This window comes from Callorhinchus milii, unplaced genomic scaffold (assembly GCF_018977255.1).
Source record: "Callorhinchus milii isolate IMCB2004 unplaced genomic scaffold, IMCB_Cmil_1.0 Scaffold1, whole genome shotgun sequence".
Taxonomy (NCBI): domain Eukaryota; kingdom Metazoa; phylum Chordata; class Chondrichthyes; order Chimaeriformes; family Callorhinchidae; genus Callorhinchus; species Callorhinchus milii.
In genome coordinates this window covers 10,184,812-10,328,990 of record NW_024704742.1, presented here as the reverse complement: position 1 = coordinate 10,328,990, position 144,179 = coordinate 10,184,812, and the positions used below count along the sequence as shown (strand labels likewise).

General features: G+C 43.6%; 2 protein-coding genes across 2 annotated transcripts; one reads left to right on the top strand and one right to left on the bottom strand.

Annotated features, from left to right (window-relative positions):
- Positions 1–25,549: 25,549 nt before the first annotated feature.
- LOC103186731 (chondroitin sulfate N-acetylgalactosaminyltransferase 1) lies at positions 25,550–72,632 on the top strand. The gene is made up of 7 exons (XM_007905937.2): positions 25,550–26,298; positions 49,785–50,001; positions 61,458–61,559; positions 64,360–64,538; positions 69,357–69,451; positions 70,645–70,726; positions 71,893–72,632. The coding sequence occupies exons 1-7, from the start codon at positions 25,656–25,658 to the stop codon at positions 72,180–72,182; spliced, it is 1,608 nt and encodes a 535-aa protein (XP_007904128.1). The 5' UTR covers positions 25,550–25,655; the 3' UTR covers positions 72,183–72,632.
- Positions 72,633–80,086: 7,454 nt separating this feature from the next.
- On the bottom strand, positions 80,087–119,181 carry sh2d4a (SH2 domain containing 4A). The gene is made up of 8 exons (XM_007905938.2): positions 118,887–119,181; positions 107,103–107,262; positions 105,955–106,123; positions 98,946–99,093; positions 89,577–89,769; positions 85,305–85,423; positions 82,839–83,059; positions 80,087–81,282 (listed from the first exon to the last, which is right to left on the bottom strand). Exons 1-8 carry the CDS (start codon positions 119,065–119,067, stop codon positions 81,190–81,192), a joined length of 1,284 nt encoding a protein of 427 aa, XP_007904129.1. The 5' UTR covers positions 119,068–119,181; the 3' UTR covers positions 80,087–81,189.
- Positions 119,182–144,179: the final 24,998 nt, after the last annotated feature.

Genomic DNA, 144,179 nt, shown 5'->3' with positions numbered 1-144,179 from the left:
ACAGAGATAAGAGTCAAGGCACCGCTCAGAAAAATATAAACTGGTTTGTTTTAAAACATGCTGCAATTCAGGATCAACAGTTCTCGTTTCCAATTTGTTAAACAGGACAGCCATGTTGGAATGCACCCTGGGTGATCATGGGCTCACATGGAGCATGGGTTACTGTGAACCAACAGGGAGGGAGAGGGATTACCAGAGGAGGTTTACCTGGCTTCTGCCACTGACTTAAATAGTAATGATGATAGTAATAATAATAATAAACCTTGCATTTGATATAGCACCTTATCACGTCTTGGAGACGTCTCAAACTGCTTCACGGAATATACTGTAAAGTGAATTGACTGTATGTTTTGTGAGCGAATCGCAGCAGCCAATTACGCAGCAGCGATGTCCCACAAACAGCCGTGGATTGAAGTGACCAATTCATTATTAAATTATTTACCCCTGGAAAAGTAATCTGCCAATTGACAAACAACCGTATTCCTACTCACTGCTAGGTAAACAGAGGCATGTGAAGTAACAAAACTTGCCCAATGTTTTGCCCTGACAGGAGTCAAATCCAGGTCTATAACGATTGAGCTACAGGACTTATGGGCTTCCTGCACTAATAATGGGGGACTTCCAAGTCGCCGGGTTATCGCTGATGTCATTTCTTATGTGTTGCGTATTATGTGCGTGAAGCACATGTTGTTGATGTTTCCTGCGTGCTGCATGGAACTTCCCTGTGTCCAGGTTGGAATGCTTATTCTCACTGGAGGGATTCATCTTGCTCACCTTATCCTGCAAAGTATTAGGCACACGTGGCAAGAAACAAGGCTTAGGGACGCCATTGCATGCATTGGGGTACAGCTGGAGTTTAACCAGCTAAATCCACTCAGCCTGTCATTGTGGACATTTACTGGCAAGCTTCCTGCTGCTTGTCCAGCGATAAAAGGCGCTTTGGTTTCCAGGATTGACAGAAACTGAGTTGGAAGAATCCCAGGCCCCAGTGATTGAATGAACACAAATGTGAAGGGGAAGAATGGGAACAGGGAACATGGGTCAGGTGGCATGTTCCCATGTTTTGTGCGCTTTGGCGAATGTGTCAATTCTGACCTCTGTGTAAAGCACAACATGGCAAAGTCTCAAACAATGCGAATGTACAGGGTACTTTACAAGAGAAACTTGTGTATTCTGTCAGAGAAACATGAATGAGTGGGACCCACAAGCATTAACCCACAAGCCTGTGCTTGAAACATGTTACTGCAAGACTAATGAGTTTAACTTATTGATGTGTAGACTGTGAGATTGCTGCTACACAGGGCACCTCTCAAACTCATTTAAGAGCTGAAGATCACAGGTTCGATCCAAGGTCTGAGCTGAGTTGGCTGATAAACAAGAACCCACAAGGAGCACAGGACGTACATTGATAATACTTGTCTATTGTAACCTCCATAATAATAATAATAATCCTTGCATTTGATATAGCGCCTTATCAAGTCTTCGAGATGTCTCAAAGCCCTTCGTGAAATATACTGTAAAGTGAATAGACCGTATATTTGTTTGTGGGCAAACCCGGCAGCCAATTGCACACAGCAGAGTCCCACAGTCAGTTGTGCACTGAGTGACCAATTTATTATTATTATTTTTCAAGGAATTATAACCCCCAGAAAAGCGATCCGTCAATCGACTATCAACCAGGTTCCTACTTACTGCTAGGTAAACAAGGGTATGTGGATTAAGGAAACTTGCCCAACATTTTTCCCTGCTGGGAATTGAACCCGGGTGTCTCACTTGTGAGGTGTGTGCTCTGACTGTCAACTGTCTTTTCTTCCCCACACCCAAGCCATGACCCGCTCTGCCTTCCCTCACCTCCGTAACATCGCCCGACTCCGCCACTACCTCACCCCTCAGGCCGCTGAAACTCTTGTTCATGCCTTCATCACCTCCAGGCTCAACTATGCAAACGCCCCGCTTGTCGGCCTTCCCAACTCCAGTTCAAGATCCTGGTCCTCACCTACAAAGCCCTCCATGCCCTCGCCCCATCCTACCTCTGCGACCTCCTAACTCCCTACCAACCCGCCCACTCCCTCCGCTCAGCCGACTCCGGCTGCTCCACGTCCCTCGACCCTCCCGCCCCACCATTGTCGGGAGAGCCTTCAGCCACTCTGCCCCCAACCTCTGGAATTCCATCCCCCAGTCATTCCGCCTCGCCCCCTCCTTAGCCTCCTTCAAGTCCCACCCTCCTCTTTGACCATGCCATCGGCCACCCCCCTTCCCCTCCCCTCCCTTCTACCCCCCCCCTGACCCCAGTTCGGGTTTGAAATGATGTATTTCAGCGTCTTGGGACGTCCCCCCGATGTGAAAGGCGCTATACAAATATAATCTTGTTGTTACCACTGAGCTACAGGACTCCATGCTCAGTAACTTTGCACCCCACACCACGACAATGCCCCACGCAACTTCATTCACACAATGTACACTGGCCTCCTTCATGCCCACCTCCCTATGGCTTTAAACCATTCTACCCCAACTTTCTGGAATTCCATCCCAGATTCCCTCTGATTCACTTACCAGTTCAACACAGAGCATCAAAAGGTACCTCTTCGACAGCACTTTTGGCCATCTAGCTTTGTCATCTCTTTATCTGTTTTTAAATCACACCCAAAGACTTTCCGCTTTTACTATGCCTAAGGTCACTTCCCCTTATTCTCCAGCTCAGCATCAAACTCTGCTATTGTTCAGCACACTGAAACATGACCCCACATGAAATGCTCGATATAAATGCAAATTGTCATCGCTGTTGTCAAGTGCTTTGCGACTTCCTCCTGAAGTGAAAGGACCTATATAAATGTAAATTGTATTGTACTGAATTCCTTGAAAGGCAACTGGATAACCTCTACTGCTATTCAAATAGCCACAAATAAAGTGGAAGTGTGGTACCGTTTAACTCATTATCTGTCCCCTTCCTTTCACCATCCAGCTTTTCATGTTAGTTCTGCATTTCCTCTGGACAGAGAGGACATGTAATATTCATACCAGTTGGACTTTTAGTAGATACTAGTTTAATAAACAATGAGGTGTAAATTGTGGATTTCTTAATTAGATTCCTTAATAAGGAATCCGCTTTAAATTCCATTCAACTCATGGGAATTTTACTCTGGTAATGGATGGCATTGTGACGTATTTCCCATTAGCAGAAGAAGTCCTCATTTGTACAACTTGGATTAATTTATAAGGAATTTATTTAGGAATTGCTGCATGTGAGACCCCAGTGAGCAGGTTGCAGATTGGCTCAGGTAGAAAATGTAAACCAAGCCGTGTGTCTCATGTCTCAAAGCAATATTTTGTGGGTGAAATGCAGCAGTCAATTGCGCACAGCAATGTCCCAACAAACAGTCGTGGATTGAGGGACTCAATTTTTTAAAAAGGGACTCTTAACCCTGGAAAACAATCCGTCAATCAACTAACAATGGGGTGCCTATTTACTGCTAGGTAAACAGAGGCGTGTAGAGTAAGGAAACTCGTCTAAGGTTTTTGTCTTACCCAGGAATCAAACCCGGGTCCTCTCGCTTGTGAGGCGAGCGTGCTAACCAATACATTACAGGACTCCAGGTAGCAAATGGAGCACTGTTGTTATGATAATAATCTTTGCATTTGATAGTCATCATGTCCAAACAGCTAAAAGCCATTCACAGAATTTTCTGTAAAGTGTAGTGACTGTATGTTTGCTGATGAACAGAAACGGGGATCCTGGAGATATGAATGGGAGTGAGCGAGGATTTTAACTGATCACTCTACTGTTAAGTGCCGCAGATTGTTTGTGAAGTTGTGTATTATTTTTGCTCAGTAAAAGCTACATTCTCGTCACGCTAGCTTTTAGACTCCGCAAGAAGCTGCAGATTGAGAGTCCAATGTCACTTTCTGTCCGTGCACAATGGAAGCTGAAGTGCAGTATTTACATATAAATGTATCACTTCAAATTCACTGATTATACACATTGTGAGTCTCTGTTCTACTTAGGAGTCAATATTCAAATCAATGCTGGAAGGCATCATCCACAATCTGCAGCAATTTTACAGAGTATATGAATGGGGGAGTGAGTCCACTTATCAAACAAGAATTGAAATGTTGATGTGTGACCACCAATCTTAGTGCCACTGCATAACAGGCACATAGACATGTATTAGGTTGGCTCTAACTCTCCTTTCTTGGTAATGCTGATGTGTTTTTATAGCACGCTGTTCCCCTTTCATCCTGATAGGACCAGTTTAACAGTGGGGTTTGGCTGCCTGACCGAGGTATTTAATCACTGTGCTATGCTTTAGGCTGATACTTGGGAGGCTTAGGTTATATAGTAATAATAATCCTTGTATTTGATAAAGCACCTTATCAAATCTTCAAGAAGTTTCAAAGCGCTTCACAGAATTTTGTGGGAGAAACTCGGCAGACAATTGTGTACAGAGGTATCCAACAAACAGTCATAGATTGAGTAACCAATTTCTTTTTATTTTGGCTGTATAATTCCCCTGTAAAAATAATCAGCCAATTGACTAACAACTGGGTTCCTACGTACTGCTAGGTAAACAGAGGCGTGTGGAGTAAGGAGTTTGCCCTACGTTTCTCCCTGCTGGGAATCAAACCAGGTCCTCTCGCTTGCGAGGCGTGTGAACTAACCACTGAGCTACAGGACTCCGGGTATGTGATAATTGTTTGGTCAATCACTTCATAGCTGTTTGTGGAACATTGCTGTGAGCAAACTGGCCTACAAAATATATTTATAACACTTAATGGTGAATTCTGTGAAACATTTTGAGAGATCGTCATATGAAAGGTGCCAAATCAAATACTAGGATTGTTATTATTATCTAATTAGCTGTGGAAGCAATGGCTGACAAATTTCCATGTAATGAATATACCACTGTTTGTGATTATGTTTTTGTTATCTGAGATGTGCCCCACATCACTAAACCAAACCAAACTACTAAGAGTTCCATATACAATGCGTATGAAAATTTCACAGTGTGATTACAAGCAAATAGGTTCATGAAAATCATCTTCTCATGAAGATTCCCTTCTTATGAATGATCTAAATACAGTAATTCATGGAAGAGGGAGGGAAAATATCAATTTATAAATGTGAAAAAGAAAAATTCTGGTCAATGTTTTTTGGGCAACTTGAACCCATTCTCTTTCTGTCAAGGGATTTGGACCTGAGCAGGGGGATCGGATCAGGGTGGGGGGTGAAGAGTAGGGAGGGTGGAGGTAGAGGGGTGACTGAAGGCATGATTGAAGAGGAGGATCTTGAGATGGGCCATAAAGGAGGCAAGGGAGGGAGCAACACATATTTTAAATTGGTGCCCTTGGGTTTCCAACCCATCCGCCAGTGGAAATAGTTTGAGTGGGTAGTGTTTCTGCTCATTTGCTGTGTGGAGCCCAATTACTAGTACACGGGGAAGGTGGAGAAATACACAGATTGAGTCGCTGCTGACCAGGCTTCTGCTGATGGAGTTGAAGATTGGCAGACACCTGAGGGCCTGTGAGCAATCTGTGCTCTGGGCTGTGAATGGAGTCGGCTCTGGGAAACCCAATGAGGGGAGAAACAATCGTGATAGTGTTCAGTTTAAATAGTAGCACTGCAGAGAGTAACAGTTTGAGGTTGATGTTTGGAGGAAAAAAAAGTTGAAATCTGATTCATGTTGTGCCGGGAATATGTCTGAAGGGAATATGATTTTAACATTACTGTAGTGTCCTTGGCCAGAACCTGGTTTTCTGGGTACAGTATCTGACTTTTATTTTGATCAATATTAAATTAAGGAGTCGAAAAATCACAGGGGTTGTAAGTATTTTATAGCCATATATAAATATTCACTGGAAAGACCTTAGACTTGAAATGGTAACAACTTGAAGTTTTATTTTCTACAGGTTCTATTCCTTTGCTCGTACAAAGAGCACATGGGAGCAATTCTGCAGCACACCTAAAAATATGAAATTATTTATTGATGAAAATGCTGTTCTCCAATAGAATGATTAATTCTAACTTTGATAGCCATTAGAGCAGAGAGGTAAGATCATGAATATTTTAACTTCCCAGGAGCTGTTCTGAAAGAATATTTTCTGAGGAATGTCCCACTTTATGCAAAAGCATTATCATTACATTGTCTGGGGTATCAGGAGCCAGTGGATTGCTCTGAATTGGTAAGGGGAATAGATTCATGGGTGAAATAGCAGAAATATGGCAGTGGAAAGCTGTTGATGTATTTGAGGATGAGGATCTTAAAATTGATCAGCTATGAGATCTGGGTAAGAAGGGGGTGGAAAAAGGTGGATTAAGTCAACCCAGATGAAAGGCTTAATGTCAAGTTGAGGGTTCACCGAAATGCTGAGATTATGCATCGGGTCGGCACATTGAGTAACAGCTCAGTGAGTTGGGGGGAGCAAGTGGGGAGATTAATTCAGTGTCTGAGGTAAGGAAGTAGCGAGCATGACAGCCTTAGTGTTGTCCAAGGTGAATGGAGAAGGGTGAAATGGGGAATGGTGTCAAAATGCAGCAGAGAAATCGAAGAGGACAAGGAGGCTTGTGGAGCACTGGCAGGATACAGATGAAGTTGTATATGACTTTGGATCAGGGCTAGCTCAGTGCAGTGGATGGGGGTGCAGAGCCAGATTGGAGGGACTCATAGTGGCAACGGTGGAGAGAAAGAGGAGTGGGCAATGACAACTTGTTCTAATACTTTGGAGAGGAAGGACCGGTTGAAGATGTGTGACAGCTAAATTTGTCGAGCTACAAAAGGTTTAGGGCAAGGTTTTCGTGGCCTGGGGGGAGATCCTGATGGCGATTTTGAAATGGAGTGGTACCATGGAGAGGGAGAGGTTGATGACAGATGAATGGTTAGGAGCTGGGTGTGAATGGGATCAACAACAACAACAAAATTACATCTGTATAACGCTTTTCACATCGGGAGGATGTCCCAAGGCATGTCTCGATGTTTTGACCCGAGCTGGGGGGTTGGGATCGGGAAGGTGGAGAGCAGGTGGGGGGAATAAAGGTGACCGAAGACATGGAGACGGGTTTTGAAGGAGGCAAGGGCGAGGCGGAGGGACTGCAGGATGGAGTTGCAGAGGGTGGGGGCAGCGTGGCAGAAGGCCCGTCTGCCAACAGTGAGGTGAATGAGGTGGGGGCTGTGAAGCAGGCCGGAGCCCACTGAGTGGAGGGCACAGGTAGGTTGGATTCACAGGTAAAAGGCAGCATGGAGAGCTTTGAAGGTGAGGACCAGGATCTTGAACCATATCCTCTGTGTGATGGGAAGCTGTGGAGTCGGGCGAGGATGAGGGCGATAGGGTCACAGAATCTGGCATGGGAGAGGACACGGGCTGCAGAGCCCTGGATGATCTGCAGTTTATGGAGGGAGGAGTTGGGGAGGCCGACAAGCAGGGAGTTTGCATAGTCTGGATGTTATGAATGCGTGTATGAGGGTCTCGGCGGCCTGCGGTGTGAGACAGTGGCAGAGCCGGGCAATGTTGCGGAGGTGGGGGAAGGCAGAGCACGTCATGGCATGGATGTGGGGTAGAAAGGATAGTTAGGCAAGTGGTTGGTTTCATGGTGTGGGTGGGGAGGTGGAGATGGAGACATGTGAGAGTGGGGGTTGAGTGGTGGGGAGGTGGGTAGAGGAGGTAGTTGGGAGTAGGAAAGAGGAGCCTGGGGTTATCAATGCACTTCTGCCCAATCCTGGAGGAGAAGAAGGATTTGGCTAGTAAATTGATTGCTAATTTGATAATAAATTTGGGGTAAAGTCCACCTGGATCTGGCAGTGAACCACATCGATGTGAGCCCTGTCACACAGACTTGTAACGTTAATAATCAGACACAACTAATGTTCCAGGTTGACTTTGAAAGGCAAAGCATTTTGGGATGTGATTGTGATGAGGGTGTTGATTCTGGAAGAGAGAGAATTTTTGAGTAGCTTAAAAGATGTATTGATGTCGTGATGACCAGTGGGCAGGAGGGGAAAGAGTTTGGAAGATTCAAGAGCTTTTGCGAAGGAGTGAGGGGGTATTTTTCCCCCAAGGGCAGAAGGAAGGGAGATTTGATTGCAGGGAGAGGATACGGAAGGTGATGGGAGATGAAGAAGTGGTCCAAGAAAGTGCTCCGCCACTATCAAGCACTCTGGGATGCTAGCCTGCGTGACGAGTGCTATATACTGTTAATGCAAGTTGTTGTTGTTGATAGCTTTGTTGCAGATGAGGATCTTGAAAATAGGTAGAGATTGAGTGATTGTCTTCGGGTCAGTAGGTCATAGAGATTAGCATGATGGGAGGAAACAGCTCCTAAACAGGAAATCCACGGAATAGAAGAAATCATGAGTGTTTCCAGGCATTTGTTTGCAGTTTCTTTAAGGTGGTTCTAAGGAATGAAAGCTGCAGAAAATCCTGGCATGTGATGAATTTTCATTTCAAGCAAATGTTCGTGTTGGGTGAGAAAAGTGTGTTTCCTGCTCTCGGTGGTTTTACATTGACTGATATTACATCTGAGTCTTGTTTCAAAGTGGTATGTGGCAACATTTTGCTTCCTCCTACATTGCTTGTGTTTAGTCTCATTTAGAGGTCTGCTACATCCAACAGCTGGAACACAAGCCTAGCTGGCCTTCAATTGTTCTGCCATTTCCAGACTGATGCTGCAAATGGATTTATAATCTATTTCTCCCTCTCTCTCTGTAAATATCTGTCTTTATTTCACTCTGCCTGAGTTATATATTAGGTGCGTCATCTGGGTGCAAAATTGATTTTTTTTTGTCGTCTGTCTAATGATGGATTACCTTATAAATGATGTAAGTGAAATCCCATTGAACTTGAGTGGCTATTACTCAATGTGCTTAGCTGCCCAGTGACCAAGCCAATCCATGACAATCTTATCTTTTTGACACGAGGAATAGGAGTATTTGTAGCTTGTAGGAAAAGGAGTGGAGGACCGTAATTTAGTGGTTAGAGCACTCGCCTCACAAACAAGAGGACTGGATTTGATTCCTGGCAGGACGAAATGTTGGGCAATTTTCCTTACTCCACACCCCTCTGTTTACTTAGCAGTAAGTAGGAACCCTAATTTGGTTATTCAATCCACGTCTGTTTGTAGGACACTGCCTTGCGCAATTGGCTGCCGCGTTTCGCCCACAAATTACACTTTAGAGTGTATTCTGTGAATCGTTTTGAGATGTCCCGAAGACATGATAAAGTGCTATAACAAATGGAATATATTTCATTTATTTATGCTTTCCACCTTCAAAAACGTATTAGGGCAAAATTCAACAACCATTTGTGGAGAGGCACTCCACATTCGAGTTGTTACGATCTGGAATGCACAACTGCAAAGGGTGGTGGAAACAGATTCAATAATATCTTTCAAAAGGGAATTGGATATTTACCTGAAAAGAAAAAAGTTGCAAACATATAAGGTAAGAGCGGGGGAGTATGACTGGTTGCCTAATAGCTCTTTCAAACAGCCAGCACAAGCACGATGGGCCAAATGACCTCCTTTTATACTGTAGGATTCTATGATTCCAACATCACTTTGTGTAAAACTAATCTTCGTTTTTCTTCCAGAAAGAATCCACAATTTGTTTCTTGTTATTGACCTGCCCACCACTGGAAATAATGTTCCAGTTTGTGCTGATGTTGGTTTGGGTGGGCACATGGTAGGATGTTTCACTCTACTTCCTTTCTAGATTTCGACTGAAATATTTTATCTCAGGGTGTCAACAGTGAAGAAATGCCTGCTTCTCCCTGCTGGTGCCTCAGACATGATTTGGAAACAAATACTAGAATCTGAGCCTTGCCTATATCTTTTCTGACGACGTTAAGCTTATTCACTCCTTACCCACGTAGCAACAGTCACTACACTTCAAAGTAATTCCTCATGCAAAACGCTTTGAAGCAATTGACTAATAAGACTTCAAATCAATTACAAATATTTTCATTATCCGGTTTGCCTTTGATAGCTATAGCTAAGCTTCTCATAGGGCTAGGATGTTTTTGCATCAATAGTTTGTTACTCAGCCTTTCCTGTGGATGATTGGAACATCTGTTTTTTGCAGCCGTCTCCCCTGCTCGCATTAAGTGTGATCAGATGCAAAGAACTAGCGTGAGGCTTCCTGAACTCTGGCCTGGTTCGAGGTTTGCCTCTTGATTCTGAGATGTTGCATTGAGGCGCAACAGGTGGTGAGGCTGTGAACATGATGTTCGCACACTTTGTTCCGAGCAGTTTAAAGAAGCATTTAACCTTGGAGAAAAGAATGGGTGCAATTACAGAATGCCACATTTTGCTATGCAATATACCCATATTTCTAGGTTAGCATATTACTGCAGTTCCAATAAATTCTTATAAAAACAGTACTGTTCTTTTAAATTAAAACCTTGGTATTTGGTGACAGCACAGGCTGGCAAGGCCACTGCACAGACGTGTGTGTGTGATTCTGCTGTTATGTGTGGGATATGTTCCATTAAGTCTTTTGTTTGGGCCAATTGTGTTCAAATTCATGCAGGCTTTTCTACGCTTCATATAATATCAAAAGGGCATCAGTAACACGGTTCAGAGACGTGTGTGGCTGCTTCTCCTGCATAATCTGAGTATTTGATCTCCTCTGGCTCCTATCTAAAGTCAGATCACCTCTTCTGCAGTACGTTTCTGTGCATTGTTGGTGGGTCTGGGAGTCTTTATTAATAAGCTTTTAAATAGCTTAATCCATGACTGTTTTTGGGACACTGTTGTGCACGCACAATTGGCTGCTGCATTTCGCCCACAAAATATACAGTCAATTCACTTTACAGTATATTCTGTGAAGTGCTTTGAGACATCTCAAGTTTTAGTGAGTTACTCTTAATAGGGCCTGATGCTTCAGTTCAACTCCTCCGTTTACAACAACCACCACAACAAATTACATTTGTATCACGTCTTTCAGAGCAGGAGGATGTCCCAAGGTGCTGAACGGTCAGGAGTTCAGACCAGAGCTGGGGGTCAGGTTCTGGAGGGTGGAGGCCAGGGAAGATAAGGATAGGAGGGTGGTCGAAAGCGCAGTTGAAGGGGAGGGTCTTGAGATGTGCTTCAAAGTAGGCAACGGAGGGAGCGATGCAAAGAGACTGTGGGATGGAGTTCCAAATATTGGGGGCAGAGAGAGTGAAGCGCTCGACTGCCGAGCCTGCTGAGGGGAGGGAGCGGACAGATTGATATAACAACAACTTGCATTTGTATAGCATTCTTCATGCGGGGTAGTGTCCCGGAGCGCTTCGCAGTGGTCTGCCAATGAGCCAGGGGAGAGGGAGGGGGAGTTGACCATAAGCACGATTCAAAAATCAAAAATTATACACTATTAGATCACTGAGGTATGAAGGAGCAAGGCCTTGGAGAGCTTTGAAGGCGATTTACATTAGGCTGATGCTGTTTTTAATGGGGAATATGTGTAGCTCCATGTCCTGTGGAGATGCCATAAAGATCTACAGAATCCTCAATATCATTGGAATGTAAGTAGAGAGTATGAAATATTAAAGAGTTGTTACTGATGGACTTGAAAGGTAATGTTTTTCCAGTCAGGCGTGGAGCCCCTTTGGAATGGTGAATTCTTCAGTACCTCTGGCAGATTCTGCTTTTTTTATTGTTTACGTTAGTGCACATGAAAATACTATATATCACAGGACTAGCAAAAAAACTGTCAACTGTTGTAGTGTTTTTGAATCCGAGAAAGAGGGAGAACTATACATCATGATGTAGTATTCAAACGGAATTGTTAAATCTCGCTAATGAATCCAGGCTCTTGTGTGTTGCAGGCAATGCATCCTATTAATGTAAATGAGTGAGGTACAAGAAGGAAATAAGCACACATTTCATTGACCTGTCATGCCATGTTCTGGCAGCACATCTTTTAATGCTGCTCATCAGTTTTGTTAATAAATAATAAATAATTCTTTCAATATAAATACAAATAATTTGGGCCCTCATTCTGCGACTGTTTGTGGGCCACTGCTGTGAGCAATTGGCTGCTACGTTTCACCCACAAAATATACAATCAATTTACTTTACAGTATATTCTGTGAAGCACTTTGAGACATCTAGAAGATGTGATAAGACCCTATATCAAATACAAGGATTATTATTATTTTATTATAATGTATGTTGTAGCGCACTGTAAAGTTTTTAAAGTGGATCTCATAGATTAGTGATCTTGTGGCTGTGGAAGGCGCTCTATAAATGGAATCTTGTTGTTGTTGGAATAGTTTATCAATAGTCCCAGCACTCCTGGCCAGTTAGAAGTGTCATTATACAATGTCAGAGAGCTTTGTCATTGAGCCGAGAGATGTCTGAAACATGCAATTCCAAGATGGTAAAAATCTATTACTGTACACTTACTCTTTCCTCTTCTTCCCCACCCTCACCGCCAACCTCCTGATCAGTCAGCTTCTGATTAGCTAACTTTAATTTATTTTGCTTATCGGTCTCCCCAACTCCTCCCTCCATAGGCTGCAGATTATCCAGGACTCTGCACCAGGCTCCGTGATCCTATCACCCCCATCCTCGCCCAACTCTACAACTTCCCACCACACAGAGGATACAACTCTGCCCCCACCCTATGGAACTCTATCCCGCAGTCCCTCCGCCACGCTCCCTCACTTGTCTCCTTCAAGACCTATCTCAAGACCCTCCTCTTCGACCATGTTTTCAGTCTCCCTGCTTCCCCCCCTGCCCTCCACCTTCCTCGACCCCGAACCCCAGCTCAGGTCCGAAACTCTGTCTGTCCAGCGCCTTGGGACGTCCTCCCGACGTGAAAGGCACGATACAAATGTCATTTTATTGTTGTTGTTATTGTTTGTTGACTAAGGAACACCATATAATGATGTTTTCTGAACATACCATCTTTTGACTCCATCTAACATGTCCCTCAGGTGTTTTGGAGGAAAGTATGAGAAAATAATCTGCTATGTTTGAATAAAGGCCAGAGAGTAAAACTGGCAGCTGAGAGAAGATGGATTTTTGCATTTTGGCTCTTTCGGAGATCATAATTAATGGCCCTATTATGAATATTGTACATGAGACCCCATTTTATTGACATTGAAGGACAAATTATTATTATATAAACATAATCATTGCATTTCGTACAACACCTTTTACGTCAGGAGGACATCTCAAATGACTTCACAGAATTTACTGTGAAATGCAGTGACTGTGTTTTGCAGGGGAACAAATTTTACCATATTCACTTGGAGGAAAATTGATATGAAACAACAACCTAAGCAGAGACATCCCCCACCCCACAACTCTGTTACTGTGATTATATCACTTTTTGTCCCTTCTTTCGACTCCTCTTATGGACACTGTGTAAATGCAAAACATATTGAATATTGAGCCTTATTAAATGGGAATTGGATATCTGTTTGAAGAATAATGAGGTGAAATAACAAAGAATTGGGATTAAAGTACTGTTGAATCCACTGGTTGCATCAACACCAGATTAGGCACACAGACCAGATGGCCTTTTCTATGCCATCATTTCTATGATTTCCTCTTCAAAGTTATAATAATAATAATAACAATAATAATCCTTGCATTTGATATAGTGCTCTTAACGTCTTCTAGACATCTCAAAGCTCTTCACAGAATATGCTGTAAAGTGAATTGACTGTATATTTGTGGGCGAAACGTGGCAGCCAATTGCGCACATACGTGTCCCACAAACAGTCGTGGATTGAAAATGACCAATTTATTTTTGTTTTTGGAGGGATTATTATTCCCTCCAAATGTCCCTCTACAAATGTCATACAAGTTGAGCACTGGAGAGACAAGGAGTAATTCCAATCCACGATTGGTTGATCACAGAGGTGCTTGTTAGCAAACTAAATCTAAAATGCTAATAGACTGAGGGCCTCACATCTTCCTTCTAATGACAGGTTTTTCGACAATCAGCAGTTTCAGAAGATGACAAAATTTGGGTCAAGACTTGATCTCATGTGTAACGCAGATCTCAAGATAATTAAAGTACTTAGCCATCTCAACCCTCACTTCCCCTGCCCTGAACATAAACCCATTGTTTTCTAGCACCTCACCTTATATTCAATAATTCACTGACCTTTTCTTGATCATTATATTCCATTACTTTTTAAGACAGAATGAAGATGTCCTTAATTATTTTAATTAACCAATGAAAATAATTGCAATAGATTCTGTTATTATTTTATTGGTCAATTACATTATTACTGTGAACACGTGAGGATGGTTAGCCCATGGGATGTTAACCAACACTGCATTTTTGGATCTCATTGGCAGAAGCTGTTACTCTGAATGGGGTATCAGATTCTGTGTCAAGGCTTATCCCAAATCAGACAGGGAATTAGCTTCAATTAATACAATCTCTGGGGTCCTAGTTATTGTTCAACTCAAGGTTGTCCTGGAAGATAAAAAAAATGGTAGGAAATTATGTTTTAATTATCTTAAGTGCATGCTGTTCTTCAAATAATGATGTTTCTTAATAATAATAATAATCCTTGCTTTCATATGGCAACTTATCATCTCAAAGCGCTTCACAGAATATACTGTAAAGTGAATTGACTTTTTTTTCTGGGCGAAATGCAGCAGCCAATTGCGCATAACTGAGTCCCACATACAGTCGTGGATTGAGTGACCAATTTATTGTATTTTTTTTAAGGAATTATTACCCCCGGAAAAGCGATCTGTCAAACCACTAACAACCGGATTCCTACTTACTGCTAGATAAACAGAAGCCTGTGGAGTAAGGAAACCTGCCCAATGTTTCGCTTTGTCCAGGAATCGAACCCACGTCTATCGCTTGTGAGGCGAGTGCTCTAACCACTGAGCTACAGGACTTCACAATTAAGGAACAATGTTAATTAATGTGTGTCAGCTTGGCTCAGTGATCAGAAGTTGTGTCTTCGAGCCACACATTGGGACTTGGAAACACATAGTCCAAGCTGAGATTCCAATACAGAGCTGGGAGGATGTTAAACCAAGGTCCTATCTTTCTGTTCAGGTGGATGTTAAAGATTGCATGGTACTATTTGAAAAGAGATGGGAGTTTCTCTCTCCCGGTGTCCTGGCCAACAATCCCCCAAATAAAATTGGTCACTTACTCCAAGGCTGTTTGTGGGACATTACTCTGCACAACTGGCTGCCACTTTTCACCCACAAAATACACAGTCACTCCATTTTACAGTAAATCCTGTGAAATGCTTCTCAACATGAAAAGGCACTATATAATTATAACAATTTATCACTTACTTGAAAATTTAAGATCAAAATTTGTTTTCAATTAACATTGGGGAGAAATCATTCCCACCTTTCCCCACCACAACCACAACTTTGGCACAATGGTTTGTTGAATCTTTTCAAAATTGTTTGCCCACTATCTTGGATGGGTGGTCATGGGACCTGGATTTTTTTGTGTCCTTAATAGTGAAGTAAACAATACATCCTTTATTGACTCCGGAGGAGATACCTGAGAGCTGCTTCACAGAGTACTGGTAGAAGAAAGTCGGTATTTTAATTCGGAATTCAGAAAATTCTATTCTCCACAATCACAGAATATAATGTAAAGTGAATTGACTGTATATTTTGTGGGCGAAGCCTGGCAGCTAATTGTGCACAGCAGTGTCCCACAAACAGTCCTGGAATGAGATACCAATTTACTCTTATTTATTAAAAAAAAATTTGGAAAGGATTATTACCCCAGGAAAAGCAATCTGCTAATTGAATAACGAAGGGGTTCTTACTTACTGCTAGGTAAAGAGAGGCATTTGGAGTAAGGAAACTTGCCTTACGTTTCACCCTCAAGACTGAATTGGATAGATTTCTTATTGCAAAAGGGATTAAGGGATATGGGGATAAGGCAGGGTCAGGTTATTCGCTGGAGTTAGATTAGCCATGATTGAATAGCGGGACAGGCTCGAAGGGCTGAATGGCCTACTCCTGCTCCTACTTGTTATGTTATGTTACCCTGCCAGGAATCAAACTCATGTCCTCTTGCTTGTGAGGCGGGTGCTCTAACCACTGAGCTACAGGACTCAAATTTGTTTTGGCGCACTGCCTCTTGCCAAAATCAGTTCCATAGAAGCTGATCGGCCTTCAAGGTCAGATAGCTATACAACTCCAAGGTTGACCACCAGAATTCAAAGCTTTATTAACACTTGCCTTTGGGCTTCTCATATATCAGTTCAGCGAAATGCGCTCTTCCTACATTTGATAATATCAGACAGATATCTGCATGTTGCGTTTTTCTGCCCTTCTGAATTCTTAATGATGGTAAAGCTCCGGGATGCTACCCTGCATGCTATATAAATGCAAGTTGTTGTTGTTGATGGTAGGGGCTACAAGTGGGAGTTGGTGGGGGTGGGAATGCGGAGCAGAGGAATATTTGAGATCGATTATACAGGACCTTTGGCCGACTTTGGCAATATAATAGCGAAAGCAATGCAGGAAAAAGCATTTTGATTTTTTTTTAAAAATCAGGAACTCAAAACAAACTTGATCTCACTGCTTTTATTGTTAATATGTTTAGGTTGATGTTTAAATCTGGTTGTCTATTGACCCTTGATGAATGATTCAAGGCCAGTTCCCCAACTTGAAATTTGAGTGTAAAGTTCAGTAATATAGTACACCCTGCAGGAACATAAGCCTAGAAAAAAATCACAAAAATCACAATATTTACTCTAGCCTATTTGATCATGTGTGTGCCTTGGGATGTCCTCCCAACATGAAAGGTGCTATATAAATGTAATTTTGTTGTTGGTGTGTGGCTGGGAACATAATGAAGTTCGATTTGTTCCACGAGCAATGAGGCTGGAAATTCAGCTTGGAAAAGCCATTCTAATTCACTTGTCCTGGCATTGAAGTTGATTTCACTTCAATTCCTTAACAGACTTATGCCAATTTACGGTAGATCCTTTGAAACATGTTCCTTGTTGCCTTTCTTTCTTCCATTTTCTCCCCATCGTACATCTCTAAGCTCTTGCTGATAAAGGGAAATGGTGTTTGAGATAGCTCCTAGTCCACCTGAAGAATTGTGTGTGAGGAGCTCCATGTTTAGCAGGGAAGGCATTATGTATGAACATATGTGATTTGTTTGCCGAAGAACTAGACATTTTTTTCTGGCAGTCCACAAAGTTAAAGTTAACTTAAAGTTAAGTTTACTTTCAAATTCTTCATCATAGGGAAGGGACTTGTAACGTGATAATTAAGCCAATGTCACATTTAAGCAGCCCTGAAATGCTGAGCTGTAAGATTACTAAAGAGCTCTGTGATTACATAGAGCTGAGCTCTATAATGACCTCATCAACCTCTCCCTGTCCACGAGCACCATTCCCACCCCCTTAAAAACAGCCGTCATCCCTCCTATCCTCAAAAAACCTTCCCTGGACCCATCCCTGCTCTCCAATTACTGCCCCATCTCCAACCTCCCTTTCCTTTCCAAGGTCCTTGAATGAGTCATTGCTTCCCAGCTTCGCTCCTTCCTCTCCTGCACTCCCTCTACGAACCCCTCCAATCGAGTATCGGTGCTACGCACAACACAGAAACAGCCCTGGTCAAAGTAACAAATGACATTTTGTCCATCGGTGACCAAGGCTCCCTCTGCCTCTTCGTCCTGCTTGACCTCTCTGCTGCCTTTGATACTATTGACCACTGTATCCTCCTCCATTGCCTCTCCTCTCACCTCAACCTTTGTGGTCTGTCCTTGAGTGGTTCAGATCCTACCTCTCACACCATCTCCATTTTGTCTCCACAAACGCCTTCTCCAGCCCCCGCACCATCTCATGTGAGGGAAGTAGGTGCTGTGTCATCATCTCTTTACTGTTTTCAATCACCTTTTTTGTCCACGTGTCAATTATAACCTGTGATAATTGTCACATCAGAAGTTTTACAGAAATAGAGTGGTAAATAAATCGGTAAACATATACCTTACATTTGATATAGCACCTTATGTCATCGAACCATTTCAAAGCACTTCACAGGATTTTCTGTAATGCGTTATTTTCAGGTAAAAATGGGAGCCAGTTTGCACATCACAAATAGCTGTGAAGTGAGCCACCAAGATGCTGATCTAGCTGTTGTGTATTTGCAGCATTTTCTCATTTTCTTTAATAGAGCGAATGTTTGTCTTTCAATGAAAAGCATAAAACAAAAGTTCCCAATCTAATTTGGTGAATTCAAAAACAAATAGCAGAGGGGAAAAATCTGCTATGTGTGGAGTATTATTTAGCAAAAAAAATTGAACCCTTGAAGTAACGTAATGAAACACTTGAATCCAAACTAATCAATAAGACCCAGTTTCACAAAACTATTATTTCACGCTGTGGCTGCATGGTTTCATGAGCAGGTATAATCTATGGCTCAGAATGGGGTCATGTTGGAGGCTACAATTCACAACGTTTCTCTGGCACAAGTACAGTTAATTCTAGAATAAATTTTGTAAGAAATGTAGAGCTTCATTAAAGTCATGCTCCAGTTAACTGTAGGAATTTATGGTCATCGTTCCCCCCCCCACCCCCACCCACCTTCCACATTGCCTCTTTTGTGGAGTCCTGTAACTCAGTGGTTAGAGCACTCGACTCACAAGTGAGAGACCCAGGTTTGATTCCAGGGCAGGATGAAACTTTGGGCAAATTTCCTTACTCCACACTCCTGTTTACCAAGCAGTAAGTAGGAGCCCGGTTGTTAGTCCATTGACGGATCGCTTTTCCGGGGGTAATAATGAGACGTCTCGAAGATGTGATAAGGCGCTATATCAAATGCAAGGATTATTATTATTATTATAGTCTCTCAGTTCCACACACCATTCACAGCTAAGAGCACATAGGACTTAATCTCTATGACTGGCTGCTAGGAGGTGTATGATAGCAGTCTCGGGGGCTCTGATTTTCATTTCCTTTCTGTCAAAAACAACTCCTGGCTTCTGCCTGTAGCCCCAACCTACCACATGGGTGAGATTAAGAACATGCCTGCTGGGGTGTCTTGGGAATGACCCACTTTTTGCCTTTTTTTGGCACAGCAGGTCGGAGCTCAGCTGTTGGTCTCAGCAGACCAACACACACACACACTAATTTAAAATTTTACAATGTGCAATAACAATAGAAAAGCTCACAAACAGTACCAGAGAGAGTGATTGCAGTGCACACTGGAGCTTTACAATCTGGCGTTTGGCTTTTAAAAATCGTTAGCAAAAAGAAGCGAAGAATTTGCATTTTTGCAGCATAGATGATATGCCTGTCAAAGCACCTCACAATAATTACCAGCATGTGCGGTGACTGCCTTTTGTAAGAAAATAATAATAATAATAATCCTTGCATTTGTTATCACATCGTTGAGACGTCTCAAAGCGCTGTGCAGCATATTACTGCAAAATGGATTGACTGTGCATCCTGTGTACTCAGCAACCAATTGTGCACAGTTGTCACAGTGGGATTTGGAAATTGCAGATCAATTAGTGTTGAAAGGGAGGCCCCAGTGGGATCATTGCTGAGAGCTCCCAGCACAAATTGCTATGTGTTGGGCTCTGTTGTTTAACATTGATGGCTACAACTTCTTGCAGTATTGTCATAATGCTGTGTTTATTCATATTGACCTGTCCGCTCCCTCCTCTCAGCAGGCTCCAGCCTACTCCACGTCTCTTCCCACCACCACCACCATTTGCGGTCGGGCCTTCAGTTTCTCTGTCCCCCACCCTCTGGAACTCCATCCCACAGTTCCTTCACCTCGCTCCCTCCCTTGCCTCCTTCAAGACCCGTCTCAAGACCCTCCTCTTCAAACATTCCACCTCGGTCACCCTCCTACCCTCCCTGCCCTCCACCCCTCCTGATCCCTGACTGTCCAGCACCTTGAGACATCTTCCTGATGTGAAAGACGTGGTACAAATGTAATTTTTGTTGTTGTTTTCACCTGTGCTCTCAGAAGGCAGGGCACACACCTGAATATGCTAGACGTAGAAGAAGAAATCGCTTCCTTGTCTTAATCCATTATATCTGGGTTTAAATTAGCTTGCTGCACCCGCTCTAATTTTTGGCAACCTCATTTAAAATGAAGCAGAGTAGAGTGGGGAAACAATGTTGCAATGGAACCCTTACTTATTCTTCATCTCCTTTTCTCTTCAAAGAATCAAATTGTTTTAATAGGTTCGAAGTGCGTGTTATTTGCAGCCAATCATTGCAAATAAATGTGTGAAGAATCTGACGGTGTTCAGCAGTTTTTTTTGTAGCATTGGGATTACTGTTTAGAATTTATCCAGGTGGCCTTTAACCCTCTTTATTGTAATGCCCGTTTTGACTCGGTTGATTACTGAGTGAATTGGTGAAAGATTATTTTATATTCGTAACAGTTAGGGATTTGTGGACCCTATTTCCCATTACCTAGTTTTCAGAGGAGCCTTGTAGTTTTCTTTTTGAGTGGGATGAATGTGAGTTAGGAGAGAAGCAGTTTATAATATTAATAATTCTTGCATTTGATACAGCGCCTTATCACGAACTTGAGACGTCTCAAAGCATTACTGTAAAGTGAATTGACTGTAAACACGGCAGCCAATTGCACACGGTGGTGTCCCACAAACAGTCGTGGATTGAGTGACCAAATTTTTTTTTTTTGTTGTTGAAGAAATTACTACCACTGGAAAAGCAATCTACCAATCGACTAACAACCGGGTTCTTACCTACTGCTAGGTAAACAGAGCGTGTGCACTAAGGAAACTTGCCCAACGTTTTGCCCTTCCAGGAATCAAACCCAGGTCTCTTGCTTGTGAGGCGAACGCTCTAACCACTAAGCTACAGGACTCCACTTTCTTGCTCTAACTTGATGGTTTCATGGAGATTCCCCTTGGAAAATTGAAACAACTTTATGGAAGCAATACCAACTGAGAGATGGTGTAATTGAACAATCCAACCTGGTACAGTTCACACCTTACCTGGCTTAGAATGGGAGAAGAATTCAACGGTGGAATATGTAATATGTTTGCCAACTAGTGTGCAATGCGCTGACATATTTTGCCTACAAAATGCATAGTCACTATGCTTTACAGTATATTCTATGAAGCGCTTTGAGACACCTCAAAGACGTGATAAGGCGCTATAATAATAATAATCCTTGCATTTGATATAGCACTTTTCACGTCGGGAGGACGTCCCAAAGTGCTTCACAGAACACACTGTAAAGTGGATTGACTGTATATTTGTGGGCGAACGCGGCAGCCAATTGCGCACAGCAATGTCCCACAAACAATCATGGATTGAAAATGACCAATTTATTATTGTTTTTTTTGGAGGGATTATTATTAGGCTCTGTGTGGAGTAAGGAAACTTGCCCAGGTTTCGCCCTGCCTGGAATTGAACTCAGGTCTCTCACTTGCAAAGCGAGTGCTCTAACCACTGAGCTACAGGACTCCACAAATGCAAGGATTATTAAATATACGTATATTAAAGTACGTAAATATATCAAATGCAAGGTTTATTATTATAATGCAGGCACATGTAAGTACACAGTGTCATGACAAGGAGCTTATATTTTGGAGCTTGTTTGCAGGGAACAATAATGTTACAGCATGAATGAGATGTATTGTTGGGCGCAGTAGTGTACTAGCAAATCAATTATTGAGTGACATCCGGTCTAATAGCTTACTGCCACTGGAGGAAAAAGTGAACTGTTGGCCCGACTCAACAGGTGGTTCATTTCATTAAACCCACACATTTTGTCATATATTCTATTTCCTCTCCTGATGTACTCTATTGCTGTTTGGTTCCATAGGTACCAGACTGCTAATCAGTTCAATTAAGTGGCTACTCGTTGTGTCTGAGCCTAGCCAGTGATTATCATCAAGCAGTATGACGCCTGTTATTTACGTGCACACTATCATAGTGCAATACTGTTTAATACAATACATCCATTGATTCGCTTGGGCTCCTATATAGAAGTTTAATGCCACAAACATGAGGTATCAGCAAAACGAACCTGCTGTTTGCCTATGCAAAGCTGCCAGGTTTCTGAGCAAACCTGACCACAGATGTGTGTCCTGTAACCTTCCATCCCCAAACCAAAACTGCACACTAAAACTGGTCCAACATGGAGAGTTTGCAATCCAGGATTTTGTTTCATAATCACCGCACTTAGACAGGTGAAAAGATCAATAATCTCCACAAAATGGAGATTTTCCAATTGTAATAGTTTAATTACCATACGTAAAATACTCTCTCTCCCTTTCTATATGTATATATATATTCAGCACAGAATGTAAAGGACCAAGTAAAAGATACAATGGAGTCCTGTAGCTTATTGGTTGGAGCACTCACCTAGCAAGTGATGGGACGCGGCATCGATTCCCAGGGCAAGGCGTAACCTTAGGCAAGTTTCCTCACTCCACACACAAGTCTCTGTTTACCTAGCAGTAAGTAGGAACCCATTTGTTGCTGGCACTGGAGACAAAATCCTCAATGCTCAGGAAATGACATGCAATCATATACGCTATTGGTGGGTTGCTTTCTGGGAGTAATAATCCCTCCAACAAAATAAATTTGAAAAATTAATAATTTGGTCACTCAATTGCTAGTGGATTGGTGGATTGCTTTTCCGCGGGTAATAATTTCTTCAAAACCACTACTACTAATAATAAATTGGTCACTCAATCCATGACTGTTTGTGGGACACTGCTGCGCACAATTGGCTGCTGCGATTCACCCACAAAATATGTAGTCAATTCACTGTAGAGTATATCCTGTGAAGCGCTTTGAGACATCTCAACGATGTGATAAGCTGCTATATCAAATGTAAGGATTACTAGTATTATTAAAACAAAATAAATAAATGAAATATGAAATTACCAATAGTTTCAGATGTAGTTTCAGCATCTCAGTCTAAATTGAACATTGACGCAAGCTGCTTTGTCTTTGTTTCTCAAGGTTGCTCTGGCTTTCTCTGGCAATGCAATCATTTCAACAGCAAATACAATAACAAAAAGATTACATTTGTATAGCGCCTTTCACGTCGGGACAACGTCCCAAGGCGCTGGAGAGTGTGTACAGCATTTCAGACCCGAGCTGGGGTCGGGGGGGGAGAAGGGAGGGGAGGGGAAGGAGGGTGACCAATGGCATGGTCGAAGAGGAGGGTTTTGAGGCGGAACTTGAAGGAGGCTTAGGAGGGGGCGAGGCGGAGTGATTGGGGGATGGAGTTCCAGAGGTTGGGGGCAGAGTAGCCGAAGGCTCTCCCGTCAGTGGTGGGGCGGGTGGGTCGGGAGACGTGGAGCAGGCCAGAGCTGGCTGAGCCAAGGGAGCGGGCGGGTTGGTAGGGGGTTAGGAGGTCACAGAGATGGGGTGGGGTGAGACCATTGAGGGCTTTGTAGGTGAGGACCAGGATCTTGACCTGGATCCTCTGTAGGATAGGGAGCCAATGGAGTCGCGCGAGAGTGGGGGAGATGGGGTCATGGAGTTTGGTGCGGGAGAGGATACGGCTGCAGAGTTCTGGATTATCTGCAGCCTGTGGAGGGAGGAGTTGGGAAGGCCGATAAGCAGGAAGTTTGCATAGTCGAGCCTGGAGATGTCGAAGGCATGAACAAGAGTTTCAGCGGCCTGAGGGGTGAGGTAGTGGCGGAGTCGGGTGATGTTAAGGAGGTGAGGGAAGGCAGAGTGGGTCATGGTTTGGATGTGGGGAAGAAAAGATAGTTGAGGATTGAACAAGACACCTAGGTTCGTGACTGGTTTGGTGAGTTGAGGTGTGAAACCGTGGAGGTTGATGTTGCCAGAGCCTGAGGTGCTGAGGCGCTGGCGTGAGCCAATCAGGAGGGCCTCAATCTTGTTCACATTCAACTGCACAAAATTTACCCTCATCCAGGACTTGATGTCCGACAGACAGTCTGTCAGGACAGCAGTGGTCCTGGAGTTGAGGGTGGAGGCAGAAAGATAGAGTTGGGTGTCATCCGCATACATGTGGAAGTTGACCCCATGTCTGCGGATGATGTTCACCAAGGGGGAGCACGTAGATATTAAAGAGGAGAGGGCCAAGGACAAAGCCCATGAAGATTGAATAAAGCGGAGAGGTGGTGTATAAGGATGGAGTGGTGGACAGTGTCGAAGGCGGTAGAGAGGTCGAGGAGGACAAGGAGGCAGAGGGAGTCCTGATTATAGATGTTCAGAATGTCATTAGTGATTTTGACCAGGGCTGTTTCCATGCTGTGGGCAACGCGGAAGCCGGAATGGAGGGGTTTGAAGAAGGAATACAACAACAACTTGCATTTATACAGTGCCCCTCACCCAGGATAGTGTCCCGGAGCGCTTGACGCTGTCAGAAAACAATTACCGTCTCTGTGCCTTTTAAGGCTTCTTTTTAAATGGGAGGGCTTTTCTGTTTCAAATAAAATTATTAATGCTGCACATGTTCAAGGTGATGGGAGAACCTGTGTCCCTGAGCTCTGTGAGCTCACCCAGGCCATGGTCAATGTGAATCAAGTAGATCTGATAAATCTGATGCCTCTTCATTCACATTCACCATTTAATAATAATAATAATCCTTGCATCTGATATAGCGCCTTATCACTTCTTCGAGATGTCTCAAAGCGCTTCACAGAATATGCTGTAAAGTGAATTAACTATGTTTTGTTGGCGAAACGCGGCAGCCAATTATGCACAGCAGTGTCCCACAAACAGTCGTAGATTGAAGTGACCAATTTATTATTTTTCTTGTTTTTAAGGGATTATTTCCAGACAGTCGGTCACAAGACCAGCATGTGTAGTTACCTCCTTTCCTTCCCTCAAACATCCGTCCCTGGGGAGAACATGACTGAATTTCAATCAGATTGTTTCAGATTTCAGTTTAACCCTTGGAATACCACAGGACTATAGCACATTCTTGTATCTGTGGGCTGACTGGTTCAGTACAGTTTCAGCTAATGTATTCTGATGCTGAATAATACTGATATAACATTAAGATTAATAGATACTTAGACGTCAGGAATAGCTAGTGCTGGAATAAACTAAACTAGAATAACTGGACAATTTTATAATAAACATACATTCTAAAATATTACCTTTACTCAAAACTTCTTGTCACTTTTTACCTTCCCTTTTTCCCCCCTTTCTCTCTCTCTCTACTTCTCATTTCAACTTTACTGTAATTTCTCCTGGGTTAGTCCGGCTGAGACCACATTCTTGGCTGCTGGTAAACACTGCTGGTTAAGATTCATTTGATGAGATTATGAGGTTTCCAGATTTAGTGAAGAAATTGGTCCTTATCTCAACCACACTTTAACTGGTTCAAATCTGTGAATACCCTCAGCGTAACAACATGTTGACTGATGTCTGTCCTAAACTTGGAGTGAGGCAAGTGAGTGAGGCCCATAAAATACTTTACAGTGTAGCCTGTGAAGCGCTTTGAGACATCTCAATGATGTGCTAAGGCGCTATATCAAATGGAAGGATTATTGTTATTATTAAACTTGCCCCTACAGTCTTAATTTCCCTTCTGATGTAACCTATCTTCAGTTAGTGCTGATGATTCTGATTCTGTCGTTGTGTGTTTGCCCCTCCAGGTTCTGTTCCACTGCCAGTCCAAGGCTGCCCTAGTCTGAAATGAGAGGAATGACGAGGACTGAACCATTCGGTTCAGAGAGGATTGCTCTTGCTGTCAAGTCACTCTGGACTGACTAACTGGATACGACCCAATGTGGATGAGAATGATACGGAGAGGAATGCCTGCCTGGATTTGGCGGCTGGCGGTGATCCTGGTCCTCCTGTGCTGCACGGTGTCCTTGCTGTACATGTTGGCCTGCACTCCAAAGGCAGAAGATGGACAGCCTGTGTTGCCAAGGTCCAACAGTCCGACTGGGAAGGACAACATCCAGGTGCTGCTCGAGGAGCACGAGGAGCAACACCGCAATTACATCAACAGCTTGAAGAAGCAGATTGCACAGCTAAAGGAGGAGCTGCAGGAGAGAAGCGAGCAGCTCAAAGCCATGCAAGGTCGCTATGGAGATTCGCTTGGCGTTAACTTTGACCAGAGCAGTCGGGCGAAAACTCAAGGGGACCTGTTGGAGTTCCTGCACTCTCAGATAGACAAGGCAGAGGTCCATTCTGGTGTCAAGTTGCCCACGGAATATGCAGTGGTACCGTTTGAGAGCTTCACTCTGCAGAAGGTGTACCAGCTGGAGATGGGTTTGACGCGACATCCTGAAGAGAAACCAGTCAGGAAGGACAAGCGGGATGAGTTAGTGGAAGCTATTGAAGTGGCTCTTGAGGCTTTGAACACCCCTGAAGATGAAGGAGCAACAAATCAACGCATGCACGCCGCCGCTGACTTTGTTGAAGGTTGGTTTGTAATGTTTAATACACGATTAAAAACATTGACTTTCCCCTTGAAACTACAGTGTGAGGTAGGGTGTGGGAGATCTGTGAGTCACAGTGTATTTGCCTTTTACAACAGGGCCTAGATTAGCCCTAACATGTGAGAGTCCTATATAGAAATAATATTCCTTGCATTTAATATATTATCACGTCGTCAAGGTGTCTCAAAGCGCTTCACAGGATATACTGTAGAGTGAAATGACTATATTTTGTGGATGAAACAGAGCAGCTAATTGCACACAGCAGTGTCCCACAAACAGTCTTCAAAAGACAATTCCAAATTATTTATTCTATTTTAATTATCAGGGAGGATTTATTTTACTTATTTTAAATGTTAGGGAGCATTTACAGGGTATATTTTATTTTATGATATTTATTTTGGATGCGTCATAAGATGTGTTTTAGTGAGTCAGGACAACTTAGTTCTCAATGGTGTGGAGCCACAGCACAAACTTGCTGTGATTTGACATTACATAAGAACATAAGAAATAGGAGCAGAAGTAGGCCATTCGGCCCCTCGAGCCTGCCCCACCATTTAATAAGATCATGGCTGATCTTCTAACCTAATTCCATTTACCCGTCCTATCCCCATATCCCTTAATCCATTTAGTTTTTAAAAATCTATCGATCTCAGTCTTGAATATGTTCAATGACTGAGCATCCACAGCCTTCTGGGACAGAGAATTCTATAAATTCACTACCCTCTGAGTGAAGAAATGTTTTCTCAATTCAGTTCTAAAAGGCTGGCCTTTAATCCTGAGACTATGACCTCTAGTTTTAGATTCTCTAACCTGGGGAAACAGTCTCACACTATCTACCCTGTCAAGATCCTTAAGAATCCTATAGGTTTCTATAAGATCACCTCTAATTCTTCTATATTCTGGAGAATATAGGCCTAGTTTACTCAATCTCTCCTCATAGGTCAACCCCCTCATCCCAGGAACCAACCTAGTGAACCTACCCTGCACCCCCTCTAAGGTGAGTATATCCTTTCTTAGATAAGGAGACCAAAATGGCATACAATATTCTAGGTGCACTAAGGCCCGATACAATTGTAGCAAGACTTCCCTACTCTTGTACTTTAACCACTTTGCAATAAACGCTAACATGCTATTAGCCTTTCTAATTGCTTACTGTACCTGCATATTAACTTTCTGTAGTTGGTGTACAAGGACACCTAAATCCCCCCGAATACTAAGACTACCTAGTCTCTCCCCTTCTAGAAAATAATCTGCTTTTCTATTTTTTCTACCTAGGTGGAAACCTATTACATTTGGCAATCTCAGATAGGACACAATATTGGTAGACTGGAGTTGAGAGTTATTATTTATAATAATAATCCTTGCATTTGATATAGCGCCTTATCACATCTTCGAGACGTCTCAAAGCGCTTCATAGAAGATACTGTAAAATGACTTGACTGTATATTTTGTGGGTTAAATATGGCAGTCAATTACGCACAGCAGAGTCCCACAAACAGTCGTGGATTGAGTGATCAAATTATTAGTATTTTTTTGAGGGATTATTACTTCCTGGAAAAGCAATGACTCTGTTTACCTACTTTACTGCTAGGTAAGGAGAGTGCTCTAACCACTGAGCTACAGGACTCAAATTTGTTTTGATGCACTGACGCTTGCCGAGGTCAGTTCCACAAGTGCTGATCGGCCTTCAAGGTCAGATAGCTACACCACTCCAAGGTTGGACACCAGAATTCAAAGCTTTAACACTTGCTCTTGGGCTTCTCATATATCAGTTCAGGAACACCATCTACACCCTCTCATGCCTCGCCCATCCTCACTGCCAATAACAACTGCGAGACGATGCTGAACTTCCTTGAATCCAAAGTCAAGGAGATCCACTCAGCTGCCTCTGCCCTTCTGTCTACTACACCGTCCCCATCTCTACTTCCTTGCCACTTTACTTACAGACATGATAAACTTCTCCCTGTCCTCTGGTATTGTTCCCACCCCATTAAAAACGGCCGTCATCACTCCTATCCTGAAAAAACCCTCCTTGGACCCATCTCTACTCTCAAACTACTGCCCCATCTCCAACCTCCCTTTCCTCTCCAAGGAAATGAGTTATTGCTTCCTAGCTTCGCTCCTTCCTCTCCCGCCACAAATGCCTCCAATCAGGTTTCCATGCCGCCCACAGCACGGAAACAGCCCTGGTCAAAGTGAAGAATTTCATTCTGTCCATCTGCGACCAGGGCTCCCTCAGCTTCCTTGTCCTCCTTGACCTCTCTGCTGCCTTCAACACCGTTGACCACTCTATCCTCATCCACCGACTCTCCTCTCACCTCAACTTCCACGGCTCTGTCCTTGACTGGTTCAGATCATACCTCTCACACCGCCTCTACTTCATCTCCACAAACAGCTTCTCCTCCAGCCCCCGCACCGTATCGTGCGGTGTTCCTCAGGGTTCTGTCCTTGGTCCCCTCCTCTTCAATATCTATATGCTCCCTCTTGGTGACATCATCCACAGACATGGGGTCAAGTTCCACATGTATGTGAATGACACCCAACTGTACCTCTCTACCTCCACCCTTGACTCCAGGAACACTGCTGTCCTGACAGAATGTCTGTCAGACATCAAGTCCTGAATGAGAGTTAACTTTCTTCAGTTGAATGTCAACAAGACCGAGGCTCTCCTGATTGGCTCCCGTCAGCGCCTCCTCACCTCAGACGCTGACAGCATCACCATCCATGGATGCACACTCCACCTTACTAAGCCGGCCGGAACCTTGGGGACTTGTTTGATCCTCAACTATCCTTTCTAGTTCTGAAATGCTGTACACTGTCCAGCACCTTGGGACGTCCTCTTGACGTGAAAGGCGCTATACAAATGTAATCTTCTTGTTGTTGTTGTTCTACCCCACGTCTGCACCATGACCCGCTCTGCCTTGCCTCACCTCCGCAACATCGCCCAGCTCTGCCACTATCTCACACCACAGGCCGCCGAAACCCTCATATATACTTTCATTACATTGAGGCTTGTCTATGCAAACTCCTTACTTGTCGGCCTCTCCCACTCCTCCCGCCAAAGGCTGCAGATCATCCAGAACTCTACAGCCTGTGTCCTCTCTTGCACCAGGCTCTATGACGCTATCAACCCATCCTTGCCCAGCTCTACTGGCTTCCCATCACACAGAGGATACAGTACAAGATCGTGGTCCACACCTTCAAAACCTTCCATGGTCTTACTCCACCCTACCCCTGCGACCTCCTAACCCCCTTTCATCCTGATTGCTCCCTCCGCTCTGGGGACTCCTGCTTCACATCCCCTGCCCTGCTCGCCCCACTATTGGCGGGCAGGCCAACGGTCTTCCTCCCTGTCCCCACCCTCTGGAACTCCATCCCGCAGTCCCTCCACCTCGCCCCTCCCTCGCCTCCTTCAAGACCCATCTCAAGACGCTCCTTTTTGACTGTGCTTTTGTTGACCCTGCTGCCCCCACCAGAGGTGACTATTAGCAACATATTGGTTACAGCAATTCCATTTTCCGAGCAGCCTCTTTCTGTCTGTTCCAGGAACACTCCCCAGGGAGGCAATTATGTAATGCAGATTCATTCCTCCTTCCTGTGTTTAACAATTTAATTTATTTTTGCTGAATAAATTAAGATAAAATCTAAAACCAATTAGAACTGCTTCGAATAAAAGTCTACCCACCGAGAAATGTTCCATTAGAGCCATTTATTCAGAGATTACAGAACAATACAAAATTACTTTTGTCTAGCGCCTTTCACGTTGGAAGGACGTCCCTATGAGTGAGACAGTTAAGGATTTGGGTCCGAGCAGGGGTGAGATCAGGAGAGGCAGGGAGGTTAGAAGGTGCTTGACACCCTCGCCTGGCGCCACATCCCCCAAAGGATAGATAGTCTATACCAACCTGTCTACTCCCTCTGCTCAGCTCCACATTCCCCCGCCCAGCCCGTCCCACTATCGTAGGGTGGGCGTTCAGCTTTTCTGCCCCCACCCTTTGGAACTCCATCCCCCAGTCCCTTTATCTTGCTCCCTCCCTTGCTTCCTTCAAAGCACGTCTCAAGACCCTCCTCTTCGATCGCACCTTCAGCCACCCTCCTAATCCCACCCTCCACGTCCTCCACCTCTCCTGATCCCAACCCCCAGCTTGGGTCCAAATCCTTGATTGTTGAGCACCTTGTTATGTCCTCCTGATGTGAAAGGAACTATACATAAGTAATTTGTTCTTGTTGTAATGACAGTGAGGGAGATAATAATAATAATCTTTATATTTGATGGATAGATTGAATACTTTTATTTGAATAAGTCATTTTGCAGCCTGTCCAAAGAGCCTTAATTCATTTATTATCTCCATCTGACATTGATTCGTAAAAATTAAATCTGGGGAGAACTTGTACATGTCAGTGCTCCTTCAATAAAGCAGTCCGGAGGTGGTGAGACCTGCTATTCTACGTTGAGAAATAACCAGACACCTGTAAAATCTAATTGGAACTGTGTCATGAATAATTATTTCAGTATTAACTGTCGCAGTTCCCTGATATCATTATTTAAGGATGATCCTGCCACGTCTGATGTTTGACAAGCTGCATTTGCAATTATTTATTATACAAACCAAAGGCCCCTGTTCTGCACAGTAATCAGTTCTGGTATGTTTTCAATTGGGCTAACAGTGGCTGCAGTAGAAATAAAACTACAGATCATAATAATAACAATAATCCCTGCATTTGTTATAGCGCCTTATCATGTCTTTGAATCATGTGGGCACATTCACTTATTTATACATTCAGCTTTAGCCACCGCCACCTCCCTTTAAATCTGCATTGGGAATCGGTTTAATGAGAATGCTGCTTCTTGAGCAAAACATTCATTTATCCTATTTCTGCAGTTAAACAAATACTCTAGACGGTGGAGAATGAACAAGACACTGAACAAATATTCCCTTTCAGCTGCGGTTCCTTTGGCTGGAATATATTACAGAGGGATATGATTAAAGGGCATAATGTTTATCTTAGACTCTTATTGGAAGTGACGATAGATGATATCTTCATTGGACATTATTAATGATAGCACAGTGGTGTGTAATCAAACTCTCACAGGCATCTTCTGATGGTTCAAATAGACACAAAAACAGTCTGTCTAATGGTGATAGCCACATACGTATTAAACTATAGGAATAACAAAAAGATTTAAGGGTCCTTTGATAAATGAGTTTGGGCAATCTCAAGCCAGTTCCCAGCAGGTGTGGGCTCTTAGCACAAAACTGGACTTAATTTGATGATAAATTGGCAAACTGACTCTTAAAGGATGACTGGTCTGGGAAATGAAAAATGTCACATTGGTGCAGTGGAATGTAAGAAGTAAAAAAGTGCCCGATTTGTGCAGTTCTGGGGTTCAGATGCATTATTAGGATAGAGTAGTGGGAAATTTATATCTGACGTAAGGAGTCCTGCAGCTCAGTGGTTAGAGTGCTTGCCTCACGAGAGAGAGAGACCTGGGTTTGATTCCTGGGTAGGGCGAACCATTGGGTAAGTTTCCTTATGCCACACGCCTTTGTTCACCTAGCAGTAAGTAGGAACCAGTTGTTAGTCGATTGGTGGATCGTTTTTCTGGGGATAATAATCCCTCAAAAAATAATAATAATATTTTGTCACTCAATCCATGACTGTTTCTGCTGTGCGCAATTGGATGCCGTGTTTCACCCACAAAATATATTATTATTACAGTATATTCTGTGAAGCACTTTGAGTGGTCTTGAAGACATGATAAGGCGCGATGCCAAATGCAAGGATTATTATTAAGATTCCTTGATGCAAAAATGCTTAGTTTTTCAGTACAAACATTCCTCAATGTGTTAAGCATCAAATTCATGAGAGAAGTTTTTTTTTCCTGTCACTTGTTCTTAATGGGTTCTTCTGAAGAAATTTGTATAATAATAATAATCTTTGCATTTGGTATTTCGCCTTATCGGAAGGATGTCTCAAAGTGCTTCACAGGATTTACTGTGAAATGGAGTGACTGTATTTGTAGGCAACAGCGGCAGCATATTAGCACACAGCAATGTCCAACAAACAGCCTTGAAATGAACAGCCAATTTTATTATCACAGTGTGTCTGAGATACTTATATGATTCATAGGTTTTAAGAGTCACTGAATTTCAGAGGCACATTAGTTATGCTTAGGTTCTTCATTTGCTGTCTGGGTGTGCACCTCATGGGAAAGGACTATCTGTTTTTATAAACGAGAGATGCAAACCAATGGCTGGTCTCAAACAAAGTACTAAGGAGCGATATAAATGCAAGCTGTTGCTGTTGCTGTTGTTACTAGTAACTATGAAGAGACTATTCACTCCCTGAATAGTCATATTGTCTTCTTGACCTTTGCAAATGAGAACAAAATGTGATTTCCAAAGAGATTCAAAGTGATACCACTTCAAATCCTTTCTTCAGCATCCCATTTTTTACGCCGCATGACAAGTTTTGTTGTAATTATGTTAACGTTGACTAAAGCCCCACAGAAGTTAAGCAGAAACCAATAATATTAATCCTTGCATTTAATATAGCGCCTTATCACGTCTTTGAGACGTCTCAAAGCGCTTCACAGACTATACTGTAAAGTGAATTGTCTGTATATTTTGTGAGCGAAATGCGCAGCCAATTACTCACAGCAGTGTCCCACAAACAGTCGTGGATTGAGTGACCAATTTTTTTTTGAAGAAATTATTACCCTTGGAAAAGTGATCTGCCAATTAACTAACAACCAGGTTCCTACTTACTGTTGAGTAAACAGAGGCGTGTGGAATAAGGAAACTTGCCCAACATTTCTCTCTGCTGGGAATTGAACCCAGGTCTCTCGCTTGTGAGGTGAGTGCTCTAACCACTGAGATACAGGGATCCAATTGGTCTTTTCCACCAAAACTAGAGAGTTTTGTAATGTGCAGTCAATGGAGACATAAAGGTTACAGTGGGCTGGCTGAGAATCATTGAAACCTCTGATCAGATCACACTTTACCTGGGTGGTTCATGCTCCATATAGTCAGTAAGCTCTGCCTTCTCTTAACTGAGAATCTAAACTGTCGTCAATTAATTTTATTAACACTCCTAAGTAGTTCTCTCAACAAAGACTTTTAACAGAACTTCAACTTCAGAGATGACGTCATGCTTCTTCTGTCTATTTAATTACCAGGAGTGTTTTTTCCAGTTCTCTCTTGATTCTCTGATCAGAGCTGTTTGTATATACAGCACTTTTATTCTGAGCCTCCTTTTTAAGTTAATATTATTGTGAGACTTGCTTCAAGGATCACAAGTTTCAAATCTCAGGTTCTATTGAGATTTGAGCTGTGCTTAACTATCTGCGATCATTTTACTATTTCTCTTCTGAATTGCTTGCTAGGGCAATGTATCGAACTATAACAAATAAACAGAAACGTACAGTACAGAAGAAAGCCATTTGGACCATCGTGTCTATGTTGTCTCTTGGAAGTAGTAGTACATTCATTCCCAATTATCTGCCTTTTACTCTGAAGCTTATTCCTCTTCGGATATCTATCTACAACCACAATATGCACTCATATAGCACCCTTCACACGGGGCACTTAACAATGGCAGAGTTTGATGCAGAGCCGGGTCGTATGGAGAAGTGACCGTAGATACGGTCAAAGAGGAAGGTGCGAACCGAAAACGTGCAAGGAGGGAGCAAATGTAATTCCCTCTTGATACTTAATGTGGACACTGCCTCAAACACTCCACCTCAAAGAGCATTCCAGATCCTAACAACTCTCTGTAAAGAAAATTATTTTAATGTTCCCCTTTGCTTCCTTGCTAACCCCATCTTATATTGCTGCTCTCAAGTCAATGACACGCCGACCAGTAGAAATAGTTTCTCACAATCTAATTCCATGAAAACCCTTCACAAATTTAAAGACCTCTATCAGTTCTCCCCTCAACCCTCTCTGTTTCAGAATTCATTCTTTAGGTTGGGGGTACAATCTGGTTGATGCAATTGTTTCGACTCACCGACTTTAGAGTAGTTTTAGTCTGTCTGCTTCAGAGACGCACTTAAACCAGCATTTCGTAGAAGCACAGTATAAACTAAAGCACAGTCCAATAAATAATGAAGTTAGCAGTAATAGGAGACGTGCAGCATTTAAGAGGGGGAAGTGTGTCTGTTGGAGGGAGACCTTGTGATAAAATTAAATTTAACTTCTTATTTTAGTTGAAAAAAAATGAGTTGATCTTGTCATAAGGCCTTATTTTTTTCAGTGCTCTTGAGCTATGCAGACATGGCTGAAGCTGTCATGAAAATTGCATAACTTCCTGTCCCAACAAGTATCCCGCATAAAGTACCTTCTGTCTTACATTCCTCTCTGTATGAGACACTTTTTGTATTAAGTCCAAAGATAGCTTTCGAGAGAGAGAGAGAGAGGGTCCAGTGTAGTTGGGAACTGCTGTGCACCCTCCTTTCTGTTTGCATTGGCAGGGGCTTCCAGTTCTGAGCAGACCCATTAGCCCTACATAAGGTATGTAAAGAATGCAGGACTTTACCCAGCGAAACATTTTGGAACAAGTGAGAGATCAGAGCTATAAAGTCTGCCCATTTGTAGCATTGACGTTTACAATCTTCATTCAAAATGTGCTAATTAAGTTGTGAGCTTACATTAAACCCTACGTTACTCCAAGCCACCCAAAGAGAGCTGAAAATCCGACACTAAATAATTTTTCTTACATTATGTTCACAGGATTTTTTGCTGAAATGTAGTGACTGTGTATTTGTAGGCAAACACAGCAGCCATTATGCGCACAGGAATGTCCCCAAACACCCATGGAGTGAATGACCAAATTTATTTGAGAGAAACTCCCTTCTCTTTTTCAAATAGTGCAGTGGGTCTTTAATGTTCACCTGAATGGGCAGATGGGACCTTGGTTTCAACAACACCAACTTGCGCAATATAGCGCATTTCATATTGTCCCCAGAGTGTTTCAAATCTCACATCTCATCTCACCTCCAGCAATGCAGTGCGCCCCCAACATTGCATTGGAAGGTCAGCCTAAACTGTGAGTGCAAAGTCCAAACATGAGGCACTATAATGCTATAGTATACGTGGTAATTATTGACCATAACTAATTTGAAAATCCATTTTAAGGATAGGATAATAACAAACAATTATCCACCAACACCATTTTGTTTTTTTAAATGAATTATTATACAATGTGTTAGCACCTCTTTGTGTTTTATCACAGATAGATATAGAGAAAACAATCCCTGAAAAACAGCTTTAGGTAAGTCAAGGCAATGGAACAAGAGGCCAGGATTCAGGGTTGTGGAGGTCAATTTCCGTACAGGTGCCAGGGAAGGAAATTGATGGCTTGAGGCCCTGAGTTATGCAAAGTGGAATTGGCAAGGTTAGGAGACTTCTCAAGTCAAGTCAGTTTAGACCGAATGTTCTGGGATCAAATCCCAGTGGGTCCATTCAGCATTTAGGTGTTTCACCCTGTTTAGGTGGATAAAGTGAGGAATGGGGCATTCGTTCAATGGACTGGAAGGGAGATAAATTTAACAGTGATGATTCCACTTCTAGATCGGCATTTTTGTCCAAGGGGTTTTAGTCCCACAAGAATTGTATTAATCTTGATGGAAATCTGCCACAGATTTCGCAGGTGTTGTGTTCACAGATTAGATCGAAGCGATGATTGAGACCATCTTTAAGACTGATAATTCATCTTCCACTACTTAGCAATTTTGCAGAATAGTTTCTGCAGTTCTCTGAATATTCAGCTCAGTGCTTGTTTCTGTCACCATCTCTCGAATGAAAGCACAATTAAGTGCTCGGCTTCATTTTGCACAGAATAAATTGCTGTGTATAACTGTCTGTAAAAATCTAAAGGAATAATCTGTAGCAGTTGCAAAGTGGGCAAGGCCACTGTGGCCACTGCATTAATCGCAAGCTACTTCCTCAAGGGAGAATGAGGAGCTGAGTATGCTCCTCTTCATCATTTCATAGTTCCTACTTGATAAAAAAAACTTTGTATTTGGTATAGCACCATTCGTGTCAGATATAAATATATATATATATTGCCCACAAATTATACAGTCAAATGACTTTACAGTATATTCTGTGAATCACTTTGAGCTATCGTGAGACTTGATAAGGTGCTATATCAAATACTAGGATTATTATATATATTTCTATATATATATATAATGTTGGGAGGAAGTTTCAAAGCAGCAGGATATACTACAGAGCATAGTGCATATGTGTTTATTATTAATTATTAAGACCAATCCTGGTGCATTGTAGAACCTTTTAGTGTTATTGACAGAATTTATTTTTCAAGCACTCTATTAATGAGAGGAACAGAATTAAATTGTGTATACTCAGCAATTAGAATATTATTTATTTTAATTACCCCACTCCCCCCTTGTCAAAAGCAGTCTAAGGTTTTGTAATTTCGGGACACGGTCAAGGTTTTCCCTTTATGACTTGAAATGAACCACGAGCACAGTTGCCTATAAGGTTCAAAGCTCTCGATAAACATCGAGCTTCAAAAAATGGTATATTATCCCCTGGGGCTTTCTGTCCCCCACCCTCTGAAACTCCATCCCACAGTTTCTCCACCTTGCCTTTTCCCTTGCCTCCTTCAAAACCCGTCTTAAGACCCTCCTCTTCAACCATGCCATCAGTCACCCTCCTTCCTAGGGGAAGGCTAGCCTTCCCGCCCTCCATCCCTCCTGATCCCAACCACCAGCTCAGGTGCGGATCCCTGACTGTCCAGCCCCTTGGGACGTCCTCCTGACATGAAAGGCGCTATACAAATATAATTTGTTGTTGTTGTGCTATTATGTACAATAAAGAGCAACAGTTTAGATGGTTAGTGTTTGCCCTCCTCATTTCCCTGGATGATGACCCTGTGCTGTTGTGATTCCACATCTAGCACCAAAAAGCACAGTGCTGGATCATTCCCTACAGCTCGCTGGGCATTTGTAAAGGTTTCTTCTACGTGAGCTGTACAACAGAAAACTTTCATTCATGCCTTTGTCACTTGTTAGTTACGGGCATTACATAGAGTGCTATAGCACAGAAGTAGGCCATTTCGTTCAACTAGTTTATACCAGTGTTAATACTCCAAATGAGCCTCCCATTCCCCTCTCCTGTAGCCCTTTCTGCCCACAGATTTTCTGACATGTAATATAAGAAAGATATTGTACATCTTCTGTACAAATAATAACAACAAAATTACATTTGTATAGCGCCTTTCATATCAGAAGGACACCCCAAGCAGCTGAACAATCAGGGTTTTGGACCCGAGCTGGGGCTCAGGATCGGGGAGGGTGGGGGCAGGGGGGGAAGGTTGGTGATCGAAGGCACAGTCGAAGATGAGACGGATCTTGCAGGTGGCAAAGGATGGGGCGAGGCGGAGGCACTGCAGGATGGAGTTCCAGAGGGTGGGGACAGAGTGTCAGAAGGCCCTCCCGCCAATGGTGGGGCAGGTGAGGCGGAGGACGTGAAGCAGGCCAGAGCCCACTGAGCAGAGGGAGCAGGCAGGTGGTAGGGGGTTAGGTGGTCGCAGAGGTAGGGGGGAGCAAGGTCTCTTTATATGGGGTGAGGGACCAATGTGTTGTACTGTACCTACAATGTAAATGACTACCATGCAGTACAATGAAAGTTGTCCAACCTGACGTTCAGAGCTGGAGAGGTGTGGGTTTGGGTGGGAGGAATGAGTTCAAAGACAGCCGGGAGTGGATGGAGGTTGCAGACCCTCACCATATACTTATGAAAATAACTGTACCACTTGAAATGTTCAACTCCTCCCTTCTTCCCATCTTCCTGTCCAGTTGGGGAGACTGACATCCTGGGTTCCACGTTTCTCAGGAGATAGTGGCTAGATTAGAATGATGAGCAGCGGTGTGATGCTCTATAGGGAGATGTAAATCTATTTGCAAATTCCTTCACTCTCTGGAATCTCCCTACCCCTCCGACATCCTCAATTCCCCAATCCACTACTCGGCGCCTCTGCTCGACTGTGACCGGCCTCCTGCTCATCCCTCGCACCCTCGGCTCCACCATCAGGGTTTTGGACCCGAGCTGGGGCTCAGGATCGGGGAGGGTGGTGGCAGGGGGGGAAGGTGGGTGATTGAAGGCACAGTCGAAGATGAGACGGATCTTGAAGGTGGCAAAGGATGGGGCGAGGCGGAGGGACTGCAGGATGGAGTTCCGCTCCACCATCAGAGGTCATGCTTTCAGCCACTACGTCCTGAAACTCTGGAACACTCTCCCTCAATCCCTCCTCCTTGCCTAATCTCTCATCTTTTTCAAGTCCCACCTGAAAACCTTCTTCTTCGATGGTGCTTATGGCCACCTTCTCTCCCCCACCCACTCCCCCCCGACTCGGAATCAGGCTCCACCACTGTTAAACGCTCTGAGATGCTACCCTGAGTGCAAGGCACTATATAAGTGCAAGTTGTTGTTGTAACATTGGCAGCACGTAGCGTATTGGCTTTAGCAATCTGAGCACACACTGACCTCTGTGATTACTGCCATGTTCTTGGCGTACTCTGTACTGTTCAGAGCAAAAGGAGGCAGGTAAGTAATCCTGTCCCTGACAGTGTTGTCTATATCTCAAGAACGAGCTTAAAAAAAATTGAAAACTGAATTGCCTGCCAATGGCTGCTGATAAAGAGTTCTTGTTGTTTGAGTGTGAAACACAAACAAGAGTCTGTTTGCTCCAGTGACTGCTTCAGTTATGGGATAATTCGGGACCCTGGGCTGTTTGTCAAAATACACACGGTGATGAGAAGTGTGATAGCAGCAGCTCCCAGGCACTGTTTCGTTGTGCAATTTGGTCAGCCATATGTGGTGCATCATGGCTATCTCCAGCAGCTGAACACCAGATTTGAGACCAGAATGTCTGTGTTCAAGTTTTGATGAATCCGTTCACCCTTTAAGGTTGGGAAAAGGAGTAACAGAACAGGGCAGTCTTGGGTTCCTGCTTTCTGTCATTCCCTGTATAAATTCAAATGCCCAGCACAATAACAACACAACTTGCATTTATATAGCACCCTTCACGCAGGACAGCGTCTCAGAGCACTTAACAGTGGCCGAGCCAGAGGAAATGAGAGAGTAACCTACGGGAGCAGGTTTCCAGCACGGTAACTCAGAACTTTATTCATATCCTTCTCTCATCGGAACATAGGAATGTACAAGAATAAGCTATTGCATCCAACTGTCTCTGGCCCCAAAGTTATTTTTTAAAAAATCCTTCACTATTCTGGCTCCCATTCTCCTCAAATATTTTTTTACTGAATAGCTGCCCAAGTCCCTCATGAATTTGTTTGACACTGACTGACTTCACTGCCTACCTCCTGGATAGTTTATTGCACATAGATTGTACATGGGGCTTCTCCAGGTATACAATGGGGGAAGTGACGTGTAATTCTGTGATTTTATGTTGACAATAATGTTTCACACCCAAACATTTTAAAGACAAATTTAAAAACAAGAATAATAATCCTTGAATTTGATACAGTACCGTTCACATCAGGAGGACGTCTTAAAGAGCTTCACAATGTTTATGGTAATATCCAGTGCCTTGGGACGTGCTTTCCCAGTACTGCACTGTGTCAGTCTAGACTGTGAGTTTAAAATCCACAAGTGCGGCTTGAATCCAGAACAACAACTTGCATTTATATAGCGTCTTTCATGTAGGGCAGCGTCTCGGAGTGCTTAATAATGGTAGAGCCTGACACCGAGGCAGAGAGTGGGAGGAGGTGACTGTAAGTACGGTCAAAGGGGAAGGTCTTCAGTCGTGATCTAAAAGAGAGCAAAGAGGGGGCAAGGCGGAGGGATTGGGGGAGAGGGTTCCATAGCTTCGGGGCGCAGTGGCCATTAATGGTGGAACGGAGGGGATGAGGGACGAGCAAGAGGCCAGAACCAGTTGAGTGGAGGTAGCGGGTAGTGGGGAGAGAGCAGATCAGAAAGGTAGGGAGGTGCTAGGGCGTGTAGGGATTTGTGGACGTGTGTGAGGATCTTGAAATCAAATTCAGAACTTTCTGACTCAGAGACCAGAGTGCGACCAAGTCAACCAGGCTGACACAAGTTATGACCCAGATTGTGTCAACAAATACAAGAGGGAATTGGACATCTATTCAAAGCCGTTGAAAGTATTTTCAATCTTTTAAATCAACCTTTTGTTCAGGGGGGAAAAAAGAACGCTTTAGATGTGAACAAAAAGGAGCTGCTGTCTGTTATTTTGTGGTCAGTTTAAATAAGTTGGAGGGAGATCAGTCCTGTCTGATGAAATTTTCAGTGAAGGAAATGCCAGCGAAATGATGCTGGGTCTGCTAAATATTATTTGTTGTGTTTCCTTCCTGATTCACTGTGCATTGTAGCATCAGTCGTGGTCACTGCACATGCCTGTGTTTTGACAGACTTATTTGACTCCATAAGTGGCCTTTGCTGAAGCTGTTTTGGTATGGTTGCAGCTGCCTGTGTGAAACTTCCTGCCTCTGTGCAGATTTGTATCAAGGTCTTAGAATTTTCTAAACAGACCCATGGTTACTCTCCGACTGCTTGCGGAGTCAAATTTAAAACATTTTTTGATCTCATCACGCCAATATTCCTTGCTTTGTTTAGCTATTACAAAATTATTTCACTCCTTGAATGTCTGATAAACTTTGGCTCATTTGGTAGCACTTTCACATCTGTGTCAGCAAGTTGTGGACTCAAACCCCACACACAGTAGGACTTCAGCTCCTAGTCTAGGCTGGCACTTCAAATGCAGTGCTGAGTGGGGGTGGGGAGAAGTACAATACTGTCAGAGATGCTGCCTTTCCGATGATGTGAAATTGAGTTCCTGTCTACTTATCTCATAACTCTCTCTGAGAAGTGAAGGGAGTTTCTTCTCGTGTCCAAAGGTGAAAGCTGTAAGCTATCCAGTTTCTCTCTCGTCTTAAAGCTGATTGTTTCTCAGCTGCTAACCTAATCATTCTTCTGATGGCTTGAATTGTTGTGTTTATTAACCCTGCTATTACCCAGGTAGACAGCTGCAGACCTGATGCAGAGGGTAGAGTTAACCAGTTCAATTACTGTAAACCATTAGTAGGATTGTAAGATCAGAGGACCAATTAGGATTCCACCATCAATTCAATGAAGTTAGAGATTGAATTTGTGGTTTGGGGTAGATTATTTGGGGTATCTTGGATCCAAAGAGGAAATGTAAAGGTAATGGGGAAAAGGCAGGAGAAAGGGATAAAATTAATTTCTCTTTTACAGAACCAGCACAGGGTCGATGGGCTGTAAGGCTCCTTCTGCGCTGTGCATTTCTATGGTTCTATAGCTATAGATGGCAAGAACTGTTACCAGCTTACACACATTAACCCAGCTTGTTTGACCAGCAATCCCAATCACCCATAATTCTTAGTTCCTACATTACTAGATAAAAGATATCAGAGCTTTAAATGGTGCAGAAACATAGCAGTAGGTTCTATTCAGAATGCCATAAGTAAACCAGGTGTATTATGTGCCACGTGTACAGAGGGTATTATAGCTTTAATATATAATAACAATTCTTGCATTTGATATAGTGCCTTATCACATCTTCGAAACATCTCAAAGCGCTTCACAGAATATTCTGTAAAGTGAATTGACCGTATACTGTGTGGGTGAAACACGGCAGCCATTTGCGCACAGCAGTTTCCCACAAACAATCGTGGATTGAGTGGCCAAATTATTATTATTATCTTATTAAGGGATTTAACCCCGGAAAAGCGGTCCGCCAAACAACTGACAACCGGGTTCCTACTTACTGCTAGGTAAACAGAAGCGTGTGGAGTAAGGAAACTTGCCCAACATTTTGCCCTGTTCTACTGGGAATGTACCTTTCATTTATGGCCCAGCGCGTCAGCGTGAATTATAATTCCAAATGAAATGGTGGAAGGATTGCACAACTAAATTTAACTTTAGTGTTGACACAACAGAAACTTAAAGGGCCTTTTACCCAGTCATCAGACTATTGACTCTTGGTATTGTAAAACTAGTGGTCAGGCATCTGCTTCATTGATTTCTTTTAATTTAAAAAAAATTACAATTGTAATCATCTGCTTTTTGTCGCTGATGTAATGGTTTCAAGGATTGGCATTGTAGGCTGAAATACACAGATTTCCACACAGGGTAGTGAAAATCTGGTACTCTCTCCCCCAAAAGGCTGTGGATGCTGGATCCACTCACAATTTCAAGACGGAGGCAGATATATATTTGTTAGGTCAGGGGTATTATGCGATATGGAACAAGTGTGGGTAACTGAACTTGAGGTACAGATCAGCCATGATCTGATAGAATGGTGGAACATGCTTGAGGGGCTTAATTGCCCACTCCTGTTCCTATGTCCATTTTTTCCATTTTGGCAAAATTCTAACACACTATCAAACTCAAAGCCACATGCCTGTGTTCCAGGAGGCAGAATATGTCTGCAACTTCCAGCTGTAACCTTGATCATATCAGAAGCTAAAGCGCAATTTGAAGACAAAACAAACTGTCCCAAATAAAAAACACGCAAGATATATTTGACAAGTTTAAAATAATATACTTGTGAGAATAAATAGATTTTCTTATTGAATCATGCATAGAGATGTTTTGTTTATCAAGTAAAATACCCGCTCATTATAAAGTGCTACAATACTTGAGCTGTTACATTGATCGATTCATTCAGCGTATCTCTCTGCCTCTGTTCTTTAAGTTTAATGAATCCCCTTTGAATCAGATTTAAATTGGGATATAAAATTCGATTATATTCTGGGGTATTTCTCAGTTAATGTGGGGGGACGGGGTGGGGGGATGGACGGAGAGGAGGAGGTTTCCTGGAGCTTTATCTCAAACTTACACATAGTTAACTCGTTCAGAAGTCTCAATGTTTTTTGAAGAGCTTTTTTGGTAGTTAATTGTCATGGTCTATGGAGGGGAATGAGAACCTGATGAGATCAATGTATGTGTACCTAATCTCAGCTGTGTTGCCTTTACTCAATGACTGTCCCACAGGTGCCAGGACATTAGGTAGAGCAGGACTCCCCATATCTTTTATGGAAATTCAAATCTTTCTTTTTGTTTAAAAATTGTGCTGTGTGTAAATTAAAAAAAAAGTTCTGCAGCCAACGTGCTCTTTGTCAGACAACTTGATTTATCAAAAGATGTAATCATCGGAACAATACACACGTTTATGTGCTTCAGAAAGGATAATTTCGGGGCATGGCTACATTTGCGGTTGAATAACAACAAGATTACATTTGTATACCGCCTTTCACGTCGGGAGGATGTCCCAAAGCGCTGGACAGTGTACAGCATTTCAGACCCGAGTTGGGATCAGGGAGGGAGAGGGGAGGGGAAGGGGGGTGACTGATGGCATGGTCGAAGAGGAGGGTTTTGAGGTGGGACTTGAAGGAGGCTAAGGAGGGGGCGAGGCGGAGTGATGGGGGATGGAATTCCAGAGGTTGGGGGAAGAATGGCTGAAGGCTCTCCCGCCAATGGTGGGGCGGGTAGGTCGGGGGACGTGGAGCAGCCGGAGCCGGCTGAGCGGAGGGAGCAGGCGGATTGGTAGGGGGTTAGGCGGTTGTAGAGGTAGGATGGGGTGAGGCCATGGAGGGCTTTGTAGGTGAGGACCAGGATCTTGAACTGGATCCTCTGAAGGATAGGAAGCCAACGGAGTCGGTCGAGAGTGGGGAGATGGGGTCACGGAGTTTGGTGCGGGAGAGAATAGGCACTAATGCTACAGTATGACCATGTTTCATTGACACTTGTGGTCTGAAACTTAAAGCTGGTGAATAATTTGGGTGTCCAACTCTATTACTTCTTTCATCTCCCACTCTTCTTCCCTTATCTTTCCATTGAAGACAACAACTCCTGCTGAGATGTGGTTCTATGTGTTGCAGCATTAACCCTTGAGTGCCTCAACCAAATAGTAATTCTTCAACAACCACAACTTGCATTTATGTAGCGTTCCTCAAGCAGGGGAGTATCCCATAGCACTTGACAGTGGCAGAGCATGACGGCAAGCCGGGGAGAGGGGACCGTAGGCATGGTTGAATAGGAAGGTCTTCAGTTGCGACTTGAAGATGGGGAAGGAGGGGGCAAGGCGGAGGGATAGAGGAAGAGTTTTCCAGAGTTTTGAAGAGTATAGATGACTGTTTCAGCTGCGTCTGGCGTTAGGTACAGTCAGAGGCGGGCAATGTGGCAGAGGAGGAGGAAGGTGGTCTTAGTCAGGGATCAGACATGGGGAAGGAAGGACAGTCGGGGATTGAACCTGACGCCTAGGTTACGCACTGATTTGGTAAGTTAGGGATAGGCCAGGGAGGTTGAGGAGGTCAGAGCTGCAAGATAGAAGACTTGATGGGAGCCAATGAGTATGGCTTCCGTCTTGTCCACATTAAGTTGTCGGAAGTTTTCGCTCATCTAGGCCCTGATGTTCACCAAACAATCCGAGAGAACATCAGCGGACCTGAAGTCACAGCTGGAGGAGGAGAAGTAGATTTGTGTGACATCCCCATGTCTGTGCATGACATTGCCAAGAGGGAGCAGCAGCAACAACAACAACAAAATTACATTTATAGAATGCCTTTCACGTCGGGAGGACGTCCCAAGGATATAGAGCATATAGATGAGGAAGAGGAAGGGGCCAAAGATGGAGCCCTGGGGTCCACCACTGACCGGGCGGGGGTGGGAGGAGGAACTGTTTGAAGAGATGAAGTAAAGGCGGTTGGTTATGTAGGATTCGAACCAAGCTAGTGGGGTCCCATTGAGTTGGATGAGGAAGGAGAAGGAGATAAGGAAATGGTCTAAGGCCATGAGTGATAACGAGGTCGAGAGGTGGAGGGAGGAGATGTCAGGGATGAAAGAACCAGGAGGTTTGGAAGGACAATAGGTGAGGTCAAGGATGTGACGGTTTTATTTGAGAGGGAGTGGACATTTCAGAGGGAATTGCGAGTAAGCTTGGAAAGTGGCAGCAGATTCTTTGACCATGGGAAAGACATCAATTGTTAACATGACCCCTTTCTCACCAGTGGCCCCAAATCATTAAAGCCACAGCCTTAAGAATTGCCTCAAAATAATAATAATAATAATCCTTGCATTTGATATAGAGCCTTATCATGTCTTTGAGACGTCTCAAAGTGCTTCACAGAATATACTGTAAAGTGAATTGACTGTATATTTGGTGGGCAAAACGCAGCAGCCAATTGCGCACAGCAGTGTCCCACAAACAGTTGTACATTGAATAACCAATTTCTTAATATTTTTTTGAAGAAATTATTACCCCAGGAAAAGTGATCCACCAATCGACTAACAACCGGGTTGCTCCTTACTGCTAGATTATCCGAGGCGTGTGGAGTAAGGAAACTTGCCTAAGGTTTTACCCTGCCAGGGAATCGAACCCAGATCTTCTCGCTTGCGAAGTCAGTGCTCCAATCGATACGCTACAGGGCTCCAAGATTGTGCAGAATTTTGGAAAAGTCTAAAATTCAGTCTTCATGCAAAAGAGTTTTTTTCTGCATTTTTTAGGTGTTCACCCACGTGCGCTTACAGACAGCAGGGTTATTGGATACTCATCTATATCCCCCTCAGCATTAGCTAACTCAGCAAACCCTGCAAATCCATCATGTCTTAAAAGGTAAAATTGTTCAGGCTTATGGAAAATTCTTCAATTTCACTCTTACTGCAAGCTGTTTCTTTTTAAGAATCACAGAAAAAGTCTCAATACTTTATTCAATGGTCAAGAGGTAAAAGGTTTATGATCTCAACATTTTAAGATATAAATTAAACAGTCGATTTTAAAACACAGATAGAAATAGTTTGTAAATCAAACCAATGTGGTTTTAAATGTGAGTCGAGTTCAAAGTTTAAGCGGTTCCTGTGTAAGGTTGGCCAGCTGAATCCACATTCCTACAAAGATTGTACTCGACAAGAGAAATTGACAGGAGAAATAAAAGTTATTGTTTTTTAAATAACAACCCCCCTTGTTATGTAAGGCATTTGAAGCTAAAACAAAAACATGTCATATAACCTGATCTTTATGAGTCATGAGGAAAACTTGCAACCAAGAAGGAACATTTATATTTGATCAAAACTTTGAGCTTCTGGTTTTTGTTTTGCCAAAATGGTTCCTGTGTGTTCCTGTGCCATTTTAAATTTTTTTCCTGTGTATATTCCTCCCTGTCAGAAACTAATTGCGCTTAAAAATATGGAAGCAGGGTAACAAGGATGCTATTTGCTCAATAATAAATAGTGCCTGGTTTATAACTGCCTATTATTTACAGTTGAATTACGCAGAGGAAGACCAACTTTCTGGATCATGTGCAGCCATTTGTGCAGCCCACATATGTTGGAGTGATCTTATCTGCAGATGGAGTCCTGACCTACCCTGACCGGGTCTGTCTATAAGCAGAGTATTTTCTTTACCCAATGTTCTCACGGGGTTGCTTCTAAGTATAAGGCAGTTTCTCCATAATTTCAACATCTTCCTTGTTTGAGCAATTTCAACAGTTTTCTTGTTTTAAGTACTCCCAAGACACTGGCCCACATGCGGGACTTTATACAAATGCAAGTTGTTGTTGTTGTGGGGGTAATGGGGTGGACGATGGGTCTAAAATGTTATATTTGCAAACCAAGAGGGATGAAATTCTTGTTTGTGTTTTGGCAGTTGACATTGAGGATTTCAGCCTCCCATGTAATTTTTCCCCATTATAATGGCACATCATCAAGTCATCATTATCAGAGTCACCCCTCAAACTGCTGACACTGATCAGTTGTCACTTTTATTAATTGCAGCCTACATTTGTGCTTCATAAATTAAAATTTGATTCTAAATTAAAATCAAGTGAACCTTCAAATCCCCAAAGTCCTCCTTTTTTGCTCCAGAGCCTTTTCTCAACCAGACAGCAGAGAAAAAACAAAGCTGGCCTTTTTCTCAGCCTTGGCTGACTTTCAGAATTTGAAAGCCGATGATTATTGTTTTTCTTCGCATCTCAAACTGCAAGGCACAAATTCAAAGATATCAGTTTTGCAATTATTACATTTTGGACCCTAATGTGATGTCGAAATGTGATCGGTTCAGGACAGTTACTATGGCTTATTTTGGGCTGAGGTCAATTCTAGTAGAGTCCTCTAGCTCAGAGGTTAGAGCACTCGCCTCGCAATCGAAAGACTGGGTAAAACATTGGACAAGTTTCCTTACTCTAAAGGTTTTTATTTATTTAACAGTAAGTAGGAACCCGGCTGTTAGTCGATTGCTTTTCCGGGGGTAATAATTCCTTAAAAAAAATTGGTCACTCAATCCACAACTGTTTGTGGGACACTGCTGTGTACAATTAGCTGCCGTGTTTTGCCCACAAAACATACAGTCAATCCATTTTGCAGTATATTTTGTGAAGATGTCTCGAAGATGTAATAAGGCACTGTATCAAATGCAAGGATTATTATTATTACTACAGTTCCTCAAGACCTTAGATAATGAAATTAAATAGCAATCAGTGGCACTGTCCACCAATATCTACCAATACCGAAATTGACAGAATGATTCACAAAAACAACTTAATTCTGAATCACAAGTCTAGGATTAGTTGGTATTGTGTTCTAGTGCAGTAGAAATAAGTAATACACTAGTTCTGGTTTCAAGGGTTAATTATTTGTGTTAGGGTAAGGGCAGGCTGGTTTATTAGAAATAGATGCTTCAAAGACCCAGTCATGATCAGCTGTGAACAGGGGTTAAATTATAATAATAATAATAATTCTGTACTGATTTGAAGGTACCTTATCTTCTGGTGTGGTCTTGCTCTTCATGTCTTTGCCTGGATTATACTTTTCCCGCACAAGTCTATGTTTGGAAGCAATCATCCAATTTGTTCTTTAACATCTGGGAACAGGGAAAGGAACAGTGGCAGATTCCCTCCTGACCCTAATTCAAAGTGTAGTTAAGTGTAGTTTGAAGCACTTTGAGAAATCTCGAAGATGTGTGTTAAAGCGCTATATCAAATACAAGGATTATTATTATGCTGCATGCTGGAAACTAGAAAGTTTATGGCCCATTTCTACAATACTATCATTTCTGATTTGCGGTGCAGCAGGATTAAGTTGATTTTAAAACCTCTAATTTCAGTGTTGGTGCATATTAAAAATACCATCTCACCACTTGATCACTGATTGACTTAATTTCCTTCAGACTTCAGCAGCCGTAGTGTGAGAACATATTGGCAAGCTATTTAAACACACTGGCGTGATAGCTGATTTAATCCAATGTCTCACAGGGACACTTCTCTTTAGATGGTGGCTGGAAGAAGGATCTCTGATTGCTGCCCTAAAGAACCTAACCCATGAGTCCAATTGTATTGCTTCATTAAGAAAGTCTTGTTGTGAATAATAATAATAATCCTTGCATTTGATATAGCGTCTTTTCACATCTTCTAGACATCTCAAAGCACTTCGCAGAATATACTGTAAAGTGAATTGACTGTATGTTTTGTGGGCAAAATGCGGCAGCCAATTGCACACAGCAGTGTCCCATAAACAGTCGTGGATTGAAATGACCTGTGTGTGACTTAGACACACACACACACACACATCCTTTTTGTTAGTACATGAGTTCCTTTGTTGTTAACATCAGTTTCACAATGTGCATGTGCAAGCTCACTCAGCACTCTTAAGGTCATGGCCGTTTGCATATTCTTGGATATCCTGTTATGTTTCATCTGTGAAACATCTGAAGGAAGCATTGACAAAGTCTTGCCTGTTTGCTATTCTTTTAAGAAGTGATCGATTCCCTGCTGGTTTTACACTCTCACCAGACACATCCGATTATTTTCTCTTTGAGTCTTCTCCGTCTACAAGTTGAGCTGAGATAGACTGAGCTGATGTAATTGCTCTCATCGTCTGCTCGATGCCGTTGGGTTTTGTCTAAGCAAAAGTGATTATTTAGGTCTCGGCATTTTGGATTGAGCATTGTATATTGTGTTAAGAGTTGACAATCACTCCACCTGTATTGTGCTGGCAGATCAGTCTCAGATCTGAATGATAATACAGCTATAATAGGTTTATTTTTAAAGTGTTCTCAATTCCTGTTCTCACTGTAAAAGGGAAGGCTCAGGGGAGATCCTATTTAAGTATTTAAGATGCTAAATGGTACAGTGAACTGAAGAGTAATAATATGTTTAACATGGTTTCAAATTCTATAACTAGGGACAATCATTCTCAGCAGAAGGTTTAGGTGAACAAAGTGGTTCAGATTAATTAGATTACTAGTTGATTTGTGGGCATTTCGACCACAAAATGTACAGTCAATTCACTTTACAGTATATTCTGTAAAGCGCTTTGAGACGTCTAGAAGTTGTGATAAGGCAGTATATCAAGTGCAAGGATTATTATCATTATTATCCTCAGGCCATGATTGCCCTTGCTTTGATGGCGAGGAGTAATTTGTTTTGAATTTTCGTCATTTCCGCAGGTATTTACCGCACAGAGAAGGACAAAGGTACCTTATACGAGCTTACTTTCAAAGGAGACAAAGCCCGTGAATTCAAACGCCTGGTTCTATTCCGTCCATTTGGTCCCATCATGAAGGTGACGAAGGAAAAAGTGGACACGTCCCATGTACTAATTAACATCATCGTGCCCCTGGCAAAGAGAGCTGATAAATTTCGACAATTTATGCATAACTTCAGGTACGATGGTTCTGTTTGATCGGCCTTTCCCTTAAATTAAATATAGATTTTGTAATGAATGTACATGATGAATAATACAATTAGTTCCTTCATCTTATCACCAGAACGCACAAACACATCCAATGTGTGCGCACTCACACACAAGAACCTGTGACAGGCGAGATCAGAGTAAGTGCTTAGGTGTCTGAGGTGAAAACCAGGTGGGGCCTTTGTTCAGAGTTTTCACGTACAATTTCAATCCCCATTCACAGAATAGAAGGATTTGCCATCCATCTTCGTAAGTGCTCCGATATTTCACAATTCTGCCTGATCGTAAAATAAATAAATAATAAATTGGTCACTCAAATGACTGTTTGCGGGACACCTCTGTGTGCAATTGGCTGTTGTGTTTCACCCACAAAATATACAGTCAATTCACTTTATACTGTGTTCTGTGAAGCGCTTTGAGATGTCTTGAAGATGTGATGAGGCGCTATATCAAATGCAAGAATTATTATTATTATTATCTTAGATTTTTGGTCATGGCTTAACTGATGCCAACACCCATCCAGACTCACACGAATAATGGCCATTTGGATGAGGTATAATAATAATAATAATGATAATTGGATTTGATATAGCGCCTTATCACGTTGTTGAGACATCCCAAAGCGCTTCACAGGTTACACTGTAAAGTGTAATGACTCTGTTTTGTGAGTGAAACATGACAGCCAATTGTGCACAGAAGTGTCCCACAAACAGTCTTCAAAAGACAATTCCAAATTATTTATTCTATTTTAATTATGGATTGAGTGACCAAATTATTTTTATTTTTGGAGGAGAATATTGGCGGGAGTCTGATGTCTGTGGAGCCATGCACCAAATAGAGGAAAAAAAGGATTCAAATGTCTTCTGGCAAGATTTCCCTTTTCTATGTTAAATGGAGAAAACTGTTTATAAAATTGAGCAATGCCACAACCTTCCGAGTAAAGATTATAAATTAAATTACAATTTAAATGAAATAAATGATATATCATGCCCTCAGGGCCAGAGGCATCTGGTGTTGGGCTGTACGTTATGACAGCTCTATTATTATTAACTGAAATTAGTTTCTGCTACTGTGGCACTGTGTTATTGAAACTATTCAAGCATAATTTCCTCCCCCACCATCACTCTCCACATTTAACAACCATTTTGGTTTAACAGTTAAAATCATGCAGAATTGTGGAAAAAATTCTTCAATGCAATCTTAATTTGAAAACCTTTTTTTAATTGGAAAGTTTCTTTTTAATATTATTAAAAAAGTCGGCTTCTCTTGAATTGAAGAATTGTATCCAATTCTGCACACAATCTTGAGTTTCCAAACAAAACAGCCTGCAAGCTAATGCTAAGTGGAATTTCAGGCCTCTCCTGTGTCAAAATTGAAGAGTGTGGAGTGATGGCCGGCTTTGCCATGTTGCCAGGAGATCTCAGACTGAGTTTGTGACAGAAGACTAAAACAACAACAATTTGCATTGATATGGTGCCTTTCACATGGATCACTGCTGTCCTGACAGAATGTCTGTCAGACATTAAGTCCTGGATGAGAGTTAACTTTCTTCTGTTGAACGACAACAAGACTGAAGCCCTTCTGATTGGCTCCCGTCAGCGTCTCCACACCTCAGATGCTGACAGCACCACCATCCATGGTTGCACACTCCACCTTGCTAAACCAGTCTGGAACCTTGGCATTTTGTTTGACCCTCAACTATCTTTTCTACCCCACATCCATGCGATGACCCGCTCTGCCTTCCCCACCTCCGCAACATCGCCCGAATCCAGGTGAGTACAGATAAGAGAGAAAGAGACCCACACACAGACCCATTATCTGCACTGTTTTCACACATGTCCTCTCTTGCACCAGGCTCCGCAAACCTATCACCCCCATTCTTGCCCGGCTTCACTGGCTCCCCATCCCTCAGAGAATCAAGAACAAAACCCTCGTTCTCACCTTCCAAGCCTTCCACGGTCTTGCTCCCCCCTAGCTCTCTGACTTCCTAATCCCATATTAGCCTGTCCGTTCCCTCCACTTGGCAGACTCTGGCCTGCTTCAGGTCCCCCATGCTTCTCGCCCCACCATTGGTAGTTGGGCATTCAGCATCTGCCCCCACACTCTGGAACTCTATCCTGCAATCCCTCCGCCTTACCTCTCTCTTGCTTCCTTTATATCCCGTCTAAAGACCTTTTTGACCATCCCTTTGGCTGCCCTCCCACCCCCACCCTCACTGTCCTCCACCCCTCCTGACCCCAACTCCCAGCTCAGGTCTAAAAACCCTTGACTGTCCAGCACCCTGGGAAGTCTTTCCGACGTGAAGTGCAATATACAAGTATAATTTGTTGTTGTTGATGTAAGTGAGACTGTAGTGTCTCAGAACACTTGAGGTACTTGGGTGAATATAAAAAGTATTGTCTGATCTGACTTGCCAATATTTTGGTTCTCAGAATGTTCCCAGAGTTTGTCAATTCTCTGGGTAAATTTAAAACGGGAACACGGGAATTCCAGGCAAGTTGAGCACTTCTCTTTCAATTATGCTGACAGATTTCTTTTTCTGGAAGTGGCTTCTGCTTCCTTTAAAAAAATCATCGCTGTTTATTCATAGAATCCAATGGGGAAGCTGGGGCTCCAGGGGACCGAGCTACAGGATTGTTCCAAGTGATTTACATGACTGACAGTGGTAGTGCAGTACAGTAGTTTGTCTTGGTAGGCAGCTGATACTGTATCATGAAATTAACTGTTTTCCCAACTCTGTAGCCATAAAGACCTGACCCTGAGGATCCTGTCGGAGGTGAGAGGGAATCCTGATTTCGGGTGAGGGGGTGGTGAGGAGAAGAATGACTGACTGGGGACCTGATTGTCTGTTGAGTTGGATCACTCTTTGTCACAGGAAATCACAGCAGATAATAATGTGGAATCCTGTAGCTCAGTGGTTAGAGCGCTCACCTTGGAAGTGAGAGGAGTTCAATTCCCAGGCACGAAGAAACTTTAGGCAAGTTTCCTTACTCCACATGCCTCTGTTTACCTAGCATTAACTAGGAACCCAGTTGTTGGTCGATCGTCGGATTGCTTTCCAGGGATAATAATCCCTTCAAAAATAATAATAATAATGTGGTCACTCAATCCATGACTGTGTGTGGGACACTGCTGTGCGCAATCGGCTACCCGGTTTCACCCACAAAATATGCAGTCCCTACACTTTACAGTATATTCTGTGAAGCGCTTTTAGACGTTTCGAAGACTTGATAAGGCACTGTATCAAATGAAAGGATTATTATAGTGAAAAGTCATGAAATTGGAATGAGTTAACCCTGCAAGTCTGTGAGAAAGTCCTGACTCAAGTGATGGCAAGCTGTTCCAGCCTGTGTGAACCCCCATTGGAACCATGTAAACATTTTGATGTAATGTGCTGTGAATCTGTTCCCATGGAGCACTATTCCTACAGGTGGACTTTGCAGGTCTGGAGGCCATTTAAGAACACCAACCCCAAATCTGCAAGCGGTAATAGTATTACCCCCATCCTTTGGCACTCCATCTTGCAGTCCCTCTACCTCGCCCCCTCCTTTGCCTCCTTCAAGACCTGTCTCAAGACCCTCCTCTTTGATCGTGCCTTTTGCCACCCTCGTTTCCCCTCCACCCTCCCCGATCCCAACTCCCAGCTCGGGTCTGAAATACTTGATTGTCCAGCACCTTGGGACGTCCTCCCGACGTGAAAGGCACTATTCAAATATAAATTTGTTGTTGGTGTTACCAATTAGCACTCAGCGCCCAGAGAAGCAGCGATAATAATCCTTACATTTGATATAGTGGCTCTCATGGCAGCTTTTCTGAAAGAGCTTCACAGACTAAGAAGGATGCACTTCTTCAATTGGATTGTATTTGCAGTTGATGCCTCAAAGACTTGCATATTAAAGATCTATGTTATCAGGGAAGGCTGCAGTCCTACCTAGCTTTTCTTCCCCGGCTTGCACTGTGTCGACGCATTTTCAGGCAGTGCATATGAACACAATGTGGATTAATTTTAATCCACAGCAGCAGATCTTTGTTGCGTTGACCTCAGGTGCTTGTCGATGGCCAATGAATAGGGGATGTTGATGATTTGGCAGCGGTCTCTGTCAATCAGCAACCCTGCCTTTCATTGAGTGGACACTGTGTCATTCGAAATTGACCCCTTTTGAGAACTTGGTGGAACTAGAATTGAACAGTTTTGCCCTTTGACATTGGCCCCCCATAACCAGCCTCAATGTACCCAGTACCTCGCAACCACTTTCACCCAAGAAGTTGGGATTTAACGCCACACAATACTCAGTTGAAGGAGCCTGACGGAGATATTCAGCATGCCTGGAACTATGTCAGGCCTTGTAATAGCTTTCATCTCTCCCACCCACACACAGTATATACAGTTTCACCCACAAATATACAGTCAATTCACTTTACAGTATATTCTATGAAGCGCTTTGAGACGTGAAAAGCACTATATCAAAGTGAGGATTATTATTATATGACACAAAATTACATTTGAAAAGCGCCTTTCACGTCGGTGGACGTCCCAAGGCGCTGAACAGTCAGGGATTTGGACCTAAGCAGTGGGGGTTGGGATCAGAGAGGGTGGAGAGCAGGGAGGATAAGGGTAGGAGGGTGACTGAAGGCGCGATCGAAGAGGAGGGTCTTGAGATGTGCCTTGAAGGAGGCAAGGGAGGGAGCGAGGTGGAGGGAATGTGAAATGGAGTTCCAAAGGATGGGGGCAGAGAGGCTGAAGGCTTAACCACCGCTGGAACACACCCACAATATACACACACACACACAATTTGCTCACATATAATTTACACATACATGCACACATAATATATAGACCCACAACGCAGACACACATGATATACTAACACACACACACATCTCTGGGCAGACGCAAATCTCCATATGGAATACTGATACATCCATATGCACACGTGCATACACTCAGCCATTGATGTCTCTCCTCATAGTTTCTACCTCACGTAGGTACCTCGCCCTCTTTTCTAATGTCTCTCCTCTTGTCACTTTCCTGTTGGCTCTTCAATGCTTCTTCTTACGTTCTTCACCTCTGAGGTTCCCCCACTAGCCTTGACCTAGTGCTGCTGCCTTTTGCTCTTGGGGTGAGAAGTTTTATTATTGATATTATAACACCATGTTTCTCAGTCTGAGCACACAAAGCAGTGACAAATGGCCAACCGTCCTAATTCATCCTCATTTATTGCCTGTATAAATGCACATGTTACGAATACTGTTGGTGAATCATTCTCAACAGAAGCACATGTTTTTTCAATTCTTCCTCCCTTGTGCTCAACTTTGACCCCACTTCACATCATCTCTATGCCTGCAGACATGTTTTCATTATTTTTCTTGAATTTGTCAGCTTCTGGCATCGCAAATAAAACAGATTAATATCAATGTGTGCATTGACATTGAATCCAGTACAACGGGTGTAAATAAAGGCTAATTGGTACTTGGTTACCGACGGATTACCAACCATACACCAGTGAAAGGAAAGAGAATTCAAAGACAAATTGACAAAAGAAAGTAAAAAGGGAACAAACACCATGAAGAGGTGGGGCTGACTCATTTCCTCAACTGCTCCAAATCCTTTTAAGTTTCTTACAATGTAATTTAGAGACATTCTACATTAATATATAGCCTTTCACGTTGGGAGAACAGACATGATCCAAAGCTCTGATCCAAAGACAGGATATATATCAGCATGAAGCTGGCTGGTGTGATTCTGTCAACCAGCACTCAATTATACCAAGTTCCCTGAATCCTTTTCATTGCAGGGACTCAGCAAAAGGAATGCTTTACCTCTGTGAGGTATTAGAACCTAAGAGCATAAGAAATGCTAGATGAAAAAAAGACCAAGGTCCATCTAGTTTGCCTTCCATCTTCCTGGTGGTCACATCCACATATGCCCCGAACTGCCTGTGTACTGTATCCCATCGTGTTATTTCTTAAAAGAAAACTATCCAATTCAGTTCTAACACTGAAGCTCTACCTGAAGAGAAACTCACGTTCTCTAAACAAACTGACCGAGCTCACGTTGTATCTGTTTGATGTATCTGAAAGATGAGAAAAGTATGCAATAGTATCTTTTTTGCCGTTTTTAATTTAGTCTTTTTTTTACAATTTTTCATCCCAGCTTTGAGTTACCTGCACATAGGGTGTGACTGATACAGGCATCTTGGTCTACTGAAGACTTTGTTCAGAGTAATTGTATTCGGGGTGTTTCACCCTCTATATGCTCCCCTGTGGTGACATCATCCACAGACATGGGGTTAACTTCCACATGTATGCGGATGACACCCAACTCTACCTTTCCTCCTCTACCCTCAACTCCACGACCACCGATGTCCTGACAGCTGCCTGTCCGACATCGAGTCCTGGACGAGAGACAACTTTCTTCAGCTCAACGTGCGCAAAACTGAGGCCCTCCTGATTGGCTCACGTCAGCGCCTCCGCACCTCAGGTGCTGACAGCATCAGCATCCAAGGCTGCACTCTCCACCTCTCAAAGCCGGTCAGGAACCTCGGCGTTCTGCTCGACCCTGAGCTGTCCTTTCTCCCTCATATCCGCGCCACAACTGGCACCGCCTTCCATCACCTCTGAAACATCGCCAGACTACGGCACTACCTCACCCCTCACGCTGCTGAAACTCTGGTCCACGTCTTTATCACCTCAAGGCTGGACTATGGGAACTCTCTCCTCGCCGGCCTTCCCGGCACTTCCCTCCACAAGCTGCAGGTCGTTCAGAACTCTGCAGCTCGTGTACTGTCCCGCACCAGACACCGCGACCACATCACTCCCACCCTCGCTCGCCTCCACTGGCTCCCCATCCCCCAGAGGATCGAATTCAAGATCCTCATCCTCGCCTACAAGGCCATTCACGGCCTCGCTCCCTCCTACCTCTCCAACCTACTACCCCCCTACCTACCTGTCCGTACCCTCCATTCCTCTGGCTCCGGTCTGCTCCACATCCCCCGCCCCAACCGCCCTACCATCGGTGGCCGGGCCTTCAGCCTCTGAGCCCCGAGGCTCTGGAACTCTATCCCCCAGTGCCTTCGCCGCCTCCTCCCTTTCCTCCTTCAAGGCTGGTCTCAAGACCTTTCTCTTTGACCGTGCCTTCAGCTCCCCTCTCGACTCTCTACCCCCTCCTCGCTCCCTCCCTTCCCTCCCCTCACCCTGACCATTTACCCCCTCCTCGCTCCCTCCCTTCCCTCCCCTAACCCTGACCATTTACCCCCTCCTCGCTCCCTCCCTTCCCTCCCCTCACCCTGACCATTTCCCCCCTGCTCGGGTCCTGACCAAACTGTCCAGCGCTTTGGGACGTCCTCCCAACGTGAAAGGCGCTCTATAAATGGAATCTTGTTGTTGTTGTTGTTGTTTCCAAAAAAAAAGGTTTTGTAGCGTTGAAGTATGCAGCACACTGGACCTATAAGTGTCATGGATGGTATCAGTTTTCATTTTTTTATTGGAAAGTCAAATCTGTTTCAGATACAAATTGGCTCTAGATTAGAATCCAGCGGTTGTGCTGTGTGTGTATTTAAAATAGATTTGCATGGTGATGAGTAATGAGTGTTACATATCCATTATTTTGATGACCTTTAGACTGTAAATATTATTTGGCTTAGAAGCCAATCCTCAGAAGTCACACTTGCCACAAAAGCAGTGCCTCACAAAAGATGTGGTTCCAAACAATGGGAGATTTCTTTTCCTGGTCTCTGAAGTATCTTTCAGTGAATCAGATACTCCCTGAACAGGGGTTGAATAATTCCACATTATACATGGAAATGTGCACAAAGCATGTGTGTGCATGCAATGAATTCTAACAAACACACTGCACTTAACACATTGTAACATGATTCCATGTGTGTGTGCGTGTGTCTTGGCTAACAATCTCCCAGATAAAATTGGTGATTCAAGTGGCTGTTTGTGGGACATAGCTGTGTGCAAATTGGCTGCTGTGTGCGCCGTAGTCCTGCACTCTTTCCTTTGAAGCACTTTGAGCAATTCTCCCGACGTGAAAACTGCTATATCAAATGCAAGGATTATTTATTATTTAACGTAGATACAGGCTGTATGTACATTTAATACATTCCTCATGGGCAATTGCAAAGGAGAAACTCACTGAATGTAGTTCATTTATGGATAGGGTTATGCTGGACTGTGCAACTGCTTCAAATAAAATAGAAGCACAGACGGATAATACACACGTGTTCTTAATAAGTTGCACGTGTGTTTCTGTAGTCTTGGGATTTTCTAATGTTTGAAAGTTGGTGACTGTGTTCAGACTGCGTTATACTGTACATACATTCTACTCTCACTGTAAGCCTCGGGTTTAATAGGCTGTTAGACTTTACATTCCAATATAAATGTGTTAAGGGCGAAACCTTAGGCTAGTTCCCTTACTCCACACATCTCTGTTTATCTAGCAGTAAGTAGGAACCCAGTTGTTAGTCGATTGGCGGATCACTAATAATCCCCACCCCCACCCCACGCCGGAAAAAACAAAACAGTTTGATCATTCAATCCATAAGTGTTTGTGGGACACTGCTGTGCGCAATAGGCTGCCGCGTTTCTGCCACAAAATACAGTCACTTTACAATATATTCTGTGAAGTTCTTTGAGAAATCTCAACGACGTGATAAGGCACTATATCACATGGAAGGATTATTATTATTATGATGTATGGATGGCTTGAATACTCTTCTCGAATATAGGAAACATTTGTTTGTTTTAAGTCTGTTGGATTCCTCTCAAGGTTTAATGGCAATCTCAAAATGTCTATCAGAACTTCACAAATCTCCAGGAAAAGGAGAACATAAATCCAAGTACATAAAGAGTAATTGTAATCGGGATGTTTCTAATAAAAAAAGATTTTGTGGCATTGAATTATACCAGAACTACAAGTGTCTTGGTATCAGTATTTAATGTTTTCATTTTTTTCAATGGAAAGTTAAATCTGTTTAAGATCCAAATTGGCTCTAGATTAGAATCCAGCGGTTTTGCTGTGTGTGTATTTAAAATAGATTTGCACAGTGATGAGTAATGAGTGCACATATCCATTATCTTGATGGCCAGTAAATATTATTGTTGGCTGCTGTAATTGGGGAAGTCAAGATCATGGCAATCAACTAGAGACATTTTGGGAAAAAATATCTTTCCTCTCACTTCTCTAATATTGATCGTAGCTAAACAAAGCCCCCAAATGAATTTAGTACGTCAGTGTGGGAGTGCAGTCTGTCTGGATCAGGGAAGATTTATGTTGCACATCATGAATCCACAGCTGCCTCCACATGATTTGAAGGTATTGTGGATATGCCTTGCAGGAGGGGAAACCCAGTCCTGTAGACTGCTCGGTATGTTATTTGTACTCATGCATTGTTGTCTGCCCCTTACTCTTACATTGCACCCAATCTACCCAATGTTCCTTTGAGGTACTGAAGCATCATGAAATGCTGCCTCAAGACTCTCCTCTTCGACCACTTCTTCGGTCACCCTCCTACCCATACCCTCCCTACCCTCCACCCCTCCTGATGCCAACCCCCTGCTCAGGTCTAAATCCCTGATTGTCTTGTCCCTTGGGACACCCTCCCGATGTGAAAGGCCCTATACAAATGTAATTTGTTTGAAGTGTTGGTCTGGCCTTCAGAGTGATGGCAGGATGGCATCCCGGATTTTTACAAATGAGACTAAATGGGTAGTTCTTCCAAAGAGCCGGCACAGGCATGATGGGCCAAATGGCCTCTGTCTGCGCTGTAATGTTCTATGATTCTATGATTCCAAATACAACTCTCTATTTTACAAGGAATCGATCATTCTTTTTTAGGATTCTATCAAAAGAGGGCGTGAGAGCGAAGAGATAATTAAAAGTTGTTGCCTTATAAAGGTTGACACAGTATTAGGGGTACGTTTATAGATTGACAGCAATACCGGGTCTTTGCCTTATGTAGTGTTTTATGAGAGTTGTCATTCCAAGCCCTGTTGGTGTGTCTCCCCACCTCCTTGTGGAATTCTAATCACAGCAGCTTGCGTGTACTTGGAGGGTGGGTGAGGGTATTCTCAAAGGGACTGCAAATAATGGATCCGGCCAGTATGGAATCGACCCTGCTTACCCCCACTCCACTACCCATTGCCTTCGCTCAGCTGGCTCCGGCCTCCTATTTGTCCCTTGTGCCTTCAGCCAATACACCCCCAAACTCTGGAACTCTCTCCCTCAATCCCTTTGCCTTGCCCCCTCCTTCCCCACTTTCAAATCCCACCTGAAGACCTTTCTTTTTGCTCATACTTACGGTCACCTCCCTCCTCACTCTCCCCTTGGCTCGTTGTCAGACCCGCCACTGAAACATTCCGGGATGCCATCCTGCGTGAAGGGCGCTGCGTAAATGCAGTTGTTGTTGTTGACCCTCTGAAACTCCACTCCGATGCCAACTTCACAGAAGTTGAAACCCAAATTGCCTTCCAAATGTGGTCCAGAAAGTCGTTCGTATCACATCTGGAGTTCCCGATTCCTAAATACTTTTGCCAGTCTCAAAAAATCAAGTCTCCCTCCTCTCGGGTACCTCCTGTGTTCAAGGGATTCATCAAGTTTATGCTCCTTATTTATTCAATTAACTCCAGGTTTCCTGTTGAGGGTTTCAGCTAATCAAATATATTTGTTTTTTATAAAAGGGTCAAAGAGCTCAAAAGGCATGACCTGTGCATCCATCAGCTGCAGAATGGTCTGATAGATAGGAAGAGAAATCTAGAGGGGTACACAAAGTTCCATCTCTCTGTTTGCTCAGCCCTCTTTGGTTAGGGCAGGCCTGTTTCACAAACTCTGACCATGCCATTCATCAATGTAGATGTAAACAACAACACTACATTTGTATAGCGCCTTTCACATTGGGAGTATGTCCCAAGACGCTGGACAATCGTTGTTTCGGACCCAAGCTGGGGGTCGGGATATAGGAAGATGGAGGGCCGGGGGGGGAAGGAGGGTGACCGAAGGCACGCTCGAAGAGGAGGGTCTTGAGATGGGTCTTGAAGGAGGGAAGGGAGGGACCGAGGCGGAGGAACTGCAGTATGGAGTTCCATTGGGTGGGGGCAGAGTGGCTGAAGGCCTGCCCGCCAAGGGTGGGGTGGGTGAGGTGGGGGAAGTGAAGCAGGCCGGAGCCCGCTGAGCCGAGGGAGCGGGCAGGCTGGTAAGGGGTTAGGAGGTTGCAGAGGTTGGGGGGAGTAAGGCCATGGAGGTCTTTGAATGTGAGGACCAGTATCTTGAACTATATCCTCTGTGTGATGAGAAGCCAGTAGGGTCGGGTGAAGATGGGTGTCATAGGGTCGCGGAATTCTTTTAAAATTTGTGGGTTTGGTAATGGCAGCTGGGTCTTACCTATATTCTCCAATGAACGTAAGTTCTCTTTTACCTGTCTTGCAGGGAGGTGTGCATTCGGCAGGATGGCAGAGTTCACCTCACGGTTGTTTACTTTGGGAAGGAGCAGATGAATGAAGTGAAAAGTGTCCTGGAAAATATTTCAAGGTGAGTGTTCCCCTGCTGGTACATTGAGGACAGACAGACAATAACGTTTGGCTCAGACAATCCCCAGAATAGGGATGTATGTGTGTTACACCACCACCATCTTGTGCTCCTATAGCCGCCCTCGCCCAGGGTAGCTTCTAAGAGCACTTGGCATGATGCTGAGGAGTGGGGGGGTAACTTTAGGCATGGTCAAAGAGGAAGCTCTTCAGGCACGACCTGAATATGGGGAAAGAGAGGGCACGACAGAGGGATAAGGGAAGAGTCTTCCAGAGTGGCTGAAAGCGCGACCACCAATGGTGGAACGCAGGGCACGTATATCTTATTGAATACTTTACAGTCTTGAAAGTTACTCTGTGATATTCAGGTTTGGTGAATTTTAAGAGATCTCTAATATTCTGATGTGATTTTACTGGCATTTCTTAATTAGTACTTAATTAACACCCACAATTATCATTAGGTGGTAATACCCAATATTTTTGAAGCGAGCATTTATTATTCAGCGCCTTGACGTGAAAGGCGCTATATAAATGTAATGTTATTGTTGTTATTTAATGTTATTTAATTTCTAGCAATTGAGACAACTGCTAATCTTTTTGTTAACAGTTAATTTTCTGGAATATGTGGACTCCTGTAGCTTAGTGATTAGAGCACTTGCCTCACAAGCAAGAGGATCCAGGTTCGATTCCTGGGCAGGGCGAAACGTTGGGCAAGTTTCCTTATTTCACACTCCTCTGTTTAGTAGCAGTAAGTAGGAACCCAGTTATAAGACGATTGGCTGGATTGCTTTTCCGGGGTTAAATCCCTTAATAAAATAATAATAATAATTTAGTTATTCAATCCATGCCTGTTTGTGCGACACTGCTGTGCGCAATTAGCTGTCGTGTTTTGCCCACAAAACTTAAAGTCAATTCATAGTATATTCTGTGAAGCGCTTTGAGACATCTCAAAGACATGATAAAGCACTACATCAAATGCAAGGATTATTTTTATTATTATTATTATTATTACTGTATCAGGGGCAAGAGACCACACTGAGCTCTCTAAGTCGCAGCAGGTCAGTAATTACCACTGGACTCAAGAATTCACCCTTGGAGCTGCACCGTGTTCCAGGGTTGACTGACGTAGAGCAACGTTTAACTCAATTAAGAGCTAATGAAGCCTCAAGCAACGGTGGAATGTCAGGTTGTAAATGAGCCGGGTTCCCAGGGATCATTATGGTGAAAGGCGGCACTCTGACAGGATTGCCCGATAGCTGTTAGATTAACTGGGGTAGCAGCACCCGACTGGGGTAACAGCAATCAGCAAACTGGAGGGCGTGAATGTCAGCAGGAATACACTGACTTTGATCCCCGTGCTGCTGATGTGCAGCTCAGATGAGGGTTTGGAACCTGGGCCTGGACTGGTGGGCAGGGAGAGTGTTGTTGGGCAACCACCTGTTCTATGTGAATGATATCAGTCCCTGTGCGGCACCAGGCTCCGGAGACACAGAGGATGCACGGACACAGACAGACAGACAGACAGACAGACAGACAGACAGACAGGCAGGCAGGCAGGCAGGCAGGCAGACGGACGGACGGGTGGCTGACTGGTCTGTTTCCTCATCCAGATGTTTCCGGTGTCAATTACAGTGCCCACGTCAGATACAGGGAAGTGCTTCCACCTCCTCCCACCCATGACCAACAGGAACTGAGCGAGACTCAGGAACTCCAGCCCCTGCATCATCCAACCTGAGTCATAGCCAGAGCTTTTCCTTTAACATTGGCATTTACCACCACAAAGTGTGTGTGTGTGTTTAAAAAGAAAACAGCTGTGAATTCTCATTGAAATACTGCAACGACTGGGTTCAGGCAGAACGGTATAACTCGCTTGTTTGATCTGTGCAGGCAGTAACTATGTTACACTAAGCCATTCTTTTAATGAAAGGAAGAAAACAGTTAAGGGGGAAGGAGGAAGGGCTTGTTTGTAGGAAGAAGATGTTACTGCTCTTTACCTTCGAGGGGTCCACTCTTCGATTGCAAACGGCACTCACCTTGTGCACCACTCGACTATTACTACTACAGTAACAACTTGTATTTACACAGCGCCCCTCATGCAGGGTAGCGTCCCAGAGAGCACAACACCGACCTGGGGAGAGGGGGAGGTGGCCATAGGCACGGTCGAAGAGGTAGGTGGGGAAGGAGAAACACTATTGCAAAGTGTATAATAATAATAATCCTTGATTTGATATAGCACCTTATCACGTCTTCAAGACGTCCCAAAACGCTTCACGGAATATACTGTAAAGTGAATTGACTGTATATTTTGTGGCCCAATTGGTAGGAATCTTGACCTCTGGGTACTTTGAGCTGACAGTTGAGGCTGGTGCTACGGGAGAGCTGCACTGTTGGCGGTTCTGACACTCGGATGAGACTTTGAACCAAGATCCCAGTCTGCTTCTCGTTCAAGGGCACTATATCAAAGCAAGTTGTTGCTATTGAGCACAAAACCTCAGCTATGCTCATCAAGCGGGTGTTAATATGTGGCAGTGGGCGCTCTCTGCTGTTCCTGGCATAGAACTGCATTGTTAAGGGCAGAATAAGAGTCAACCGATAAAAATAATAATAATCCTTGCATTTGATACAGCACCTTATCACATCTTCAAAAAGTCTTAAAGCGCTTCGCAGAATATACTGTAAAGTGTAGTGACTGTGTATTTTAATGTTGACGTGTAAAAAAAACTGATCTGTTTTTATCTTCCCTCTTTCCTCCTCCCCTTCCACCACACCCCTCCCACCCCACCCTTCCTTTCCATTTAAAACAGAGAAGTGAACTACAAAAACTACACCTTTATCCTGCTGGAGGAAGATTTCTCCCGGGGCAAAGGCCTTGACGTGGGTGCTCGAGCATGGAAAGGCAACAATGTGCTGCTATTTTTCTGCGATGTGGACATATACTTCACAGCAGAGTTCCTCAACACGTGCAGGCTGAACGCCCATCCAGGTATTTGCGCTATGTGGGCGCGTTTTTTTAAAAAAAGGAAAACACTATAAATTTCTCTGGGGCACTGCGTTTTTTAAAAAACAAATACAATTCTTTATCAGTATAAAAAATATCTTCCTCTTGCCTCATGAAAACCACAATCATGACAGAAAAAAACCCAACCGTTTCCAAACCATTACAATCCACAACGGACTTGTCCCCTTGTGTTAGGGCCCCATTTCCTCGTACTCCCCTTGAGTGGAGGTAAAGGCATTCCAGGTGTAATACTAACCATTACAGTGTTTACAGGTTCAAATGCCGCTCTGTGCTTGATTACTCAATCTTACCGTGGATAGCTAATGGGGTGTGACCACTTGTCTCAGCTTTCTTGTGTTGGAGGGAGGGGGGAATTCCTAGCTGTCGAAAAGGAGGGTCTTGAGTCGTGCCTTGAAGGAGACAAGGGAGGGAACAAGGTGAAGGGAATGTGCAATGGAGTTCCAAAGGGTGAGGGCAGAGAGATTGAAGGCCTGATCGCTGATGGTGGGGTGGGTAGGGCAGGGGACGTGGAGCAGGCCGGAGTCTGCAGAACGAAGGGAATGGATAGGTTGATAGGGGGTTAGCAGGTCAGAGAGGTAGAAGGGGGCAAAGCCGTTGAGTGCCTTGAAAGTGAGGATGAGGATTTTGAATTCTATCCTCTGAGGGATGGGGAGCCAGTGGAGCTGGGCAAGGGTGGGAGTGATGGGGTCACGAGCCTGGTGCAGGAGAGGACCGAGCTGCAGAGTTCTGGGTGGTCTGCAGCTTGTGGAGGGAAGAGTTGGGGAGGTCGACAAGGAGGGAGTTTCTGTAGTCAAACCTTGAGGTGACGAATGTGTGTATGAGGGTTTCGGCAGCCTGAGGAGTGAAGCAGTGGCCGAGTCGGGCAATGTCGTGGAGGTGGGGTAAGACAGAGTGGGTCATGGCACCGGTGTAGGGGAGAAAGGACAGTTGAGGATCGAACAAGATGCCCAGGTTCCTGACTGGCTTGGTGAGGTGGAGTGTGCGACTGTGGATGCTGATGCTGCCAGTGCCTGGGGTGCTGAGGCGCTTGCTCGAGCCAATCAGTAGGGCCTCAGTCTTGCTGACATTCAGCTATAGAAAGTTGGCTCTCATCCAGGACTTGATGTCTGACAGACAGTCTGTCAGGATGTCAGTTGTCCTGGAATCGAGGTTGGAGGCAGAAAGATAGAGTTGGATGTCATCCGCATCTGTGTGGAAGTTGACCCTGTGTCTGCGGATGATGTCACCAAGAGGGAGCATGTACAGGTTGAAGAGGAGGAGTCAGAGGACAGAGCCCTGAGGAACACCACACAAAACTGTGTGGGGGCTTGAAGAGAAATCATTGGTGGAGACACATTGGAGCCGGTGTGAGAGATAAGACCTGAACCATTCAAGGACAGAATCTTGAAGGTTGAGGTAAGAGTAGAGGTGGTGGAGGAGGATAGAGTGGTCTACAGTGTCAAAGGCAGCAGAGAGGTCGAGGAGACAGAGGGAGCCCTGGTCACTGATGGCCAAATGTTGTTTGTCACCTTGACCAGAGTAGTTTCCGTGTTGAGAGCAGCACGGAAAACTGATTGGAGGGGCTTGTGAAGGGAGTGGTAGGAGAGGAAGGAGTGAAGCTGGGAAGCAATGACTCTTTCAAGGATCTTGGGAAGAAAAGGGAGGTTGGAGATGGGCCGGTAGTTAGAAAGAAAGGATGGGTCCAGGGAAGGTTTCTTTCAGGATTGAGGTAATTTTAGCTGTTATTAGGGGGATGGGAATGGTGCCAGATGGAGCACCTTATCATATTGTCGAGACGTCTCAAAGCGTTTCACAGGATATACTATAAAGTGTAGCGACTCTGTGTTTTGTGGGTGAAACGCAGCAGCCCATTGCGCATAGCAGTGTCCCACAAACAGTCATATTATTATACGACTTCGCAAGTCTGCTTGTAATTTATACTTCTTGTAAGTCATATTAAATGTTCTACAACTCATACTTGTTCTATAAATCATATAACATGTCCATCTGACACACACACATTTTAGATATATATTTCACCCACAAAACATACAGTCACTTTACAGTATATTCTTTGAGAGGACTCGAAGATGTGATAAGGCGATACATCAAATGCAAGGATTATTATCATATATATATAGTATAAACATATTTATAAATATGAACAGTGGTGAAGACAGGCTCAGACTTGGCTGCAGTGCACCCCCACTTCCCCACCGCCCTCTCTCAAATGTTTGTTTGTTGCAGGTGCTTGTCAGAAATCCAGACTTCATGTACAAAGCACCAGCTCCACTGCCACACTAACCGGCCTGTGGAATTCCAAACTGATGGTTGTCCTGCGAAAGTCCCTGCAAGCCACAGGACATGCTGTTCTGGAAAATGAAATAGAGCAATAAAGTTAATCGACTGCTTATTGGATCAGCTCTCAGTGCTGCTTTCCTTAGAAATGACAGTGGAAATTGGGAAGATTTTTTTTCCATTGAATTGCAAAATGGCATTGCCATTATTCACAATAAGTGTCTGCTTTCATTTACAGTGCTGAGCAATCGTGAGTCTGAGGCACTGAAGTTATCAACAAATGCTATTTGTGGCAGACTTTAGTCACATCCTGGTCTTATCTGTGCCTGTGTCAGGAAATTCCAAAGTTGGTTAATATCCTAAGACTAGTCAAAGTACACTAAACACCAAATAGAGGTGGACGGCTTTGAGTATGGATTTTATTTTAAAACTGAATTCAATCGAATCCACTAAAACAACAGAATGCCTAGGTACATATGAGCAGAGTGACTGGGTGCATTGCCCCTGATGCAGTGCCCTGTTGTTTCAAGAGCCTGTGTTCAAAGCCAGCTTCTGATGAGATAAAGTTCCGAGTGAGCACTGTCCCACCGCACAAATAATAATGATAATAATCCTTACATTTAATATAGCGCCTTATCACATCTCCTAGTCGTCTCGAAGTGCTTCACAGAACATACTGTAAAGTGAATTGACTGTATATTTTGTGGGCAAAACGTGGCAGCCAATTACGCACAGAAGTGTCCCACAAACAGTTGTGGATTGAAGTGACCAATTTATTATTGTTTATTTTGAAGGAATTATCACCCCCAGAAAACCGATCCACCAATCAACTAACAACCGGGTTCCTACTTACTGCTAGGTAAACAGAGGCGTGTGGAGTAAGGAAACTTGCCCAACGTTTTGCCCTGCCGGGAATCGAACACAGGTCTCTCGCTTGAGAGATGAGTGCTCAGACCACTGAGCTACAGAACTCTTTTCCTAATTCAGTACAGCTAGGGGCTTGGAGTAAAAACTGCTAGAAATACACAAAGGGCAACCAGCATCTGAACGAGAGAAATTGAGGCGTGGCTCGTGAAATAGGTTCAGAAAGAAGGGTTCGCCTGCCTTTCTCTTTCAGATACTGATCAACAGCCACCATGTGTGTCACAGGCATTTCCTATTCTATTTCAGATTTCCAGCATTTGTAGTTTTTCTCTTTTTTCTCTTGTGGAGCGATATGATTCTGATCTGAGGAAACTCTGAGCTAAACCCACCTGCTCCACATCCCCCTGCCCAGCCCGCCCCACCATCAGGGGTCGGACCTTCAGCCTCTCTGCCCCCTCCCTTTGGAACTCCATTGCACATTCTCTTCGCCTTGCTCCCTCCCTTGTCTCCTTCAATGCACGACTCAAGGCCCGTCTTTTGAACACGCCTTCAGCCACCCTCCTACCCTTACCCTCCCTACCCTCCAACCTCCTTGATCCCGATCTCCTGCTCGGATTTAATCCTTGACTCTCCAGTGCCTTGGGATATCCTCCTGATGTGAAAGGCGCTTTACACATATAATTTTGTATTGTATTGTATCACCTTATGGCACAGAGGAGACACAATTCAATAACTCTGGTGGGGGGGGGGGGAATTGATTCAATTCATAATTAAATAGAGGAACGGCTGTGGTTTCAGGTATGTGGTATGAGATGGACAGAGCCAAAGCTGGATGATGGATTGAGGGGGAGAGAGGTGGGTGGGTGAGAAGAGAGGCTTTTCTTGTTCCTATGTTCCTGGGTACTTGTCTTAGAAAAATCAAACCTGTTCAAAGAGGTATCTGGAAACTCAAAACACTGTTGAAAAGATCCCCCAGGAAATAAAATGAGAGTAGCCTAGACATTCTCATTCTGGGTTTGCAGTCTGGCTTCCCTGTTTTCTAGGATAGATAAACAATAATAATAATAATTCTTGCTTTTGATATAGGGCCTTATCACGTTTTCGGGACGTCCAAAGCGCTTCACAGAATATACTGCAAAGTGAATTGACTGTATATTTTGTTGGTGAAACGCGGCAGCCAATTGCACACAGCAGTGTCCCACTAACAGTCGTGGATTGAGTGACCAATTTTATTTTGGGGGTGGGGTGTGGGGGAATTTTTTCCAAGGAATTATTGCCCCCATACAAGCAATCCGCCAATCGACTAACAACCGGGTTCCTACTTACCACTCCACGAATGCTCAAGCTTTTAAACCCCTAAAGGATTTATGTATTATTGAGGGACAAAGATAATGACATGATAATATAACATAATAATGATTTGTATCATCTGTCCATACTACAAATCATCATGATCTTATGGTCGATGTTCTAGTCTTGGTCTACTTTTAAACTTTGAAGTTTAAAACTGGACAAACCAACATTTCACTTTCATTTATTTATTAAAAATTGGATTCCTCTTATTAATTTGGGTCCTTTTGGGCCTGTGTTGCTGATGTTTCACAATCGGTTTAAACTGAAATGTATTCTCATTTATTCCAGGGAAAAAGGTTTTCTATCCTGTTCTCTTCAGCCAATATAATCCGGCCATTATATATGGTCACCATGATTCGATTCCCTCTATCGAGCAGCAACTGGTAAGTTCTCATCATCATCCTGGATCAAATGACTATTTGGAGGGTAGGAACAATGATTTTTGAGGTGATTTGCATTGGCTTGAAATTGTAGTGACAGATTGGTTCGGGCCAATGGAAAATAACTGAAGATTATGATAGTAATAATCCTTGCATTTGATATGGCTCCTTATCATGGTCTCAAAGCAATTCATAGGATTTTCCCCATGAAGTGCAGTGACTATGTATTTGTAAGTGAACGAGGCAGCCAATTTGCGCCGATCAATTTTGTGAACGTCCACATATTTGGGGATTGATGGCCAAGACACTGGGATAAACTACCTTCTCTTTCCAAATAGTCCAATGGGTTCTTCAACATCCTCCTGAACAGGTAGACACGGCTTCATTTTAATATCTCATCCAGTGGCCAGTACCTCAAACGATGCATCAATTCCAGTATTGCATTGGAGTGTCAGCCTGGACTAAGTTCAAAATCCTGACATGGGGCTTGAACCGCAACCTTTTGAATATGAGAGTGCTGCATCATAGTGGAGTCCTGTAACTCAATGGCTAGAGCACTCACCTTGCAAGCGAGAGACCGGGGTCGATTCCCAGCAGGGCAAAATGTTGGGCAAGTTTTCTTATTCCATGCCTCTGTTTACCTTGCAGTAAGTAGGAACCCGTTGTTAGTCAATTGGCGAATCGCTTTTCTGGGGTTAATAATTCCTTAAACAAAATAAAAATTGGTCACTTTAATCCAGGACTGTTTGTGGGACGCTGCTGTATGCAATTGGCTGCTGCGTTTTGCCCACAGAATATCCAGTCAATTCACTTTACAGTATATTCTGTGAAGCGCTTTGAGACGTCTCGAAGACGTGTTAAGGCACTCTATCAAATGCAAGGATTATTATTATCATAGATCCAATTGGGCCAATCTCTGCTGTGTTCTTTTGCATCTAAAGCATGAATTCTGGGTTCCTGATGAAGCAAACTGGTCAGCAGAGCTAGGATCAGTAGCTCCAATGGTGAATAATTTTGTTAAAGAGCAGAATGGTGATGTCTAGTGACAGAAGCTACCTTCAACTTTGATTCCTTTTCACGTTCGAAGAGACTTTGTTTGATTGGTTACTTGCTCAAGGTGATGGTAAATTGCATTGAGTACAGAAGACAGCTGCAGTTTTTCCTGCAGTAAATCTGAACTGTTTCGTTTGTTACAGGTAATTAAAAAAGATTCAGGGTTCTGGAGGGATTTTGGCTTTGGAATGACTTGCCAATATCGATCCGATTTCGTCAATATAGGTAAGTGCAACTGGGCGCCACGTTTCTCGCACAAAATATACAGTCAAAGCACTTTACAGTCATTCTTGTTAAGTGCTTTGAAACATCTCAATAATGTGATAAGGCTTCCAGCAATGTTTTTACACCTGCGGTTCTGAACTCTTTAAGCTTCCCTGCCTATTCCTCATACTCACTGAACCTGGTCTCAACTTTGGCATCAGGTTCCATCCTCAGTTCTCCTTCCTGGCCCACAACCAGTCCCTGAACCAAAGCTTCTTTCTTCCACCTCCCCCCCATTACCTGCCATCAACCGATGGTGAAACTTTCATTCATGCTTTCATCACCCGCCTCAATTTTTCCAATACACTCCTTACCGGTCTCCTCAGCTCAGGGTTAACAATGCCCCAATGATACAAAACTCTGTTGCCCATGTCGTCACCAGTCCCAGGTTCCGCACTCCTCTCATCCCAGTTCTTGCCAGGCTTCATTGTCTCCCTGTTGCAGAATGGATTAATTTCAAAGATCTTCGCTCTCAATTTTGAATCTTCATGCCCTGGTACCTCACCACCTCTCCAATCTGCTCATACCCCCCACTTTGTTTTTTGTTGGTGTTGAAAATCCTATCTAGTTAGTGACTCATTCCTGAAGATTTGCTTGTGGGAACAACAACAACAACAAATTACCTTTTATAGCGCCTTTCATGTCAGGGGGACGTTCCAAGGCTATGGACAGTCAGGGACCGCACCTGAGCTCGTGGTTGGTATCAGGAGGGGTGGAGAGAGGGAGGGGTAGGAGGGTGACCGAAGGCACGGTCAAAGAGGATGCTCCTATGGTCACAATAACCTGTGACTGAATGGTTACACATGACAGAGCAGAGGACAGCCAGTGCCAATAGAACCTTACGCATGTAGAAGGCAAATTAAATGAAACAATTTCAAACGAGAGGAAGTGAGAAAAAAGCAGTGCAGAGTAAAGTACATTTTGTAATGTAAAAAGTATAAATTCTCCATTTGCCTCTTTTTTTGGCACTACATTTCTTGAATTGTATAAAACTCCTCCGTGAACAGTCTTTTCACTGGGGGGAGGATTTTAGAGTGTTAGATCTATTTTCTGGCTGGATTTGGCAGATTCTAAATTCTACACGTACAGAAATACGCCCGTTTCTGAAGCTTGTGTCTTTGTTGCAGGTGGTTTTGACTTGGACATCAAAGGATGGGGAGGGGAAGATGTGCATCTGTACCGCAAGTACCTGCACAGCGACCTGATTGTGATTCGGACACCGGTGCGTGGCCTGTTCCATCTGTGGCACGAGAAGCGCTGTGTGGATGAACTGACTCCAGAGCAGTACAGGATGTGCATGCAGTCCAAAGCCATGAACGAGGCCTCGCACGCTCAGCTGGGGATGCTGGTCTTCAGGCACGAGATCGAGGCACATCTGCGCAAACAGCGACACAAGACGAGTGTAAAGAAGACCTAAAGCAAAGCAGGCGCCGCAGGGCAATGAGCCAGAGTCTGAGAGCATCTTGGAGCGATCAACGCCAAAGTTGTTGGCCAGCCTACTTTCTGATCAAAGCCTCAGGAATTTTCTGTATTGTTCAGCATTGTACTGTTTCCCATCGCAGCCTGAGAGAGAGAGAGAGAGAGAGACCGCTCTCTGGGTCAGATTTATACGTCTCTTTGTCTTGGACTTCAAGGTCAATCGAAGATGACATCTATCTACTCCAATTCATCCCAGCTGCGCTTCAATGAAATAATAAACTGGATGACAACCTCCACGTTTCTGACAAATCTGGAGATGCCAAACTGGTTCAAACTTATTTATGTTTAAAAAAAACTGTAAAAGGTGACCATTTGTATTGAGTTGAGTGGATTGATTTGCTCTGCAAGAAGGTGTCACTTAAAACACTTCAAGGGTCTGAAGGCTGATCTGGTCAGATACTTGTCAATCATTTGGTATTTGTGATTTTGCTTTTTAAAAAAATTTACATTTTGTGGAATTGTTGTTGATACTCCATCAGCTGGTCAGCCTCCCTGAGCTGTCTGCCTGAGAGTCATTACCCCAAAGACTTTTTTGCGAGAATCCAAATAGTGAATTGAATACTTTATCAGACTGATTCAGGACCTGTTTGGGTGAGGCAGGGGGAGGTGGGAGGAGGAGGGTGGCTAAGAGACCTTAATTTTTATATATAAAACAAAGTCTGAAATGTGCTGTGGACAATGATTCCAACACAGTGCACTTTCTACCTTCAGTTGCACTTTTGTTTCAATTTGCTTTAAGCTGTGTATCACCCGAGTATATATGAAGTTCAAGCCTTACTAACACAACTAACCTACTGAGAATGCAATCTTTATAGCGTCTTTGGTACTGAACTGTACAAATATATGCCTTACAGTAGCTGCAAAGCCAACATGCTGTATTCTGCTGCACACATCTTAACTCTATATGCAATAACAGGTAAATTAACGTTAGACAAGCACTTTCTGTTGTTGGTGTAATTGACTAGAGCCTCAATGACGTCAGGAGGGGTTTCAAAGAAGTGAACTGCAATGTTAATAATTGTTTTGTTGCTTAACCCGTGAGACTCACTTCGCAGGCTTAGACAATCTGCTCTCCCTTCTGTTGTGGGAGATAAGACATCAGGAGTCATTGTACTGGTTGTGTTTCACACACTTAAGCTGACCCAGCACTCAGTGGGTGGGTTACCAGGGCTATGAAGCCTATTTTGTGGTTGTCTTTGAGGAGAATGGTCAGGTGGGAGTGGGGTGTGGGGGGAGGTAAATAATAATCAGAGAACTTGCATTTTTGAAGCGCTTTTTCATGCTGGAACGTCTTAAAGCGCTTCACGGTAATCACTGTTAATTAAAGTGACTGTTTTTTTTGACTGTAAAATGATTGACAGGAGCCATTTCATAGAATCATAGAATTCTACAGCACAGAAGGAGGCCATTTGGCCCATTGTGTATGTGCTGCTTCTTTGAAAAGAGCTATCCAATTCAATCCCCTGCTCTCTCCCCATAACCCTGCAAACTTGTCCTCTCCAGATAGTTGTTTGTACCACAGGGTCCCACAATCAGCCAATTCATCTGAGAGAGCATTAGCCAGGATGCTGTATGAAGCTCCTTTCCCTTTCTTGATAGATTCATTCATTTAACATCCACCTGATCAGGCAGGCCTCAGTTTAACATCTCATCTGAAAGATCGCACCTTAGACAAGGCAGCACTTCTCCAGTACCACAGTGGTGTCACCTTAGAGTATAACCTCACAACCTGATATGGAGCTTAAATCCATAAACTTTATACCAGGAGACGAACAAACAGTGCTACCAACACAGAAGGTTAATGAAGTGTTTTTGATGTTATCCTGAACAAGTTAATGGTGCTCACTGAGTTAATGAACACCAAGGTTACCAAATAACCTACAAATTCTGGAGATGCAAGTCACTGTCTTGTAGTTAACGAAGGACAAAGTGTGCAAGGATAGACAGTGGCTGATAGGATATCAGTCGATAATTGGGATCACTTGCCTGCCTTATCAGCTGATCACCAGAAGCACTCGCTGCCATAACCAGTGATCATAGCACTCATAACAAAGGAATAAAGAGAGTTTGCAGGAGAAACGCAAAGGCTCAAGGAGGATGGAATGTTTTTATTGCAGAGCAGGACTGTATTACCTATCGTATCAACGTTCAGTTTCATTCCCTGAAGAAATAAACAAACAACAAACATTACATTTGTATAACGCCTTTTGTGTTGAGAGGACATCCCAAGCCGCTGGACAATCAGTGTTTTGGACCCGAGTTGGGAGTCGGGATCGGGGAGGGTGGAGGGCGGTTGGTGGGGAAAAGGAAGGTGATCGACAACACGGTCAAAGAGGAAGGTTTGAAAGAGGAAAATGCACACGCACATTTCAAAAGTTACCAAAGGCTGTAAAAATGAAGCCACGTTTGTCAACAGTGAAATCCTGTTTGCACTTTACAGGCGCAACATTAATCTGTGTGAAAAGCTGGCACCTCATATTCCTCAAATCCTGGTCTAGTGTGACAGGCATCTCGTGACCCTGCGTGATGGAGCCAGGCGTGTACACAGTGTGTGCTGGGTGTGAGGTGGGGGAAGGTTTCTGTGCTGCTCCTGATAAAGCGTGCATTTTTCTTTCTCAATATGCCATTGTACAGATTATGCTCAGTCACACTGTAAGCCGTTTCCGTCCATTTCTCTCTTTAGGCCTCCTTAGCAAACAGGTCGCCAACTTCCAGTTTGGAGTATGTACACAGGGTCACAGAACTCTGATACCAGTTCAAACTCTATAACATGGACTAACCTAGTTAACCAGGAGTGAGGTGGTGTCTGCCAGTCTCCTCTTTCTAACAGGAAGCATAGTTGGGGAAGTAAGGACAGGACAACCTCTCACTTATGCCCAGTAAACCTGATACTTCCAGGGTAATTTTTTNCTAAAAAAGAATAACTGCAAAATACCCCAGACCAAACAGGTTTCCGGTTAAAATCTATGCAGTATTTGTAAACTAAACTGTGTGGGTCAGGTTTGCTAGGTCTTCAGATTGACGCTTTCAAAATTGTCATTTTTGATGGGTGCAAAGTCTCATTTCAAAAGGACATTGTTTACATAAACCTTGTTTTATTCACGACTGTTTAAACCTTTGGCTAAGATATTTCAGGTTTTCCCAAAGTATCAGGCAGTGTGCCATGCGCCTGTTGCTAATGTTTTAACAAAAGCTCTTCTGGGTGAGAACAGGAAGTGTGTTGAATCAGGAATATGATAAATACAGCAAGCTTACTGCGCTGGAGGTCTGCTGGACATCTGCACATCAAGAGTGTTAAAGTGGCATTTAGACTTATGAGAGTGAGCTCAAATGGTTTGTCTTTGAGTCATTTTTAATGCCTTGGAAACAATTATCCTGTGAGTGCAAATGTAACATTGCTGTCAGTTCATTGGGGTTTGATCTGTTTGTCAAGGTGTCCTGTTAAAGACAGTGCTACTGTGACATGACCACACATGGTTTTTTACCAAGCAGTCAGTATTTGACACAGAATTCTCTTCCGTGTGTGCTGCAGGGAATATAGTTGAGGTTTTATACATTCTAAATGGGCTGAAATATTTTTTTCCTAATGAGTTGACACCAGCGTGATTTTGATTAATTACATTGATCTTATACTTGCTAGGGAATGGCACTAAAGTGAGACAGTGTTGTGGGGACACTGCATTTGGCCAAGGATGGTGTGGGCGTGTGGGGGAAGCAGGGGATTGGTGAGGAATTGGGAGATCAAGAAGGTGGGGGGTGCAGGTGAGGGCTTAGGCAAGGGTATGAGGCTGAAATATCATCAAGTACCTAACAAAATCACCTTCCAACAGATATCACTATCTGTAAGACAGGAGGGGCAAGAAAGACAACAGTCATGTCCTGCCTGGCGAATTCTTTCTAGCCTCAGCACACATTTCAGGATCATAACCCAGTTGAAATGCTTACAGTTCTTCTGTTCACTGTACCAAACTGGGGTGCTGGTGGGGAGTTGGTGAAGCAAAATATGTTTTTTATAGTACAGGAGCATAATTCAGCCGCAATTTTCACAGCTAGAAGCTCAAATCTTCTTGTTGATGTCAACGTGGGTGGAAAGGGATTGAGATCTCCCCAGTGCCCGCGAGTGAATGTGTGCATGATGTTTGCTTAAAGGCTTTGACAAGTGTAATGTAATAGAAGTCAGACGCTTTCAGTCAGAAGCTCTTTCTGAGAATTGAGACAGGCAGCACATGAATTATGGAGCAAAACTGGCACTTCAGGGCATCTGTTTGATGTGCTGCTCAGTATTCTGAACAGAATGACAATCTCATCTGGATGCAAGACCTAAATACCAGGATCACTGGGTCAGCGCTATGCCCAGCTATGTTATATCCACTGCAGAATGTTTTGCATTCAGGAACATTGACATTTCATATAGCCACAAACATGTGTTTTTTTTTCAAAAATGTTTATTTAAATCAATGTAAAATACTGTACAGAAATCTGGATTTGCATAAGCGTCAGGTGTTCTTTGTGTTTATTTTGGTCACTTTTGTTTGTAAATGCTGAAGAATGAAGAGCTTCATCAGAAATAAATATACAAACTGTTGGTGGCTGTGTTATAATTGGCTTTTCACCAGCTGATAACACTGCTTATTTTAAGCTGCGCTGTTACACAAAATTATAACCCACATCACAACGCATCCTACTTAATTTCATCACCTACCACTCAACAAACCCTTCAAACAAAGACCAGAATAAAGAAAAGATTAGCGGGTAACATGAAAGGGAACCCTAAGGTATTTTATAAGCAAATTAAGAATTAAAGGTTAGTCAAAGGTAGGGTGGGTCCAATTACGGACCAAAGAGGAAATCTTCTTGTGGAGGCAGAGGGCATGGCTGATGTACTGAATGAAAAGAAGATGATGCAGCCAATGCCACAGTATCAGAGGGTAGAGAAATTGGATAAGAATAAACCAAGAGGAGGTACTACAAAGGTTGTTGGTGCTCAAGGTACATAAGTCACCCGGTCTGGACGGGTTGCATCCTAGGTTACTGAGGGAAGTAAGGCTGGAAATAACAGAGGCTCTGGCCATAATGTTTCAATCCTCCTTGGATGCAGGGTGGTGCCAGAGGGTTGCAAATGTTACTCCCCTGTACAAAAAGGGGCAGAAGGAGAAACCCGGGCACTGCAGGCCAATCAGCCTTACGTCAGTAGTGGGGAAACTTCTAGAGACTATAATCTGGAACAAAATCATTTTCACTCAAAAAATTAATAAAAGACAGCCAACACGGATTTGTTAAAGGCAAATCATGTCTAACAAACCTGAAGAGTTTTTTGATGAAGTAACAGAGAGGGTGGATGAAGGTAGTGCAGTTGATACAGTTTATATGGATTTTCAAAAGGCGTTTGATAAAGTGCCACATAAGAGACTTGTAAGCAAAATAGAAGCCCACGGTATTAAAGGGATAGTGGCAGCATGGATACAGAACTGGTTGGGAGACAGAAAGTAGAGTGGTGGTGAACGGTTGTTTTTCTGACTGAAGGGAAGTGTACAGTGGTGTCCCCCAGGGGTCAGTATTGGGACCACTGCTGGTTATGATCTGTATAAATGACCTGGACTTGGGTATAGGGAGTACAATTTCCAAGTTTGCAGATGACACTAAGCTAGGAAAAGTAGTAAACAGTGAGGAGAATAGTAGCAGACTGCAAATGGACATAAACAGACTGGTAAATGGGCAGACATGTAGCAGATGATGTTTAATGTGGAGAAATGCATTTTGGGAGGAAGAATGAGAAGAGGCATAATGATACCATTATGTACCATAATGATGGTACAATCTTAAAGGGGGTGAAGGAACACAGAGACCTGGGGGTTCATATAAGTAAATCTTTGAAGGTGGCAGGGCAGGTAGATAAAGCTGTTAAAAAAGCATACAGGATACTAGGCTTTATAAATAGGGGCATAGAATGCAAAAGGCAGGAAGTTATGATGAACCTTCATACCTTTATAAAATGGGACACTGCTGTCTGACATTGGCTGCCACGTTTCGCCCACAAAATATAGTCAATTCACTTTACAATACATTCTGCGCTTTGAAATGTCTCGACGACATGATAAGGCGCCATATCAAATATAAGGATTATTAGTATTATTTAAGCTAGAGTGGGGCTCCCCATCACTCCCCACCCCTGCTCAGTTGCTTTTCTGGCAACATTACAAAACAATCATCAGTCAGACACATCAGAGTGGACAGATTTTCAGCTAACAGTCAGTTCCAAATACACACTGCAATATAGAGCCATTTTATGGTGCCAAAAATTGTGTTTCACCATTAAACCAGGCCCAAACCATCAAATCCTGGGCAGCTCTGAGCAGTAGAGCTGCAGGGCTATCTGGAGGGGAAATTCTCTGCAAACAACTTTTAAGAGAGAAGTAGATAATTATTTGAAGAGGACAAGTTTGCAGGGCTATGGGGAGAGAGCAGGGGAGAGGGATTGATTTGGAAGCTCTTTTCAAAAAGCCACAGACATGATGGGCCGAATAACCTCCTTCTGTGCTGTATAATTCTATGAAACCATCCTGCTCTCTTCTGGCTGTTTCACTAATTCACTGAAGGTACCATTTGATATCTGGCTCCTATTTGTGTAACGCTAAACGAGACACTGGACTCTCAATTCACACTTTCGGTTAAGCCTTGCAGAGAAGCCAATGATGATAATAATAATAATAATAATAATCTTCTAGACATCCCAAAGCGCTTCACAGAATATACTGTAAAGTGAATTGACTGTATATTTGTGGGCGAACGCGGCAGCCAATTGCGCACAACAATGTCCCACAAACAGTCATGGATTGAAAATGACCAATTTATTATTGTTTTGTTTTGGAGGGATTATTATTAGGCGTGTGGAGTAAGGAAACTTGCCCAAGGTTTCGCCCTCTGCCTGGAATTGAATTCAGGTCTCTCACTTGCAAAGTGAGTGCTCTAACCACTGAGCTACAGGACTCCACATGATGCAGCCGACATTGATTATTATATTGCCGTTCGCCCCTAACAGTGTGCTTACTACAGTCTGTTTATCCAGTTCCCAGTTTATAAAAAGAAACGCTGTTGAGTTGATTTATTATGGGCCCCATACACCACAGTATCATCATGTTAGACTGTTTTCAATTCAGCAGTAAGTCTCAATTCTACCTTTACTCAAATACCACTGACCTGACCCCCTTTCTAATGCTCCAAATGACACACAGATCAATTGAACACATGCTTTGCAGAGCACAAAATGGAGGCACAAAGCCCAGGTATGCTGGCTGGGTGGAGTTGCTCAACAGGTGCCAGATGCAGCTGACTTGGAAGCAGAATAAAAATCATTGCAGGACCTTGATAGTGGTTCGAGTAAAAGCAGTATAAGCCCTGCCTCAAGTTGTGCAAGTGACCAAAAAATCCCAATAGAATTCTGCTCTGCCGTAAATAACAATTCACAACACTCCGTTTTTTTTAAAAAAATGGTCAACTTGGGTCATTGTCACATTATCAAAGAGAGTGAACAAGGAGCCTATTATTGTTGAAGAAGAGGTAGGTTATCATTTCCCAACACCTTGCCTACAAAACACACAGTCACTATGCTTTACAGTACTGTGAAGCACTTTGGGACGTCCTCTTGATGTGAAAGGCACTATAGCCAATGTCAGGATTATTATTATAACCACGAGATGGAGGACTTTATTTTAATTCCCGGTTTGGCCAAGTTGCTAACACAGGAACCAGTCATTTTCATCCAGTGCATAAGTAGGATGGAGAAAGACAAAGAATTGGAAACATTCAAATGATTATCAAAATAAATGGAATCTTTGCCAACAATAGCACAATTGCACTTTATTAAATTCACAGGAAAATATATGATCTTTGAACATCACAACTGGCTTTGATACTGCTCAGGTACCGATTTGTGGCATATCTGGAAACGCAGAATTAGCTCTCTTCCAACCATGTGAAACACCACAGATTATTTTATAACTATGAAAGTATGTTTCTTACAATACACAATGGCACAATTAGGAGGTGCACAATACTAGCACATCGTCACATCTTGTCAAATGCAGGCAGAATATAGCAGTAAACAATGAACCTTTCAAGATGTCCAGCATTTGTAAATAAAATGAGGATAGTTCTACTCCTTTGCCTCACAATCAATCAAACATCATCCCGATATACGATATACAAAAATGTATACCTTCAAATTGTCATGAGAAACTATCCAGTCCCACAAAAATACAGCAACATACTGTAGATGTTACATATATACCAGGCAATCTAGTAAGAGAATTGTGTCCATTTCAGACTGGATATATGATAAGATTTATATTCTTTCTGTACAGAAATATACAGTAAACCCCCAACACACTGGACCTTGGAATTCGGATCTAGCAGACGGGGCATGAAATGGCAAGAAATTTAAAAATAATTTCCCAAACAAATGCCCCAGTAAATGCCGATACTGGAATTACATTTAGCCAGAAATTCTGACTCGTTGGCAACATTGTCGGATTGGGTGGGTTCACGTCCAATAGCTATGCTTTTTTGTTGTTCAATGCATGAAAATTTGGCTTTGGGACGGTGTCTAGCTTTTAAAAAAAATTATTTAAACCTGGAAAATGTTTTTTTTCCCCCCTTTGAAGACCTTTCCTTACACAGTTGCAAAATCACTGACCTACATTGGCCACTCTGCTGCCCTATAGCAGCGAACACTTTTGGGCTAGTGTTTGGTTGACCTCTTGCTACAAATTATTGTAATTTCCGGCAACCCTGCTCACTCCTTCCCCATTGTTTCAGCTAGCCAGGGTTTTACTGTATAGAAATTCCCATAGAAATTGAGACTTAATCTTTGGCTCAATTACCTTTTTCAAATATTTGCTCAGATGACAAGGTTGAAGGAAGATTGACAATTCTTGGTTTTGAAGAATTCAATAGAAGAGACCAGCATAGTCTGGAAGGTCCTTGATCTGACCGCATGGGGTGATTAAGACTTCTGCACCCGCTGATGTAATTGGCTCATCCTGTCAGAAGACAAGAACAACAAAGGCCAAAGTTAAAGTGGTCAATGTTGTGGAACAATAAAGACCATATTTGTCCGGTGACTGGGGCTAGGGGCTAGTGGCTAGTGGGGCTCGTGGGAGCGCAGCCTCACCCACCCCTCCTCCCTCCAAATCTGCCCTGAGCCCTGAGGAGGACCACAGCCAGTCCTACGAGTAGCCCCAACACACAGCAATCATTGTGGCACCCACCCACTTCTGGTCTGGCGGGGTCCTTGTTGGGGTGTCTTCACTTCCGATCGGCTGATGGGCCTGCGAATCAAGCCAATGGCTAACAATCCGCCAAATAAAATTGTTCACTCACTCCATGGCTGTTTGTGGGGACATGCTGTGCCCCATTGGTTGCCACATTTTGTCTACAAAACGTAGTACTCCACTCATTTCCTGCTTTGATATGTCTCGATGAAATGATAAGGTGCTATATCAAATGCAAGGAGTATTATTATTATTATAATCCATTCATGTTATTCATTCCTTTGTCAAAATATCTCAAAGCCCTTCACAGAGTATAGAATAGTGATTGCCACGTTTGCCTACAAAACACAGTGGCAATTTGTACACAGCAGTGTCTCACATACAACCTCCAAACACCTCCATTCTGTCCACAAGCACAATCCTGAGCTTCCGGTTTCTTGCCACTTTGACTGTCATTTCCACTCGCACTCTGACCTCTCCATCCACGGACTCCTACGCTGTTCCAATGAACCACAAGCTCGAGGAACAGAAGCTCATCTATCTGCTAGGGACCTTATAGCCCCTCTGGCCTCAATAATGATTTCAATAATTTCAGACCATAACAGCTCACCTTCTCCCTCCGTCTCTTCTGTGAACATCACCACATCATCTGGGTCCGAGACACACATTTTCTCTCTCTGGTCAGCCTGTTTTGTTTCAATATTTCCCCCCTTTTGTTTTGTATTATTAACACCTTTTCCCCGTGTTTTGTTGCAACACCCCCCCTTTGTTTGCATCATTATCACTTCTTTAGCCCATCATCCCCTGTCCTCTACCTCATTTTCTTCTTTGTCTTTCTTACACTGTCTCCCCCCTTTCTGATAGCCCTTAAAATCCTCTCCCTCCCAACGTGCCCCAGTTCTGATGAAGGGTTGTGGACCTGAAATGTTGAGTCACTTTCCTTTCTTCATAGATGCTGCCTGACCTGCTGAGTGCTTCCAGCGACTATTGTTTTGTTTCAGATTTCCATCATCGGCAGTATTTTGCGTTTTGTTTATACCATAAAGTGAATTGACTGTATATTTTGCAGGCGTAACCTAGCAGCCAAATCATCCCCCTCTGGTTGACAGTTGGATCATTCTGGCCTAGACTAATGAATTCAATAGTGATTTGGATCCACAACCATCTGACTCGAGAGGCAAGAATGTCACTGACTGAGTCATAATGTTCAGGGACCAAACAAACCTGTAATCTGTTTGGTCAACTGGGTTTACTCATTGTTAACTGGGAAGCTGAATGACGCAATTGTTTCCCCACACAGTTTAATACAAACAAAAGTCGCTCACCTTGTGATACTCCACAAGGTCAGCCAGGGTTGTGTGTTGCAACTGGTCTGCCCCGAAGAAGCTGTACAAATCCTTTGAGGAATCAATGAGGAAATGCTTGAACCCATCACTGCTTCGGTAAGATAAGGCGTAGCCTGTGACCCTCTCACTGACACGGATTAGAAACCCACCAAGTTTGTAGTTGCTCAGCAGGTCCTCTGCCTCCTGCCTGCTTATAATACCTGGAATACAGCAAGTCAAAATACAGCCTCAATTACATATTAAGGGGAGGGGACGTGAGCCACATGGTTGGTAATGCTGCTGGACATGGTATTGCTCGATTAGTAGAAGTCTAAACTCTGTAACACCATTTTGTAATTTTCACATCAGGAGAACGTCCCAAGGTGCTGATAAAACACAATAAAACACATAAAATTAGTACAAAATTACATTTGTATAGCACCTTTCATGTTGGGAGGACATCCCTAATGCTCCAATCACATGATAGGAACATAGGAATTAGGAGCAGGAGTAGGCCATTCGGCCCCTCGAGCCTGCCCCGCCATTCAATAAGATCATGGCTGATCTTCTAACCTAGCTTCATCTGCCCGCCCTATACCCATATCCCTTAATCCCTCTATCCTTTAGAAATTATCAATCTCAGTCTTGAATATGTTCAAGGACTGAGCATCTACAACCTTCTGGGGTAGAAAATTCCATAAATTCACTACCCTTTGAGTGAAGAAGTGTTTCCTCAACTCTGTTTGAAAGGGCTGACCCTTAATATTAAAACTGTGATCTCTAGTTATAGGTTCTCCTACCAGGGGAAACAGTCTCACACTGTCTACTCTGTCAAGCCCCATAAGAATCCTATAGGTTTCTATAAGATCATCCCTAATTCTTCTATATTCTAAACAATATAGGCCTAGTTTACTCTAGTTTCAACCTATCCTCATATGTCAACCTCCTCATCCCAGGAACTAACCTAGTGAATCTATACTGCACCCCCTCTAAGGCGAGTATGTCCTTTGTTTCAATCCAATTGCAGATGGAAATTGAGTGAAACTCTTTCCCTCGAAGGTTGCATTTTGCATACCTAATTCCAGAGAGTATCGGATACAGGTTGGTGAGATCCGAGGCTTGTCTTAGAAACCTTATGAGTTTCAAGATCCACATTGGAACTTTGAACTCCAAATCCTGACTGACACTCCAATACAGCGCTGGGTGCTGTTTTGTTTAAGGTGCCGACCTTTGGAAGAGATGTTAAACTGAGATTCTTCTGCTCGTTCAAGTAGATGTTGATAATAATAATCCTTGCATTTCATATAGTGCCTTAACACATCTTCAAGACGTCTCAAAGTGCTTCACAGAATACACTGTAAATATACTGTAAAGAGAATTAACTGTATATTTGGACGAAACGCAGCAACCAATTACGCACAGCAGCGTCCTACAAACAGTCAAATTATTATTATATTTTCTTTGAAGGGATTATTACCCCTGGGAAAAGATCCGCCAATCAATCAACTGACAACCAGGTTCCTACTTCCTGCTGGGTAAACAGAAACATGTGGAATAAGGAAACTTGCTTAAGGTTTTGATCTGCGGGGAATTGAACCCAGGTCCTCTCACTTGCAAAGTGAGTGCTCTAACCACTAAGGTACAGGACTCCCATTGCACTATTCAAAAAGAAAAGGAAGTTTCTTTCAAATTCAGGGATTATTATTTTCTATTAATTGACCTAAGACATATTGTAAAGGTATCTATTTAAAAATCACCAATCCCGATTCCTACAGATGTCGTCTGACCATTGGTTGAACAGAAAGAATTGTAAAGGTTACCACCAGGTGGCATTATCTTATAGCTGATATATGAATAACCAAGGAATAAAAATAAAATTAAGAATGAAAGACATCAGATTTAGAATTTATTTTCCTATTCTGCTCTTCACTTTCTCTCTCAGTTTTCTAATCTTATTCAGTTCTTCGTTGTACATACTGTACTCTTTCTAGTTCCATTTATTCAACATGTCTAAAGTTTGAGTTGCTCATTTCTTTATTCCTGTCCCAGTGTTCTGTTTTCTAATTCTGTTGGCATCTGAATTTTTCAGTTTGATATCAGTCATATCAAATTTAGATGAAAGAAGAAGCAAACACAGCTTTCACTCTTCCGGGTGGCTGAAGATTTAACTTCAGGATAAACCTTGAAACAAGATGTCTGGTGAACGTCTGGGTTGGAGAACGTTGTTTGGAAACCAACAGAGGCAGGAAGCAAAAGAAGTAATCTGATGCTCTTGTTTACATGGTCTTAACACCCCAGGTACCTGCTCCTCTCTACATTTGACCTTCCTTTCTTCTCATTAAAACCACTGGAATCTTCCCGCTGTCAGTGCTACACCAGGCCAACTGAACAATCAGTCGGTCGGTCTGTCTGTCTATCCTCGAGAAGGGAAGATACACATTGGAATTTAAAAATAGATCAACTTACCATGAAACCAGGGTGCTATTTCATCTCTGTATCTTTCGTAACCTGCTCGGAGTGGAATTTGTTGTTCTCTAAACCACTGGACAACCTTCTCTTGAGAACTGTGGCAGTTTGTATGTTTTCTATTGTAGCAATCAAACAAATAAAGCAACATTAATTCAAAACTACAATAACAATGTACATAGACACAGGTCCCCTGAGAGACTTGGAACCCTTGTTGTGTCAACTTAATTCAGTGGTTCCCACTTGAGTGTTGTGGGTTCAAGCCAAATGTTGGGATTTTGAACTTGTACAGTCAAGGCTGATAATCCAATGCAATGCTGGGGATGTGTCGCAAAGATGCGGTGTTTTGGATGAGACATTAAACCAAACTCCTTTCTGCCGGTTCAGATCGATGTTAAAGAATCCATGGCACTGCTTGAAAAGAGACAGGAATTTCTCCCTGGCTCTCTCATTTCTCCTGTACATAAACCACGAAAAGGTAGCCTTTTAGCTCAAGCAGATATAAAAGGATTATGTCACAATCATTATCTAAAATAAATTAGTCAATGGGAAGCTTGTTTTGTCAATGTTATTCAACAACAACAACAACAAGATTCCATTTATAAAGCGCCTTTCACGTCAGGAGGACGTCCCAAGGCGCTGCACAGTTGGGTCATGACCCGAGCAGGGGGGAAATGGTCAGGGTGTGGGGAGGGATGGGAGGGAGCGAGAAGGGGGAAGAGAGTCGAGAGGGGAGCTGAAGGCTCGGTCAAAGAGAAAGGTTTTGAGACCGGCCTTGAAGGAAGAAAGGGAGGAGGCGGCGAAGGCACTGGGGGATAGAGTTCCAGAGCCTCGGGGCTGAGAGGCTGAAGGCCCGACCACCGATGGTAGGGCGGTTGGGGCGGGGGATGTGGAGCAGACCGGAGCCGGAGGAACGGAGGGTACGGGCAGGTAGGTAGGGGGATAGTAGGTTGGAGAGGTAGGAGGGAGCAAGGCCGTGAATGGCCTTGTAGGTGAGGATGAGGATCTTGAAATCAATCCTCTGGGGGATGGGGAGCCAGTGGAGGCGAGCGAGGGTGGGAGTGATGTGGTCCCGAAGCCTGGTGCGGGACAGTACACGAGCTGCAGAGTTCTGAATGACCTGCAGCTTGTGGAGGGAGGTGCCGGGAAGGCCGGCGAGCAGAGAGTTCCCATAGTCCAGCCTTGAGGTGACAAAGGCGTGAACCAGGGTTTCAGCAGCGTGAAGGGTGAGGTAGTGCCGTAGTCTGGCGATGTTCCGGAGGTGATGGAAGGCGGTGCCAGTTGTGGTGCGGATGTGAGGGAGAAAGGACAGCTCAGGGTCGAACAAAACGCCGAGGTTCCTGACTGGCTTTGAGAGGTGGAGAGTGCAGCCTTGGATGCTGATGGTGTCGTCGCCTGAGGTGCGGAGGCGCTGACGTGAGCCAATCAGGAGGGCCTCGGTTTTTTGCACGTTGAGCTGAAGAAAGTTGTCTCTCGTCCAGGACTCGATGTCGGACAGGCAGCTGTCAGGACATCGGTGGTCGTGGAGTTGAGAGTAGAGGAGGAAAGGTAGAGTTGGGTGTCATCCGCAAACATGTGGAAGTTAACTCCATGTCTGCGGATGATGTCACCGAGGGGGAGCATATAGAGGGTGAAGAGGAGGGGACCGAGGACAGAGCCCTGAGGGACTCCACATGAGACAGTACGGGGGGTGGAGGAGAAGCCATTCGTCGAGACAAAGTGAAGACGGTTCTGTAAGGAACTTACTCAAGTATTGGGAAGCATTTGGACACCATTCAATTGCAAGTCAGGACAACATTCAATTGCAAGTCAGGACAACATATAAATGTCTGGCGAGGCAGACTGTGGAATATGATATGAAGCTCTTTACCATTTAAACAAAGGTCCCCCGAGACTTGGAATCATCCAAGTTATTCTTCTCTCAATTATTCCTACAAGCTTTAAAGGTTGCTTTAAACTTCAAAAAGTATACAGAAGCATTGAAAGGATTTGTCTTGGAAGAAAATATGTCTAAGGGGAGAGGTATGCAAACTATTGTAATAATGAAAATTACAGTTGATGCAATCAGGCATGCGTTAACTGATTTGCATTTGTTTTCCTCGTTGCAAACCATGCTAAGCTATTGAAGAGCATTAATATTTTGCATACAATACATTCCATGGGGGGGGGGGGGGGGAGATTGCAATCACAATATGCCATTATTCAATCACTCCTGATGTACAATTCAAAAAATTCTAGCGATCCTGTCTGTTGAACTTTACCCATTGAACAAACAGCTGAATAAACAGCAGCACAAGCCCTTCGAAGCTACAGGAAATATTCTAATGCTTTGTTTTAAAACAAAGTGTTGATGTAGTGCAGCGTCAGCCAGTTCACTCCTCTGTAGAATAATCCTGTTCTGGGGGGTGGTTACCTAATAGCTCACTTAATAATAATAATATAACAGTAATAAAATAATAATAATAATTCCACTAGTGGTGAGTCAGTAACCCAAGGGCACCAATTTAAAATAGTTGTTAAAAGAAACAGAGGGGAGGTGAGGCGAAATTTTTTCACACAGCGAGTTGTTCAGATCTGGAATGCATTGCGTGAATGGGTAATGGAAGCTGATCTGATAACAACTTTTAAGAGAGAGGTAAATAATTATTTGGGGAGGACAAGTTTGCAGGGCTATGGGGAGCGCATGCGGGGAGTGGGAAATATGGCAGTCAGTTGTGGAAGCTCAATTGGAAGTCCTTTTCAAAGAGCTGACACAGACACGATGAGCTGAATGGCTTCCTTCTGTGCTGTATAATTATTCGATTCTATCATTCCATGAGTCTTTACACATACCTGTTTGTCTGTGTGTGTGTGTGTCTGGTGAGGGGTGGGATGGCATGGTGGAGGGAATGGAAATGGTGTGCATGTGGTAGGCACGTGCTGTGTGGGTGAGGGTCAGGTGAAAGAAGAGATGAAAAAACAAACAAAAAAAATTACTCATTTGTAGGACACTGCTGTGCACAATTTGACTGCCACGTTTCTCCCACAAAATACACAGTTAATTCATTGTACAGTATATTCTGTGAAGCGCTTTCAGACGTCTCAGCGATGTGAAAAGGCACTATATCAAATGCAAGGATTATTATTTTAGGAATGAAAGAAATTTCAATGTCACTCTTGCACGACACCCAGATACCAACTTGGAGTGGCAACAGTGGACACTTGGCAATCATACACCAAACATTTCCCATACGACCCAGACAATAAAACCAAAGCAAATTCTTAAGAAAAGTCTAAAACAGAATGGATCAGACTGATTTCCCTCCCACCAGTCCGCTTATATATGTAGGTATTATAATTGGAGCTTCTGCTTTTTGTTTCCAGGGTTTATATTTTTAGCGATATTCGAGTGGTTATAAATTCTGAGATTTTGTTAGTGTAATGAGAAGACATGTTTGCACACAGAGGGAAGAGAGGCACATTCAGGCTTTTATATACAAACGTTTCACCGGTCACACCTGTGCACCTGGAGCAACATGGAGAGAGAGAGAGAGAGAGGGAGAGAGAGAGAGGTGAGGGAGAGAGTACCTCACCTCAGAGTTGAGTAACTATTTGCAGGGTCTTTGTTGCTATGTTTATTGGTTAAAACTGCAAATCAGAAACCCAAACCATAATGGTAGTGCAATGTGAGCCAGGATACTCCTCAGGAGGGTGCTTCTGTTCTGCGGGGGGAGGGTGCTCACTGAGGAGTTCACATTATAATAATAATCCTTGCATTTGATATACCGCCTTATCAAGTCGTGGAGACGTCTCAAAGCGCTTCACAGGGTATACTGTAAAGTGGATTGACTGTATATTGTGGGTGACACTGGTTTGAAGTCAGCCCTTTTTGGTCCATCACACTTTCACACATCAGAGATAAATGATTTATGAAAGTAACCTAATAAATGTCCCCAAAATGTCATTGAAACTCTAACCTTTAAAAAACCCCACAAATTTCCAGTGCTGTGTACACCCACTGCATTACTGTGCTGTACTATATATTGCTAAAATGAAAAAGACAGCAAAACAACTAACCACTTCAGTGAATTGACTATATTATTGTGGTGACGAGACAAAGGAGGCCAAGAAAGAAGAGAAAGACATTTGTGATTGATAACAGGCAAACTAATTTTAATTTTAAACTATTTCTCAACCATCTACAATTAAATGAATCAGCTATGAACCTCAGGAGATGTACAGTTATTAGTGTAAGAGTTACAACTGTATTTACAAACTGGCTCCAAGTCTCACCTTGCTCTGTGGTCCTTTCGGTCAAACACTGGTTTGCGTGGTGGAACTGCTGGCTTTGTTTGGGATTGGAAATTCTGTGATAGGGCTGCCACCTTCCCCCTCTCGATAGCCTTGAGAGAGAGACGTTTGTAGTCATCTCGTGCCTGCTTGGCCACAGATTTCCTCCTCTCATCAGCTGCCTTTGATTTTCTTACTGTCAGAGAAAACACATTGCAAATGACAGCTGGTTAAGATGGTTTGTGGAAGTTTGTAAGCTCGCTCCTTTACACGGTTAACACGGTTGTTAGTCGATTGGCGGATCGCTTTTCTGGGGGAAATAATTCCATCAAAATAACAGAAATAATTTGGTTACTCAATCCACGACTGTTTGTGGGACACTGTTGTGTGCAAAATATACAGTCAATTCACTTTACAGTACATTTGAGATGCCTCGATGATGTGATAAGGCACTATATCAAATGCAAGGATTATTATTGTATTATATACCTTTATAAAAACATTTTGTATCAATGTCAGAGGAAACGTATTGAAAACAAAAAAATTGTGGTTGTGGCTTTCGACATTTACAAAATCTCAGTGCACTAAAATATACCAAATTAAAACCAATAGCTATAGTATCAGGTAAATAACAGGGAACGATGTCAACAAACTGTACAAATTAACCAGGAAGTTGGCCTTGCGTTTAAATATATTAATATTCCTTGCGTTTGATATAGCGCCTTATCATGTTTTTGAGACGTCCCAAAGCGATTCACAGGGTTTCCTGTAAAATGAATTGACTCTATATCTTGTGGGCGAAACGCGGCAGCCAATTGAGCACAGCAGTGTCCCATAAATAGACGTGGATGAGTGGCCAATTTATAAGACCATAAGACCATAAGACATAGGATCAAGAGTAGACCATTCGACCCCTCGAGCCTGCCCCGCCATTTAACAAGATCATGGCTGATCTTCTAACCTAATTCCATTTACCCGCCCTATCCCCATATCCCTTAATCCCTATATCCTTTAGAAATCTATCAACCTATCAACCTCAGTCTTATTTTCAAGGACTGAGCATCCACAGCCTGCTGGGGTAGAGAATTCCACAAATTCCCTACCCTCTGAGTGAAGAAATGTTTCTTCAACTCAGTTCAAAACCTTTAATCTTGAGACTATGACCCCTAGTTTTACATTCTCCAACCAGGGGAATCAGTCTCACAGCATCTACCCTGTCAAGACCCTTAAGAATCTTATGGGTTTCTATAAAATCACCTCTAATTCTATATTCTAGAGATTACAGGCTTAGCTTACTCAACCTATCCTCATAGGTCAACCTCCTCATCCCAGGAACCAACCTAGTGAACCTACGCTGCACTCCCTCTAAGGTGAGTATGTCCTTTCTTAAATAAGGAGACCAAAACTGCACACAATATTCTAGGTGCAGACTCACCAAGGCCTTATACAACTGCAGCAAGACTTCCCTACTCTTGTACTCTAACCCTTTTGCAACAAACTCTGACATGGCATTAGCCTTCCTCGTTGCTTGCTGTACCTGCATACTAACTTTAGGTGATTGGTGTACAAGGACACCCAAATCCCTCTGAACACTAACACTACCTAGTCTCTCCCCTTCTTGAAAATAATCCGCTTTTCTATTTTTACTACCTAGGTGAATAACTTCACTTCACCACGTTATGCTCCATCTGCCATCTTCTTGCCCACTCACCCAGGCTATCTATTTCCCTTTGCATTTTTCTTGAGTCATCCTCACAGCTTACTGTCCCACCTAGCTTTGTATCGTCCACGAATTTAGATATGTTAAGTTCTATTTCCTCATCTAAATCATTGATATAGACTGTAAATATTTGAGGCCCAAACACTGATCCTTGTGGCACTCCACTAGTTGTTGACCTCAAACTCAGGTCCTCTTGCTTGCGAGACGAGTGCTCTAACACTGAGCTACAGGACTCCATATAGCACCTTATCACGTCATTGAGACGCCTCAAAGCGCTTCACAGAATATATTGTAAAGTGGATTGACTGTGTATTTTGTAGGCGAAACACAGCAGCCATTTGCACACAGCAGTCTCCCACAAACAATCGTGGATTGAGTGACCAATAATAATTCAGATCAGCTCCAGATCAGCTCCCAGACATTTATAAATATATTTATAAATATACATTTTACATATAAGAGCAACAACTTCATGAGAAATAATAGCATGAGCAGCAATAACACTTTGTTGTCATTTCACACATGCAAATATTCAAGGCCTCCATTCCCACCTCCAATGATTAATATAAACATAGGTAACTGAATGCTTCAGTGGGTTGAAATGCAACATTTTCCACCTCAGCCCACCGCTAAAATCAAACCAAAATGGAAGGATTGTATTCCAACTTGTTCAAAGTAAAATATACAGTGTTGGCCTGGAAGAAAAATCCAGTGACTTATTGGTGCCGGAAAGCATAAACTGGTTCATTACCACAAGGAACCTTTGAAATGTTGAATTTCCTTCTGATGCAAACTATTCTCACTTTGTAGTAAATTATTTGGGGGCATTTTATTCCTATTCAGCACCTTGGGACATTCTCTCGACGTGAAAGGCACTTTACAAATGTAATTTTGTTATTGTTGTTGTATACAGCACTGAGCGGCCCTGATGTAGAGAGATTAGCTGATGTTTTTTCTCTGAAGTTTGCAGTGCCTGTGGTGGACATAATAGGGGCAGGGGTGTGGTATGGGTGGGGGGGTGGCCTTTGTGAGTACGGATAGTGCCTTCATCTCCTGCTCTGCTTCTGTTCTCATCGTTCACTGCGATAGCAAGAAAGTGACAAGAAGGTATGAAGCAATGTGGAGAACGATAGGAAGAGAGGCAGAGCGGGAGATGTGAGGCACGTTTAGAGTAACAAAGAGAGATGGAACCAAGGGAAGGTGGTGCCATTATTGGCCCGTTCTCCCACTCCGATTGCAAAACTTGGCTCTGCCATTGTGCAGTGCTATTTCTGTACAATACAAACCAGTCTCAACACTATAACTGGACACGTTTCCAAAGAATACAGTGTGTGAATAGACCTACTGTAGTTTAAAAACACACTTCAGATCCTGTTTTACAATTCACCAAAAAATTATTTGCAGAATTCAATCTTGCGGTCACTGTGTACACAGCAAGGGGGCGTTGGCTGGGATGTTAAATCTCGCATTGCAAGCTGATAGGCATCAAATTAGATTTTGTCTGTCAGTGCATGCAGCACAAATACCTCCATACTTTCAGATTCAAGGAACTTACAGAGGTGCAATTTATACGGCTGATGAGGTTGAAAACACAACCCATTTTTAGAAAACCACATCCTGTAAAATTCCCCCAAATCTCCCACAAACGATTATTGATTCTGTGATCGGTTATCATTCTATCTGACATCTGAGACCAACGCAGGGAAAGCTGCCTTCGTTACGCCAGGTCATCTCACAGACCAACCCTGGGTTTTGGAGGATGCTACTATTTTTATTTAGTCTTTTCAATTTCATTCCGATGCCAACAGAACCAGAGAGAGAGAAAGAGAGAGATGAGGTAGGGGAGGTGAAACAGGGAATTTCCAGGGTCAAGGAAGGCCTGCGGTAGAAATAAACTTCTGCTCAGGGAGGCTTCAACATTTAGTTGGATAAGCAGAAAAGCTCAAAACAAATTAAACACTGGAATTTGGACTATTCAGAGACAAGGTGCCTGGCTGGGATATTTTCCTTTTGTTACAAAGAAACCACACTGAACTTCCTGGTGAATAACCTTGAGCTTTGAAAGAATTTTCAGATTAAACTGCAACTTACATTCCAAGGGCAGAAATGTCTTTGTGCGGGCAGGACCATTTAGCCCCCGGGCTGCCTAGAGTCCTGTAGCTCAGTGGTTAAGAGCACTCGCCTCGCAAGCGAGAAACCTGGGTTCGATTCCCGGCAGGGCGAAACAATGGACAACTTTCCTTACTCCACACACCTCTGTTTACCCAGCAGTAAGTAGGAACCCGGTTGTTAGTCAATTGGCAGATCACTTTTCTGGGGGTAATAATTCCTTAAAAGAAACTCACTCAATCCACGATTGTTTGTGGGCCACTGCAATCGGCTGCCGCGTTTCACCCATAAACTATACAGTCAATTCACATTGCAGTATACTCTGTGAAGCGCTTTGAGACGTCTCAAAGACATGATAAGGTCCTATATCAAATGTAAGGATTATTATTATCTTAATCCACACATTCATCACATCCAGACTAAATTACGCCAACTCTCTGCTTTGTCACCGGTCTCTTCCCTACTCAAGCTGCAAACTCTCCAGAATTCTGCAGCTCGTGTCCTTTCCCACACTAGGTTCCATGAGATTATTACCCTCATTCTCACCCGGATCCATTGGCTCCCTCAGCCCCCAGTGTATTAAGTTCAAGATCCTCGTCCTCATCTTTAATTCCCTCCATGGTCTTGCCTGATCCCACCTCTGCAAATGTTTATGATGCAAGAGGTTATTTGGCTCATTGTGTCTGCGCTGATGGCAGCTCTCCCACAGAATGAGTTTTCAGCCGTGTGTCTGACACTAGCAGCAAACCACCAACATGCTTAATAGTATCCAAACAGCAGAGTTCCACATATGTTTTTTCAAACTCTACCAACCTGACTGCTCCCTCCGGGGCTCAGCAGTCACCGGCCTGCTTCACGCCCACTGCATCACCATTGGCAGACCCCCACTCTCTGGAACTCCATCCCAGAATCTCTTTGTTTTGTCCTTACCCCCTGCCTCCATCAAGATCTGCCTCAAAACCTTTCTCGAACTCCACTTTTAGCCATCTTTCCCTCCACCGCCGCGCTCCTCTAACCCCAAACCTGCACTGTTCAGCGCCGGGGACATTCTCTCAATGTGAAAGTTGTTATACAAATGTAACTTTGTATTGTAATTTGTATTGTATTCCTTCCTACCTCTGTGACCCGCTAACCCCTACTAACCTGTCCACTCCCTCCGCTTAGCAGGCTCCGGCCTGCGCAACGTCCCCTGTCTGGACCACCCCACCATCGGCGGTCGGGCCTTCAGCCTCTCTGCCCCCACCCTTTGGAACTCTATCTCACAGTCCCTTCACCTCACCCCCTCCCTTGCCTCCTTCATGGCATGTCTAAAGACCCTCCTCTTCGACCGTGTCTTTGGCCACCCTCCTACTCCTACCTTCCCTGCCCTGTACCCATCCTTATCACAACCCACTGCTTGAGTCCAAAATCCCTGACTGGGACGTCTTCCCAATGTGAAAGGTGCTATACAGATGTAATTTGTTGTTGTTGTTTATCCCTGTGGTTTCCTGCTTTTTAAATATCAATCTAGTTAATTGAAAAGCTAAAATAGATTCTAACTGCTCCTTACCAAAGCATTCCATACCCTAACAACTCTGTACCTGATAACATTTCTCCTAATCTCCCCATTTACTAGCTATCTTAAATTGGTGCCTTCTGGTCACTGATTCATCAACTAGTGGAAATAATTTATCCCTACTGACTCACAAAAAAACCCTCATAATTTAAAGACCTTTATAATAATAATAGTAATAGTCCTTGCATTTGATAGAGTGCCTTATAATAGCTTAGAAACATCCCAAAGCGCTTCACAAAATATACTGTAAAGTGTAATGATAAGTGTGTTTTGTGGGAGAAACGCGGCAGCCAATTGCGCAGTGACATCCCACAAACAGTCGTGGATTGAGTGACCACATTTTTTGGGGGGAGGGATTATTACTCCCAGAAAAGCCATCCACCAATCGACAAACAAGCGGGTTCCTACTTACTGTTAGGTAAACAGAGCTATCATGTCAGCCTCAACTTTCTTTTCTTTCCATCATAAAAAGTCTAATTTCCATTCTCTGCTCATAGGTCAAACCACTCATCCCGGAATCACCCTGTTAAATCTCCTCTGCACCTCTCCCTATGCCGTTGATGTTCTTCCTAAAGTGGGATGACCAAAATTGGACACAATATTCTCCCTGGAGACTACCTAACGATTTATACAAGGTTAGCATACCTCTTTAGTTTTATTTTTTTTTGCTTTTCCGGGGGTAATAATTTCTTCAAAAAAAATAATAATTTGGTCACTCAATCCACAATTGTTTGTGGGACACTGCTGTGTGCAATTGGCTACCACATTTTGCCCACAAAATATACAGTCAATTCACTTTACAGTATATTCTGTGAAGTGCTTTGAGACGTCTTGAAGACGTGATAAGGTGCTATATCAAATGCAAGGAGTATCATTATTATTATTCTATAAGCGCTATAAGCGCTCTGAGATGCCATCTGGCGTGGGGGGCGCTATATAAATCCAAGTTGTTGTTGTTGTTGTTGTTATACCCCTATTTATAAAACCTGAGATTCTGTTCACTTTCTTGGCAGCTTTGTCCATCGAACATTGTTTAACATTACTTTCTGTTTAAAGTCCTGGAAAACAACTTTGCTGGAATTGGTGCTTAACCTTCCAACCTCACCCCCATGAAAGTTCTTTAGTGTAGTTTAGTGCCTCACATTGCTATGAATACTTATGTTATAGCCAGTAGTAAAAATAGCAAATTAAATAGCCTCTTTTAGATAAGGCAGCTTTGAGCAGGCACCACACACTGCAAAAATAAGTAGAAATTTGCAGCAAACTAACTGCAAAAATTTGACGACAATGTTAATTTTGCTTGTGCTTCTGTGTCATATTTTTTGAAAAATGTAAACTAAAAATAGAACTAGCTGACACACCTCTGTTTATCTTGCAGTAAGTAGAAACCTGGTTGTTAGTTGTTTGCTGGATAATCCGCCCACCCCAGAAAAAAAATGGTTTGTGGGACAGTGCTGCTGCCAATTATTATTATTATAATAAAGAACATTCCAGGTGTCATTCACATTGTTTGATAAGGTTTACCAGGTAATTCTGTGTACCTGCTTATTTGTATGTAGTTAAACCCAACCCACAAATTTTTCATGTGGTTTGTTGAACTTTTCTGGAAAAATATAAAAGTCTTACAGGAAAATGCTGCCACAGCCTTTGGAAATACGTAATTGTTCGATAATTATTCAATCCTCCTCCTCATACAATCATCTCATTCTATGAGAACCCGTGCCACAAGTGGAAATATTAAACGAAATCAAAGTAGGGAACAAAAATCAACCAGCCTTTTCCAATTAGTGGTGAAACTGAATTAGTATGATTAATAATTAATAAACTGTACATTAGAAAGTTATTTGGCCCATTGTGTCTGTACTGATGTCAGCACTCCTAAAGAATGGTTTTCCAGCCAGGGTATCTGACACAGAGTATCCTTAAGAGTATCTAAACCAGCAGAGCTCCACATATGCATGTCACCTACACAAGGACATTTTGTGTCTCTGGAATGAAATGTGCACTCTCTGCCTTTTCCCTAGTTTTGCCAAGTACAAAGGAAGGTCACATCTCCCTGAACAATATCTAATCTTTGGTTATAATGAGACCCATAAAAAGCTGAACTCATTTTTAATTGAAGATCACAAAAACCACGAACCAGGAAATAATAATGGTGCAAACAGGAGACAAAATCAACAAACTCAAACAAGTCTTGAATAGAAGGAATTGGGGGGTGGGGGGTGAGAGGAAGCAAGCAAGAAACAAAACAAGAAAAGATAATTTATTGGATTGTATTATTCGGCCTTGAAGTTGACATTCATTCACGAGCAGAAATGTTACTGCACATGTTCATTCCATTTATGGACTTAAGAGTAGAAAACAACAAGCATGCTAAACAGCTGCCTTCCTTTCAGTTGTGAACTGAAGAAGCTTTACACATGTGATAATATTCCCCTAGTAATCTCGGAGCAACCAATGAACGAAAGCCAAGTAAACAATCAAAGCCATAGCATTAGATCTACAAAAGACCCACTTATTTCAGAAGACAGAGGCCCTTGTGTAATAATAATAATAATAATCCTTGCATTTGATATAGCGCTTTTCACGTCGGGAGGACGTCCCAAAGCACTTGATTGCATCATTTAGCCCACAGAAACTTCAACTCATATTTTCCTACTTAAGATAAAGTTTCTGTTTGTACCCATTATAATAATAATATTTCCTTGCATTTGATATAGCGCCTCATCACATCTTTGAGAGTCTCAAAGCGCTTCACAGAATATACTGTAAAGTGAATTGACTGAATATTTTTTTTGACGGATTATTACTCCCGGAAAGCGATCCGCCAGTCAACTAACAACCGAGTTCCTACTTATTGCTAGGTAAACACAGGCATGTGGAGTACGAAAACTTGTCTAAGGTTCCTCCCTGCCCGCTCCTCTCACTTGTGGGGCACAATGGGATTATCTAACGACTGACCCACAGGACTCCATAATCCCATTGTGCTGATAACCAGTGTGTACATGACGCCACCTAACCAGTTAAAACCACACAGCCCACCACAAGACTCCCACCAGGATCTTCCTACTGACTCCAACCCTCAACATTCCTCTCCACACATGCAGACACCTATTCCTCACACCCCAATCCCTCCAAAACCGCCGCCTCAACCTCTCCACTCCTCATTCTTCTCGACCCTTGTGCCATATTCATCGGGTCCGTTCACTGATTCCAACGGCACCTGATATGTATCATCTACCAAATATATACATCTACCAAATACATCTACCAAATGTATACACCTTTAGAATTCCTTGGAAGCTCCCTAAACCAGTCAGTCAATTCAATTGAGAGAGAAAAATACATCAACTTGGAGACTTAACAAAAATGGAAAAACTCTGCCCTAATATTCTGACTAAATTGTAAAATAACGGTAGGACCTGATTAATCAATAAAATAATTAATGCCTTGGTTTAGGGCCCTGATGTCTAAGGGGCTCCAGATATGGATATTACATTGGAGGCATTAGCTATAGCTATAATGAAAATACCTAAAATTAATATAACATAATTTGTAAGATTGCAGTAAAACAGTCAAGGACTGAGTTAGATGAATATGTACATCCTGTACGTCTTCGGAACCGACTAAATAACAAATGTAAGGATTATGATTAATCCAAAAACAATTATCGCAATCGAGAAAAGCACATAGAGCTGGTGTTCTTGTGATATTTTTGTCTCGGAATCAGTAGGTAAATCAGCTTTTTTGCCACTTTTCTCGTGTCATTTGCAACTTTACATGCTTTAGCGCGTTTCGTTATGTTCATTTCTAAGCACTTTTAAATTTGTATATTAAAATAAAATCTTTTATTAAATGTCAACATGTGTCTGTCATCCACAAAAGGTATTGCTGCATATTTTGTGAGCAAGGTACAAAGGGTCCCAAATGTGATCGAGTTTGGGAGCCCCCAAAATCCCTTAACCTGGTCCTGAATAATTGTACTTACGACTCTCTCGCCATTCAGGATCTTCTTTCTCATTCTTCTGTACCATTTCCTGAGCTTCCTTCAAATTTATATATAATTGCTGCGTTCTCTCTTCTTCCAAACGCTTGATCTCCTCCTCTTGCGTCCTGCGTTCTTCATCTTCTTTTTGCTGGACAACAGAGAAAACTCACTTACTTAAAGAGAACATTTAACATTTAGGAACCTTTCTAGCGGTAATAATCCTTTCAAAAAAGTAATAAATAAATAATAAAATAATTTGGTCACTCAATCCATGACTGTTTGGGGGACATGGCTGTGCACAATTGACTGCCGCGTTTCGCTCACAAAATAGTTTTGTTTGACCCTCAACTATCCTTTCTACCCCACATCTGCACCGTGACCCGCTCTGCCTTCCCCCATCTTCGCAACATCGCCCGGCTCCAGCACTGTGTCATACTGCGGGCCGTCAAAACCCTAATACACACCTTCATGAAATGCTGTACTCTGTCCAGCACCTTGCGACGTCCTCCCGACATGAAAGGTGCTATACAAATGTAATCTTGTTGTTGTTGTTGTTATTGTTCATTACATCGAGGCTCGATTACGCAAACTCAGTGCTTGTCAGCCTCCCAAACTCGTCCCTCCACAGGCTGCAGATCATCCAGAACTCTGCAGCCCATGTCCTCTCCCGCACTAGGCTCCGCGATCCTATCATCCCCATCCTTGCCCAACTCCACTGGCTTCCCATCACACAGAAGATACAGTTCAAGATCCTGGTCCTCACCTTCAAAGCCCTCCATGGTCTTGCTCCCCCTTACCTCTGTATCCTCCTAACCCCCTTCCATCCTGCTCGCAACTCCTCTCAGCGGGCTCCGGCCTGCTCCACATCCCCTGCCTCGCTCACCCCACTATTGGTGGGCGGGCCTTCCGTCACTCTGCCCCTACCCTCTAGAACTCCATCCCGCAGTCCCTCCGCCTCGCACCCTCCCTTGCCACCTTCAAGACCCATCGCAAGACCCTCCACTTCGACCGTGCTTTTGATCTCCCTGCTTCTCTGGCCTAAAGGTCCACCGAGAAATCTGGCTGGACCTCCTCAAAATTTACCGCTCCACTCTAGCCTCGGCCAAGTCGTCCTTCTACTCCAGGATAATCCTGGAGGCGAAGAACAACCCCAGGCTACTGTTTTCCACCACAACCCGACTCCTCCGTCCCCCCCGCCACCCCGCGCAGGTCATCTCCTCCAACCTTCACTGCGAGGAGATGCTGGATTTCCTTGAATCCAAGATCAAGGGAATCCGCTCCGCGGTCACTTCCCCTCCAACTTCCACCCACCACCCACCCCTTCCCTCCCACACTCCGACTCCTACCCATCCTCCCCTACACACCTTCGTACCCGTTTCCCCACCCTCTGTCACTGAACTCATCCTATCCCTAAAACCAACCACCTGCTCCCTTGACCCCATCCCCACTCCACTCCTTATCTCCCAGCTCCACTTTCTTGCCCCACATATCACTGACATCATCAACCTGTCCCTCTCCTCTGGCTCTGTCCCCATTCCATTAAAAACTGCCATCATCACGCCCACCCTGAAAAAACCCTCCCTTGATGCGTCGCAGCTATCAAGCTACCGGCCCATCTCCAACCTCCCCTTTCTCTCCAAGGTCTTGGAAAGAGTTGTCGCCTCCCAACTGCGCTCTTTCCTTTCCACCCATTCTCTTTTCGAACCCCTTCAGTCAGGTTTCCGTGCTGCCCATAGCACAGAAACTGCCCTGGTCAAGGTCACCAATGATATCCTGACCATCTGTGACCAGGGCTCCCTCTGTCTCCTCGTCCTCCTCGACCTATCGGCAGCATTCGATACGGTCGACCACGCTATCCTACTCCACCGCTTGTCCTCCCACCTCAACCTTCAAGGCACTGTCCTTGAATGGTTTAGGTCGTACCTTTCTCACCGTCTTCACTTTGTCTCAACGAATGGCTTCTCCTCCACCCCCCGTACTGTCTCATGTGGTGTCCCTCAGGGCTCTGTCCTCGGTCCCCTCCTCTTCACCCTCTATATGCTCCCCCTTGGTGACATCATCCGCAGACATGGAGTTAACTTCCACATGTATGCGGATGACACCCAACTCTACCTTTCCTCCTCTACTCTCAACTCCACGACCACCGATGTCCTGACAGCTGCCTGTCCGACATCGAGTCCTGGACGAGAGACAACTTTCTTCAGCTCAACGTGCGAAAAACCGAGGCCCTCCTGATTGGCTCACGTCAGCGCCTCCGCACCTCAGGCGCTGACACCATCAGCATCCAAGGCTGCACTCTCCACCTCTCAAAGCCAGTCAGGAACCTCGGCGTTTTGTTCGACCCTGAGCTGTCCTTTCTCCCTCACATCCGCACCACAACTGGCACCGCCTTCCATCACCTCCGGAACATCGCCAGACTACGGCACTACCTCACCCCTCACGCTGCTGAAACCCTGGTCCACGCCTTTGTCACCTCAAGGCTGGACTATGGGAACTCTCTCCTCGCCGGCCTTCCCGCCACCTCCCTCCACAAGCTGCAGGTCATTCAGAACTCTGCAGCTCGTGTACTGTCCCGCACCAGGCTTCGGGACCACATCACTCCCACCCTCGCTCGCCTCCACTGGCTCCCCATCCCCCAGAGGATTGATTTCAAGATCCTCATCCTCACCTACAAGGCCATTCACGGCCTTGCTCCCTCCTACCTCTCCAACCTACTATCCCCCTACCTACCTGCCCGTACCCTCCGTTCCTCTGGCTCCGGTCTGCTCCACGTCCCCCGCCCCAACCGCCCTACCATCGGTGGTCGGGCCTTCAGCCTCTCAGCCCCAGGCTCTGGAACTCCATCCCCCAGTGCCTTCGCCGCTTCCTCCCTTTCCTCCTTCAAGGCCGGTCTCAAAACCTTTCTCTTTGACCGTGCCTTCAGCTCCCCTCTCGACTCTCTACCCCCTCCTCGCTCCCTCCCTTCCCTCCCCTCACCCTGACCATTTCCCCCCTGCTCGGGTCATGACCCAACTGTGCAGCGCCTTGGGACGTCCTCCTGACGTGAAAGGCGCTTTATAAATGGAATCTTGTTGTTGTTGTTGTTCTCCCTTTGCCCTCTACACTCCCCGATCCCGAGCTCGGGTCCGTAACTCTGTCTGTCCAGCGCCTTGGGACATCCTCCCGATGTGAAAGGTGCTTCACAAATGTAATTTTGTTGTTACAAGATATCCTGTGAAGCGCTTTGAGACGTCTTGAAGACGTGATATCGCACTGTATCAAATGCAAGGATTATTATTAACAATTTGCTTCCTATATGAACTGCAGGCCTTTGGAAGCAGAAAACAGTTTTTAACAGAAATATTTTATGTGCTATCAATTCAGAAAAGGTTCTTACTTCCATAAATATTTTTCTCCAGGCTTCAATTACTGCACTAGGCACTAGTGATTTAAATTTTGTTCAATAGAAAAATGAGGATGTAGCATCACAATGTTGCAATAAGCTACCAAATGAAGAAAGTTTGACGAATTTTCTCAAAAATTGGTGGCTTGACAATAAAACAAGTTGATGAAGTTGATGTAATGTAAATACAGAAGTTCACTATGGTAAATAGTTTAAATACCAGAGAATACAAGTTAAAAATCAGTCAAGCAGAGTTTTGAAAAATAATGCAATGCATCATTTAATAGGTATGTTATGGAACTCCATCCCCCAGTGCCTTCGCCGCCTCCTCCCTTTCCTCCTTGAAGGCCGGCCTCAAGACCTTTCTCTTTGACCGAGCCTTCAGCTCCCCTCTCGACTCTCTACCCCCTCCTCGCTCCCTCTCTTCCTTCCCCTCACCCTGACCATTTCCCCCCTGCTCGGGTCCTGACCCAACTGTACAGCGACTTGGGATGTCCTCCCGACGTGAAAGGCGCTCTATAAATGAAATCTTGTTGTAGTCTTAAATGGAATCTTGTAAATTATAAGGATTATAAGAGGAAACCATAAATAAAATAAGAGGTATTAATAATAATAACAATATTCCTTGCATTTGATATAACGCATTTCATATCATAATATTTAATATTAAAAGGCACCAAAGTTCATTTCTAGAGAAAGAGAAAGGATTATTATGAAAAGTCAAGTGGGTTGATTTGAGACCCATCAAGAAGGTGATGTCATGATCTTGCCTTGTTCTCAATAATTCATGTTTTGATGTTCTTGTGTAACCAACAAAAATATTTATAAGATTATTTATTGAGCACAAAATGTCTGAAGGGAGACTTGCTTGTCTGCTTCTCAAGCTAATGAATTGCAGTCATTGTCATATTTCCATGCATCAGTCTGGCTTGGTTAGTAGCACTCTCGCTTCTGAATCAGAAGTCCTACTTTGGGACTTGAACTCACATGGTCTAATTTGACATCTCAATGCAGAGTTGGGGGCGTGTTGCATTGTGGAAGGAGCACCATTTGTTCCCAGTGTCCTGGCCATGTAATCCCCAAATAAATTGGTCATTCACTTCATGGCTGTTTGTGGGACATTGCTGTAAGCAATTGGCCACCAGGTTCGCCTACAAATACACAATCAGGGGGCGAGGTAGAGGGACTGCGAGATGGAGTTCCAGAGGGTGGGGGCAGAGTGGCAGAGGGCCCGCCCACCAACGGTGGGGCAGGCGAGGCAGGGGACGTGAAGCAGGCTGGAGCCCACTGAGCGGAGGGAGTGGGCAGGCTGGTAGGATTAGAAGGTCACAGAGATAGTGGGGAGCAAAGCCATGGAGGTCTTTGAAGGTGAGGACCAAGATGTTGAACTGTATCCTCTATGTGATGGGAAGCCAGTTTAATCCAATTTAAATGAAAGGGATCCATCCCATCTCAATTACTCCACATTCGTCACAACTGTTAATGGGTGTCAGTTTTGTCTCACAGAATGAGACACAAGTATTGTACAGTAGTTTGTGAAACTGATCTATTGGCTCATAACGACAATGAGAGGTAAGGAATGATACTGGGTGTGGATCTATACTAGTTGTCCCTGCAGTTTGGGTCTAACTTTTTTGTTACATCTATATAAGGAAACCATCTATTTTATCATTAAATAAGAAAGTCAGGGAGGAAAACAACAATGTGAGGATGTAAAGGACATCAGTCAGAGGATACAGTACAAGGTGCTGGTCTTCACCTTCAAAGCCCTCCATGGACTTGTTCCTCCCTACCTCTGTGACCTCCTAATCCCCTACCAACCTGTCCACTCCCTCCACTTAGCGGGCTCGGCCTGCTTCACATCCCCTGCCTCGCCTGCCCCACTATTGGCGGGCAGGCCTTCAACCTCTCTGCCCCCACTCTATGGAACTTCATCCCACAGTCCCTCCGCCTTACCCCTTCCCTTGCCTTCTTCAAGACCCATCTCAAGACTTTCCTCTTCGACTGTGCCTTAAGTCACCCTCCTATCCCTCCCCTCTCTGCCCTCCACCCCTCCTGATCCCAACCACCAACTCGGGTGCAGATCTCTACTGGGACATCCTCCTGATGTGAAAGGTGCTATAAAATGTAATGTTGTTGCTGTTATGGAGAAAGTGATGATGCAGGGAAGTTAAAGGAATAGTCAACTGCAAAACAGAAACATGAACAGGAACAGAAAAGGAAGAAATAACTGAGAATGAATCAACTTGAGGAACACAAACTGGGTTCTTGTACAATATTGGATTAAACTAAATAAAACCCATCAGCAAATACACAGTAAAAATATTGAACTTCCTTGTATACAGATGCATATCAGGCAGTGCATAGTTGGACTGTAGTTTAAACACTATCCTATTTATTTTGACAAATAAATAATTACCAAAACCTCAAAACTACAGGACTTGCACAAGACTCGGAAGAAAAAGTATAAAAAAACAAATATTTCACATTATATAACGAGAAACGCCAATGATATATAAATATTTAATTATTATTAATAATAACCTTACATTTGGTATAGAAACTTTCACGTCAGCAATTTGTTTTGTGGCTGATCTTGCAATAGAAGGCCTTCTACCTCTCTGTGCCAACAAGCCCATTTTCGCATGGTGAAACCACATGAGGTAGGAAATAATAATAATAATCTCTGTAACAATAATAATCCTTGCATTTGATATAGCGCTTTATCACGTCTTCGAGACGTCTCAAAGTGCTTCACAGAATAAACTGTAAAGTGTAGTGATTGAATATTTTGTGGGCGATGATCCAACGGGGGCAGAATGGTCAACTAGGACATCCCTGAAAGAATGACAAGGAACCTTTCAGATTCTCCTTCATCAGACCACGGGAAAAAAAGACAGAAGAACATAATCCAGCAGAAACTACTGGGAACAATACATTCTCAGAAGATTTATCTGGAGTTCTAGTTTTTAATTAGAAGATAGGATAGGAATAAATACTTTTTTTTAGAAGCAAGAATAAAAAGTCAGAATGAAAACATTTAAAAAACTTAGAAAAATATTCAAAGAATATTCATAAACTACATTGATTTTGTTTTCCTTCTTTCAGGAGATGATAAATTCCCTCCATTTTACAGGAACCTGGCTCAGTCAGTAGCGTTCTCTCCTCTGAATTAGAAGGGTTTGGATTCAAGCCACACTGTGGGACCTTGAACCCATATAGTTAACGCTGACACCCTACTCCAGTGCAGTGCCAGCGAATCCCGCATTGTCAGAGGTGCAGTTTAGTTGAGACATTAAGCTGAGGTCCTGTTTGCTTGTTTAGGGGGTTGTTAATGATCCAATTGCACTATTTGAAAATAGAAGGGAGTGTTTCCCCAGGGTCCTGGCCAACAATTCCCCCAGATTAAAAAAAAATCACTTGTTCACTTCATGGCTGTTGGTGGGACATTGTTATGTGCATATAAATATAGTTGAGACATTTTGCAGAAACACGATGTGTGTAATATTTGGAGATTCTCAACCTGATAAGGTGGTACATCAGGTGCAAGGATAATTATTATTAATATTATTATTGCATTGTGACAAGTGCAGTTATTGTTGAAGTATTGAGAAAGTGCCCGTTTACCTTTAATTCCACTTGCATTCTCTCGTGCTCAGCAGCCACTTTCCTGGCCTCTTCCTCTGCTGCTGCTCTCATTTTTGCTTCTTTTTGTTTGACAGCATCTACACCCCGCTCTCCTCCCACCTTAAGTGAGCGGGAGAATCTCCTAGTTAGTTCCTTCTCCTTCACCCTCCTGTTAAACCAAGCAAACTTTTATTAAAAAGGAAACAAAAAACACGCTGTAAATCAGTTGGACATCTAGCCAATCAGGACATGACTAAACTTGCAGAGATTATAATGATGGGTATGTGATTTCCAGTGCTGTGCAGCAAAATAAAATCGAATGGCATTCAATTCAAATAATTCACTCAGTGACAGAAATGTCTCCCTAATGCTCTGGTCTTATTTCTGAACTTCACTCTTCTGGTGTTAGCTCTTATTCTACTCAGATGCTGCAGTTAATATAATGTAACAATAATAATCCTTGCATTTGACATAGCTCCTTGTCATGTCTTCGAGACGTCTCAAAGCGTTTCACAGCATACACTGTAAAGTGAATTGACTGTATATTTTGTGGGCAAAACACTAGTTTGCTGCATTAATTGGCCATTGATAAAGTGTCATTTGTCCACAGTGTGTTGAATAATATGACTATTGCTTTAAGATACAAGATTTCCTTCCTCCTGCAGCATTGTCTTTGTGTATAGCTCACTGCTGACATGTTGGTTTTGTACTCTCTCCCATTATCCTATACTGAAATGGGTTTCAAAATTTGATTTTAAATCCTTAGATAAAGCTTTTTATTCTATCTTGTCTCCAAACCATCTCTAGCATGACTCTCATGACAAACAAACTGAACCAATAGTAATAATAATAATCCTTACATTTGATATAGCTTCTTATGTCTGTGAGAAGTCTCAAAGCGTTTCACAGAATTTACTGTAAAGTGGTATACTGAATACTGAATATACAAGCAATCTGGGACGCTACCCTGCATGAGGGGCACTATATAATTGCAAGTTGTTGTTGCTGATTGTGTATTCTGTGGGCGAAACCCGGCAGCCAAATCCTACTAAAGTCATTTTTCACATCTAGTCACTAAAAATTTAGAATAAATTATTCTGTCATCTTTCACGACTAGATGAGTTAAAGGAATATGCAACATTACATACCTCAGTTCTCCTGCCTCTTTTTGAGCTTGTTGTCGTGCTCTTTCTGCAATAATCTCATCACAGATCTGTTCATACGGCTTGTCCCCAGGGCCTTCTCCCAATACCCAGACCCACACATTTTGATCTGCCGCCAACAGCCAGCCCACCGATTTGCCGATCTCTGCAAAGTAGATTGAAAAATAAGCGTTTGAACCCAACATTTTCTAATAGTTTTGATTCTGGCACTATTGTGGAGTACTGTAGCTCATTGGTTAGAGCACTCGCAAGCGAGAGGACCTGGGTTTCATTCCTGGCAGGGCGAATTGTTGGGCAAGATTCCTACTCCACACGCCTCTATTTACCCAGCAGTAAGTAGGAACCCGGTTGTTAGTCGATTGGCAGATCGCTTTTCCAGGGGTAATAATCCCTTCCAACAAAAATAATAATAATAATTTGTCACATAATCCACGACTGTTTGTGGGACGCTGCTGTAAACATTGGCTGCCGCGTTTCGCTCACAAAATATAGTCAATTCACTTTACAGTATATTCTTTGAAGCGCTTTGAGACACCTCGAAGATGTGATTTGTATTTTTTTATATTGTATATCAAATGCAAGGATTATTATTATTATTAAAAAAGAGATTTTCCTGGATTCTGGCCAACAATCCTCCAGATAAAATCGATCATTCAAATGTTTGTGATGCTGTCCTTCAGATGAGAAATTAAATCGAGGTCTCGTCTGCCTGTTCAGGTGGATGTTAAAGATCCTGTGACGAAAAGAAATGAGAGTTTCTCTCTCACGCTGTCCTGGCTAACAAATCGCCCAAATAAAATTAGTCACTCACTCCATGACTTTTTGGGACACTGCTGTGCGCAAATTGGCTGCTGCATTTCACCTACAAAATATACAGTCAATTCACTTTGCAGCATAATTTGTGAAGCTCTTTGAGACATCTCGAAGACAAGATAAGATGCTATATCAAATGCAAGGATTATTATTATTATGCCTATGTTTATACAATGACATCTTTAATTTTTTTTTAAAAAAAGGACATAAACAGATTTGAAACATGGGATCATCATTATTGATGACTTCATGGTGTTCATTTAGAAGTCTGTTGTTTAAACTGTGGGGTTTTCTAGCTTTACTCCAATAGCAAACAAAATCTTGAGTCTAATTTCCCTTCTCTATGCATCTTTTCCTGAAGGAAGTACAGTAATTTACACTGGGTTACTGTTCCACAGGTGTACGTTCTTTCCAGTACTCTGGCAAGTGTAATGGCAAAGGCCATTAGGTTCATTGCAAGGCCTGCAAACAATGAAAATGAATGCAGCCGTATCCCCACATGTATTTTCAGCATGGATTGCTGGATAGTAAACAGGAGCAGGAGTCCCAAATTTCCTTGCCTTCCTGCCCCGTGTCTCTGCAATATACACCATGTGCTGTATGTAACCCTGCAACAAATCATTAGCCCAGTAATCCGTCAAGTCCAATGTAGCATAATTTCACTTTGCACCTAAAATGCACTGGATTGGGCCAATGCTTTGTAAATTCTGTATCAATAAGAAATTGGCAGAGAGATATTTATAGATCTTTCTGTGCCAATCTCCCACTCGCTCTTCTTTAAATTTGATGCTTATTTTAACAAACTGCTAATAAAATTACTGATGGATCAACTCCCTCCGGCTTTTTGCTTTCAAAGGTTTCCCCCGCCCTCCATCCCGTGTGGTTTCTTTTTCCAAGGAAACACAATTTCCAATAAAAGAATTAGAAAATTTCCAGTCATTACACTTCCAACCTGCCAATTTATTTTTATCCTCAATGATGACTGAGACCCTGTAACTTGCCCCAGGGGGAACAAAACTTTCGTAAGACCCCCTCTTCAAAGTGATATGATGTCATCAAAACTCCACAATAAATCCCGACATTCACAGTTTTATACAAAGTTTGTAACAGCACAGAGAGCAAAACTAAAACTGGGATTGCTCTACAAAACCCAATAAAAATGTGCACGGCAGAGCACAAAGCAATACTGTACTTCCAATGGTGTGTTTTATAGCCTTATGGAAACAATAGAACATTGCAACAATCTGAACAGGTTTAGATTATAAAAATGAGCAAAGAGAAGTGTAGGCATTAGACATCGATCAGCACATTGGGCCAGTCAGGGGAGGTGGATGCCTTGTGGAGTGGCCCGTGCAAAGGTTCACTTTGAGACCCCTACATTTTACTAGATGACGATACTAAATGGTGGAGTCCTGTAGCTCACTGGTTAGAGCACTCGCCTCACAAATGAGAGGACCTGGGTTCAATTCCCGGCACGGCGAAATGTTGGCCAAGTTTCCTTACTCCACATGCCTCTGTTTACCAGCAGTAAGTATAAAAATGACTTCATCAGGTCAAAATTTGCAATCAATTAGAGGCATCACAAGAGGTGGCTGGAAATGGAAATGGTATTTCGTAGTGGTGCGATAGAAATGAATGCTATTCTCAGGTTGAGACTGACAAGGTGCTGAAAGACCTGGCTTTTCGCTGTACCTGAACTGGAATACCAAAGATTGTTGCAGAGAAAGATGCTGTAATACAAAAATACATTTCGCCCGTTCAAACAGTAAGTGCCAAAGTCCAAAGGTTAGCAACAACACCTTGAATTTATACTGTGCCCTTCACATGGGATCGCTCTCAAAATGAAGGGGATGAAAGGGGAGGTGACCGTCAAACATTTTCATCACCAACAACAACAAAATTACATTTGTACAGTGCCTTTCACATCGGGAGGACATCCCAAGGCGCTGGACAGTCAGTGTTTTGGACCCGAGCTGGGGATCGGGATCAAGGAGGGTGGAGGCCACCCTCCCCGACAATGATGGAGCCATGCGATGTTGCGGAGATGAGGTAAGGCAGAGTGGGTCATGGCAGAGATGCGGGGTAGAAAGGCGGAGGGGGAAGGAGGGTGATCGAAGGCACAGTTGAATAGGAGAGTTTTGAGATGGGTCTTGAAGGAGCCAATGGAGGGGGTGGTACTGCGGGGTGGAGTACCAGAGGGTGGGGGCATAGAGGCTGAAGGCCCGCCTATCAATGGTGGGGCGGGCGAGGTGAAGGACGTGAAGCAGGAGCCCACTGAGCGGAGGGAGCGGGCAGATTGGTAGGGGGTTAGGAGGTCACAGAGGTAGGGGGAGCAAGGCCATGGAGGGCTTTGAAGGTGAGGACCAGGATCTTGAACGGTATCGTCTGTGTGATGGGAAGGCAATGGATGAGGACAGAATGGTCAACGGTGTCGAAGGCAGCAGAGAGGTCAAAGAGGACAAGAAAGCAGAGGGAGCCCTTGTCGCAGATGGACAGAATATCATCTGTCACTTTGGCTAGCGCTGTTTCTGTGCTGTGGGTGACACGGAAACCCGACTGGAGGGGTTCGTGAAGGGAGTGGCGGGGAGGAAGGAGTGAAGGTGGGAAGCAACAATTTGTTCCAGAACCTTGAGGAGGAAAGGAAGGTTGGAGATGGGGCAGTAGTTTGAGAGCAGGAATGGTTCCAGGAAGAGTTTTCAAGTGCAATGTGAAGATAATAATAATTCTTGCATTTGATATAGCACCTTATCACGTCTTCAAGACGACTCCAAATGCTTCACAGAATATACTGTAAAAGTGAATTGATTGTAGATTTTGTGAGTGAAATGCAGCAGCCATTTATGCACAACAGTGTCCCACAAACAGTCAAGGATATTGTGACTAAATTATTTTTTTAAAAAGGAATTATTATCCCGGAAAAGCAATCTGCCAATCAACTAACAATTGGCTTCCTACTGCCCAACTTGCCCTGCTGGGAATCAAACCCAGGTCCTGTCTCTTGCGAGGCGAGTGTTCTAACCATTGAGCACTCCACTATAATGCAAAGAGGAATAATTTTCCCAAAACATTGTTATGATCCAAGGCAAATTATGAAAACAGATATCGTAGTTAAATTACGCTTATGCTTGTTAGCAAGTGTCAAGATGACATGCAGAATTACAATCTTGAGTATAAAAGATTTTTATTATAAAAGGTTTTTTATCTACATCTGGAGTAGTTCCTAACCAAAATCTGTGTCTATTTGTATTTTAAGTTACAGTAATCAAAAGATCTAAAGGATTACTTCTCACAAAGGTCTAGATAATTTTTGGTGGAGGTTGGTACTTCAAGATGTGGCAAAGTAAAATATGTCTTGTCAGTAGCAAATTTCATTATAAACAGCTTTCTATATCATTGTTGGCCAATGGAAATACTATAATTGGTTCAGATACATGTAATTATTATAACGTCTTTTTGGTTTTGGCATTTTGAACTGTGGATGTAGTTTTTTGTGCACTGGGATTCATTTACAAATGCATCACGTTTCAAACTGAAAATTTAATTATTGTTCATATACTGCAATGGCATTGAGTGTTCTTTGGTACAACAGCAGTTATAAGGAATGTGTGAACTTCATATTGCATGTTGAACCAGCCTGCCTTTTTGTGACCATTATTTGCCATCACAGTTGTGCAATTCTCAACTTGTGCTGTAGATATTGACTAGTAAATATATCTTGTTTCCCTCCCATATATGTTTGCAAAGTGCATCTAGTTTAATTTAGTAATTTATAACTTTAAAATTGCCACTTCATTAAAGTACAATGGAAGCTCACCCCACTAATGTGGGCAGTATTTGCAATCCTATTAATTGCAATATTGGGCAATAATTTAAACTCACTAGTTAGGTCAACATTTCTTTGAGCTTCCACTGTTTACAAAAGCATACTGAGTTGTCCTTTTCATGGTGAAGATGTGGTATTTTTGTCTTTCCCTCATCTACTTTGTTTTACTATGCATATCTGTTTTAGCCTGAAGGCAGAGCACTTGAAAACATTTCCTCAATAGCCTCTGGTATGATAGTGATTTTACATAACATATCAAAATATTTGCATTTGATATTTAAAGTCAGGGTGGGTATATTATTAGCACTTTGAGAAACAGGTAAATATCCAATAAATGATTGCAGTTATTTTGTGGAGTCCTGTAGTTCAGTGGTTAGAGCACTTGCCTTGCAAGCGAGAGACCTGAGTTCAATTCCAGGCAGGGCGAAACCTTGGGCAAGTTTCCTTACTCCACACACCTAATAATAATCCCTCCAAAAAACAATAATAAAAAATTGGTCATTTTCAATCCATGACTGTTTGTGGGACACTGCTGTGCACAATTGGCTGCTGCGTTTCGCCCACAAATATAGTCAATTCATTTTACAGTCTATTCTTTGAAGCGCTTTGAGACATCGAGAAGACGTGAAAAGCGCTATATCAAAGGCAAGGATTATTATTAAGTTAAGGTTGCTTATGCTTGTTAGCAGGTGTCGAGATGACATAATCATCTTGATTATAAACTGTTTTTGTTAAATTGAGCTGAGTTGCAGAACTTCCATCTAAGTATGACAGGTGTTTTGATGTAGCTGGTGCAACGCTAGATAAAATCGTTTGAGGAGATGCTGTGTATTGTATTATGAAGAGTTAAATTGGCTAAGCGAGAACAAGTGAATTTGTTATTGCAGCTGTAGTTTATTGTGACAAGAATTAGTTGCTGCTGCACAGTCCTGTATTGTCTTAATCAGAGCTGGCCTGAGAATCCAAGGTCGACATGATTAAACAGACAATCATCAGGTGGGCAAGAAAGGGCTGATATGAACCAATAATAATAATAATCCTTGCATTTCATATAGCGCCTTATCATGTCTTCAAGACATCTCAAAGCACTACACAGAAAAGTGAATCGACTATATCTTGTGGGCGAAACGTGGCAGGGGTGTCCCACAAACAGTCGTGGATTGAGTGACCAATTGTTCATTTTTTTGAAGGAATTATTACCCCCGGAAAAACAATCTGTCAATTGACTAACAACTGGGTTCCTACTTACTACTAGGTAAACAGTGGCATGTGGAGTAAGGAAACTTGCCCAATGTTTCGCCCTGCCCGGGAATCAGAGAATTTTGTCTGTTGCCTGTGAACTTTGATATTGTCACGTGTATGTGAGCACGAATTGCTTATTGCCTATTGTAACCTGTTTATTGAACCAATGCAAAGGTCTTTGTTGTTTTGGCTTAGTAATTAAATGAGTATAAAGCATAGAATACAAGCGACTGTTTCCTGATTTTACATTGTGGTGAAATTGAATAAGCTGGTGTTCCTGCCCACATCTTTGTCCCAGGTTAAACAGCGAGATTAATTCCTCTACAGGCCACACAACAACAACTTGCATTGATATAGCGCCCCTCACGCAGGGTAGCGTCCCAGAGAGCTTGACAGTGGCGGAGAACGATGCCGAGCCAGGTAAGGGTTGATTGACCGTAGGCACTGTCGAATAGGTAGGTCTTCAGGCGTGACCTGAAAATGAGGAAGCAAGGGGCAAGACAGAGGGATAGAGGAAGAGTGTTCCAGAGTTTCGGGGCGCAGTGGCTGAAAGCATGGTCACCAATGGTGGATCGGAGGGCAAGAGGGATATGCAGAAGGCCAGAGTCAGTCGAGCGGAGGCAGCAGGCTGTTGGTTGGGGGATAAGCAGGCCGGAGAAGTAGGGATGTGCCAGGGTGGGAAGGGATTTGAAAATGAGTGTGAGGATCTTGAAGTCGACCCGTTCAGTGATAGGGAGCCAGTGGAGCTTGGCTAGAACTGCCCTTCGAACCCAACAACATGGTATGAAACATTTGTTCCCAGTCTACTTTCAGAACTTGTTACTCACTATGACATATCCTGGCATGTTACCCCAGTCCCATGTGAGCTTGTGCATGGGGAACTGCTCTCAGGCCACTGCTCATACTATCGTGTAAATAACAACAAGAGGAGGAATGCGAATCTAGAGACATATTAGCGTGTCAACCTAGGTCAGTTGGTAGCACTCTGCTCTGAGTCAGAAGGTTGTGGGTTGAAGCCCCACAAATTGGCTGCTACACTTGTCTACAGATATACAGATAATATAATTTATAATAATAATCCTTGCATTTGATATAGCGTGTTAGCATGACTTTGCAGCATCTCAAAGCGTTTCACAGAATATACTGTGAATGTAGTGACTGTATATTTGTGGGCGAAACGCAGCAGCCAATTGCGCACAGCAGTGTCCCACAATCACTCGTGGATTGACTCACCAAATTATTATTATTATAATAATTAACATTATTCATGAATTATTATTTAAGATCCACACAGAATCGTGGAAAAATCATAAATTACGAAGCCATCTTTGTACCAACTGTGGAAAAGCAGCTTCCAAACCAAGACCAAATCAAAGAATGTTCCACCTTTCAACGTTCAACACCATGGTTTCACAGGGTAAGGTTTTCAGACATCGGAAAGGTTTTAAAAGTACTTCATCAAGTTTCGGTCTGTGGGAGAACAGTGAGAAAGGTGTGCGATTTTCCAACTACAATATGATTGCAAGGTAAACCCTTAAAGCACTTTGACTTGGGGAATATGCCACGTGGCAGAGTAGAGGCACCTATCATACAGTGCTCAACAGCAGCACCTGAAAGCTGTTCAAGCTGTCTGGGGCAGTCTAGCATTAAGATTTTCTTTAACCAGAATCAGCACCACTCCTGCTGAGCACGTCAAGTCTAAGTAGATGCAGAGTTTTATGTCTTACTCAGGTGACCAAGCATAAGGTCAGTGGAAACATTTTGCAAACTCAAAAGACTTCTGCTGCTTCTGTTTTTAGCGCATTGCTTGTTCCTTTTGTTCATAATATCTGTCTAAATGAAGCAAATACTGTTCTCAGTACAAAACCACAGTTTGAAAAAAATATGTTTTTCTTCTCAAATACAGTTTTGAACTAAAAATTCAAACTGCAGTTTGAAAAACACAACTCCTGAAATAGGACTTGTAGGAGACGCACAGAGCTATAGTATTTTGTTCAGTTAGCTGCTCTCAAAACCAAAAGCGTGTTTGCATCCTGTTCTGCATCAACTACCAGATTTTGGGGAGAGAAGTAACTGTATTTTCTATCAGTTCAATAGAAGTTCAAAGCCCAATTGAGCTACGTTATATGCAAATAGGATGGCGCTGCACAAAGAACGTCCATGACATTAAGAAAGAGCTAGGAGAGGAAAAGAAACAACAACAAATTACATTTGTATTGCGCCTTTCACGTCAGGAAGACGTCCCAAGACACTGGACAGTCAAGGATCCACACCCAAGCTGGTGGTTGGGATCAGGAGGGGAGGAGGGTGGGGAGGGTAGAGGTAGGGGGGTGATCAAAGGCACAGTCGAAGAAGAGGGTTTTGAGACTGGTCTTGAAGGAAGCAAGGGAGGGGGCGAGGTGGAGGGTCTGTGGCATGGAGTTCAGAGCGTGGGGGCAGAGAGGCAGAAGGCCCACCCGACAATGGTGGGGCGGGCAACGTGGGGGACGTAAAGAAGGCTGGAGCCCATTGAGCGGAGGGGTGGACAGGATGGTAGGGGGTTTGGAGGTCTCAGAAGTAGGGAGGAGCAAGGCCATGGAGGGCTTTGAAGGTGAGGACCAGGATCTTGAACTGTATCCTCTGGTGATGGGGAGCCACTGGAATCTGGCGATGATGGGGGTGATAATGCGGGAGAGGCCACGGTCTGCAGAGTTCTGGATGATGTGGAAGGAGGAGTTGAGGAGGCCGACAAGCAGACAGTTTGTGTAGTCAAGCCTGGATATGATGAACACATGGATGAGGATCTCAGCGGCCTGTGGTGAGAGACAATGGCAGAGCAGGGAAATGTTGCGGAGGCGGGGAATGGCAGAGCGGGTCATGGCACAGATGTGGGAGATGATGGACAGTTGTAGGTCGAACAGGATGCCGAGGTTCCGTATCAATAAGTGAGGAGAAAACGGGAAAAGAGTGAATGAGAGTTTAGAGAACAACAACAACAACAAGATTCCATTTATAGAGCGCCTTTCACGTCAGGAGGACGTCCCAAGGCGCTGCACAGTTGGGTCATGACCCGAGCAGGGGGAAATGGTCAGGGTGAGGGGAGGGAAGGGAGGGAGAGAGGAGGGGGAAATGGTCAGGGTGAGGGGAGGGAAGGGAGGGAGCGAGGAGGAGGAAGAGAGTCGAGAGGGGAGCTGAAGGCACGGTCAAAGAGAAAGGTTTTGAGACCGGCCTTGAAGGAGGAAAGGGAGGAAGCAAGGCGAAGGCACTGGGGGATGGAGTTCCAGAGCCTCGGGGCTGAGAGGCTGAAGGCCCGACCACCGATAGTAGGGCGGTTGGGCGGGGGACGTGGAGCAGACCGGAGCCAGAGAACGGAGGGTACGGGCAGGTAGGGGGATAGTAGGTTGGAGAGGTAGGAGGGAGCAGGCCGTGAATGGCCTTGTAGGTGAGGATGAGGATCTTGAAATCAATCCTCTGGGGGATGGGGAGCCAGTGGAGGCGAGCGAGGGTGGAGTGATGTGGTCCCGAAGCCTGGTGCGGGACAGTACACGAGCTGCAGAGTTCTGAATGACCTGCAGCTTGTGGAGGGAGGTGGCGGGAAGGCCGGCGAGGAGAGAGTTCCCATAGTCCAGCCTTGAGGTGACAAAGGCGTGAACCAGGGTTTCAGCAGCGTGAGGGGTGAGGTAGTGCCGTAGTCTGGCGATATTCCGGAGGTGATGGAAGGCGGTGCCAGTTGTGGTGCGGATGTGAGGGAGAAAGGACAGCTCAGGGTCGAACAAAACGCCGAGGTTCCTGACTGGCTTTGAGAGGTGGAGAGTGCAGCCTTGGATGCTGATGGTGTCAGCGCCTGAGGTGCGGAGGCGCTGACGTGAGCCAATCAGGAGGGCCTCGGTTTTTCGCACGTTGAGCTGAAGAAAGTTGTCTCTCGTCCAGGACTCGATGTCGGACAGGCAGGCTGTCAGGACATCGGTGGTCGTGGAGTTGAGAGTAGAGGAGGAAAGGTAGAGTTGGGTGTCATCCGCATACATGTGGAAGTTAACCCCATGTTTGCGGATGATGTCACCGAGGGGGAGCATATAGAGGGTGAAGAGGAGGGGACCGAGGACAGAGCCCTGAGGGACACCACATGAGACAGTACGGGGGGTGGAGGAGAAGCCATTCGTTGAGACGAAGTGAAGACGGTGGAAAGGTAAGAGCTAAACCATTCAAGGACAGTGCCTTGAAGGTTGAGGTGGGAGGACAAGCGGTGGAGTAGGATAGCGTGGTCGACCGTATCGAATGCTGCCGATAGGTCGAGGAGGACGAGGAGACAGAGGGAGCCCTGGTCACAGATAGTCAGGATATCATTGGTGACCTTGACCAGGGCAGTTTCTGTGCTATGAGCAGCACGGAAACCTGACTGAAGGGGTTCAAAAAGAGAATGGGTGGAGAGGAAAGAGCGCAGTTGGGAGGCGACAACTCTTTCCAAGACCTTGGAGAGAAAGGGGAGGTTGGAGATGGGCCGGTAGCTTGATAGCTGCGACGCATCAAGGGAGGGTTTTTTCAGGGTGGGCGTGATGATGGCAGTTTTTAATGGAATGGGGACAGAGCCAGAGGAGAGGGACAGGTTTATGATGTCAGTGATGTGTGGGGCAAGAAAATGGAGCTGGGAGATAAGGAGTGGAGTGGGGATGGGGTCAAGGGAGCAGGTGGTTGGTTTTAGGGATAGGATGAGTTCAGTGACAGAGGGTGGGGAAACGGGTACGAAGGTGTGTAGGGGAGGATGGGTAGGAGTCGGAGTGTGGGAGGGAAGGGGTGGGTGGTGGGTGGAAGTTGGAGGGGAAGTGACCGCGGAGCGGATTCCCTTGATCTTGGATTCAAGGAAATCCAGCATCTCCTCGCAGTGAAGGTTGGAGGAGATGACCTGCGCGGGTTGGCGGGGGGGACGGAGGAGTCGGGATGTGGTGGAAAACAGTAGCCTGGGGTTGTTCTTCGCCTCCAGGATTATCCTGGAGTAGAAGGACGACTTGGCCGAGGCTAGAGTGGAGCGGTAAATTTTGAGGAGGTCCAGCCAGATTTGTCGGTGGACCGTTAAGCCGGATTTGACAAAGGTGCGCTCAGCAGCCCGCACCTGGCATTTCAGTGAGCGGAGGTGGGTGGTGTACCAGGGGGAGGAGCGGGAGTAGGAGACAGTGCGGGAAGTGATGGGGGCAAGAGTAAAAGAGAAGAGAACTTTGAACGCTGGAGGTTAGGTGAATTGAAGATGAAATAAATACCTCTACTTATTACAAACAAGCTGAGCGGGAGGAGCACTGTTATTACCATTATGAATGCACTTCAACGCACTCTTCGCCGATCTCCCCAACTCCACCATTCACAAGATCCAGCTGATTCAAAACTCTGCTGCTTGCATCCTGACATGGACCAAACTCCAAACCCACATCTCACCAGTTCTGGTCAGGCTCCACATCACCAAACGGATCGACTTCAAGATCCTCACATTTGCGTTCAAATCCTTTCACTCTCTGGCACCTCTCTACCTCTCCGACCTCCTCACTCCCCAATCTACCACCTGGCGCCAGCCTCCTGCTTGTCCCTCACACCCTCCATCCCACCATTGGAGGTTGTGCTTTCAGGCACTATGCCCCAAAACTCTCCCTTAATCCCTCCAACTTGCCCCCTCTCTCCCCTCTTTCAAGTCCCGCCTGAAAACTTTCCTGTTCAGCCATGTTTACGGCCACCTACCCCCTGCCCCCGGCTCGGAGTCAGGCTCTGCCACTGTCAAGCGCTCTGAGACACTACCCTATATGGAGGGCGCTATATAAGTGCAAGTTGTTGTTGTTGAATTCCCACTCATTCAAACATTCTCTCAATACATTGCTAAAGTGAAAAAAATAAAGTTAAGTAGGTAAGAGTAAAATAAGGAATCGGTTTACTTTTTTGGCCCGTTCTCTTCGGTTGCTTGGCATCTTCCTGCTGTAACTTTGTTTCATTTTCCTTCCATCTCCGAACTTGCTCCTCTCTCATCTTGAAGTACAACATCTGCTTTTGCTCCTCATTCAGCTCAGCCAGTAGTTCAGGCTCAATGTACATTGTCTCCAATATCTGCTGCAACATGGTGACCGTTTGGTTCTCTGACACCTCCTCACACAGAAGCAGATTTCTAAGCAGACTTCATTTTTGACAAATGACAGAATATGTTTCAGGCAAGCCAAGTGATTTTAGCTTTGGTTACCTAAAGGGTGAGATCAAAATGGACTCAATGTAACCTGGTAATATCAATGCAAATCAATAGTCACAACTCTTCCCTCTCTCCTCTCTCACTGAAAGGAAGTTATACTTTAGAAGCAGCTCAAACACACAAGACCTGTCTTGGATTCCCTGCAGGAACGAAATGTTGAGCAAGTTTCCTTACTCTACATGCTTCTGTTTACCGAGCATTCAGCAGAAACCCAATTGTTAGTCGATTGGCGGATTGCTTTTCTGGGGACAATAATTTCTTCAAAAAAAAATAATTTGGTCATTCAATCCATGACTGTTTGTGGGACACTGATGTGCTCAATTGGCTGTTGTGTTTGAGCACTCACACAGACACAGAGAGAGACTCACAAACAGACACAGAGAGAGACACACACATTCACACACAAACACACACAGAGAGACGGAGAGGCACACACACTCACACACAGAGAGAGACACTCACACACAGACAGAGACAGACACACACACAGACAGAGAGAGACACACACTCACACACAAACACAGAGAGACACACACTCACACACAGAGACACACACACACTCACACAATGACACAGAGACACACACAAGCAGAAGAGAGACACAAACACACACTCACACAGAGACACTCAAACACACACACATATATATAATATATATAGGAGACACACAGACATACTCACACATACAGAGGAGAGAGACACACTAAGAGAGATACTCACAAACAGAGAGAGACACACTCACATAGACACTCACACACAGAGAGAAACAAATACACTCACATGGAGACTCACAAACACATAGAGGGTGGAGAGATACACAGACAATCTCAACAGCAAGGCCTCTGAGTGGAGCGGAGAAGCCATTTCCCGCTTGCGCCGCTTCGCGCACAGTAACAGCAGGTAAACAGCGGTGAGACCCAGGGCAACAAACTACATTTTTTTAGTGATTTATAGCAGAGGGCGCTGTTTATAGCAGATTCTACAGAAAAATTGTGGTTGCACTTTTCAATCAGAGAATTTTGTCTGTTGCCTGTGAACTTTGATATTGTCACGTGTATGTGAGCACGAATTGCTTATTGCCTATTGTAACCTGTTTATTGAACCAATGCAAAGGTCTTTGTTGTTTTGGCTTAGTAATTAAATGAGTATAAAGCATAGAATACAAGCGACTGTTTCCTGATTTTACATTGTGGTGAAATTGAATAAGCTGGTGTTCCTGCCCACATCTTTGTCCCAGGTTAAACAGCGAGATTAATTCCTCTACAGGCCACACAACAACAACTTGCATTGATATAGCGCCCCTCACGCAGGGTAGCGTCCCAGAGAGCTTGACAGTGGCGGAGAACGATGCCGAGCCAGGTAAGGGTTGATTGACCGTAGGCACTGTCGAATAGGTAGGTCTTCAGGCGTGACCTGAAAATGAGGAAGCAAGGGGCAAGACAGAGGGATAGAGGAAGAGTGTTCCAGAGTTTCGGGGCGCAGTGGCTGAAAGCATGGTCACCAATGGTGGATCGGAGGGCAAGAGGGATATGCAGAAGGCCAGAGTCAGTCGAGCGGAGGCAGCAGGCTGTTGGTTGGGGGATAAGCAGGCGGAGAAGTAGGGATGTGCCAGGGTGGGAAGGGATTTGAAAATGAGTGTGAGGATCTTGAAGTCGACCCGTTCAGTGATAGGGAGCCAGTGGAGCTTGGCTAGAACTGCCCTTCGAACCCAACAACATGGTATGAAACATTTGTTCCCAGTCTACTTTCAGAACTTGTTACTCACTATGACATATCCTGGCATGTTACCCCAGTCCCATGTGAGCTTGTGCATGGGGAACTGCTCTCAGGCCACTGCTCATACTATCGTGTAAATAACAACAAGAGGAGGAATGCGAATCTAGAGACATATTAGCGTGTCAACCTAGGTCAGTTGGTAGCACTCTGCTCTGAGTCAGAAGGTTGTGGGTTGAAGCCCCACAAATTGGCTGCTACACTTGTCTACAGATATACAGATAATATAATTTATAATAATAATCCTTGCATTTGATATAGCGTGTTAGCATGCTTTGCAGCATCTCAAAGCGTTTCACAGAATATACTGTGAATGTAGTGACTGTATATTTGTGGGCGAAACGCAGCAGCCAATTGCGCACAGCAGTGTCCCACAACACTCGTGGATTGACTACCAAATTATTATTATTATAATAATTAACATTATTCATGAATTATTATTTAAGATCCACACAGAATCGTGGAAAAATCATAAATTACGAAGCCATCTTTGTACCAACTGTGGAAAAGCAGCTTCCAAACCAAGACCAAATCAAAGAATGTTCCACCTTTCAACGTTCAACACCATGGTTTCACAGGGTAAGGTTTTCAGACATCGGAAAGGTTTTAAAAGTACTTCATCAAGTTTCGGTCTGTGGGAGAACAGTGAGAAAGGTGTGCGATTTTCCAACTACAATATGATTGCAAGGTAAACCCTTAAAGCACTTTGACTTGGGGAATATGCCACGTGGCAGAGTAGAGGCACCTATCATACAGTGCTCAACAGCAGCACCTGAAAGCTGTTCAAGCTGTCTGGGGCAGTCTAGCATTAAGATTTTCTTTAACCAGAATCAGCACCACTCCTGCTGAGCACGTCAAGTCTAAGTAGATGCAGAGTTTTATGTCTTACTCAGGTGACCAAGCATAAGGTCAGTGGAAACATTTTGCAAACTCAAAAGACTTCTGCTGCTTCTGTTTTTAGCGCATTGCTTGTTCCTTTTGTTCATAATATCTGTCTAAATGAAGCAAATACTGTTCTCAGTACAAAACCACAGTTTGAAAAAAATATGTTTTTCTTCTCAAAATACAGTTTTGAACTAAAAATTCAAACTGCAGTTTGAAAAACACAACTCCTGAAATAGGACTTGTAGGAGACGCACAGAGCTATAGTATTTTGTTCAGTTAGCTGCTCTCAAAACCAAAAGCGTGTTTGCATCCTGTTCTGCATCAACTACCAGATTTTGGGGAGAGAAGTAACTGTATTTTCTATCAGTTCAATAGAAGTTCAAAGCCCAATTGAGCTACGTTATATGCAAATAGGATGGCGCTGCACAAAGAACGTCCATGACATTAAGAAAGAGCTAGGAGAGGAAAAGAAACAACAACAAATTACATTTGTATTGCGCCTTTCACGTCAGGAAGACGTCCCAAGACACTGGACAGTCAAGGATCCACACCCAAGCTGGTGGTTGGGATCAGGAGGGGAGGAGGGTGGGGAGGGTAGAGGTAGGGGGGTGATCAAAGGCACAGTCGAAGAAGAGGGTTTTGAGACTGGTCTTGAAGGAAGCAAGGGAGGGGGCGAGGTGGAGGGTCTGTGGCATGGAGTTCAGAGCGTGGGGGCAGAGAGGCAGAAGGCCCACCCGACAATGGTGGGGCGGGCAACGTGGGGGACGTAAAGAAGGCTGGAGCCCATTGAGCGGAGGGGTGGACAGGATGGTAGGGGGTTTGGAGGTCTCAGAAGTAGGGAGGAGCAAGGCCATGGAGGGCTTTGAAGGTGAGGACCAGGATCTTGAACTGTATCCTCTGGGTGATGGGGAGCCACTGGAATCTGGCGATGATGGGGGTGATAATGCGGGAGAGGCCACGGTCTGCAGAGTTCTGGATGATGTGGAAGGAGGAGTTGAGGAGGCCGACAAGCAGACAGTTTTGTGTAGTCAAGCCTGGATATGATGAACACATGGATGAGGATCTCAGCGGCCTGTGGTGAGAGGACAATGGCAGAGCAGGGAAATGTTGCGGAGGCGGGGAATGGCAGAGCGGGTCATGGCACAGATGTGGGAGATGATGGACAGTTGTAGGTCGAACAGGATGCCGAGGTTCCGTATCAATAAGAGGAGAAAACGGGAAAAGAGTGAATGAGAGTTTAGAGAACAACAACAACAACAAGATTCCATTTATAGAGCGCCTTTCACGTCAGGAGGACGTCCCAAGGCGCTGCACAGTTGGGTCATGACCCGAGCAGGGGGGAAATGGTCAGGGTGAGGGGAGGGAAGGGAGGGAGAGAGGAGGGGGAAATGGTCAGGGTGAGGGGAGGGAAGGGAGTGAGCGAGGAGGGGGAAGAGAGTCGAGAGGGTAGCTGAAGGCTTGAGACCGGCCTTGAAGGAGGAAAGGGAGGAAGCAAGGCGAAGGCACTGGGGGATGGAGTTCCAGAGCCTGGGGGCTGAGAGGCTGAAGGCCCGACCACCGATGTAGGGCGGTTGGGGCGGGGGACGTGGAGCAGACCGGAGCCAGAGGAACGGAGGGTACGGGCAGGTAGGGGGATAGTAGGTTGGAGAGGTAGGAGGGAGCAAGGCCGTGAATGGCCTTGTAGGTGAGGATGAGGATCTTGAAATCAATCCTCTGGGGGATGGGGAGCCAGTGGAGGCGAGCGAGGGTAGGAGTGATGTGGTCCCGAAGCCTGGTGCGGGACAGTACACGAGCTGCAGAGTTCTGAATGACCTGCAGCTTGTGGAGGGAGGTGGCGGGAAGGCCGGCGAGGAGAGAGTTCCCATAGTCCAGCCTTGAGGTGACAAAGGCGTGAACCAGGGTTTCAGCAGCGTGAGGGGTGAGGTAGTGCCGTAGTCTGGCGATATTCCGGAGGTGATGGAAGGCGGTGCCAGTTGTGGTGCGGATGTGAGGGAGAAAGGACAGCTCAGGGTCGAACAAAACGCCGAGGTTCCTGACTGGCTTTGAGAGGTGGAGAGTGCAGCCTTGGATGCTGATGGTGTCAGCGCCTGAGGTGCGGAGGCGCTGACGTGAGCCAATCAGGAGGGCCTCGGTTTTTCGCACGTTGAGCTGAAGAAAGTTGTCTCTCGTCCAGGACTCGATGTCGGACAGGCAGGCTGTCAGGACATCGGTGGTCGTGGAGTTGAGAGTAGAGGAGGAAAGGTAGAGTTGGGTGTCATCCGCATACATGTGGAAGTTAACCCCATGTTTGCGGATGATGTCACCGAGGGGGAGCATATAGAGGGTGAAGAGGAGGGGACCGAGGACAGAGCCCTGAGGGACACCACATGAGACAGTACGGGGGGTGGAGGAGAAGCCATTCGTTGAGACGAAGTGAAGACGGTGGGAAAGGTAAGAGCTAAACCATTCAAGGACAGTGCCTTGAAGGTTGAGGTGGGAGGACAAGCGGTGGAGTAGGATAGCGTGGTCGACCGTATCGAATGCTGCCGATAGGTCGAGGAGGACGAGGAGACAGAGGGAGCCCTGGTCACAGATGTCAGGATATCATTGGTGACCTTGACCAGGGCAGTTTCTGTGCTATGAGCAGCACGGAAACCTGACTGAAGGGGTTCAAAAAGAGAATGGGTGGAGAGGAAAGAGCGCAGTTGGGAGGCGACAACTCTTTCCAAGACCTTGGAGAGAAAGGGGAGGTTGGAGATGGGCCGGTAGCTTGATAGCTGCGACGCATCAAGGGAGGGTTTTTTCAGGGTGGGCGTGATGATGGCAGTTTTTAATGGAATGGGGACAGAGCCAGAGGAGAGGGACAGGTTATGATGTCAGTGATGTGTGGGGCAAGAAAATGGAGCTGGGAGATAAGGAGTGGAGTGGGGATGGGGTCAAGGGAGCAGGTGGTTGGTTTTAGGGATAGGATGAGTTCAGGTGTCCCACAAACAGTCATGGATTGAGTGACCAATTTATTATTATTATTATTTTTAAGGAATTATTACCCCCGGAAATGCAATCCGTCGATCGATTAACAATGGGTTCCTACTTACTGCTGGGTAAACAGAGGATTGTGGAGTAAGGAAACTTGACCAACCTTTCGCCCTGCCCGGGTCCTCTCGCTTGCGAGTTGAGTGCTTTAACTATTAAGCTACAGGACTCCATAAGGTTTTGAACCGAGGTCCTGTCTGGTGGTTCACATAGATATTAAAGATCCTGCCGAACTCTAAAAAAAAGGGAATTTCCCCTACTGTCCTTTCCAACAATCCCTGAAATAAAATTGACTGCTGTTTGTGGGCGTTTTGGGAGGGAGAGGCTTTTAAGCGATAACAAAGAGGGGGAGGTAGGGCAAGGAAGACAAAGGAGAAAATGGGGTAGAGGACAGAGATTGATGGGTTAATCATCCCCTGTCCTCTACCCATTTCTGACGAAGGGTTATGTACCCGAAACGTTGACTCACTTTCCTTTCTTCATAGATGCTGCCTGACCTGCTGAGTGTTCCCAGCGACTTCTGTTTTTGTTTTCAGATTTCCAGCATCTGCAGTATTTTGCGTTATGTGCTCATATTGTTTTGTGGACTAGACACAGTGACAACTTTCTTACTGATATGCTCCTAAACACTCTGGAATTAGATAACTGGAAGGTGTCCCTCCAGAGAGAGCACACACTCCATTCCAGACTAGTAATAATAATAATAATCCTTGCATTTTATATAGTGCTTAACACGTCATTGAGATATCTCAAAGTGCTTTACAGTACATTCTGTGAAGATCTTTGAGACGTCTAGTAGATGTGATAAGTTGCTATATCAAATGCAAGGATTATTATTATTGCTGTAAGGTCAATTGATTGTGTGTTTTGCGGGCGAAAACCAGCAGCTAATTGTGCACAGCAGTACCCCACAGACAGCCTTGGATTGAGTGTGCAAATTATTATTATTATTTTTATAGTAGAAACTATAGATAGGTAAACTCTTAAGCTTGGTGACGTGTTACCGAGTGTGTCAATCACCCAGCTGACCAAAATAAAGATACATATACCAGTCACGCCTAGCTGTGTGAACACCATCATACACAACTGCCTAAATTCCATATGTCAAACACATGTTGGATGACGGGGGGGTGGGGGGGATCCTCTGGTGAGGTTTACATCTATTCACCACTCTCCAGTGTTTGATGGCTACATCTGACGATGCATTGCTTGTTGTTTCCAATATATGTCCAGGCTTCCACCCACTCCATTGATGTAATCGCAGGAATTCCACAGTCTGAGACTAACCTTTAACCTTGCGTTTGATAACTGGATTTTCCCCACTGTTAGATCCAAACAGGCTGCTGCCAACATCCACACCTTCACTCTTGTGCTGGAGGGTCAAGCAGTCTTATCCAAGAACCACACACCTGTGGGACAGAGAGAAAGAGAGGGTGTCGTGTGTGGACTGCAACAAAAAGTTAGTGAGTAATTGAGACATAATGAAAATACTCTCCCATTCAATTCATTGAAAGTCAAGGAAGACAGAGATACAAACTCAGGCGCTCTGGATGACATTCTGGGCGGCAAGTTTGGAAGCTTTATTGGGACCTTGTGAAGTTCTCTGGCTGAGATTTACATTCACACAAACTGGGCTCTGATTTATGTTTTGTTGGAGTTTCCAAATGCTAATTTTGGGCTTCAGTGCACTTGGAAGGTGAAATGTGAGTTCTTGCAGCTGTTGTGTCCCTCTGGATGTATATAAATGTTGACCTAGTATAAGAACAGGAAACAATGACGTATGGAAACATAGTCCATATGGAAACTGACGCCAGAACAGATATAAAGCCTGCAATGGATTGGGGGAAATGGCGAGTGAAGTAGAGGAATGGGAGGGGACAAGCATAAATCTACTCTTGGTCTCCGAACACTGATACCAAAGAGCACAGTTTATGCTTATAACCTCGTACCATAGTCAATCCATAGCTAGACTAGAAAGGCACAAACCAACAGTACAAAGTCATATTGCCAGCTCCCATAATGGGACAAAGTGGAGCACGGCAACCTGTTTCCTCAAGAATAGTGTTCTTCCTGCTAGCTGGAAACTGAAAGTTCAACTGGAAACATTAATTTGTAACCTTGATGGGGAGACAATGAGATTGGCAGATTTTTGGTCAATTAAATAATGCAAGGGATGTCCAGTGGAACACCTCCAAATGGTACATCTAACTGAGCCAGCTCCCCATTTCTTGCTCCAGGTAAACTGCATCAGAGTTGTCAAATTGGTCAAAGGGATCTCTTCTGAAGCCTTTAAAATGACCAGAACTTAATCTCCAGCATTGCCCCAAAATCTATGGGAATTTAATAGCAATTCAATATGTAGTGGGGAAAAATGTGCCCGCACTTCCGTAGATAGAAACAGCAAGTGCAGATAATCTAGCCCAGTATATAGATGAATTGGCCTCTGCGTTTCGTCCATAAAATACACAGTCAATCCACTTTACAGTCCTGTAGCATACTGGTTAAAGCACTCGCCTCGCAAACAAGAGGACCCGATTTGATTCAAAGGCCAGGCAAAATGTTAGGCAGGTTTCCTTACTCCACATGCTTCTGTTTACCTAGCAGTAAGTATGAATCCGGTTGTTAGTTGATTGGTGGATCACCTTTCCGAGGGTAATAATTCCTTCAAAATAAATAAAAATAATTTGGTCACTCAATCCACGACTGTTTATGGACACTACAGTGCGCAATTGAATGCTGCGTTCCGCCCACAACATTTACAATCAATTCACTTTACAGTGTATCCTGTGAAGCGCTTTGAGACGTCTGAACAACATGATAAGGCATTATATCAAATTGCAAGGATTATTATTATGATTATTATTATTATGAAGTCAAGCTCTATTATATTTCTTTGCTACTTTTCAAAGGACTATCCAATTCTGTGAGAAAATGCATAATCAACCTTTCGTCCCCCACCTTCTTATTTTAAAACTTGCAGTAAAGGAAACATTTACTTGTCTTTATTGACTGGGAGGAGAAAAGAGAAGGGTTTAAAAAAAATAAATGAGGATAACAAAGAAAACAAAAGATGGTGCAGTTTGTGCTGTCAGCCTGGATCAGGTGGATGAGCTATTAAGCAAGTCTTTTTACAGGGGTGGAAGAATTCTCTTCATATGGGTATTAGAAGCTTCTTGTGGGTATGTTAGTCTCTTCATAGGGATATTAGCAATCTCCATATAGGGATATGCACACCTCTATACAGGAGCGTTAGCTATCTGTTTAAAAGGTTAGCAGTCAGGTCATAATTATTTTAGTCATATGTTTTGGTTCCTGAAAGATTTTATCGAAGCTGGAAATCAGTGAAATCTGAATTCCTATTATACAAACCTTTGAATCTCCTCATTATTGGCTTTCAAAGCAAAGTTAAGTAAACGGAGAAACGAGGGACAAATACTCAGAAACTATTCAGAAAACAGCATATGTCAGCAATGCTCTGTATTTTATCCAGCAACTTAAAAGAACAGATTATTAAAATAGGAAGCTAGAGAGAAGACAAAGGAAAGTGGAAGGTTTACTGTGATGATTAAGCATTTATATTTTGCTTGTGGAAAAGTGTAAGGTTTTCTTCTGAATATTGATATGTATTACTAAGCCAATGGGCATTTCTGACAGGAGGAAACACTGCCTTGTTTATGAGCCATGTCTATTTGGTATAAATATAAATTAGTATTTATAGTTTGTTGATGGATTTTTTACAGAAATGTGAATTCTATGTAAAACAACAACAACAACAAATTACATTATATAGTGCCTTTCACATCCTGGTAAAAGTATTTACAAAACAAACGTTTCTTCTTTCATTGTATTACATTTTGCTATGTTAAGTGCTCTAGGAAACTACCCCGCTTGAAGGCTGCTGTATCAATGCAAGTTGTTGTTGTCGTATGTTCTGCTTAGGCCCACCAGATCGCTAAGTCCATCTTTTTTTGCCTTGTCAGATTTTTGTCTACAGGCAGGTGTCTTATTAAATCAGTCTTTGCTATCTGACCTGGCTGGCATCTAGCATTTACCCTCTCCGATCCACAAAGACACTGCCCCCAGTCTTCAGATACATATGAATACAGAAATATAAGGAAATAAAAAAAAGGAAAAAAATCAAACATAATGCCTAAGAAAATAAAAGAAAGAAACAGGTAAGAAATAGAGGGTCATATACTACCTTAGAATAGTCCATTGCAAGAAGAAAAAATTCAAAGGCTCTTTAACTATACAGTATTTACTGCTGAATGGTAGCTGATTGATGCTGATATAGTATCATAACTTGTCACTCACATGATGGATATGAACTGGCAAGAATGTTTGTTTCTATGGTACAGTGGCACACTTTTAACCTCGATATGAATTCAAGCGTTAATTAATACAAGTGGAGTCCTGTAGCTTTGTGGTTAGAGCACTCGCCTCGCAAGCGAAAGGACCTGGGCTTGATTCCCAGGCAGAGCGAAACATTGGACAAGTTTCCTTACTCCACACGCCTCTGTTTACCAAGCAGTAAGCAGGAACCCAATCGTTAGTTAATTGGCAGATCGCCAATTGTGTATACCTTGGAAAATTCTTGAATTCTGTCTTAAATAATGATAATAATAAATTGGTCACTCAATCCATGACTGTTTGTGGGACACTGCTGTTGCGCAATTGTCTGCCGCGTTTCGCCCACAAAATGTACAGCCAATTCAATTTACAGTATATTCTGTGAAGCGCTTTGAGATGTGTCAACGACGTGTTATCAAATGCAAGGATTATCATTATTAATGATAAGAGTAGTAGTAATTTGAAAGCCATCTTTTGCAATTCTAAATAGGATTGGCTTCTAAGTTGAAACAGAATTTCTAAATTTCTTTATCATCTCACATATCGAGACAACATGAGCAATTTTGAGCCAATACAGCCGAGTGTATTTTTTACTTAAATACTAATTGGCCTCTGTCCATGGTGGACCTAATATGTTATGATATGCAATAATGAGTTCCCGGTTTCTTGGAGGGAAGCAACTGTCTCCCTGATTGATAGGAAAGGACAAAGATCTCTGACTGAATGTGCTCCCCACTGAACTGTGCTTACCAAATATTATCCACCAGTTTATTTATCACTCTTTTCGGAGGGGATATATTCATCAGACTGACTTGCTCTGTGGGAAGCCGCCATTAGTAAACTGGGCCCTTTGTGAATTTTTTAGTTTTCATACTCATTACAGGAATTGATAGTAATACTGCATGGATTCTCATGAAAGCCTAAAGTGGTTATCTCTAAGTGTTATTTGGCTATAAACATGTCAGTTCCATTTAGTAAATATAACAACAATTTTTTTTGGTCAGCCAGGTATCTAACATATGCAGAAATCTATCACCATGCTTAAGGGTATCCAAACCACCACAACAACATGCATTTATACAGCACCCTTCACACCAGATGGTGTCTCGGGGTGCTTGTAGGTACTTAAGGTTTACGGGCCTGTGTAGAAGTATTATGCTGGGGTCTATCATGCGGCAATTGCTTAAAAATAGTGATTTTCTGGTTTTAATGGGAAATCCCACTAGGAGCTTGTGAAAGACCTGCTGAATGATGAATTCAGATGGGAACCACTCACAAGATAGTAGGTTCGAACCGCAGATCAGCCATTCTATTGAATGGTGGAACAGGCTCAAGGGGTTGAATGGCCTACTCCAGTTCCTATGTTCCTCTGGTCTGCTCCACGTCCCCCGCCCCAACCGCCCTACCATCGGTGGTCGGGCCTTCAGCCTCTCAGCCCCCAGGCTCTGGAACTCCATCCCCCAGTGCCTTCGCCTTGCTTCCTCCCTTTCCTCCTTCAAGGCCGGTCTCAAAACCTTTCTCTTTGACCGTGCCTTCAGCTCCCCTCTCGACTCTCTTCCTCCTCCTCGCTCCCTCCCTTCCCTCCCCTCACCCTGACCACTTCCCCCCTCCTCTCTCCCTCCCTTCCCTCCCCTCACCCTGACCATTTCCCCCCTGCTCGGGTCATGACCCAACTGTGCAGCGCCTTGGGACGTCCTCCTGACGTGAAAGGCGCTCTATAAATGGAATCTTGTTGTTGTTGTTGTTGTTGTTCCTAGATTGGGTTTGAGCGCACTCACAGTCCAAGCTGACACTTCAGTAAAAACTCTCATTAAAGGCATTAAAGATCCCATGATACTAATCAGAAAGAGAAGAGTGTTTCTGTCAAGTGTCCTGGCCAACATTCCTACTGATTAATTGATTATCTGTAGTGTATTATTATGTCAAAAATAGCTCTACAGTAATTAATATCAAATGTGATGACTATTTTTATAGGCTAACTTGGCAGTCAGTTTGCACATAACAAGGTTGCCCGAACATCCAGCAGGTGAATTATGAACTTATTTGGAGGAAAAGGCAGATGGGAACATCAGTTTAACATTCATCCAAAACACAGCTCTGACAATGCAACACGGCACTAGAATGTTGCCTTAGACCAGTGTTTCCAAACGCACCCACATGTGGCTCATGAACATCAGTGTGAGCCACACCAGTCAAAACATGTTACACCAGAGACCATGTGTGAATTATGTCCGATGTGAATCGAAGACGTACACAGCAACAGCCAGTAATAATGGAATCACTTCAACAAAGACAACAATAACAACAAAATTACATTTGTATAACGCCTTTCACTTCGGGAGGACGTTCCAAGGCAGTTAGAGTTTCGGAGCTGAGCTGGGGGTCAGGATTGGGGAGGGTGGGGGGGCAGAGGCGGAAGGAGAGTTTCCAAAAGCACGGGCGAAGAGGAGGATCTTGAGATGGGTCTTGAAGGAGACAAAGGAGGGGCGAGGCGGAGGGACTGTGGGATGGAGTTCCAGAAGAGTTCCAGAGGGTGGGGCAGAGTGGCAGAAGGCCCACCCACCAATGGTGAGGCGGGCGAGACAGAGGACGGGGAGCAGGCCGGAGCCTGCAGAGCGGAGGGAGTGGGCAGGATGGTAGCAGGTTAGGAGGTCACAGAAGTAGGGGGAGTGAGGCCATGGAGGGCTTTGAAGGTGAGGACCAGGATCTTGAACTGTATCCTCTGTGCGATGGGAAGCCAGTGGAGTCGGGCGAGGATGGAGGTGGTAGGGTCACGGAGCCTGGTACGAGAGAGGAAAGGGCTTCGAGGTTCTGGATGATCTGCAGCCTGTGGAGGGAGGAGTTGGGGAGGCCAACTAACAAGGAGTTTTCACAGTCAAGCCTTGATGTTATGAATACCTGTATGAGGGTTTCGGCAGCCTGCAGTGTGAGACAGTGGTGGAGCAGGGCGATATTGCAGAGGTGGGGGAAGGCAGAGCGGTCATGGCATAGATGTGGGGTAGAAAGGATAGTTGAGGGTCAAACAAGACTTGCATTTATATAGTGCCCTTCACACGGGGTAGCGTCCTGGAGCGCTTCACAGTGGCGAAGTCTGTCAATGAGCAAGGGGGCGAGGAAGGTGACTGTAAGGACATTCAAAAAGGAAGACCTCTAGGCAAGATTTGAAAGTGGAGAGGGAGGAGGTAAGGCAGAAGGATTGAGGGAGAGAATTCCAGAGTTTTGGGGCATAGTGGCTGAAAGCACGGCCACCGGAGGGCACGGAGGGCACCTAACCTCCAGCGGAGGGCACGAGCGATGAACAGGAGTCCGGAGCCAGCCGCGTGGAGGCAGTGGGTGGTGGAGTGGGGGGTTAATCAAATCAGATAGGTAGGGAGGAGCGAGGGCATGAAGGAATAGGGAGATCAGTGAGGAGGGTATTTGAACCGTCCAACCGGGAAGTGCCGAAGGAGTGGACGAGGGTTTTGGCTACTTTGGGTGTGAGGTACGGGCGGTGGCGAGCAATGTGACGGAGACGTTGTATACGTGTGTATACTTATGTATGTCAAACGCTGGGGGTGGGGGTGAATATTCCACACTCAATTCAAACTTGCAGTGATTACGCAATAATTCATTAATTTTCAAATGTAGCTTTGCAGACAAGACATTGATGCTTTTACAGTTGCACAAGGAAGTTACTAGTTTTAAGTAACAATGAGTTACATGCAGAGAGAGTAGCGACATCATGAGTTATATTCATGTAAGTACATAGAAAACAATTTGTGGGAATTCTGTGCTTAATATACAAACATAGGACATTGTATCGTCACTCAAAAATCATGTATCAATTGACTATACTTGTTTTGTTCGATTATTCAGTCAAGTATTATTTTAGATGATTACTTTAAACTGAATTTTCGAAAAGCCAGAATAGAGATTTTTTCTCTGCATATGTATAATGCATTTAAATTATAGCCATGCGCATGTCTAGGTAGATAAATTCTCAGCAGAATTTATCTGAGACACATGATTTCTGCTGAAGTTGAGGTGGCTGTGACTCACACGGATACATATTAGGCACATGTGCCTCATGGCCTCGCTGCCTAAAACAATCAGCTCAAGTCCCCAACAATCAGCTCAAATCCCCAACCCACTACCTCCTGAGCCAAGAGAAAAGTGTTACCAACTGAGCCAGGGTAACAAAGCACAGTATGGCCTGCCCTAATAATGGGTTTATTCACTAATGTTATGTAAATGTCCTTGTAAATTTATTATATATCTTACTTTACCTCTCAGGGGTTCCCTGAGTGTTGTGGGACAACATTCACCTCCTGCTATTCAGGATAACCAACCAAAAAGAAAGTTCTGCTGCCATTATAAATCAACAATAACAACAAATTACATTTGTATAGCACCTTTCACATCAGGAGGACGTACCAAACCGTTGGACAGTCAGGGATCCACATCCGAGCTGGTGATTGGGATCAGCAGGGTTGGAGGTCGGGGAGTGTAGGGAGAGTGTGACCGGAGCACGGTCGAAGAGGAGGATCTTGAGATAGGTCTTGAAGGAGGCAAGGGAGTGGGCAAGGTGAAGGGAATGTGGGATGGAGTTCCATAGGGTGGGTGCAGAGAGGCTTAAGTCCAATGGTGGGGGGTTAAGGTGGGGGACTTGAAGCAGGCCAGAGCCCACTGAGCAGATGCAGCGGACAGATTGGTAGGGGGTTAGGAAGTCACAGAGGTAAGGAGGAGTGAGGCCGTGGAGGGCCTCGAAGGTGAGGAGCAGGATCTTGAACTGTAACGTTTGAGTGATCGGGAAAACAATCAGCTCAAGTCCCCAACAATCAGCCTTATCATGTCTTTGAGACGTCTCAAAGCACTTGACAGAATATACTGTAAAGCGAATTGTCTGTATATATAGAGCTATCCATATCAATCCCACACCCCGCTCTCTCCCCATAACCCTGCAAACTTGTCCTCCCCAAATCCTGTGAACTTCATTGAGCATTCTCTACGTGAAAGGCACTATATGAAATAAAGGATATTTATTACTTATTTTATCAAATGAGCCCATAGAAAGTGTGAAGAGATTGCACTTGTGTTTGCATTTTTTCTCTTCCAGCAAAGGCATAGACAAATTGCCAAAACGTTTTGCTCTAAATGTGTGACTTGCAAGTCTTGAGCTCACATTTCACACCTTTCTGTTGTTAGCTGAGAGTCCTCAGAAATGCTTTGTAAAATTAAATATGTATTTTGTGTCTTAGATCATTGCTCTTGTCTGTCACATATTTACAGAGGCATTTACATTCATTACATTTTAATAACAATCCTTGCATTTAATATAGCGCTTTCCACGTCTTCTAAACGTCTCAAAGCGCTTCACAGAATGTACTGTAAAGTGAAGTGACTATATTTGTGTGAGAAACACGGCAGGCAATTTGCGTTCAGCAGTGACCACAAACAATTGTGGATTGAGTGACGAAAATTATTACTTTTTTTGAGGGGTTATTATCCCTGGAAAAGCGATCCATCAATCGAATAACAACCGGGTACCTACTTGCTTTTAGGTAAACAGAGTTGGGTGGAGTAAGGAAATATGCCCAACGTTTTGCCCTACCTGGAATCAAACCCAGGTCTCTTGCTTGCAAGGTGAGTGCTCTAACCCCTGAGCTACAGGACTCCACATTTTACCCGTGAATGGAGTTTATTGTTTTTTCTGAATAAGGTCATAAGAGCTGAGGTGTCAGGATCAGCAGCTAATTCATTTAACATCCCTTTGCTTGGAGAATAAAGACATCCAGCTCTGTGTGATGTTGCACATGTAGGTTCTATTTCCTACCTCTGACACCGTTTTCTTAAATGTTTACTTCCGTACTGAATTTTTGCAGCCTGGAGCCTTTCTTTCCTGAGAAAGTCTATAAATGAATGTGGTAGATTTCATTCAGTATGAACAAGATTTTGCTGAGTGAGCCTTTCACTGATTTTAGTATAAATGAAAAAGATTAATGGGTTGAAATAATTATCCTTGAACTTGACATAGCACCTTATCAAGTCATCAAAATGCCTCAATGAGCTTCGCAGAATTTATTGTGTTTTGTAGACTCACGCGGTAGCCAATTTGCACATAGCTATGTCTCACAAACTGCCATGAAGTGAGTAACTGATTTTAGATTTATTTTTATATTCCATATGGTTCAGTTATTCCAGTAGTTTTACCCAGCATTTGTGTCAATCTCTAGGTAAATGTATTTCAAATGCATCACCCTGAACTCCCACAAATAGCTGTAGGATGTGTGACTTGCAAGTCTTGAGGTCATATTTCACACATATCTGTTGTTAGCCAAGATACTCCTCAGAAATGCTTTGCAAAATTCAGTTGTTTTCCTTGTCTTTGGTCCCTCAGATCACCTCTTCCATGATAATTCATTGCTCAAAGAAATTCTGCAAAGCTGCTCTGATAGAAATGCTGGTGTCACTCCAAAACACCATGTAAACAGAATAGATATTTTCAAGATCTGCAAGCCACGTTAACAATGCTTTCCCCACAACAATATTTGAATGCACTTCTTTATTCAGTTTATCTCGCTTTAACATTACTGTAAGTTTTACAATACAAAATTATTTGTATAGTCCCTTTCATGTCAGGAGGAGGTCCCAAGGCGCTGGGCAGTTAAGGATTTAAACTGCTGATGATATTATTTATAATCCTTGCAATTGATATAGCGTCCTTCACATTGGGAGGACATCTCAAAGCACTTCACAGGATTCACTATACTTGAGTCCTCCTGACGTGAAAGGCGCTATATCAAAAAGAAGGATTATTATTGATAACCTATCCCTGGTTGACAGCTCATTCAATGAGCTGTCAACCATAGGTAGGTTATCAATAATGTGTGCAGTTTAAGCCTTTTGTTCAGTCCCTGATCATTCTGCTTTCTCACAAAAATGCAGTCAATTCACTTTACAGTATATTCTGTGAAGTGCTTTGAGACGTCTAGAAGACGTGTAAAGCGCTATATCAAATTCAAGGATTATTATTATTATTTCTGCCACCTTAACCATTTCGTCTGCTTCCATCCCAAAGTAGCTGAAATGCCAGTACTGCGCATTGGTTCCATGAACTGGACTGAGCTATCAACAATAACAACCACAACAACTTACATTTATGTAACAGCCTTCTCAGATAGAGTCCCAGAGCGCCAACCATAGGCATATTATAAATGAGGATTAGAATGAGGGTCTTCAAATCATTCCACCGGAACCACAGGTAGGTGATAAATTCTTTCCCCCCCCCGATATATTCTTGAAACTGAGGCGAAATTCTCCAATTGACAATCATTGGAGACTCGACTCTGCCCCTGCACCACATCATCCTGTAAAAATGAGTTATTGAAGCAGGGAAAACAGTCAATATATTGACCGACAGCACCTGTGTTCTGTTGATCTTAACTGCACTTCCTTCTTTTTTGGAAGGGTTTGAATTTGAGATGGAGAGGAAATTGCTTCTCAGTGTGCAAGCAGTACCTTGCCTTTGAAATGTTCAGTAATGTGATACAGAGTGTAGTTATCCTAGCTAATGGTTGTACTCAGGCAGCTGTTACTAGCAGAGTCTCCAGCGGAGATTAGTCCCAGGACCTCCTGCTGGTCATCATACTTATTAACCATTTTGCTGATCGTATTATTATAAGAGGGATGTCTGAGGCTGAAGGAAGCACGAAAAGCTGATTTAGTGACCCCCAGTCATTAGATACCTGCAAACCAAAGCCCTAATGGGTAGGGTGATCCTAGCTGGACAAGTAGCAGGAAGCTTGCCAGACAGCCCTCCCGATGAAAAGCTACGGCATTTAGCTTGTTAATCCCTAGCAATACTTCAACACACTCTTCCCAACTGTCCAAAATTGGGGAAGCACGGCATGTCCCTCTAAGGAGAGAGTGCACATCACATTCCAGACACAAGAACATTTCCATGTGTAGGTGTGACATATGGATGTGGAATTCTCAGTCTGGTTTGTTTATCCTTAAGCATGGTGATGAGTTTCCGCACATGCTGAGCAAACAAAATAAATCAACAACTGGGTGGATAATTGCCAATGTAAATGAACTTGATGAAATATAAATGATGTGTTATGGTGCTGCTGAGTTGACAGACATGAAATGTAATAATGGCTTAGCCTTACAGCACCAAACAGCAATGAAACAAATGCTCAGAACACTGGATGAGACTCTCCAGTCGAGCGGCTTGCCGACACTCAACGCCACACGTGAACAATGGTCATTTGGGAAGAATACTGAAGGCCACCGATCATCAGGCAACCACACCCCAGCAAGAAGAGGCCAGAGCAGGGGTTGAGAGATAATAACAACAACAACAAATTAAATTTGTACAACTTCTTTCACGTCAGGAGGATGTCCCAAGGTGCTGGACGTTCAGGGATCCGCACCCGAGCTGGTGGTTGGGATCAGGAGGGGTGGAGGGCGGGGAGGGGAGGGGAAGAGTAGGAGGGTGACCGAAGTCACGGTCAAAGAGGAGGGCCTTGAGATGGATCTTGAAGGAGGCAAGGGAGGGATAAATACCACTGGGGTGAAAATAAGAAAAAAACTAATTGGTAACAAAATTATTTTTCTTAAAAAAAGACACAGAAGCACAAAGCCTGAAAGTTGATCTTTATCACAAGGAGCTGGAAACGCAATCTCCACAGGAAGTTGTCGCCATGGAATAAGTCTTCCCATTGCGTCTGAGGATCTGAGCTTCCTATCTGGATTTTATCTGGCAAGCCCTGACTGCCAAGAACTGTTGCCAATGAAATCCAGGTCCCCCTCCACCCTGCAAGAAAAAACAAAGCACAAAACAATGTTGATGAAAACTCAGAAAAACAATGCACAACACAGCATTGTCAGGCAATCATTTAAAGGGACCCTGTCTTCATAAACAATAGTTGGGCAATTTTGTTTGGTGGGATTGGAGTGGGGAAGAAAAGCTGATACCCAAATTTGCAGGGAACATGCTATTTATACTGAATTTTACATATAATTATATATGTATATATTGATACTCAATGACATGGTAAGGCATTATAAGAAATGCAAGGATTATTATTATTATTATTATTTTTATTATGTGTTTGTAAAGAAGCAAACCAAATTTTTTTTTTCTACATAGCCAACGTGTCTTTAACAATTCTTATTGTTTTTGTTAAAACCCCTTTGATACGAGGTAATGGGAGACTATTAAGATCTCAGATACTGTAGGTCAGGGTTTTGGTCTGCCACATTTCCGTCGGTGATTTTGCTTTTGGCCGGTGCTCAGTAATGTACAGATCCCAGGCTGATAAGGTTTTCTCTGAAGATGCTACATGGATAACATCACTTGTTTACTCAGCTTATCGTTTTTATTTGAGTGAATGAACGAACGGTTGATATTTCCTTGTATGATTTGGACCAGTGCAGACTGCAGTCAAATATCAACTTGTGGTTCAAAAACAAGGGCTTGTCATATAAAAAAACTTCAAATATGCAGCCAGCCAGTACTTAACATGTGAGCATGCAACACGCACTGACTGCCACTCCATACAAATGCAAATTGGCCTGAAGTTTCAAGGAAGTACTTACAATATTTGATGAACCTCTTTAATTTTTGAAATAACAAATCAGTTTATTCCCCTTCAACGAAACCCAAGAGAACAAAAAATGGAACGTTATCTTTTTCACCAAAACAAATCTTTTCTAAAAAAAATTGTTAGGATTATTTCAAACACAAATACCAGAAAATTAAACTTAAAAAAAAGTTAAGAGATATACACCACTTAGAAAAATCTCAAACTACCCAAAGGATAAAATGTTGTGTCAGTGTGTGTGTGTGTGTGTGTGGAGGGGGTCGGTGAGGGCGGGGGTGGGAGAGAACCATCATTTTTGTTGCCATCAAGGGATGGAATTGACTATCAGAGATTAACAGAGATAACCACAACAGGAACTACTTGTACTTACATAGCAGCCTTACCGCAGGATAGCGTCTCAGAGTACTGTACAGTGCTGGGGTTGAACCCAAGCAAAGGAGAATGGGGAGGGAGAGGTGACTATTGGTGCGGTTGAAGAGGTAGGTTTTCAGATTGGATTTAATGATACATAAAGAAGGAGGCAAGGCAGAGGGATTGAGACAGCCAGTTCCAGAGACTAAGGGTATAGTAGCTGAAGGCATAAGCTTGTTTAAAGATTTTTTTTTCCTGTTGATTATTCCAACCGCATTTCCATCTTGTACATATGTTCACCATTAAACCTACATGATTCAAGACAACACACAAATGATATATTGTGTGGCAAGCTGACTGAGCTCAGCTATAGTGCCTCCATCGGTTGTTTTTAATAATAATAATAATCCTTCCATTTGATATACAGCCCTATTATGTCTTTGAGACGTCTCAAAGTGCTTCACAGAATATACTGTAAAGTGAATTGACTGTATATTTTGTAGGTGAAACACAGCCAATTGCACACAGCAGTGCCCCACAAACAGTCGTGGATTGAGTGACCAATTTATTATTTTTTTTAGGGAATCATTACCCCGGAAAAGCGATCCCCCAATTGACTAACAACCGGGTTCATATATACTCCTCGGTAAACAGAGGCGTGTGGAGTAAGGAAACTTACCCAATTTTTCACGCTGCCGGGAATCGAACCCAGGTCTCTTGCTTGCAAGGCGAGTGCTCTAACCACTGAGCTACAGGAATCCACAGCAATATCCTGCGCTCCAATGCTAATAATATTCTTCATTCTCATGGGTGAAGAAGGAATACCTTGTTATTACCATATTAGTAAGGTGCTCAGTTGAACAGACATTATCTGCAGAGTAAGATATATGAATTTACCAGTGAATCATTGCTTTGCACAGTGGCCCAATGCAGAGCAATGTGTCAAATTCCAGAAACATCAAGGCCATTTCACATGATCGTTGGCATATTGTGTCCAGCTGTAAGGAAAATGTTACACTGTTTAGCATTCTCATTACGATGATTTGCATGACTTCGACTGGATTTCACATGTCATTCATCTGCCCTCCGATATATGCCTCATTATACTCCGAAGATGTGACTGGAATGTGCACTGATTGTTTGGGCTTCTTGACTTTTTAGCTGAGGTCAACTGAGCACAATAATTTTGTGAGCAATAAAAGCCCACAGTTTTTTTAATTCAAAACTAGATTACAAAACTGTGGGCAGCTACAAAATATAGCTCATGTTACTCCACTGTGCTCCACTAATGTTTCTTCACTGTGATCCCAAAGCCTAGGTTCTTGCCAACCTGTGCCTAGTACTTCAGGGAGAGAGTACATATTTCATTCCAGACACGGGGAAATATCCTTGTGCATGTGACTTACGAATGTGGAACTCTGGTTTGTTTCAAGAACAAATTAGATAGATTTCTACTAGAAAATAATATCTGAGGATACAATATATATTTTAGACATGACCTGACAAGCAACAGCCAGGATGGTGGAAGGAGAACTAGATGGACCTTGGTCTGCTTTTGCCTAGAAATTTTTATGTTCTTATGATGCTCCTAAGCCCAGTAATCAGTTTCTGTATGTGTCAGAAGCTGGCTGACCAAAACAATTGTGAGCCGTTACATTTCTTTACATAGTTAAAGAGTGAGTAACAGATAAATAATAATAATAATTCTAGATTTTGTTCCTTCGTCTTTCATAAATAAATATGAAATAATCCTTGCATTTGATATAGTTCCTTATCACAGCTTCGAGACATCTCAAAGCATTATACTTTGTCAGAAAAAAAAGTCAGGATGACATCCCAAAACCTTCTGACTCAGCCATTTGCATTTATATAGCGGGGTACTAGCAGTTCTATCCTCCCTGATTCAAATCTACACTCTCTGATTCAAACGTGAGAAAAGATTAGCAGGTAAGATAAAAGGGAACCCAAAGGTATTTGGAAGCATATAAAGAATAAAAGGTTAGTCAAAGGTAGGGTGGGTCCAATTAGGGACCAAAGAGGAAATCTCCTTATGGAAGCAGAGGGCTTGGCTGATGTACTGAATGAGTACTTTGCATCTGTCTTCACAAAAGAAGAGGATGCAGCCAATGCCACAATATCGGAGGAGAGGGTAGAGAAATTGGATAAGATAAGAATAAACCGAGTGGAGGTACTAAAAAGGTTGTCGGTTCTCAAGGTAGATAAGTCACCCAGTCCAGCTGGGATGCATCTGAAGTTACTGAGGGAAGTAAGGGTGGAAATAACAGAGGTTCTGGCCCAATCTTTCAATCCTCTTTGGACACTGGGATGGTGCCAGAGGACTGGAGGGTTGCAAACATTACATGGCAGAAGGATAAACCTGGGAACTACAGGCCAGTCAGCCTAATGTCAGTAAGTGGGGAAACTTCTAGAAACTATAATCTGGGAAACAATAAATTTTCACTTAGAAAAATATGGGTTAATAAAGGACAGCCAACACAGATTTGTTAAAGGCAAATCACTCCTAACAAACTTGATAGAGATTTTGATGAAGTAACAGAGAGGGTGGATGAAGGTAGTGCAGTTAATACAGTTTATATGGATTTCCAAAAGGTGTTTGATAAAGTGCCACATAAGAGACTTGTTAGGAAAATAGAAACCCACGGTATTAAAAGGACAGTGACAACATGGATACAGAACTGGCTGGGAGACAGAAAGCAGAGAGTGGTTGTGAACGGTTGTTTTTCTGACTGGAAGCAAGTGAGCAGTGGTGTCCCCCAGGGGTCAGAATTGGACCACCGCTGTTTTTGATCTGTATAAATGACCTGGACTTAGGTATAGGGAGTACAATTTCCAATTTTTCAGATGATACTAAGCTCGGGAAATAATAATATAATAATCATTGCATTTGATATAGTGCTTTTCACGTCTTCTAGATGTCTCAAAGCGCTTCACAGACTGTAAAGTGAATTTACTGTATATTTGTGGGTGAAACGCGGCAGCCAATTGCGCACAGCAGTGTCCCACAAACAATCGTAGTAAACAGTGAGGAGGATAGTAGCAGACAGCAAGGGGATATAGACAAACTGGTAAAATGGGCAGATATGTGGCAGCTGAAATTTAATGTGGAGAAATGCGAAGTGATGCATTTTGAGAGGCAGAATGAGAAGTGGCAATATAAGCTGATGGTAGAATTTTAAAGGGGGTGAAGAAACAGAGAGATCTGGGGGTTCATATAAGTGAATCTTTGAAGATAGTCGGACAGCTGTTAAAAAAGCACACGGATACTAGACTTTATAAATAGGGACACAGAATACAAAAGTCAGGAAGTTATGATGAACCTTTATAAAACATTGGTTAGGCCTCAGCGAGAGACTGTGTTCAGTTCCGGGCACCACATTTAGGAAGGATGTCAATTCACTTTACAGTATATCTTGCAAAGCACTTTTAGACGTCCTTATGATGTGATAAAGCGCTATATCAAATGCAAAGATTATTATTATTAATGTCTCAGAGTGCTTCACTCCATTTACTGAAAAGTATAGTGACCGTATTCTGTAGGTGAACATGGCAGCAAAATTACACACAGCAATTTCTCAATGTGGTTTAAGCCAGTGAGGAGTAGGTTAGACTGTGAGATGTTGCACTTTTACATGTGAGTTTTTGCTTGTTAGTGGATGATGTAACATATACTGGATGTCGGAAAGGACTGGTGACATCCTTAAACATTGCCACGTTTGCTCATAATTTTAATGGGGTGATCCACAAAATTTCTCCACAAAATCTTGACATCAAAATATAGATTTGGCTTTGAGCTGATAGGTAAATGGACAGACACTCAATTCTTTTTTGCAACAGAAGTGTAGTCACTTGGAGAGATCCAAAGACAGCGTCATGAATATTCTGCAAGAAGCACATATTCAGATTCCTTCTGTGAGAAGTTTGAAGCAGTGACGAGGGGATTGTGAGATGTCTGACTGAGCTTTCCACAAAATGCCATTGACCTCCTTGCTGATGTTGTTTCAACAACGAGGACTAGATCTGTTGGATCATAGAATCATAGAATGTTACGGCACAGAAGGAGGCCATTCGGCCCATTGAGTCTGTGCGGCTCTTTGACAGAGCAACAAACTTTTATTAACCCCACTCACCAGCTTTCTCCCCATAACCCTGCAAACCTGTCTTGTCCAGATACCTATCCAGTTCTCTCTTAAAAGCTGTTATCGAATCGGACTTCGGGCAGATCATTCCAAATTTTAACAACTCGCTGAGTGAAAAAATTTCTTCTAACCTCCCCTCTGCTTCTTTTGGTAGATATCTTAAGACTGTGACCACGAGTCACAGACACACCTACCAGAGGAAACAGCTTTTCCCTATCTCGCCTGTCGAAACCTTTCATGATCTTGAAGACCTCTATCAGGTCCCCGCGTAACCTTCTCTGCTCTAATGGGAAAAGTCCTAACTTTTCTAGCCTGTCCTCATAGCTAAGCTTTCCCATTCCTGGTATCATTCTCGTGAATCTCCTCTGCACCCTTTCCAGTGCCTTAATATCCTTCCTGAGGTAAGGTGCCCAGAACTGGACGTAGTACTCCAGCTGAGGCCTAACCAGTGTTTTGTACAGATTAAGCATAACCTCCCTACTCTTATACTCTATGCCCCTACTAATGAAGCTCAGTACACCAAATGCCCTTTTTACTGCCCTATGTACCTGCTCTGCCACCTTCAATGAATCGCTTACTTGAACGCCCAGATCTCTCTGTAGGTTCACCCCCCTTAAGATTGAGCTACCAAGCCTATATTGCCTCCTATCATTTTTCCTACCTAAGTGTATCACCTCACACTTATCTACATTGAAATCCATCTGCCACATGTCAGCCCATTCCACCATTCTGTGTATGTCTGCCTGCAGTCTGTCACAATCGTTTTCACTATTTACTACCCTATTTACTAACATTACAAAACAGATGGAAATCCTGGTTTAGGCTTTGGTGCAAGAACCAGTGATTTGGTACTCGATGAGAGATTTTCCTAGT

Excerpts from the sequence above, each read along its gene's own strand:
- LOC103186731 (XM_007905937.2), top strand. The coding sequence starts at position 25,656 with ATGTGGATGAGAATGATACGGAGAGGAATGCCTGCCTGGATTTGGCGG. Across the intron at positions 50,002-61,457 it reads CAATTTATGCATAACTTCAG|GGAGGTGTGCATTCGGCAGG; the intron begins GTACGATGGTTC and ends CCTGTCTTGCAG. Across the intron at positions 69,452-70,644 it reads CCTCTATCGAGCAGCAACTG|GTAATTAAAAAAGATTCAGG; the intron begins GTAAGTTCTCAT and ends CGTTTGTTACAG.
- sh2d4a (XM_007905938.2), bottom strand. The coding sequence starts at position 119,067 with ATGTTGCAGCAGATATTGGAGACAATGTACATTGAGCCTGAACTACTG. Across the intron at positions 107,263-118,886 it reads GAAGAGAACGGGCCAAAAAA|AGATCGGCAAATCGGTGGGC; the intron begins GTAAACCGATTC and ends TCTACTTTGCAG. Across the intron at positions 106,124-107,102 it reads AAAGAGGCAGGAGAACTGAG|GAGGGTGAAGGAGAAGGAAC; the intron begins GTATGTAATGTT and ends TTGGTTTAACAG.